This window comes from Clupea harengus, chromosome 22 (assembly GCF_900700415.2).
Source record: "Clupea harengus chromosome 22, Ch_v2.0.2, whole genome shotgun sequence".
In the NCBI taxonomy this organism is placed as follows: Eukaryota; Metazoa; Chordata; class Actinopteri; order Clupeiformes; family Clupeidae; genus Clupea; species Clupea harengus.
Window position 1 is genome coordinate 935,603 of NC_045173.1, and position 143,494 is coordinate 1,079,096.

At 41.0% G+C, this 143,494-nt stretch overlaps 8 protein-coding genes across 19 annotated transcripts in view; 3 read left to right on the top strand and 5 right to left on the bottom strand.

Annotated features, from left to right (window-relative positions):
• Positions 1-948: 948 nt before the first annotated feature.
• On the bottom strand, positions 949-16,921 carry LOC105893804 (LIM/homeobox protein Lhx8-like). Its single transcript, XM_031560393.1, has 8 exons — positions 16,724-16,921; positions 15,954-16,090; positions 15,645-15,766; positions 15,216-15,436; positions 14,838-14,941; positions 9,674-9,769; positions 5,079-5,262; positions 949-1,132 (listed from the first exon to the last, which is right to left on the bottom strand). Exons 2-8 carry the CDS (start codon positions 16,017-16,019, stop codon positions 1,053-1,055), a joined length of 873 nt encoding a protein of 290 aa, XP_031416253.1. The 5' UTR covers positions 16,020-16,090; positions 16,724-16,921; the 3' UTR covers positions 949-1,052.
• A 9,115-nt stretch (positions 16,922-26,036) lies between these two features.
• tyw3 (tRNA-yW synthesizing protein 3 homolog (S. cerevisiae)) lies at positions 26,037-29,135 on the bottom strand. The gene is made up of 6 exons (XM_012820266.3): positions 28,815-29,135; positions 28,655-28,735; positions 28,473-28,571; positions 27,863-27,934; positions 26,884-27,017; positions 26,037-26,784 (listed from the first exon to the last, which is right to left on the bottom strand). Exons 1-6 carry the CDS (start codon positions 28,986-28,988, stop codon positions 26,625-26,627), a joined length of 720 nt encoding a protein of 239 aa, XP_012675720.2. The 5' UTR covers positions 28,989-29,135; the 3' UTR covers positions 26,037-26,624.
• A 3,983-nt stretch (positions 29,136-33,118) lies between these two features.
• atg9b (autophagy related 9B) lies at positions 33,119-51,038 on the top strand. Of its 2 annotated transcripts, XM_012820254.3 has the most exons (15): positions 33,119-33,478; positions 34,325-34,459; positions 34,616-34,659; positions 34,926-34,990; positions 39,394-39,564; positions 41,583-41,724; positions 42,632-43,380; positions 43,493-43,646; positions 44,223-44,402; positions 44,497-44,742; positions 44,880-45,139; positions 45,411-45,504; positions 45,900-45,987; positions 48,689-48,840; positions 50,251-51,038. In XM_012820254.3, the coding sequence occupies exons 2-14, from the start codon at positions 34,354-34,356 to the stop codon at positions 48,829-48,831; spliced, it is 2,442 nt and encodes an 813-aa protein (XP_012675708.2). In that variant the 5' UTR covers positions 33,119-33,478; positions 34,325-34,353; the 3' UTR covers positions 48,832-48,840; positions 50,251-51,038. The 2 variants fall into 2 exon arrangements, with proteins under 2 accessions (XP_012675708.2, XP_031415523.1); XM_031559663.2 differs by lacking the exon at positions 33,119-33,478 and having other exon boundaries at positions 34,210-34,459.
• Positions 51,039-53,235: 2,197 nt separating this feature from the next.
• Positions 53,236-61,826, top strand: cdc7 (cell division cycle 7 homolog (S. cerevisiae)). Of its 2 annotated transcripts, none has more exons than XM_031559709.2 (11): positions 53,236-53,605; positions 55,369-55,455; positions 56,545-56,680; positions 56,852-56,945; positions 57,655-57,797; positions 58,197-58,467; positions 58,613-58,708; positions 58,803-58,981; positions 59,405-59,487; positions 59,696-59,845; positions 61,203-61,826. In XM_031559709.2, the coding sequence occupies exons 1-11, from the start codon at positions 53,527-53,529 to the stop codon at positions 61,550-61,552; spliced, it is 1,668 nt and encodes a 555-aa protein (XP_031415569.1). In that variant the 5' UTR covers positions 53,236-53,526; the 3' UTR covers positions 61,553-61,826. The 2 variants fall into 2 exon arrangements, with proteins under 2 accessions (XP_031415569.1, XP_031415570.1); XM_031559710.2 differs by having other exon boundaries at positions 53,239-53,605; positions 58,197-58,260; positions 61,203-61,823.
• Positions 61,827-61,843: 17 nt separating this feature from the next.
• On the bottom strand, positions 61,844-75,447 carry glmna (glomulin, FKBP associated protein a). Its single transcript, XM_031559708.2, has 19 exons — positions 75,218-75,447; positions 73,503-73,569; positions 73,291-73,416; positions 73,067-73,180; positions 72,653-72,761; positions 71,148-71,367; positions 70,471-70,570; positions 70,155-70,336; positions 67,551-67,604; positions 67,127-67,157; positions 66,846-66,935; positions 66,703-66,744; positions 66,496-66,569; positions 65,719-65,803; positions 65,244-65,353; positions 65,062-65,125; positions 64,825-64,960; positions 64,617-64,696; positions 61,844-62,229 (listed from the first exon to the last, which is right to left on the bottom strand). The coding sequence occupies exons 2-19, from the start codon at positions 73,539-73,541 to the stop codon at positions 62,146-62,148; spliced, it is 1,740 nt and encodes a 579-aa protein (XP_031415568.1). The 5' UTR covers positions 73,542-73,569; positions 75,218-75,447; the 3' UTR covers positions 61,844-62,145.
• A 7,791-nt stretch (positions 75,448-83,238) lies between these two features.
• On the bottom strand, positions 83,239-102,501 carry LOC105893784 (beta-1,4 N-acetylgalactosaminyltransferase 2-like). 2 transcript variants are annotated; one of them, XM_031560062.2, is made up of 11 exons: positions 102,411-102,501; positions 100,561-100,805; positions 94,116-94,244; positions 93,739-93,845; positions 93,463-93,500; positions 89,433-89,613; positions 88,155-88,241; positions 87,744-87,925; positions 86,481-86,624; positions 85,775-86,003; positions 83,239-83,933 (listed from the first exon to the last, which is right to left on the bottom strand). In XM_031560062.2, exons 2-11 carry the CDS (start codon positions 100,710-100,712, stop codon positions 83,752-83,754), a joined length of 1,431 nt encoding a protein of 476 aa, XP_031415922.1. In that variant the 5' UTR covers positions 100,713-100,805; positions 102,411-102,501; the 3' UTR covers positions 83,239-83,751. The 2 variants fall into 2 exon arrangements, with proteins under 2 accessions (XP_031415922.1, XP_031415923.1); XM_031560063.2 differs by having other exon boundaries at positions 100,561-100,759; positions 102,411-102,475.
• Positions 102,502-116,213: 13,712 nt separating this feature from the next.
• Positions 116,214-134,667, bottom strand: LOC105893815 (sodium/potassium/calcium exchanger 2-like). Of its 9 annotated transcripts, none has more exons than XM_031559950.2 (12): positions 133,873-134,667; positions 130,300-131,403; positions 128,580-128,636; positions 124,229-124,264; positions 123,934-124,042; positions 123,462-123,500; positions 121,774-121,836; positions 121,529-121,605; positions 120,641-120,775; positions 119,838-119,927; positions 118,798-118,964; positions 116,214-118,249 (listed from the first exon to the last, which is right to left on the bottom strand). In XM_031559950.2, exons 2-12 carry the CDS (start codon positions 131,233-131,235, stop codon positions 118,000-118,002), a joined length of 1,959 nt encoding a protein of 652 aa, XP_031415810.1. In that variant the 5' UTR covers positions 131,236-131,403; positions 133,873-134,667; the 3' UTR covers positions 116,214-117,999. The 9 variants fall into 9 exon arrangements, with proteins under 9 accessions (XP_031415810.1, XP_031415808.1, XP_031415807.1 ...); XM_031559948.2 differs by having other exon boundaries at positions 121,753-121,836; positions 134,003-134,666; XM_031559947.2 differs by having other exon boundaries at positions 121,753-121,836; positions 133,873-134,666.
• A 7,631-nt stretch (positions 134,668-142,298) lies between these two features.
• saraf (store-operated calcium entry-associated regulatory factor) overlaps positions 142,299-143,494 on the top strand; it is a 5,569-nt gene continuing 4,373 nt past the window's right edge. The window contains exons 1-3 of the mRNA XM_012820300.3: positions 142,299-142,514; positions 142,702-142,880; positions 143,252-143,494. The exon at positions 143,252-143,494 is cut by the window's right edge and continues 313 nt beyond it. Coding sequence (XP_012675754.2) covers positions 142,442-142,514; positions 142,702-142,880; positions 143,252-143,494 — 495 coding nt within the window. The 5' untranslated portion in view covers positions 142,299-142,441. The remainder of the gene's footprint in view (positions 142,515-142,701; positions 142,881-143,251) is intronic.

Genomic DNA, 143,494 nt, shown 5'->3' on the forward strand with positions numbered 1-143,494 from the left:
CCAAGCGTAATCGCACCTGTAGCACACAACAGGAGACTGCCCGTGTCAGATGTGTTCTCACCTACTGTAAATTCTCCATTTGGTTCACCATATGGTCACTTGGACCCAAGAGAGACACAAACCCGTGTTGCTGGTTGCTCAGGAGCGTTCCTGGCTTGTGCCTACCAGGGTACAGAACTAAACACGTAGGCTAGACCGAGGGCTAATATCAAGTTAGCTCTGGGGGAAGCTGGTTTGTAAGCTAGCTACTATGACTGACTAAATGGAGCTGGCAACCAGTACCAAGTTTGCAATTGTGCACATTTTCTTGCTAGCCTAATATGAACAACTAACTAGCTATTTACCTAGCAAATGGACAGGACTCATTTCTCTTGAATTGCGTTGTTGCATTTGAATTTGTGAGAAACTGTAGCTGTTCAATTTAGCTGGCTAGCTAGTTACCACTAGGTAGGTGAGTGGTTGTGCTATTTATTAAAGTTTTAGCAAACAAAAACTGCAATTGCAGGTACCGGTACGTAACATTTGTAGCGTAAAGGGTGAGGGGCGTTATCAACACGCCCACTTACTCGCTGACATCTCCCCATTCACACCGACAGTAGCTACTTCCTCATTGGCCGAGTTGTTAACGAGGTCTGAGTGGTCAAGTTGGTTCAATTTTTTTTTAATAATAATATTAATAAATATATACACAATAATAATAAAAAAAACAGCTGTTAATGCATTGCTTTAGTGTTTAATTTTTTACAAAGTGATGAGAACTATCGACAAAACAAGTCATCATTGACTGGGGAAAAACAAAACCAGACTAAAATATTAAACCAAAACATTCTAAAAGAGGGTGCTCTCATAAAAATACATTTAAGGGAATAATTATCAACATAGATATATTAAACACAAACTAAATATTTTATATTAAACAATAAAGATACTTAAATCCACCTTTTTCCATATCAGTCATGAGCTCTAGTGTAACAGACTCCAATTTCTATAATTTTTTCCTGTGGTTCTCAAATGACCTCTTCGAGGCAAGTCTTTCACACTGGATGGGAGGTTCAGGCGTGGTTGACTGGCAGGTGTGCCATCGAATGGGCGAGAAGAGGCTGGAAAAGTAGAGATGTACTAGGAGGATGCACTAGAGAAAGAAATAAGAAAGATAAACATCAAACACACACAAAAGGATACACTGAAAGAAAGAAGAAAGATAAACATCAAACACACACAAAAGGATACACTGAAAGAAAGATAAACATCAAACTCACACAAAAGGATACACTGAAAGAAACAAGAAAGATAAACATCAAACACACACAAAAGGATACACTGAAAGAAAGAAGAAAGATAAACATCAAACACACACAAAAGGATACACTGAAAGAAACAAGAAAGATAAACAAACACACACAAAAGGATACACTGACATTTTCATCTGCTACTGGGAGAAAAACAGGTGATTTTGACTAAATCAAGCATGCTGATTCCATGTGGCGTCTAAGAGAGAGTTTAAAAGTTTGAAAAAAGTGAAAAAAGAGGACATTTAATTTGAAGCACTGAAAAAGGAGTTCCACTAGGCAGACCAAGCCAGTCCTGCTTTGTGTCGTCCCACATCCTGCATTTTCCCGATAGTCCCACATTTTCATTGGCAATTCGTTTTTTTTAACTGTCAGAAATAAGAACACGTGAATGTGTTATTTTACCCGCCTGGCACATAAGCCGCTCATGCCGTTGTTGAAAAGTACCTAAAATAATTGAAACGTTTCGGTATGTGCATCTGTCAGTCACAGCACCAGCAGGACAGTGTAAACACCCACCACTTAATCAGTTGTTCTATTCACATTCAATGACTTAGTCATTACCTGTGGCTTTAAGGGAAGAGAAAGTCCACTGTAAACAAAACACCACCCAGGTTGAAGTAGAATCCTTTATTTTGAGGAAAGCCCTGCCATGTCAAAGAAGATGGTGGTAGATATAGAAGTTCATCGAAGGAGATAATACATGTCCACTCATGCGTATGTAAACAGAGATATGGAAATAACAGAACTTCTTTTTTTCAATTTCAAGGATATGTTGTGTAACATGGAGACACAACTTGATGACCTACTATCTAAGGAAGGAACTGGATGAGTAAGGTTAAATATCTCACACTAGGAGATCTGCGTGTTGTATAGACTAACATTTTTAGCACAGGCTAACTTTTTAGCACAACATACTCGCCAATGCTGTTAAAACGATACAAGTAATACACCACATATTCAAACAACAAACAAATGTTGTGTTTCTCTGTGCAATAAGCAGTGTTTTATGGCCAGTCATGAGTATTTTTTCTTTGTTTGTTGTGTATGCTAGTGTGATCTTTATGCTTACTCGTACAGTATAATGTGTTTGGACAGTTAAGCAGTGTTATGTGTCAAAATGTAACGTTTGCATGAGTAAGTATAGTGTATACTGGAGATTTTTGTAAAGTAGTTGTCTTATTCTCTTCTCCAAAAGACATTCCCTTGTGAAAAGACTTTGTGTTAGGATGGGGTGGGGTGTTAACAGCGAGAGGGGGTCTGCATATACATGGTTCAAGGTCATTGGCCCTCCCATCGACATCTTGAAACAAGTGACGGGGTCATACATGTTGGATGGCCATTTATCTGTTCATATGATGGAGCCATTGAGAGCTTTTATGCCTATAGCATACCCAAGACCTTAGAGATTCATTTCAAGTGACCAAAAGAGTTATTCACTGTGGTAATAATATGTTTTTGAGAGTTAGTCACTGTGGTAATAATATGTTTTTGAGAGTTATTCACTGTGGTAATAATATGTTTTTGAGAGTTATTCACTGTGGTAATAATACGTTTTTGAGAGTTATTCACTGTGGTAATAATATGTTTTTGAGAGTTATTCACTGTGGTAATAATATGTTTTTGAGAGTTATTCACTGTGGTAATAATATGTTTTTGAGAGTTATTCACTGTGGTAATAATATGTTTTTGAGAGTTATTCACTGTGGTAATAATATGTTTTTGAGAGTTAGTCACTGTGGTAATAATATGTTTTTGAGAGTTAGTCACTGTGGTAATACGTTTTTGAGAGTTAGTCACTGTGGTAATACGTTTTTGGCACACATTCCAGCATGAGTAAAACGTTACTTTTCACAGTATTATTTGGCAGGGATTTCAGAGAAAACCAAATCAAACCCATTCACTTACACTGGCTCAATCCTTGTTTCTGAAATGGTTTACCGTGATAAATGGCCTTGCCATAAAGTAATTGCGGGTATTTTTTACCACCAACAACTTGAAAAACCCAAGCCCAACTAAGTACCATGCCAGAATCACATTCCAAAAGGCTAAGTGTACCTCGACATGTTAACTAGTCCATAAAAAGTCTGTAACTGCTGGGATGGATTTTCAACATTTCTTATGCCTCATGTACATGACACTGAGTCGCACAGATTGTCACTCCCAATAGGATAGCATAGAATGACAAGTCAAATAGACTGTGCAGTATGTCTGCGTAGCAGTTAGGATAGCCAATGATGTTTTAATCTGGCAACTTCTAATCTCAGATTCTTGCGCTGGTCCTTAGATGGATTTTCCACATATAGAGCGAAACATGTCAGGATGATGAGCACAGCCGTTTTTCTGTGCAGGAAAGATTGTGCTCCCTTTAATGTTCCATGGACACAATGCCAACGCGTTTGTGCTTTTCATGTACAAAAGGCATTACGGTGTTACATGGTTTCGTAATAAATGAATGCATTTGGTAGAACAAGGTGCGTCACACACAAGTGAAAGCCTGTTCAGCTGAGCATTGGATCAACGGGAGAGTGGACATCAAGGTATTCATTTGTGTAATAGGAGGCTCCTGGTGATTGTACTGACGATATGGGATATCCCACTGACAGGGAAAGAACAGCATAAAAACAACAAGAAATGTCATTATTGTGTATTTCCATCATGGATGCCATTGGTTTACTGCTGATTGAGCATTACATTCAAGTCGGATATATCAGACTACCTCTTCCCAGATGCTTGAGTCTAACTTTTTAAAACAAACATTATATTCTTTCTTAAAAATATGCCAGGATATGTGTTAACCTTGCCCATTTGCAAATATATTCATTGTATTAACCCATAACACTTGTTCGCTCCTGCGTCTTTAGCAATACAGAATATGCAGGCGTGATATTTTTTGCCAGATAGATAAATCAGACTTGGGCAGTGATGGTTTGTGATTATGGAATTTTGACAGGGAATGTGCCAGTCGCCAAGCCGAAATCCAAAATCCATGCCTCGACAGAAAGTTTAATTTAAAGCTGGAGTTTAGACAACCCACCCGGGTGGAGTAGGTTGTGTCCGCCAGCTGTTTTTTGGTGTCAAAACAGGGCCCAAATGCAGATAACGTGCAATCGAATATGAAATTATGACAACTATACGTTGTAGGTATAACTCAAAATCCTGATTTTAAAAATTCGAACCAGGACACCTGATATAGTTAAGATCCTATGGTTTTCTCCCAATGGCAAAGTCATTGTTGACCAGTGAGATCATTAAAAAAAATGCTAATCAGTCTTAACAACAATAAGAAAACAAGACGAGCATAATAAGAACATCCTCCTGAGCAGCTACTGACAACAAAGAGTATTTCTTCACTACCACTGCACTAGTGAAGAGCCAATTCAATTGTGGACTACAAGCACACCAACAAGGACATGCTTACAGGCTTTTCCCTAGAAGACCCACCATCAACTTCTGTATCCCCCGGTGCGTTCAAAAATAAATAATTAATTAAATTCTCCTTCAACGGGTGTTTGGGATTGGTTTAATTTCAAATGCCATTACTGCTTTTCCCCACCCACACCTAGTCCACATTACACTATAGTTGCATCCAACTTCAAAACTATTAAATCAATCCAGTTTCATTCATCTTAGCTTAGTAGTTCTAGGATCTATGCTTCTCCTGCTCTGCAAATGGGACCCCTTGTAAGACCAGCAGAAGAGTGGTTTCTAAATGCAACCCCATTGTCTTGAGTAGCTACCAGCAGTGACACCAGACACCCAGAATAAAAGAAACAGCTGCCTCCTCACCATCCATGTATGAATGCAGAGCCGTGAGGATGGGCGAACCCACTGAAGAGTAGCTGCTCAAGGGCAACTCGTCCACCAGAGGAGGGCTGAGCCTGGCAGGCTGGAGGACCGACAGTGGACCAGACGATGTGTGACTGGGACTCGCATGCTTCTTGTGCCGGGCTCGGCAGTTCTGGAACCAAACCTGAATGGAAAACGTTTTTATAAGGGCCAGTTCGCAGCTTGCAAAAGTATGCAAAAAAAAAAAAAAAAAAAAAAGTATGCAACAAAACAAAACAAAAAAAACAAACAGTAAAAACCCTCCTTCCTCTTCTCAAACTTCCCACCATCACTCTGTTCGTGGGTCTAGGGGGTTATGTGTGAATTAGTGTGGCATTTTGATATAAATCTCATATCAACATCTCCACCCGCACCGCCTACTTCCATCTCCGTAACATAAATCGCCTCCGTCCCTCCCTCACCCCCCACACCACCTCTATTCTTGTACATAGCCTTGTCACCTCCCGTATCGACTACTGTAATTCTCTCCTCTTTGGTCTCCCCCAGAAATCCCTCCATAAGCTCCAATGGTCCAGAACTCCACTTGCCCGCCGTATAATCTCCCTCACCCCTCTTTCCACCACATTCACCCCATTCCCTACCAGCAACTCCACTGGCTTCCATTGCACTTCCGTATCAACTTTAAAAATTCTATCTTCATACTTTTAAAGCCATTCCCACAACCTTGCCCTCCTTAACCTGTCTGGGACCTCCTTCACACCATGCCAACCGCCCCCCTGACACCGCCACCCTCACCCGCTCCCTCAGATCCTCCTCTTCCATCCACCTAACTGTCCCCTCTGCCCGGCTTACCACCATTGGGGAGCAGAGCTTTCAGCCGCTCTGCTCCCAAACTCTGGAACTCACTCCCACCTGACATCCGAAACATTGACTCCCTCCCTCAGTTCAAATCCTCTCTCAAAACCCACCTTTTCAGGATTGCATTCTCACTGTAGTTGCCATGCTGTTTTTACTTGCACTTTTAATTTTAATTGTTTTGTTATTTGTTTGCTCCTGTTTTAAATTGTAAAGCGTCCTTGAGTGACATGAAAGGCGCTGTGAAATAAAATGTATTATTATTATTATATAGTATCTCAAGGAGAGAGAAGAAAAGAGGGAATGCAGCTGACATCCTTGCATATTAAGGAGGAAAACCTTTTGAAAAACTTCATAAATATTTTTCTATGGGATCCAACCATTGTAAGGTTTTTTTTTTTTCTCTCTGGCAATAACCATCTTTAGCATTTATGCTATGGTAGCACAATGTTTCAATTAGTGCTTGGATATTTTGCCTTATTTGGATGAGACACTTGTCAATAAGGTCACCCGGTATTATTTGTATACATTGTATAATCTGTACAGTTTCGAGCCTTCTTTGCCTCACGGTTGCCATAATTCATTTTGAAATGAAGATATTAATTTGCTGTTTGGCGGTAGCTGGTAGTGGAGGACCAGGGAAATCATTTAAACTTATTGTATCTTATTAACCTTTGACAGGAGATCTACTGAAAATCTCACTCCCCTATTTCGCTGTTATCAACTGAACTGAATCAAGAAAAGGATGGGGGAGGGGGGCAATGTGTAAACCTGTGCTAAGTAAGGAATTTCTTTCTGTCCGAAATTGGTTTTGCAGTGTCAGTTGTCGTGCTGTGTGTTAGCTGGCTAGATTACAAATACTCTATGATTTGAAGTCCACAGGGCTCTGCTATTCGCCAGGGATACCAGCTCAATCACAAAGAGAACAAACAAAATAGAAAACCGAGTTCAAAGTTACCATTTTTTTCAGTATTGACCCATTTAAAATTTGGGATTTTGAACTGATTTTCCAATTTTCTGATTTAGTCAGATCAGAAATAACTTATAAAAAAAAAAAAGGTGAAATATGTGTTTGGCCTCAAATGATTCCAATTTGTATCCTGGGTGTATACACGTCTGGGTCCTATATACCCAACTCAGGAACATTAATCTTTGATGGAAGTGTCAACCAGAAACATTATGGTAATTGTGTGAATTCAACTTGGCCAGGAATGTTCCCAGCTCCAACTTGACAATGGCGAATGCCAGCTAGACAGGGAGAAGCAAATTTGGAGCGGCACTTCTGTGTGGGAACATTATGGATTCAGAGTTCAATAAGATGACGAGGGTAAGAAGACTGTAAACAAAGTAGTGTGTAGGGCAGGCACTGCTTCGCCACTGCTGGCTACTCCAGTGGAAATCCCTCCAACATGACATCTCATTTACGTGGCCTTCACCCAGCCATATCCCAGGTGGAGCAGGGTCCACTCACAGAACACAACAATCTCTTGCTATTACCTTCAAACAACAATTTGTGACCAATTAAAAATAAATAAATAAAGAAAGAAAGAAAGAAAGAAAGAAACTAGAAGGTCACTCAGAGTGCGCAGACCTCCGCCAAAGCCAGATACAACGGTAGCGAAAGTGAAACTAAATTAGAGGAGTTGCCTACGAGTTGGATCTGCTCCCTAATATATGGCCCAGGTTATTCCTTGGCCCTCGCTTTCCATTAAGTTTCATGGAAATCGAGCCAGTAGCAAACTTAAAAACAAACTGCATGAAAAACTTCCTTGGCTGGAGTAATAATGAAAGTGTGGGAGTATTTATAGCCAATGATTTGCAATCCTATTCAGTGTTTACTGAATTGGGATTATGTCACCTGATGGGGGGGGGGGGGTTAAGTATTTTCTTTAGCTGGTTTAGGAAGGAGCCACCGGACGAGACGATCGTTGTACAAGACAAGTTTTTTACTGGCAAATGATAAGAGCAATACAGCTTTCAATGCAGTGATACATCAAAAGCTGGAGAAGGCGCGTTCCGTCAGCTTCAGGAAATGTTTGACCTTTTATTGGCCCAGCGGTGATGTCACTTAGTGTTATGTGGCCTTCAGCCGATGTCTTGGTCATCTGTCCACCCTGCACTGTGCTTTCTTGCCTTTCTTGGACTTTGTCCGTTTAACAGAACTTCTGTATTTTACTTTCTATTATATTTTCTTGCGACTTAGATGGTTTCCACATTTCAACTGTGTAACTGCCTTTTACCCAGTGCATTGACCTGCTGACTGTCATTTCTACATTTCTATCTGACAGTTGCTTTTCATCATTGTATCTAACACTGCTTGGTATTTTCCATTTGACAGTTTTTATTATATGTAGCCTTTTAAAATGTATCCTACAGGGGGGGGGGGGGGACATTCAACATCCAAACTCTAACACTCCTTAAAGTAAAACTGATTGGGCTGCACCCATATCTTTAAGAATGGTCACAGGAGGTGCTTGCACTGCCGCCTCACAGCAAGAAGGTCCTGGGTTCGATTCCCGCATGGGGCGCTGTTGGTCCTGGGGGGTAGGTTCTCCCCAGGCCTCCAGTGCTCAGGTGGGCTATCTCCCGGGCCTTTCTGTGTGGAGTTTGCATGTTCTCCCCGTGTTCCCAAGGGGTTTCCTCCACTAACAACCCCAACACAAAAACATGCAGAAGAACTGAACTGTCCGTCCCCCGACCAAGACGGATCACTTGACTTGGTCCCCGGGCGCCTAAAGGCTGCCCACTGCTCCTGGGGGGTCTTGGAGGAAGGACAGTCCAGGATGGGAGAAATGCAGAGATTACATTCACTGCGACCTCAGGCCTGCGTGTGCGTGTTTGTCCTGTGTCGCCACTATATGCACGTGAGTTACTGTGTGTCGTTTGTGAAAAAAAAAAAAAAAGGTCAGCCTTGTTTTAAAAAAAAAAAAAAAAGGTCAGCCTTGTTTTAAAAAAAAAAAAAAAAAAAAGGAACCTCAGAAGTCAAAGACAGAGAGCTAACAAATCTCAGGAGGGACTCACCTCCTTCACCACTCTACCGTTTCTCTCCCACTCAGATTTCCCCTCTGTACTAACAGGGGCAACAGTCTGTACTAACAGGGGCAACAGTCTACTAACAGGGGTAACAGTCTTGAAAGAATCATGTCTGATGGAACGTTTCTTCTCCAGGAATGGACAACTAGATTTAATGTGCCCTGCCCTATAGTAATGTAATGCTAGATAACTTCTCTTGAAGGGGAGGTCTAGAGGATCTCCAGCTTCCACGATGAGATCCAGTCCCTGTGGGCCTGCCTCCAACCTCACCCCCCTCTGACCTATTGTTCTTATCTATGATCTACTCACATTCTCTTACCCCCCCCCAGGCCTCTCTCTTCGTCACACTTCTCTGTGCGCAAGTTCATATGAATCAACATGGCAGCCTTCCTGATCTCAGCTACTTCCTGACTATTAAGATATATTTCGATGTGATGAGGGACACCATTTCTTAACTGTTCCAGGATAACAAACTCCTTAAAGTTGTCTAAATGTAAAACACTCAGAGCCCCCCAGGTCCAAATAAGTTTCTCCTGGCTTCCACCTAAGAGACTTGAATGTCTGCAGATGACCCTCTGGCACCACGTCATATGCTTATACCACATACGACTTATGACTTAATAATCGGCAGGAAGGAATTTTATCCTGACAGAAACATTACAATGCTAAAAAAAAGAAGTACAAATATCATCATGATGAAGTCTTACCTGAATAACTCTGCGACTGAGGCCAGTCCTTTCCGCCAGCTTCTGTAGGGTCTGACCATCTGGGTTATTTTCCTGGACAAACTGAGCTTGCATTACCTGAAAATCACCCAGACATACAGCGGCATACATGTGGCCAGTTAAACAATCAGTAAACATTCTATGACATTCACAGGTTTACAATATAAAATGTTAAGATTTGGAGACATAGGAAAAATCGCATTTAGCACAACTCCAAAGAAATATTTTCTACTGAAATAAATCATACCCCTCCAAAATGGCAGCAAAAAAGTATTTGTCCAAGTTCTGATTGTCAAACTTGACCACATGTCCTTTGTTATGTAATGAACTAAACATGTGGCTTCTCCATCAGGGAACTTAAGGGTAATACACTTCACACATCCAGTATATATTACCTTGGAACTGACTGCTTAAAAGCCACTGCAAAAAGGGCAAGGATTAGTGAAGTGAAATTAGAGAAAAGGTTGTGGCAGTAAAATCATTAAGCAGGTGTACGACCCAGAGCTGCCTTTCACTCATTCTGCAGTGCCTCTTGTTAAGCTCTGTGATAACAATTTTGCGTTGTGAAGAGTCTTATAATTGTTCTGCTGGTTATGTGGTAGCAACGCGTCATGTAAATACATTTTTATCATGCACTCTTAGTTCATTGGTACGGTCAAATTGCAGACAGTGGACATAGTATTAAGAACATAGGCTACCGGGGAGGAATTGTAGGTACAATTCGAACTCTACAGATGAATTTGTTCATTTTGTGATTTAGACTGAACCTTTACTCCAACGTAAGCCATTACTTAAAGTCACACCTGAGATAACTTACTGTAACCTAATAAATCACCTGGACTAAGCCCCTGACCTGGTCAAGAAAACCCCAGCAATTGTTCCCTCTTTAATTCCCTTTTGCAGTAGATCTTATTCTACACTGCTCTCAAGCTCCCACCTCCATGCAGTCATGACTCCCGCACCCAACTCTTGTCTTAAGGTAGCAACACAAGCTTTGCTGTCAAATACAATCTCAGAACAGGAAATGGGAACGTGTTGTGATATCAGGATAAAAAAAAAGCATGACCTTTGGACAAGAACATGTTTTTTTCTTAGAGCGCCCCCAAGTGGTAAAATGGGGCGTTTTTGTCTGGATCCCCTTTAAGGGTCTTGGTGTAGATACATGAAAGTGCTCCTGAGATATGGGTTCGCCTTCTGTTTGGCAGCTTTGCCACCGATGTTGATTGGCTGTTAGCTGGGTGAATGCTTTCAAAAAACTTAAAATCTTTTATGAGGCCGTGTCTGAAGATAATCTGTGAAAAATGTGTTTGTCTAAGGAGTAGCGAAGAAACACTTCGATAAAAATCCAAAATGGTGGAAAATCCAACACAGCAGATATTGATTTCAGGGTGCCCTGAACTCAATGTGACTCGAGGCTACATGCCGGCGTCCCAAGGTGTGAAATGCAAAGGTTCCCTTGCAAGCACCCCCAGGGGAGTGTTCACTATGGCCACTAGGCAGGCCCCCCAACCCTGGTACATATCCTAGAGCAGCGGTGCAGATGGGATTTTTGAACTGGGGGGACGCTAACATCGCCTAATCAGCTGTGCAGAGTTATTAACTGATGATTGTCGCCTTACGTAGGGAGAGTGGTGGGGACGGATCGGGGTCACTCTGAATCTGGGGGGGACATGTCCCCCCCGTCCCCAGTGCTATCTGCGCCCCTGTCCTAGAGTATTCCAGTCCACGAACAAGGCAGCAAACTCCACTATCTGTGGAGTATACAGGAGTATTCCAGTTGGTTTATTTGTGAAACACTAATAAAGTTGTAGCGTGTAACAAACCTATGGTCCTGTCATTTTCTCCCTCTTCATGTCCGAAACATTCTCTGGCTGTACTGCTGACATTGCTAGCTTTGAGGCTAACTAACTTAGCTAATCAGAGATGGGGACTCGAGTCTGCGACTTAATTCGCACGCCTAGTGACTTGCGACTCGCCCTCAAAATACTCGAGACCCGATTTGGACTTGGGATTTTTTTGGTGCATTATCAATGTCTGATGAGATGAATGCCATTCCCTTCCTTATGACATGTAACTTTATGCATCTGGTGCGCATGGCCACAAATGACTGTCAAATTCACCAACTACATCATGGCGAGTAGCTACGGTCCCATTTATCATAACCTTTAGCTATAATAACTTCACACAAAGCCCAAACAAAGGAATTGTTAAATGTAACATCTGCAGTATCAACATAAAGTTTGATTTGGTCGATCTAGTTTCTTTTACCAGGCAGCTGAAAAAGCCCCCAGATAGTCACTTGTAATGTAGACGTTAATGTTAGTGCCAATGGATGGTTAGCAAACATGTTAAGCTCAGCATCAGCTAGCGCGAACTTGTTATTAGCTTTGTAGCTAAAGGAGGTTAACGTAATTAGATTATTAGAAAATTAAAATATTTTTTGAAAAGATGAGCGAGTATGTTTGCTCGTCACACTTGTTCAGCAACAGACAAGCGATTCCTTTCTTCTGTACAGTTTCTCTCAGAAGCCTTGGTACACGTCTAAAATCGTGATCGAGATTGTGGCTCAGGAGGTAGTCCTGCATCAATCGGAAGGTTGCTAGTTTGATCCCAACTCCTCACCAAGTGTCGAAGTGTCCTTGAGCAAGACACTGAATCCCCAACCATTCCTGATGAGCAGATTGGCACCTTAGATAGTAGCCTCTGCCAACGGTGTATGAATGGGTAGATGTCTGAGGCATTAATGTGTAAAGCGCTTTGAGTGCTCTGTGAGTAGAAAAGCGCTATATAAATGCAGTCCATTTAGCATCCATAACATTTTCTAAACAGTAAGTGCATATTTCTAACGAATCTTACAAACAGCACGACACAACCTGCAAAAGCCCGTAACTCTCTCAAAATACTTAGTTTATGCCTCAAAAGTAAATCATCACGTCAATGAATATGCCAGTGCCACCATGCAAGTCCTTTTGTCAATCTCTCTCACAATGATTAAATCACCATACCAGATTATTGCATGTTTCCAACTAACTGAATATTATTTTCTAGCAAGTTGCAAGTATCATTTTCATGTCAGTGACAATTTCAATTCAACAAGGCACCAAGGGATTCTTGAAGAAAATTGTAGCAGGATGCAGAAAATCAGTTGAGACTGGAAAGTATAAATAACAATAAATACAACCTGTTGAAAAGCAATGGGAACCAAGTAATGTTATCCAGTCGTGAGGATCATAGGCATTTTTCCCCACTCTGGCTTGGTGGCATATGAGGTTAAGAAATCTTCATCAATCCAAATAACTAGTTAAACCCATTTGCATGTCTTGACTTACACAATGAATGGACACCTAGATGTTCTGGGGGATGACACTAAACAGCAGACGACTGTACTTAAGTATTTTGCAATGCAATATGAAAAAAAACGCACAAATGAAAGCTTTCCTTTAGTCAATAACTGTATTTTGCATTATAACATGAACATGCAGCTACAGTTTTGAGGTCCTACTTACAGTTTTTCTCAGTTTCTTCAGTACATTTCTCAGATAAGAATTCATATTCTCAAAACTCATTCTTTTTAACATTTTGGTAATGCTTTTTGGAGGGCATATATAGCAAACGCCACGATTTTGTACTTAATATGAGTTCTTCTTTGAACAAGGGCGTATTTCCAAGGTGGCTGATCTGCATGCAAGGGTCTGTTCTCCAACCAATGCCGCTCACGCTTTAATGTTAGGTCACACGGACACCACCATAGGTTCCCCATAAACTTGATAATGGAGGAAACATTTATGAGGCTTTTATGGACAGAGATTGCATTTCATGGGAGCGTCATACTGTTTGAATATCAGAAAACACTATGTCAGCCTTTAGATGGGCCAGGTTTAGATAGGCCTATAAAGAGTGCTGTCTGGAGATGGATTTTAAACTGGGATATATTAAAGTTTAATTCCCTTTCACCTTGCTCTTGCCCAAATGATGAGCCCCAGGATGATGTAACATGAAAGACAATGTGGTTAATACAAGGGTGCGGTCAAACTTATTTTTTTTTAAATAAAATTACATAAAGTACGGTCATGCAGTTTATATATGGTGCGGTTAATGATTGGGAAATTACGGTACATTGGAAATGATTAGCCCACAGGTAATGCATGTAAAATGAACAAGTTGGCCATGTAACAGTGAGAGCGCATTCAGACTCCTCCATAAACCTTCCCTCACACTGTTGAAACAAGCAAGACAATAAATGTTACTCAAAGTAGACTACTGAATCATTTAAAGATCTCATATTTTTAAAGGGTAAAAAAATTAATGTGTAGGTTGCATAGAATTCAAATGGATAAACAAACACAGTGAAAGCAGCCATTCAGACAACACAAACAACAAAACATATTTTATAATTAATTGTCTAAAAGAGCCTTTGTTTACCAGAAATGATTTAAACTACATGACATCTTATCTTGGCAATCTCAATCTCTATGCTAAATGTTGGGAAACTACAGAAGAGTCACACACCACAGAAGAGTTACACACTACAGAAGAGTCACACAGTACAGAAGAGTCAGAGTAATCTTGGATGCAAACAAAGAAATAAGCCAAAAATAATTCAACCAACAACTGTGGATTTTTCAGCAGGATAATGATTCAAAGCATAACTCTGTCCTAAATTAAAAGCACCTTAGGCATACCATGAACCAAAACATATCAGCTAACCGGTGTTCTACCTCCGTAGATGAACTGATAGCTAGAATATGGGACACACTTTCACCACAGATATGGTTTCATTGTTAATTACACGTACCGACTCAAGCAGGTCTGCACAAAGCCTATAACTTATTTTGTGGACGATTTGACATCTGTTGTGCAGCTATTTCCCAGCTGTAAAATGCCATTTGCTTCGACTATTGCAATAAAGTTCACAGGCCTTCATGATTAAGTGTGGCTTAAGTGTTCGTGCAATGCTGTATTTAAGGGAGTGGAGTATTTAATAAGTGAAATAGCCTAAGTAACACGTAGCCTTTGCACTTATGTGTTTAAACATTTCTTAATTTAATTAGCAGTCCGGGAAGATAAGTGGCCAAGCACTACAGCTATGCAAGCACGTGTGTTATTCCCTGAACCAGTATGATAAGGAACTTTTTGTTGTGCTTACCTGAAGCTGATCAGAGTTGAAACTTGTGCGGGCCCTCTTGGATGCCTTGGGTTGGCTTGTATCCTGCTCCGAGGGTACAGCTCCCTCATCGTTCTCTTCTTTGCCTGCATTTAGAACATCACATATGAGAAGTCCATCTACTCGGTAGGCCTAGTCTTTACTTTCAGGAATATTATTTGTGACCAGTTCCTCCCTTGTCCATCACAGAAACCCAACGGTCGTCATATCGAGTGTGCTGAAACAAGTGATCGAGTAATTTACCAATACAATATACCGGTAGGCATGATTTTCGTCACTCATCAAGCGTGAGTGAATGCTCGGCGTAACGGAATGTCATGCCAAAGGGCTATCTGTAGCCTACAGGTGTAGCCAACTAACCATTTTCTACAGCCCGTTTCAAATTATCAAGCACGTGGTCGTAATGCACCCGGCACAGGACCCTTTCATCAAACATGGCAAACTCCTCTCCTGTGGACAGCTGTCGCTTGCAGGAGTAGCACGCAAAACAAGCCATGTGGTAGGTGTTTCCTTTAGCTCGCCGGACCCAGTCATGCGAATGTATGTTCCTTCCACAACGGGCACAACGTGTTCCATATTTCCTGTAACATAAAGGCTACATGAATTTCAGTAATGTGAAAATCACTGTCTCACAATGAAGACTGAGCTAAAAACCAAACTCAAGTAAAAAGAAGGCTATAAATCTGTTTTTATTCAGTTGCCTGGGACTATGTAACCACTAATATAGCTGTCGCTTCAATGCAATTCAAAAGCTAAAATATCAATCGATTAGTTTGTCAAATTGCATACCTCAAGTAGTCGAGTTTGCAAAATATTTCTTTTTCTTTAATGTAGCAACTGACATGACGTCCGAGGGAAGTTTGACACACGCTGCACGACAGGCACCTCACGTGCCAGCATAGGTCGTTCACCTGAAATGTTTGGTTAAAACTTATGATTAGACTAAAGTAAAGGCTTTAATGACCAAATGCTCCGTTTAGTTAACAGAGAAGGCGTTATTAAAAGAGCCTAAATAAAACCAAAGACCCTGAACTTGTAGAATGTGTCTAATGCACAGGGACTTTCTCCGGGCTATTTTTCAAGAGTCGGGTCGCATACCTTGAGCAGGTATTTGTCAACTATCTCCAAACCACAACTTGAACACATTTTTTTCTCTGCAGACATTGATGACGGAGAAGGTCGATGGCCTCAAGGGGGGAGACAGACAACACGAGACGTCTTCGAAAAGGGGTGTTCTGGAGTATACAATAAGTACGTTTCAGTAAAGGCATACACGCACTCATAACCTATTGAATGAAGTAGGCTATTTTTCCTCCAACATTTAGCCGAGGCTAAATGGTTGGAATTAAGCTATTTAAAAGGTTGGATCGTTGAAATTCAGCAGAATACAAGAAATAAACACAGAAGAATTTGGCCTATACCAGCAAACCTCATATTACCATTGTGCCAAACATCAGGTGCCCCCAAACTGAACGAGACCACGGATTTGAAATACCTAATAATTAGCCTTTAAAACGTATTGTATGCGCTCATGACAAGGGCGTTGAAAACATCCTACTAATCCTAATATTCCAGTGAGATTATAAAACTACACAAATTCCTGCATTTTGGTAAAATAATGCCACTTAGTTAGCATTCCAAGATGTTGCTTTGCAAGCACTTATTTTGTGAATTGTTGCACATAGGCCTATTTTGTAATCTGTCATGGTGAACAATGTACGCCTTTAAAAGCACAGCACTATATAGACCATACAAATTATAATTAAGCATTTTCCGTCAGAACTAAATTTGTGATTTCGAGATTTCGAGGCCGTATCATTTCCAGCACGTGTCCTGTCTCAGCTTTAAGCAGTAGTAGCGTTGCATACCGTAATTTTGGAGACTGATTTGATTCTCTTTCCACAAACTTCCACCGCACAGCAGCCGATCGACCGACTCCTCGCCTTTCCGAAACATTGTTTAGTTGCCTACATTGTATCCCCAGAGTGTGCTTGAACTTATTGTCTGATGACTTTTGAGATCATGAACGGGGAGGAACTTTTCCCAGCATTTTCTTGGCCCACCTCCTTACCCACCTAGGTCTGATTTATTAACTTTGGTAGGCTATCTAATGCTTTTACGAAAGTTATGTGGAATATCAAAAGCCAGAATAACTAAATTCATAGGCATAAAAGTCTCGCTCAACGAATTTTAAACGAACTGCAAGCATTACAATCTAGGTTTTCTTCAATGTCTGCCCTACACTGATGTTTTAATTAGATTGACTTTTTAATGTGTATATTGAAAAAAAATTTTTTTGCATTAATAACGATAATTAATTGTATGTATAAATACGTCTCCTTAATTGTTTTATCTAAAAGAGTGGCAAAGTGTGGGCCTATGGGTGGTTGTTTTTATTTGTACATCTTTCGTAGAAATCGGAAATAAATAATGTGGTGTATATATTGATGCCCAGTAGCCTATTAACCAATGCAACACAGGGGTAGTGGAATTTGCAAATGGACACTGACTGATCAGTTTGGAAAGTCTCTGGTTCAGCCGAGGGAAACCTTCTTTGGCCAAGCTCTAGAAATCAGAAATGCAGTGTCAGGGTACAACCCCCATAGATACATACTGCTTGTACAAAATGGCACAGGACATGTCGGAAGAGAACAAACGGTATATAGTGGCTTGCAAAGGCATTGAAGCCCCCTAAAATAATCACAATTTTCACAGTTACAAAAGACACTTAAACATATTTTACCAATCAGTATTTTTTATGGCAAAAATGTAGTATATTTCCAAAAGCAATACAAGTTGTTTGTCTGCTAACATTGAAATAAATTAAAAACTGCAATACACAACTTGCATAGGCACTCAAACCCCTGTGCTTTGGAATTCCAAATTAAGGCAGATGAATTGTTCACAAATGATACAGAGGTGAAGTTAGGTACTACCTATGAGTGGGTACAGTAGATATATATTTATATTTATATATGTATCCCTGCACTTCTCGCACTCTCCACTTCTTCTTTGCACTACTGTTGTGCAACATTTCACAGCTACTGTATATAGCCATTCCGCCTTGTACATACTTTCTTAAACTCCTTAGTCCATTGCACTGTTGCACTGTTTGTTTGTTTGTATTGTATTGTATTGTGTTGTATATTTTGTGTAAGCACACTGAGAGTCACTTTACCAAGTCAAATTCCTTGTTTGTGCAAACTTACTTGGCCAATAAAACCTGATTCTGATTCTGATTCTGATTCCTTCTGGATATAAATGGGATTACCTACCAGAAGGGCAATTAACCCAAGGCACAAGGCTAAAGTGGCAACACTGGAGTGGTTCAAAAACAGTAAAGTGAATATTCTACAATGGCTCAGTCAAAGCCCCGATCAAAATCCTACTGAGAATCTGTGACACTACAGTCCAGGACCGCCATCCAATCAATCTAGATGTTGTAAAAGAATGAAGGAAACCACTTCAGAACAATGTGCAAAGCTGCTAGTGTTTCACTTCCTATTCCTATGGCAGCAAAGGGGGTTATCTTCCAAGTATCCATCTATAGGGGTTGAATACTTATGCAAGCATGATATTTTCACTTTCAATCTATTTGTCTTTAATTGTATAAGACAAATAACTCATTTAGCCCTTAGAAATAGACTAAAAAGCAGAAGTGTTCACCATGAAAATTTAATGGGGAAATATGTGTAAGTATCTTTTGTAAACCAGAAAATGGTGATGTCTTTTGGGGTTGTTGAATACTTTTGCAACCCCACTGTATTAAAAAAAATGGTACATAAGAACAGATAGGAAATGTTGTTTGCGAGATGACCCGCTTTTGGTTATGTTGTAATGTGATTTATCTACGAGGTAATATAAAGTCACATGATGACATTACTGTATACTATACTGCTATACTAAAATGAAAATGTTGCTGTGTTTTTAGAGAAAATAAAATGAATCCTCCAAAAAGGGTTTCATAATGGTTAAATCAACTTCGCTGTAGATTAAGTATGATTCTTGGATCACGTCATTTATAGAATGGTTTGAATTTTAAATATGCTCAGGATATTTGGTATCAAGCTAATTTACATGTGCAGACATTTCCTTAGTTTCAGTTTAAAATCACATTCTCAGGTTTAAGAGAGCCTAGTCAGAAATGTTTTATATTTACTACCATATGAAGATGTATTTGATGCTTAAATGCCTCATAGTAATGAACAATCACTGCAGACTGTAATCCTAACATCATGAAATGATGGTCCCTGTTGGCACAGCCAGAGGCACTCCATGAAGTGCTCTGAAGCCTAACTTTTACACGTTCACACGCATCAACCACAGGACTGCTCACTCCCATGAGGAAGCATTCTCCACTTGATATGGATCTAGGTATGAATAAGCAACATTTAAGCAATATAGTACGAGTGCGAGTGGGGTAGGTAAGGGATATTCCCACGGGTAGTGTTATATTGCTTTTATAAAACAATTTTATAGTCAACCAATTAACATTTAAACACGAAGTTATTGATTAAAAAAATGTTTATTTCGCCATTGTTTCTCCGCAATAAAAAAATAGTTCCATTGTCAACGTCTTTTGGAATTTTAAGAACTTTGAATTAACGGTTATCGCTTATTTGTTTCATCACGGAGTGATTTATTATTAGCTGTGAAAAGTCCGAGTTGGCATGTCCTGGGATATTCCAACTCATGGAACGTCTCTCGTCCAATCAGAAACAGCTAAATAATTCAATAGAACCCAATTGTTTTATAAATGGCATTAAAAACTCCAGATTCATGACGAGACTGACTGGCCTGACTTGTGGTACACACGGAGGTATATATTCTCCATGTTCTCTATATTCTGGAGGAAAACGGAGGTGATGAGAGCTGCTCCTATAGCAACAGGGCTTGGTGCCACCATTATCACACAGGCCACAGGAAACACAATTGGCAACAATGCTCTGATGCGGATATCACACCCCAAAAACATCCACTTCGTGGTCTGTTTTCAGCGTCTTCTAGACTCCATCCATCTTGTTTTGTTTTTATTGCCAGAGCACTGTCTACTAGACTGGTGACTTCACATCTCCAATGGTTAGGGTTGGAGTCGATTCAGGAACTCACTTGCTATTCAGACAGACAGAGTGGGAGGGCTTGCGTATGACAGAGCTCTCACACTTGCCTGTATGCAGGCAGAAAAAAACAATCATGCAAGGTGTTCTGTCATTACAGACATGGATGCCCATTAATATTAATTGGAGGACAGCTGTATTAAGACATTATATTTTATTTTGTTCTGATTATTAGTTTGTCTTTATCAAAGATACTCTATACTGTCTCTTTGATCAATTAGAATGACCCCTTCATATTTTGTTTTATTTCACACTAAGCAAATTAATAATACAAAGAATAAGACAGAAATGATCTAAACAATCTAATTCAATTCAATTCAATTTTATTATTATAGCGCCATAACAATACAATTGTCTCTAGGCGCTTTACGGAGCCCAGAGCCTGAATTCTTTAATTTCTCTCTTTAATATCTCACTGCCTATCACTCCATCACACTGTCCCGGTAGAACCTTGGTATGAAAGGGGTGTAATATTGTGGTTAGGGATCGGTGCTCTTTAGTGCTGTGTCTGCCATCGTGGCAGTTTGTCAGACACAAATCAATTGCATTCCTTTTTAATGTACATCTTTGGGTGTAGTAAAAAGTATACAGATAAGTACAAAGTAAAAAGAAAACTATTTGGTTCATATTTTAATCCATGTTTCTAAAGCTTCATATAAAAACTACTATCAAACTCTCTCTCTCCCCTCTTTCCCTCTATCAGTCTTTACACACCTCACTCTATCCCCTCTTTCACTCTATCAGTCTTTACACACCTCTCTCTCTCTCCTCTCTATCACTCTATCAGTCTTTACACACCTCTCTCTCTCTCCCCTCTTTCACTCTATCAGTCTTTACACACCTCTCTCTCTCTCTCCTCTTTCACTCTATCAGTCTTTACACACCTCTCTCTCTCCTCTTTCACTCTATCAGTCTTTACACACCTCTCTCTCTCTCTCTCTCCTCTTTCACTCTATCAGTCTTTACACACCTCTCTCTCTCTCTCTCTCTCTCTCTCTCTCTCCTCTTTCACTCTATCAGTCTTTACACACCTCACTCTCCCTTTTTCTGCATGCATTGAATTGTTTAAATGTATGTATTTTTAACTTTTTTTAACACTATTCGTGTGGCTCAAAGAACCAGGTATCCTACTGTAGATAGCTAATTTGCAAGGATTCCATTTTATAGCCGTTTTGCGGTTGCTGGTTTTAGCGTTCCATCTCGATACTGGACCAATTTCGATCGTCCCTAGTAAAGGTTGAAAAATCCAGAAGTTTCCCTTTAACTCTCAAATATGTTTAGAGCTCTCGTCCTGATTTAAGCTGGTAAGGATGAAGATCTCGTTCTGTTGTGACATTTCAATGCAGAAAAGATAATGCTCTCTCCTCTACATGTATCTACCCATTATGAGATTGTCTGTACGGAACATCCCATGGTTCCTCCTCCTGAGGCTCCACTTCTCATAACTTCAGTGGTCTCTTAAGCAATGAGTTCACTTTGGTCTCTCCTCACCCTTCTCATAACTTCAGTGGTCTCTCTTAAGCAATGAGTTCTCTTTGGTCTCTCCTCGCCCTTCTCATAACTTCAGTGGTCTCTCTTAAGCAATGAGTTCTCTTTGGTCTCTCCTCGCCCTTCTCATAACTTCAGTGGTCTCTCTTAAGCAATGAGTTCTCTTTGGTCTCTCCTCGCCCTTCTCATAACTTCAGTGGTCTCTCTTAAGCAATGAGTTCTCTTTGGTCTCTCCTCGCCCTTCTCATAACTTCAGTGGTCTCTCTTAAGCAATGAGTTCTCTTTGGTCTCTCCTCTCCCTTCTCATAACTTCAGTGGTCTCTCTTAAGCAATGAGTTCTCTTTGGTCTCTCCTCGCCCTTCTCATAACTTCAGTGGTCTCTCTTAAGCAATGAGTTCTCTTTGGTCTCTCCTCTCCCTTCTCATAACTTCAGTGGTCTCTCTTAAGCAATGAGTTCTCGTTGGTCTCTCCTCGCCCTTCTCATAACTTCAGTGGTCTCTCTTAAGCAATGAGTTCTCGTTGGTCTCTCCTCGCCCTTCTCATAACTTCAGTGGTCTCTCTTAAGCAATGAGTTCTCTTTGGTCTCTCCTCACCCTTCTCATAACTTCAGTGGTCTCTTAAGCAATGAGTTCTCTTTGGTCTCTCCTCACCCTTCTCATAACTTCAGTGGTCTCTTAAGCAATGAGTTCTCCATGGTCTCTCCTCGCCCTTCTCATAACTTCAGTGGTCTCTCTTAAGCAAAGTGTTCTCTTTGGTCTCTCCTCACCCTTCTCATAACTTCAGTGGTCTCTTAAGCAAAGTGTTCTCTTTGGTCTCTCCTCACCCTTCTCATAACTTCAGTGGTCTCTTAAGCAAAGTGTTCTCTTTGGTCTCTCCTCGCCCTTCTCATAACTTCAGTGGTCTCTCTTAAGCAAAGTGTTCTCTTTGGTCTCTCCTCGCCCTACTCATAACTTCAGTGGTCTCTCTTAAGCAATGAGTTCTCTTTGGTCTCTCCTCGCCCTACTCATAACTTCAGTGGTCTCTCTTAAGCAAAGTGTTCTCTTTGGTCTCTCCTCGCCCTTCTCATAACTTCAGTGGTCTCTCTTAAGCAAAGTGTTCTCTTTGGTCTCTCCTCGCCCTTCTCATAACTTCAGTGGTCTCTCTTAAGCAATGAGTTCTCTTTGGTCTCTCCTCGCCCTACTCATGCCTCATTGTTGTCACTTGAGGTTAATGATGCTACGGGCACTCTTTTTTTCCACACTGAGCTCTTGTCTGGATACTGTATGCCCACTATCCACAAGACCTGCTCGATCCCCGTCACCCTTGGTTTACTGAAAATATTCATGAAGTATGTCTGATAGAAAATGGCGTAAATCCAGAGATGCCAATGATCTTGATCTAACCATCAGTCTCTGTCATCTGCCTGTTCTTCTACAGTCACAGCTGCCAAAAAAGGCTGATGACTTTGCAACATTTTGTACTGTAAAAGTTTACAGCCATTAGTGCTCAACTCTGCAGTCCTCCTACACGTGTGAGAGGGTGTTTTGCCTCTGGACATTGAAGCATTGTTGCATTCATTCTCCTCTCTCAACATCGTCAACGGCATTATCCCTCCAGTCTATCTTACCTACAATTTGACCCCTCATGCATGAAGTAAGTGCTTCACTCAGCTCAGGAAACGTCTCCTTCAGCATTCAAACAGCCCCATGTTACTCCTTAGACGATCTGATTTGTCTCACTACCCCTCTCTCCACTGATGTACCTCAAAGGTTGTCACTTGGACCCCCTCCAATGTTCTATGAACACCCCTTCCTTACGTTAAACCATGTGCTCCCGTGGGTTATTCTGCCACTGCTATACGGATGACACTCAGCTGCACTGGTCCCCCCCCCCTGATGACTCCACAATACTGGTTAGAGTTTGTTCAGTTGGGATGAGGGATCATCACCTTTAGCTCAAACTTTCACAAACGGAGCTCCTCCTGGTATTCCCAAACAGTTCTCAGAGCATGTAGCTTCTGTCTCGAGATCTTGTCGGTTCACCCTCTTTAATGTTAGGAAGATCACACTCTATTTCACACAATGTGTTACACAACTCCTTGTGCAGGATCTGGTTATTTCTAGACTATTGTAATGCAGTTTTAGTGGGCCTGCCTGCACGTTTTGTGAGACTATTGTAATGCAGGCCTGCCTGCATGTTTAGTGAGACCATTGGTGATTGTGGCCGTGTATCTGGTCTTTGATCAGCTCAAGAGAACACATGTAACCGCTCTGCCACTGAGCTGCTAGATCTCTCACTCTCTCCTTTAGGACAACCACAATCACCAGCCTATGTCAACCCTATCATTCAGCTATATTCCCCCTATTCATAAGGATGTAGAAAACAATATTGTTACATTATGTTAAATTTCCGATACTTCATCTACCAAATCCTTTTGCCTGAGCTCCTGGCATAATTACTTCAATTTTGGACAAGAATACATAATTTCCTTATGAAAATTATTAAAAACAGCGAAATGTGAGGTTACAAACATTTTGATGTCTTGTCATGCATCTGTCATGCATCATCTCATTTCACTCACATCCTCTTCCTGTTACTGCGCATGTAGTCTGGGGCTGTTGTTCCAACAAAGTGACATTTGTGACTAACCTGGAAGTAAACTCCATTATTTTTGTTTGTTTGACTGTTGGCCAGGCTTAAAATAGCCCATCACTTAACGTGTTTTTAGAACATTTCCGCCAATTGCGTGCCTGCGACCCCGACTTGAAAAGCTCCAGAATCTGATTCTGTGAACAGGATAGAAAAAAAGAAAACAAGACTTTATAATCATTTGCTTAAAACAATTGATGGCAGTAGGACACATCACCAGAGGATGTAGATCACACATGACTGGAATACTTAAGATCTGCTTAACGACTTCAAACAACATCGTATTACTCTCAAACCTTGTCATTTTATAACAGACAGAAAGCTGGCATTTACTTTCAAAGGCTTTCTTCCTTGACCTACGTAAAGTGTTTTGGGAGGTATATAGTCATAGATATAAATATCAGCTATTATGTTGCACCTGGAGCACAGTATTTACATGGAAACGAATGCCTTTCACACAATTTAATTTAGTATTTATTCTCCTATTATTTATGATAGTTACTTAGTCAAAGATTAATATTACAATATTGCAGCTTCAAATATTACAATGTAACCGTACTTCACTGTAATTTAGAGATCAGAGAGAAATAGTAGCACATATCGAGGTATATTAACTGAAATGTAGAGACCACATGTAAACAAAAGACATGCATATATTTACATGCTCTTAAGATTTAAACCATACACACCAACAGTTATACAACCAGAAATGAAACACATCGTTTAACTACTGAGAGACTGTTTAAAGTCCTGCATAAATATGATGGATTTTCATAAGTTCCTGTCTCTTTCCTTACAGATATGAAAAGGCTTTGAAGGGCAAGTGAAAATGAATTATTCTTTTTATCTGGCCCCATCTTTAAACATGGCACTCTACCATAGCCCCCTTTGATGCATAATTCCAGTGTAAGGAGATCCAGAGGTGTACATGAGTGCAATACATGAGTGTCTGACAGCAGCCTTACAATTGCACTCATTGAAGGACACATCATTTTCATTTCTATCTAGTAATACTGGCACCTTTTCTAAATATGAGCAAACAACGCTATGAAAATTGTTCATACAAAATATGCAGAGAAATCTAACCTTTTAACAAGTTAATTATTCAAAGACAAAAATGCTTTTCATATTTCCAGCAAAAGGGAGGATATTTACATAAGACTGATTCCAAGAAAGACTGACTACTCATTAACCTTCAAGGTTCAACACCTAAAATTCAATTTTCTCCAGAATTGGAAATGTCACTGTTAGAAAAGTGAAAACAACAGTCTGGGTAACTGACGGGCAAGGATAGTAACACATTTGATACAGCTTTATGGAAATTCTGGATTGTATTGAAGTGAAAGAATATTAAACAAATTGAATTGAAAATAAAGATTTGATTTAAATGAAAACCACAGTTGTCACATCTTCCTGGGTATATTTGAGACCACACATCTAGACAGGTTGCAGTATAGACAACAATGATGAAGAATTGTACAATTGAGATGAATTCACCTTGTCTGCAGGGTGAGAGCCTTTGACTGGGCCAAGTTAGGTGACTCAATTATGGAGAACACAAATGTTTTCATATTTTCTTGCAGGAGCAGAGATTACTTTGGTTCCATGAGACGAGGATTCAGCCTGGAGAGAACTTATTTATTTCATTGAGGCAAGACTAGAACCAATCTGAAGACTTAACAAACAAGCTTTTCCTCTAAAACCCATAGGATTCCTAACTCCCTGAACTCTCAAAGCCACACACTCAACAGTGTTTCCTGGTATGTCTAAGAAACAGCGTTTTGGCAGTACATTCTGTAGGTACTTCATGGCCAGACCGTTTCCTCTGTGACATTTGAACAGGGAAGGTACATTTTCAAAAATGGCAAACCTAAAATCTAACAAAAACAGACAAAAAATGATTAATGTGAGGTGATGCTGACAAGTACATGTGTTTGCCACAGTACAATGGGTTAGCCAATGAAACCACGTGTGGCTTTATTCTCTCTGATGACACAATGCTACATCATACTTCACCATCTGCAATTACAGGCTTCTGAATAGGTATTGATATATGAGAGATGTTTATCTTACTTGGTCAAACGGTTTGAACATATTAGGGGGTAATACCTCTGGGTAACTCCACCTACCCTGCTTATATATATGTAGAATTGTAATATTTTTTTATTTAGCGTTCATCTATAGAAATGTACAGACTTAACACCTTTTTGTTAAAACTCTTGGGAATGTAATTATTCAAATGACCTAAATTCATGTGACCTGAAATCTGACGGGTATACAGTGTATATGTGCCATACCAGAAGATTTCATTAAGTGCCTGAGGGATCTGAAAATCATCAATTCTCGTTTCCCTCAGAAGTAGAAGAGATTTTGTACCATTTAGGAATTTCCAGCCCATTAGTTGCAGTTCTGGGAGAACAAAATGGGCAATGTTCCAAGAGCTGACGGGACCAGCGTTTCAGTAGTGTACTGTAAAGTATATAGTGTAAGAATTTATGAAAATATCATCAAACCAGTCTCTAGGTAATCTTCTGAATCATTTAACTTGTTTGGGGGAATTTGGCTTTCTTCCATAACTGAGTCTTTTGTCTTTCTCTGCTGCCGATTCCAAACAACGTTTCTTATTTTGGTGTTTGTCTTTTGCCACGCATGGAGATTCGTCTGCTTGAAGAGCAGCCTGTAGGCCATCGTAGAACCTATGGATGAGAGACAAATGTGTATCCCTTTCAATGATCTGACAGCACGTTTGAGAGAAAAACACCACATTATAGATAAGATGACAGAAAGAAAAGCACCTTTTTATTCGGTTGAGGTTTTCTGCCATTTTCTGATTTGCAATCTGCACTAAAAAGTGGATGTAGTTCTCATTCACTAGGATCTCCCCCTTGTGGCCGAGTGGAACTTCAAGACAGTGGGTACTGCGAACAGCCTTTGAACATGAAAGATCAACACATTTCAGAAAGGTTTACTGTGGGAACACCTAACAAATGGGTAAACATAAGGCCCTTATTTCATAGACAGACAACACTGACTATGACAGAAACAAAGCAGGGCTTGAACCTCATTAATAGGGAAAATTAATTTGGTCATTTCATACCATGCACAAAGCCTTAGGTGCTTTAAAGGGTGGACTGATGCCTAGTTCAGGTGTCTGATGAGAAATGTGGGAGTTTCATGATTGTTTGGAGCAAGGCACACTGGATTTTGCTACTTTGAAATGTTCCCCATATTTGTTTGAATCCTCTGGCAGTCTCATATAATCTAATCTCTGCATAGTGTAAGAGTGACCACTCATCTTTTTGATTTGACAGCATAGTACTTCCTCAGGGGCAGATGGACCTACGTTAGAGAGTACAGTAGAAACAGCTACTTGTGCCTGAGCCTTTTTCATTTCACAGCATGTCACCGCCCTCTAACTGCAACTCACCGCAACAGAACGGTTTCATTCATTCAATCACAGACACAATTAACGGAATCATGGATTCAACGACTGACAGGAAACAGATATACATGCTAATAAGATGTCATCAAACAGAGAGATAATAAAGAGCAGTAATTCTACACCACAAAAAATACACAGACCAGGCACCCAGAGGGTTTCTACCTATTGGAGCTTTGTTGTGTCTTTTTATGGAGACAATTTTATTGTTTTGGCGCAATTTAAATGAAATCAAATTAAATTGAATGACTGGAATTCCAAATTATCCAACACAAATCAAAATATTACCAATAGCTGAAAGTAACAGGCTTACACACATCAATATAATTTCGTACCATTATGATTTTGCCTCTCTTGCCGATCGACACACCTGAGTTTCTGAAGCCAGAGCTTACTGCCACAGAGTGCTGCAAAACAATACACAAGTGTGCACAAAACAATACACAAGTGTACACAAAACAATACACAAGTGTGCACAAAACAATACACAAGTGCCACACCAATAACAATACACAAGGTGCCACAAAGACAATTCACCAAGTGCACACAAAACAATACACAAGTGTGCACAAAACAATACACAAGTGTGCACAAAACAATACAGAAGTGCGCACAAAACAATACACAAGTGTACACAAAACAATCCACAAGTGCACACAAAACAATACACAAGTGTACACAAAACAATACACAAGTGTACACAAAACAATCAGAAGTTCCAACCCAGGCAGATGGTATTACATTTTCACATTCAAAAAGTACATAGAAATGGACTAAATACTTCTGTCAATAATACTGTAACCTATTAGCCTGGTGTTTCCAACTACTGTGCCTTCCATGCAGGATTTCAGCGTTTCTCATGCATTGTTTGGTCTGCATACAATATTGGAAAAGGTAAAGCACCTGACACAGGTAGTTATGTTGAGGTGCACAAGGCAAACCTACCAGGAGTCTAGCACTTCCTATATCCTTGCACTGCACATGAAGCACGAATGGCTCAAACTTCAATACAGCACTTCCACTTGCTTTCTGTAACGCCAAAACCTGTGACGCACAAGACTCTTCTTGAGTGAACCAGCAATATTATCAATATGATCAATTTAAACTTCTTTTTTCTTTTCACTCACCACGTCCTCCTCTTTACATTTCTGGTGCGATACAAACAACCAAGAGATATTCTGCTTCTGTACTTTGGAGCTCTCTGAAAGCTTTGCAAAGAAAATGACTATCAGTTAGCAGTAAACTGCGATAATTTTGTTTCGCTGCAAAATATGAAATATTCCTTACCCCTTCAACTAGAATAATTCTCCCTGAACAAGAGCTTGTGGTGAAGTAGTTAGAGGAGACGTTTATAAGGGAAACAATATGATAAATGTCGTCGTCAATGCTCCCTTTCTTGCTAATGTCAACTTTGCTGAAACAACGCTTCTTCCATTGATTAAATGCATTTTCGTGGTCCATTATTATTAACAAAAATATATAGTTAAAAAATATCTTCGGACAACCTCGGTTAAAACTGAGAGATGGGAGTCGTCACCGCCACGGCTTTCAACAGCAGCTTTCTGTGAGTTAGCAAGTAAGTAAGCTCAATTTCCGGCAACATTTAGACAAAAACATACCAAAACAAAAGTCGTCTATCAGTTTTAGTGCTGAAGAAATATCAGATATATTAATTGCATAACCATGATAACAAAACACAAATGGACTAACATAGCTCTATCTCATCTCACAAACGTATAATTGTGTTGTTTTAAAACAGGGAACATTCATAATGTTCATTATGTTCAATAGGAAAACACTGTAACACACACCTCACTATACTAACAAAGGACTGTGTCTTAATAATAGATATGTTCAGAACATCCTAAATATGAATGAAAATGTGTTTATTAGTGAGGAATCTCATCATTCACTGTGCCACTATACTTTAAACATAGCCTATCAAACCGGTGAAAATACATTATGTTCAATGGGAAGACATTGCGACACGTGTCAAACTTTACTGATTAAACAAAGGTTTGTTTCTTAATAAAACTGGGGTGGAGTATGTTCAAGACAACCTAAATATTAAGAAATATGATTATTAGTCATTAGTCTCGTCATTGACTGTGCCAATATACTTTAAAGATAGCCTATCAAACAGACGGAAATGTATCATGTTCAATGGGAAGTGATTGTGACACACACCACACTCTACTGATTAAACAGAGGATTGGGTCTTGATAAAAGTGGGGTGGAATATGTTCAGAAAATCCTAAATATTAATACAAACACATTAATAGAATCAAAAAAACATTTAATAGAATAAAAAAAAACATTTAATAGAATTAAAACCAGTTAAACACTGATGTAACTGGTTACGTTAGATTATTATCTGGTTTGCACATCACTATATGTCAGTACTATTACCTAATTTCCTATTAACCACGATTTATACATTGATTTTGTTACATTTCTGCAGCCCTGCGGCTAATACTCGGGTGCGGTCTACACACAGGAATGCATGTTTTCCGCCTGGAAGTTAGTAACGCACACAGTAACTCTGCCAGGTAGAATGGGTCTCTCTCCCTCTTTCACATACGAATCCCATTAATAACAACAGGGGATTGAAATAAATGTCATTCACACTCAGTCTTCCATAACGATAAAGACATGGGTGTGTGTATTCCCACCTTACCTATTTAACAGGATGCTATGGAGCTTTTTAAACTGTTTAAAGTTAGTTAAAAGCTTCCTTTAGCTAGCTAGCTAGCTAGCATAGCAACAAGGCAACCAAGTGACACAGTTTGCTGCATAACCTGAAGCAAAGTACATTTCTCAAAATCAGCTCACCAAACAGTCTTGGGTTCAGAGTGAAGCCATTTAACAATCCTGAGAGAAATAATGGGACATAGTGGAGGAAGGGCTTACTCTGATACCAATGCAGTGAATCAACGGGGCTTACTCTGATACCAATGTAGTGAATCAAGGGGGCTTACTCTGATACCAATGCAGTGAATCAAGGGGTGAAGTCCCCTCTCCCCCTTGCCGTTCTCAAACACGTCAATTCAGTGGTTGCCAAGGGATCTATTAACGATTCGACTGAAACATTTAGCATCCTTTCCCAACACCATAACACTAAATAAATGCAAAATAAATGCATGGTTTTCACTGTGATTGGGAATGAGATTGCCTGTGTGTGTGTGTGTAAATGCGAGTAGAGTGTGTGTGTGTGTGTGTGTGTATGTGTAAATGCGAGTAGAGGGTGTAGCATCTTTGCTTGAAATGCCCATTCCATACAACTTTGAAATGGCTAGTAGTGCTTCCACCACAACTACATGGCATTTAGTTTCATGTGACAGGATGATGTTCCATTTAATAAACTGCCGTTAATACACGGGGGCAGTCAATACACAGGTTTGTAATGCGGTTTATATATGGTGGGGTTTATAGCCTGAAAAATACGGTAGTTTGAAGGTCTTTCCAAAGATGCTGCTTTTTTTATTTTCTTCATGGAAAACTTCATTCAAGATTCAATCTGCACACATTCCATAGTGCCATGTCAGAGCTTCTGCAAGTGCAACACCACTGAGGAGCACAACTTTAAAGCACAAGGGCGACAGTGGTACAGGAGGTAGAGCAGTCGTTTAGTAATCAGAGGTTGCTAGTTCGATTCCCTGTCAAAGTGTCCTTGAGCAAGACACTGAACCCCTAATTGCTCCTGATGTGCAGTGTGCCATCAGTGTAAATGTAAAATGTGTATACATTGTAAGTCGCACATATGTAAGTCGCTTTGGATAAAAGCGTCTGCTAAATGACTAAATGTAAATGTAAATGCACAAGACATCTGGGATACCTGTGGCAGTCTGCAGACTTGCTGCATTATCGACTACAATCCAAGTTCATTTCCAGTTACAAATAGCTATCTTGTCAACTTCATCAGAAATATTTTAGGATATATCCAAAACCTCTTGTAAGGTGTGTGCTTGCATCTAAACAAACAACATCATGCAATTTTTAACATTTGTGTTGGTGCTCTTTAAAGTTAATTAATTCATACAAGCTAGGTGAGTTAGGTTTTTAAGGGTGCAAACTTCCAAGGCTTATTTGGCGCGAGATTGACAAAGACTGATCAAGCGTTTTGGCGTGAGATTAATTTATTTGGATGCTAGCCTGAGACGGGACTGAGGTTGATGACTTTGAGCATCTGGAAATACTACAAATCTCCATGAGGACTTTCCTAACACAGCCAAACATCAAGCAATTGCAACACTAGACAGCTAATACGTTATTGCTGACCAGTCCAACAGAGAGAGGGCCAGCTCGGCATCTGACCTGCATCCTTTTGTCTCTTTTAGCTCTCGCCAACAAATAAAAGCCCGTCAGAGACTGACTCTTGTCCGGCCTCTTGATCGGAATCAGAATCAGAATCAGAATCAGAATCGTGTTTATTGGCCAAGTAAGTTTACACATACAAGGAATTTGACTCCGGGTTTAGTGGCTCCTCAATGTACAACAGTTTAGAATAAAATAAAACTATAATATAATATAATAATTTGTAGTCAACTGTTCATTAGTGACGGAAAGGGGGAAGAAACTGTTCCTGTGTCTGGTGGTTTTGGTGTACAGAGATCTGTAGCGCGTACAAGAGGGGAGAGTTGGAACAGGTTATGTCCAGGGTGTGAGGGGTCTGCAGTGATGGTCCCTGCCCGTTGCCTGGCTCTGGAGGTGGACAGGTCCTGGATGGTGGGCAGGTCGGCACCTTTAATAATTTCTGCAGTAGTAGTCTGTTCCTGTCCAGTTTGGTGGCCGATCCAAACCAGACAGTGATGGATGTGCAGAGAACAGACTCAATGACTGCAGTGTAAAACTGGATCAGCAGCTCCTGAGGCAGGTTGTACTTCCTGATCTGGCGCAGGAAGTACATCCTCTGCTGGGCCTTTTTGATGACTCTGTTGATGTTGGGTTCCCACTTCAGGTTCTGGGAGATTGTGGTTCCCAGAAACCTGAAGGATTCCACAGCCGACAGTGCTGTTGAGATGTTGCTTAAAAACCCAGCACCTGTCACAACATACATCATACTTCTTGTCAGTCATGTTGTTCTGTTTAGCAGCAGTGGGCTACAGACAGTGCATGTTGTACTGTGTAGGAGGATCCTGGGTACAGCATGCGTTGTGTGTTGCAGCTGTCACCAGCCAGTTGTGCACTGTTGTTGTATTCTGCCACTCTTGTGTAAGAAACCTAGGAATAACAAATCATAAACTTTTCAACCTACCCCTGAGACATCATCAGCAGACTGTGGAGAAGGGAGGGGCTTACTTCGAAGTCTGCAGGGGCACAAGGGGTGGAGTCTCATGCTTGAAAAGAAAAATAATGGCAAGTGGAATGACACATTAATCTGGTGAACGTGTAGCCCTGCGTATTGTTATTATTGTTGTTGCGATAAATAATTGCCTTAGTGTTGTTATTAGTGTTATACGTTGAATTGATGTGCATCTGCTAAAGAAATTTAGAAAAAGTAAAAAAAAAAAATATTGAACTTTTATTTCGAAGACTGAGTCCATGGATAACGGAAGCTGCGCAATTTAACAGGTGACGCCAATGGTATTTGTTGACATATGTGTTTATGTGGTTTTGTCAGTTTGAAGCCATCGAGTTGAAGTCAATAACCATCTAACGCAATTGCCGCTATAATCAAAATGGATTATATACATGTAGGACGTCATGTGTAATTAAGTACAACTACATTAATGAGCCAAGGACGAGGCTATACAAATTGGCATACATTGGAAAGGGGACGAGTTGCCGATCTGAACCACATATTATAACAAACCTAGAGCTAACTAACGAAGAACTTGACATAGTTTGGACAACGTCACTTAACGTCAGACATCGCCGACTGCAAGACATAACTTTAGCGGATAGTTAAATTGATCATAACGTTTTCTTACCTGGACCCTGTAGTGTCTAAGGTAAGTGACAAGTGATAGCATGACCTTTTGTGCCAACTAACGTTAAAGGGTTCAAACCTAAAGCTACTCAACGTTAACATTTGTGGAACAAACCGGTCTTTACCATTTCTGTAAACTATTTAGCTAGATTACTATCTACTTTTTGATATAGCTCACCATCGAATTAATCTATACTAGCTAGCTAGTTAATGTGCTAGCCAAACGAACATGATGTGAACGTTACGTTAGCTACCAACACAGCAACATTAACGTTGTCCAGCACGCCAGCTATGGTATGTCATTTGAGCTGCCGTTGCTTTGACCGTTGTTGTCTCACAGTATGCTGGACAGATATACTTGCCATGTTCTGGAAGGTGGCTCAATTCTACCCATTTGGTGTGGTTATGTCACAAACCTACTGAGAAAACTGGCAGTATTATTTTCTGTCTTAAATGATTAGATATGTAGCTAGTATTTGTAATGTCAGTTGGCTTAGCACGTCGATTTAACGTCACAAGGGTAATTCTATAACTAAAGAGCTATCGTTAGTAGCTTTAATTTGTCTGGGTGGTTTGACTTTACTTCAAGTAAATCCTACTGAAATTGAAGGACTCGTCTAGTGTGTTTATTTCACTTGATTTTTTTTGTTTCGCATTAACACCCAGCTTTGCTCTATGAGTGTCTGTCTTGATTAGGCTAGTGTGTTGATAATTTTGACTACCTGATCTGATATACAGATTCTGATCAAAGTCGATCTGTTTATAAATCAACTGCTGCTCTAGGGTGTATTTAGCTGTGAATGTCTATTAGCAATGGGTGGTTTTGACTTTTTTTGTTTGTTTTTATGTTTGTGGAACGACTCTAAAGTGCTTGCATCAGAGAGTATGTAAGGAAGAATGGCTAACTTTGAGGCCTATCAGGAGTATCAAAGAATTGAGGATTTTGAAGAGTCCCCACCAGGAGAGGAGGATTTACTTGTGCATGTTCCTGAAGGCCTAAGAGGTACACTGCTCATTACATCACATCATCACCCCATAACAGTTGATTTAATTGTGCATGTTCCTGAAGGCCTAAGAGGTACACTGCTCATTACATCATCACCTCATAACAGTTGTGTGTCAACATTTGTTGTGACTATGTAATACTTCTTTTTTACAGACTCATGGCATCACATCGAGAATCTGGACATTTTTTTCACAAGAATATCCTTTCCAAGTGCGGCCCTTTACTTGTAGTGAACAAAAGATTCACCAGAAGCTGATATTAGTACTCGCAATTATTGATACCATAACACTATGCTATGTGCTACATATCCTACAGTATGTTTATGGGAAATAAGGGTGTTATATGTTGTTTTACTTGCTTACTTATCTTTACAAGACAGTGAGGAAACTAGCCTAAGATTTAAGGGGTAGTGCATGTGATTTGTTTTGTTTTGTATTTGTGCTTTTCCTTAACATGATCTCACATATATCATTTCCACCAGAAAAATGGATTTGCCTGCATGATGGTCTCTGAGTTCTTTGAACTAGTGTGAGTGTGATGCTTTTTTTTTAGAGCTCTTTTGTCTTAAAGGTGGTATATGCAAGAATTGTAGTTTAAAAGATTAAATAATTAGCTAAAAATATCCTTAGAATGTCAAGAAATTACAGTTTTGACATAATGTTGAAAACGCCTATGTACTGTGTCGCCTAGATATTGACTAAAGTGGACATTTTGGGCTCTCCTGTAGTTAGTAGCAAGCCCTTCCGTTAACATGCATAGTTAGCCCTTCAGCTAGCTCATCATGAAGATCTAGAGAGGTGTGTTTGCCTTGACTAAGTTGATGTGACATATCAGTTGAGACCCTATGGTTGCCTAGATATCTTCCAATTATATAAATGTTTTCATGCTAAATGTAGCCTTTAGCTTCTGCTATCTTGGCCAAACATTTTGGTTATTTCTGCGATTGAGAAGAGGTAGGGGTGGACAAAGTGTTGAATATGGAAACTGCCCTCAATGTGCTTGGAGTGTGGAATATGGTATAATTTAGCTTAATAAGTAACAGCTAGCAGGACTGGCCAAATCACCTGGAACCTCACAGGTAATGTCATGGATTTTCATTCATAAAAATCAGTTTAATTTCTCTATTTTCTTAACGTAGCTGTGCAAAATCCTAAAACTTTTTGTGTTTAAAATGTTTGAAGTTGGTGTGGCAGGCCAGAAAATGACTTATTTCTGCTGGTCTGAATCTATATGCTTAACTTCACAGATGGCTCAAATCATATTGGATTTAGTTGAAATGTATGCTGAATAACATCCTCCAGATAATGTCCACTGAATTTCAACTTGATCTGTGTTCCTGAATTCATATAGCTATTAAATAATGCAGAACAGTACCAGTAACCAATTTGCACATACTTCAAAACCAAGTGCTATTTTGACCTTATAGTGAAATAATTGTATGAAAATAAAATTCACTGGCAATTCACAAATGGAACTTTTGAAAAGAAAAAAAGAACCAATTAAGAATCAGAATTGTATACCTAGCCAAGGTATAAGAACAGATGATTAATTGTGAATATAGATTTATTTTTATTTTGTATCCAAAACTGAACTCAACACCTTAAGTGAACATAAAAGTAACCAATCTTTTCTGAAAAAAAAATTCCAAATCATGTAAGTTAAAATAATGATGGCAAAATCGAAATCGTATGGGCTGGCAGCATTATTTAAAGTCATAATTCTGGCAAAACATACATTTCCTCTTATGAGGTAGCCTACATGCGGGATGAGCCATTTGCTACATCTCACACCCCAAGTCTCCTTCGGCTGGCTGTTCGACAATAGTTCCACACAGTCAAGGCACAAACACTTTCAACTTCACAATGAAAAAAACTCACCTCCTCGCCAAACATAGAGATCAGCTTCTGTTTGTATGGCCCCATCAACGCCATCTTGGGCACCTTAAGCTTGGAACCTTAGTTCTTGAAATACAATAAATGTTTGACCTTTATTTGACCTTTATTGTGAACAGTGGCGGCTCCTAGGGGAAGCCAGAGGCAGCCAGGTTTCATCATAATTTATTGACAAAAAAATTGTAAATCTCTATAATAAGAACACGCGTGAAATAAACTTTAATGAAACATTTCACATCTTTATATTCCTATTTGAGATATGTAGGCTACTTTTTATTTTCACCTAGATTTAAAGCTTTTCAAAGTCATATCGTGGTAACTAAGTCTCTCTCTCTACAGTAGCCTAGACTTGCACAGTCATTGCATGCCATTGGCTTTACGGTCATGTGGGTCAAAATGCTGTTAAATTAACCTCAAAAGAACGGGCAAAGTTGCAAATTATTTTCAATATTTTTTCTAGTATAATATATATTTATTGTATACCGTAATTTCCGGACTATTGAGCGCACCTCAATATAAGCCGCACCCACTGAATTAAAAAAAAAATATTATTTTGAACATAAATAAGCCGCACATGTCTATAAGCCGCAGGTGCCTACCGGTACATTGAAACAAATTAACTTTACACAGGCTAAAATGAATATAAAAAGTAATACAATAGTGATGCATATTATTAGTTTTGCCAGTTACGATCAGTGCACTGTTGCTTTAAGAGAGCACAGTTGCAAGAGTCAATCAGAAATAAGGTAGTTCTTCCTGTTCAGGTAGAACGTTAGATTGAAGACAGCGAGATAGAAGAAAGACGCTAGTTTGAAACCAGTGAGCTAAAGAACTTGAAAAGACTGGATTTGTATTGTTGTAAACTTTTTAAAACTTTGTTTTGAGTTGTGTTCTGTCTACGCCGGTAGACTGGTTATTTATACATTAGTTAAGTTATTGAGAGATACTGAGAAACCGCGTGGAGCTAAGCATCCATGCGGCTGCATCCATGCTAACATCCTAGCTCCACAAAGCCATCGTAAACACAAAGCCACCGTATACAGTCACAGGTATCATAATCCATAAATTAGCCGCGTCATTGTTTAAGCCGCGAGGTTCAAAGTGTGGGAAAAAAGTAGCGGCTTATAGTCCGGAAATTACGGTAATTAAAGTGTATAGGTGTCATGTCTCCTGATGTTGAAGTTGATGAGTTGAATCAAAATGGTAGAATCAAACAGTGGAATCACCCTCAAGTGTCCACTGTACAAAAAGGTGATTACGGTCTTATTTTAAAGTAACAAAAAAAAAAAAAAAAGGGACAAAACATAAATGTAAATGACCTCCAGTTCACTGGGACTCTTGCAACCTGTATGCATCAGTACATCATCGTCTCTGCTTTAGAGGGGCGCCTCAGTCATCACAATAACAGAATCACACGGCCAGATATATCCCTGCAGAACTACCAACTGACCTGTCAGTATGCCAGGAAGAAGGCATACATTCAGTACTGTTGCCGAGTCGAGATTTGTCGAGTTATTACATAATGTGGTGTCATTACATAATGCATTGTTGCAAGCCTTTTATTCCAATTCTGTGTCTAAACCAAGCCAGAATGGAGACCTGCCAAAAAGAACAATTATTCTTTGCCATCTGTTGAGCTTGTTCTGTGTAGGAGGTCTCAATCCCCCCTCTCATCCACAGCCATCCAATCTCAATAACGGTGTTTCCTTTAACCACATCTTTTCTTCATTGAAACAGTTGTTACCTATTTCTGTTCTTCTATAATGGCCATGAAGGGTTATGCATAACACTCTCAGCACGATACAAATCAGAACACAACTTGCGGTTTGCTTTGGTTTCTGGTGTCTTCATGGACACGACGTCAAAAAAAATTGCCGTAAAGAAATCGCCGTTTTGCCATTCTCAAACGTCTTTGTCCTGAGCCCCAGTCATGGCAGACTTTGGGGTTAGAAGGCCCACCTGCACCTTGTTCCATATTTCTTTTTTTGAACTTCTTTTTATTTTCTTTTATCAAATGCAGTCATACAGTACATCACATCATTACATGAAATTAAGTGCTACGGGTACAAGTCTTAGGCTAGTGGGGTTAACAGTCCATGGATGTCTTGGGCCCAATCCATCAGGATCAAGGCTTATCAGGATTGAGTTACACATTAACATTGTCCACAAACTTGTTCCATATTTCAATTTGACATTAGCGGCTGAAAGGCTCTGTGCACCGCAGCCCAGCCCACCCGTTTGAGAAACGCTCATAGAAATGTTTTAATGCTACATGTAGCCTTCAGCCTCTGCCACTTTGGCAAAGGTGTGTTTCCCTCTGCGAAGGGAGAAGGAGGTAGGGGTGTGCAGATACACTGTCTTGGCCTTGGGTGGGGAGAAACACTCTTGGGTGGGGAGAAACACTCTTGGGTGGGGAGGAGGTAGGGGTGTGCAGATACACTCTTGGGTGGGGAGAAGGTGGTAGGGGTGTGCAGATACACTCTTGGGTGGGGAGAAGGAGGTAGGGGTGTGCAGATACACTCTTGGCCTTGGGTGGGGAGAAGGAGGTAGGGGTGTGCAGATACACTCTTGGCCTTGGGTGGGGAGAAACACTCTTGGGTGGGGAGAAGGAGGTAGGGGTGTGCAGATACACTCTTGGGTGGGGAGAAGGAGGTAGGGGTGTGCAGATACACTCTTGGGTGGGGAGAAGGAGGTAGGGGTGTGCAGAAACACTCTTGGGTGGGGAGAAGGAGGTAGGGGTGTGCAGTCTTGGCCTTGGGTGGGGAGACCTAAATCACTTAGCTCGCTAGACGGCAGCTAGTCAGGCATACTTATATCCCCTTTAATACTTTGTATGAATTTTTTTTTTTACAGACTTTAATGTTTCATGGTGAATTTAATTAGATATCTAATTGTAAACTATGGGATGTTTCACCAAGGTAATAGTGTTTTCAGAATCATTTATATGATTACTAAGTAACCAGATAATCATCAACCTTTCTAGCAATTGTTGGCTGCTACCTACTGGATGCTGAATACTACTGTTTTCCTCCTATGCAGACAGTTCCTGTTTGTGGTCACATTCACAACCTTTCTCTTCAACTGCGTCGAATATGATATCCTTTTTGCCAATCGGGCAGTTAACCACACCAACCCCAGTGTCAACCCTCTGGACAGGAATAAGGTTACCCTGCCGGACGCCATCTTACCTAGTCATCAGTGCATGGAGAGGTCAGTGCAATTTAGTCCAGTGTTCACAACATGCATTAGGGGCTCCTCATTACATTACAGATTCATATGGCATGAGGTGTTGGTATTCACAATATCATTAAGACCATTGGTCTGTGTATAACGGCAGAGCAGATGGAGGCAGTGTGTGAGAGGTCATTGTCTAAGCATACGAATGATATGTAGCTAAGCTAAGCAAACTAATGATATGTAGCTAAGCTAAGCATACTAATGATATGTAGCTAAGCTAAGCATACTAATGGTATGTAGCTAAGCTAAGCATACTAATGATATGTAGCTAAGCTAAGCATACTAATGATATGTAGCTAAGCTAAGCAAACTAATGATATGTAGCTAAGCATACTAATGATGTGTAGCTAATCTAAGCAAACTAATGATATGTAGCTAAGCTAAGCAAACTAATGATATGTAGCTAAGCTGTGCATACTAATGATATGTAGCTAAGCTGTGCATACTAATGATATGTAGCTAAGCTGTGCATACTAATGATATGTAGCTAAGCTAAGCATACTAATGATATGTAGCTAAGCATACTAATGATATGTAGCTAAGCTAAGCATACTAATGATATGTAGATAAACTAAGCTATGCATACTAATGATATGTAGCTAAGCTATGCATACTAATGATAACTAGGATGTTGTTACAGGGTTGGTGAATAGTAGTTATATCACGCATAGACCTATTCATTCATTCACAATAGCAATATAAAGTGCAACGATAGCAATATAACGTTAGAATCCATCAGTTGCCTCACACTAGCCTTTTACCTTACCCGAGTGGGTGCATAGTTTTATGGATGGACCAGTTCTTTCTTCAATTCAATGTTATTCATTCATGTTGCACCATTTAACATTTGACGTTGTGAGGAGCCAGTATTCAAAGTATTAGTTGTACAACAACATATTAAGTGATTAAGGGAACCCTATCTGATGGTAAATACTCACAACATATTACAGTAAGTGATTAAGGGAACCCTATCTGATGGTAAATACTCACAACATATTAAGTGATTAAGGGAACCCTATCTGATGGTAAATACTCTCAACATATTAAGTGATTAAGGGAACCCTATCTGATGGTAAATGCTCACAACATATTACAGTAAGTGATTAAGGGAACCCTATCTAATGGTTAATACTCACAACAATTCAGTTAAACAGAGGGTATTTATTGAGCTTTATTGAGAACTTGCAACACGCTTGTAATTCCCTTTGACCAAGGCACATCTTGGAATCTAGATTACAAATTCAACTCAAGGTTACTCACATCTTTTATGTCCAAGGATATGTCTTAACTGGTCTAAAATCAAACACACAGGGGTCTAATGAGAGCAGCGAGTCTTGACATTTAAATCGGAAATCTACTGAACAACAGAAAGGGGAGGGAGTTTGTCCTGCATATCAGCTCAGCTTTCTTTACCGTCTCTACTATATCAGGTCATCAGCACATTTAAACAGCTATCCATTACAAGGAAGGATCAGTCACAGTATTAGAATACACAAACAAATAGCTCTCTAAAATTGCCGTGTTGCAACTTGTCTATTTACAGCTCAGACATGTTGAACTAACACTGACCTGAATCAACAACCTGATTTAACCTCCTGGAGGGGGGAAGTGGGTGGGGTATTCAGTCGCTGGTGATTCTGTAATGGTCCAATACAATCATTCAAAAGGTGTATTTCTATTCAGCCAGGTCAGCTACTAATATGTAAATAGTAAAGTCTAGTAGACTATGGACTTGACTATTCAGTGCCAATATGCAGGATAAATGATCTTAACTTGAAACCTGTCATGGATATGGATATGAGTTTGGAAAACATTAAAAACACCTTTTGTAACAGTGTGTTCAGAGCGCTTGGGAGGGACCATTTCCAAATGCCCCCATAAATATCAGCACAAGTTACTGCATTGTCAAATATGACTGTCTCTATAGTGATCGATAGATGGACTAAACCAAACTTTAATCATTGATTTCCTTGTTTTTTTTCCTCTCCCAGAATTCAAGACAGTAGTTGGATTATTTTTCTTCTGATAATGGCAGCCATCTTCTGGATCTACCGCCTTATAAAGGTCATCTTCAATATCCTCAGCTACTGGGAGATCCGACAGTTTTACATCAAGGCTCTGAAAATAAGGATGGTAAGAGAACCCACAGTTCACAACTAATAATTAATAATAATAATTAATGTAATCAATCACAAAACTGTTTACAAAACATGTCTTAAGGGAAACCTGAAGAGAGTATGTGCTCCAGAATTGTAACTTCACTGTCCTAACAATGAACTTGCAGTTCAGAACAAACAGAGTTCAGAGTTAAGATACAAATGTCTGTCTCTTTTTATTAAAGTAGTTTTGATAGTAAATGAATAATAAAGGAGAGGTGAAGTCAGTATAAATGTAGGATAATGAATACTCTTTAACCCTCCTAACCTAAAGAAGGCCTACGCTTGGTAGAGAATTTTCAAGCAAATTGCCCTGTTTGCAAATCATCTAATCTATTCACTACTTTCAATCAGACCTAGGGCCCTGACTTCATAGGGTGATGAGCACTCTGAACAGGTTTTGTACGTCAGCGACTGCGCTGAATAGGCAGGGATACCTGTGTTTGCTCATCTCATTGAGATACCTGTGTTTGCTCATGTCATTGAGATACCTGTGTTTGCTCATGTCATTGAGATACCTGTGTTTGATCATGTCATTGAGATACCTGTGTTTGATCATGTCATTGAGATACCTGTGTTTGATCATGTCATTGAGATACCTGTGTTTGCTCATGTCATTGAGATACCTGTGTTTGCTCATCTCATTGAGATACCTGTGTTTGATCATGTCATTGACACAAATCAAGCAGAAATGGGTTGAATAATTAGTAGATGTGGCAATGAAGTCTTTCTTTTTCAGCCAATCACAATGATTCAACCATACCTTATTAACATTCTAGGGTTAGTCATGTCATTCACATGGAGCTCAGTAATTGTTCTTCTTGTTCTTCATTGTCTATGCTATGTGTGTCTTTATTACTGCCTGTGTGTTCTGTGTCCTTCAGGAAGAGCTCTGTAACTTCACTTGGCAGGAGGTTCAAGACCGCCTGGTCAGCTTGCAGCGTGAACAGCAGATGTGCATCCACAAGAAGGAGCTCACCGAGCTGGACATCTACCACCGAATCCTCCGTTTCAAGAACTACACCGTGGCCATGGTCAACAAATCCGTGCTGCCAGTGCGGCTCAACCTGCCCATGTTGGGTGAAGTTATTTTCCTCACGCAAGGACTCAAATACAATTTTGAACTGATTCTCTTCTGGGGCCCTGGTTCACTCTTTCAGAACAAGTGGAACCTTCACCCCAAGTACAAGCGTGCGGGCAACCGGCTAGAGTTGGCACGGCATCTAAGTCGGGTCATCCTATTAGCAGGTGTGGCTAACCTGTTGCTCTGCCCGCTGGTGCTAGTCTGGCAGGTATTGTATGCATTTTTTAGCTATGCTGAGGTGATCAAGCGTGAACCAGGCAGCCTGGGCGCACGCCGCTGGTCTCTATATGGCCGCCTCTACCTGCGCCATTTCAACGAACTAGACCATGAGCTGCAAGGAAGGCTTGGCCGCGGCTATAAACCAGCTGCCAAATACATGAACTCTTTTGCCTCCCCGCTGCTGGCGGTGCTGGCCCGTAACGTGGCCTTCTTCTCTGGCTCCGTCCTGGCGGTGCTGATCGCACTCACGGTCTATGATGAGGACGTGCTGACGGTGCAGCACATTCTAACAGCCATTACAGTGCTGGGTGTGGTCGTTACGGTGACGAGGTGGGTATTTAACGCTAATGCGGGTTTGAAGCGGGTCAGAAGGGCCTCCATCCCAGCTCAACACCTACAGTAGGTAGCCCGAAATGTCAACACTACATTCTGTGGTCCACAGATCCTTCATCCCAGATGAACACATGGTGTGGTGTCCAGAGCAGCTGCTGCAGTGTGTCCTAGCACATATCCACTATATGCCCGACCACTGGAAGGCCAGTGCCAACAAGTGTGAAACGCGGGATGAACTGGCCCAGCTTTTCCAGTATAAGGCGGTGAGACTGAAAACTGAAATGACTCCCTGATTAACACTAGAACAGCCAGGCTAATTCCAACCACCTGGAGTGACCAATGACCTAGCATTGAGGTAGAGAAGTTTAGAAGTCATGAACATAAGCATACAAAGAAATCCAAACTGCAGTGTAGCCACCAAACACAGGGTAGTGGCACATTTAATAGATATACAGAGTCACACAAGCAGCAGCAGCAACAACAACGACAAAAACTTTTGTGTGTGAAAAAAGCATTCCCGTGTATAAGAAGCACCCGAGTATTAACAGCTGGGCTGCAGAAATGTAATGAAATCAATGTGTAAAGTGGGTTAATAGTCTGTATTATTACATCACGGACGGTTAATAGTCTGTATTATTACATCACGGACGGTTAATAGTCTGTATTATTACATCACGGACGGTTAATAGTCTGTATTATTACATTATGTACCATCATGTCCAAACAACAACTGGAAGACTTGGGTTGTCTGGCATTATAAATATAAGGCATAGACAAACATTTCAGTGTCTGTCTGTCCTTGTAATAGTAAAATTGTATCCTTCCTATTGTTTTTGTAGGTGTTCATCCTGGAGGAGCTGATTAGTCCCGTCATCACCCCCTTCATCCTAATATTCCTGCTGCGCCAGAAGTCCCTTGAGATCATAGACTTCTTCCGCAACTTCACGGTGGAAGTGGTAGGTGTCGGGGATATATGCTCGTTTGCCCAAATGGACATTCGCCGCCATGGAAACCCACAGGTAAACGATGCCATCTGAAATTAAAATTCCTGCTTTTGTGTTGTTGTCTCTTTAAATTGGATGTGGAATGATTCTCCCTACGCTTCCATTTCAGTGGCTGTCGGAGGGCCAGACAGAGGCTTCAGTCTATCAGCAAGCAGAAAATGGCAAGACAGAACTGTCACTCATGCACTTCACCATCAAGAACCCACGTTGGCAGCCACCACAGGATAGTTCTGTCTTCATTAGCCACTTGAAAGAGAAGGTCCAGCAGGACGCCCAGACCGGGCCCTCCACCCAGCTGCTGCTGTCTGAGACCTCACTCTGTGCTTCACTGCTCTCAGACCAGCCCAACGCTAGCGTGAGCAACTTCATTAATGACCTTTATCTTAAAGAGCAGATACTCTTTATTGAAATGAACACAGCATGAGTGACCAGGTGCCTCAGACTATGGGAGGGAATCATATGTTCTCCCTTACTCTTCTCTGCCCCCCCCAGACAGACAATCCTCTGGCCAGCATGTTCGCCCATCCGTTGTTGACCGCGCCTGGTCTGCCCAGCCGGGACTGGCGTTTCCTGCCTCAAAGCACCACCGCCTCGGCTGCTGCTTCCGTCCTCGCGTCGCTGTCTGCTTCCCAGCCCTCCCCAGCCAGCCGCTCGCGCTCCGCCTCCACACTACTGCCCTCAGGCCGCCGCCACTCTCCACCACAGCACCACGGCAGCACGATGTACCACAGTGACCGCACTGTGGTGGACAGGTGAACTCACATGGCACACTGGTAGATAGGGGGGTTCATTTGGAACACAAATATTTACGGAGTGACCTTTGCCCTTAGATCGTGATCTCTATCTGAGGTTGTTGACACATAATTGGGAGATATTATGTGACTTCAAAATATCACATGTTGAGGACAAGGCATACTAAATGTACACTGTTTCAACACAAAGTAACACTAACAAAAGTGGATCTTTGTTTTTGCCTATCTGCTTGGTTGACCTCCATATATTTTGTGTGTGTGTGCCTGCCAGTATGTCTGCTAGTGCTTCAAGACTGCACAACTCTGCCCTGCTGATGGAGTTTGCCTCCGCAGAGATGAGCCTTCATGCTATCTACATGCATGAGGTAAGCCCCTCATACCAACAACCACACACGTTGGAATGCCTAGACTTCTGCCATGATGTGACCAGGACATCTCAGTCCTAAGTTATTTCAAACATTTGCCACATGTTTCTCTATGTACTTCCATCTATCTATTCTTCTGTAATGCTGTCACAAATAAACAGCGTTAAATTTAAACTTAAGAAATGAACTTGTGTTCAACTTGTGAATGAAGTGTAATATGGTCAAACTACTACTGGAACTATGTGCGAATATCAACCAAACCGTGGTATAAGTTGAGGTTATATAACCTTTTCACTTTCAAAACTACATAAACTATAACTCTGTAAACTATATCATATAAATGCATCTTTGACAAAGGGGAGCAGACCTAAATAATGGAGTTGCGTATCATACAGGTACACCAGCTGAACTCACTGTCTCGACGTGGAGGGGTAGGACTGTTGCAGGCACCCGTACCACTGAAGGATTTCAACAGCAGCTCTGGTAAAATATCATCTTAATATAATATGTTTGATAAGGGCCACAATCTTTCCAGTTGTTGTAAGTAAATGGTTTTGGGCAACCATATACAAAATATTAGTCAATTGAACTATTGAGTGCCAATAGTAGAGGTGATGGCCAGTTTGATTCCAGTAAGAACGGTATCAGAGTTTAACCTGTGGGTAGAATCTCAGTCTATATTTTAAGCTAAAATGTATGATTGATAATATTTTGAAGATAATTTCCACAGACTTTCAACTTGATCTGTGTCCCTCAATTCACATACAGCGGCTTACAAAAGTATTCAAGCCCCCAGAAAATCATCACCATTTTCTGAAAAGATACTCACACATATCTTCCAAATCCTATTTCTCATTGTGAACACGTATGCTGTAGTATATTTCTAAAGGCTAAATTAGTTTCAAAAATAAAGAAATTAAAAACTAAAATATTCTGCCAGAGTATTCTTAACTGTGGCATCCACAGCCTCACTCTGACAGAAGAATACCATACAAATCACTTTTATTAATCACTGTTATTATTACAGTCTTTAAAACTGGACACATTTTTACTTACTTATTATTTGTGGACTGGTAGTTGGGTAGGTTGGGGAGATTAGCCACTCTTTTTGGATGTTAAGATCCTTTGGAAGAACATAGAAACTTCTCCTTCCTCAATGCGGCCTGGAACAGCCCAATTCCTCTTTCTCCTGACATTTGTTTTTTTTCCCACATAATGATCACTTCCTGAATTTGTAGGTAGCCAGCCTCATCTTCTGTGTCCATGTTTCTATGGGCGGTACTATAAAAAATGAATTTGGGTATCATCAATATATCAATAACACTTCTGTAGTTGGCCCGTTCTCTTCACCTAGGAGAAGGTAACAGTCCACTTTGAAATGCCCAGTATGTCTGTAGGTATGCTGAAGAACAGTTTTCCACGATATGACACCAAACTTGCCTTTGAATCACCTCGTCTTCATTCACTTTGTTATATCACAATCTGGATGATGACCAGCACAGGAGTCTGAATACTTTTGCAAGTAGTATATTTCTGTTTTTAGTTCATTTATTTTTTAATGCAAGCAGACAAATTACTTCTATTGGCTATGGAGCTGAAATGTTTGCAATAAAAATACTGAGTGGGAAAATTCAATTAAATTCAATTTTATTTATATAGCGCAATAACAATACAATTGTCTCTAGGCGCTTTACAGAGCCCAGAGCCTGAACCCCCTTAGTGCAAGCACAATGGCAACACGGGCAAGAAAAAACTCCCTGTAAGTCTGGAAGGAACCTTAAGCAGAACCACGGCACATAAGGGGGAACCCATCTGCTTGAGGTCGGCCGGGTGGAGATAGGAAGGGGGGATAGGGGGAGGGTTGTGTGGCAGAAGGGGAAGGGGAAACAACAAGTGTTGTACATAGCCTGCATTTGGTAGATGTACATAATATATATACAGACATCCGGTGGTAAATGCATAATACAGACAAGACCAGTTTAGTGGGTATACACTGTACTGATAGGGTTACTATTACAGGGGTAAGGGGAGTAGGAACAGAGAAACATGTCGATGGTGGCAATAATATATATTGTATATAAATGCTAGCATAGGGTATGAGGTAGAGTAAGTGTACGGCAGTGCGGTGGCGGTGGGTGCAATTGGCCGAGGGTTTCTACAGGTAGACCGGGTGGAGAGACTACAGCAGCGTCCCATAGCGAAGATAGTCTAGATTAGGAGAGAAAGAAAAAGAACAGAGTGAGTGTGTAGAGTTTGGCTGTCCATATGCGTAGATGAGGAGTAGTGGGGGTGAGGAGCAATGTTTCCACTTCCATCAGCAATTGGAACATGCTATAAGGGAGAGAGAACATTTTTGTTAGTAGACATCAATTTCAGAAACAGATAAGGAGATACCTTTGGGTAGTAGATTTAACAGAAGGCAATATGGCCATTTTATCAGTGTTATTATAGGCATTAGCAATGTGATGAGAGAGAGAGAGAGAGAGAGAGAGAGAGAGAGAGAGAGAGAGAGAGAGAGAGAGAGAGAGAGAGAGAGAGAGAGAGAGAGAGAGAGAGAGAGAGAGATATATGCTGCCTGGCTAGGTGTATGGGAATTGTATTTAGTTAGGTTTGGTACATGCAGAAAAATATGTTTAATGGTGATGACTTACTGGGGGCTTGAATAATTTAGTGAGGCACTTATTATGAAACAAAGTAGAGCAAGTAATGTGTAGCCTATGCTATGAGCATGCATGGAATAATTGCATATCCTTGATTAAAAAAATATACATATATATACACACACACACACACTAAATGGTTTGTGGTATTACTTGTGGAAAAGTTTGAAGCTAACAGCGTTAATCGCATTTCTAGAAAATGTTTTGTTTTTCTAGTACTGTCAAATTATCGTGTTTAACTTATAAAAATGTTTTTGTATTGAAGTATACTTCCTTTGTGTTGATTCTACATGAATGACTTAATTTTAAATTTAAATATCCATTATTCCAAGCAGTCTTCAGTCTTCACAGTGATTCATTTGTTTTTGTATTATTTGGTGGACAGCAGCACTGAGGACATTTTAATACAGGGTCTACTTCAGAGGATTTGGACATAGAACAGAGACTGGCCACTGAGGAGCCCCATCTGTGATGTTTATTATTTGGTATGATGGAAAATCTCTTCCTTTTCGCTGCATCTGCAGGTCAGCTGGCATCTACCTCTCCAGACAGCCACTCAGCTCCCACCGACAGACGACTGGGAGGCTGGATGGAGGAAGAGGAAGGGGACGAGGAAAAGCTAAACGGGTCAGCATCAAACTCAGGAGCAGTTTCTGAGGAGCCTTAAAATGATGTGGTAAGGGAGTGTTTGTAACATGGGTAAATTACAGCCACGCTCACACAGGATTGTTGCCGTTCTGGTGGAATGCACTTTTGACCTTGTTTGTCTTAAAGGTCATTCTGGCAAAAGGGTGTTGATATTTGATCAAATTGTTGATAAGCTGGAATAGTGTATGGCTAAATCTGAGAAACTTTGTTTGAGCCTGTTTGATGTATTTTTCCCGCCCGGTATTTAGTAACGTGCACTGTAACTCTGCCAGATAAAGGGTGAATGGGTCTCTCTCTCTCTCTCTCTCTCTCTCTCTCTCTCCCACTTTTACATACGGAAAACAATATCGGATAGACAACACATTTTCACACATCTTCATTCCCACTCAGTCACTCAGGCAAGAGGTTTGTGAGGTCTCACGCCAGGTAATCTAGCTATGAACTATCCTAGCCATCTCTAGCTTAGGGAACCATCTTAACAGTTTAGAGTTTGCAAGCGTGTGTAAGATGAACTCATTTTAATATGAAATGCAGACATCTAATGAACCATAGTGATGTTTGGTGATTCTGTAAGGTCTTGTGTGTGTGACCTCGTAGCATAAAAGCTTTGAATGACTTTATTCATATGGATAAATACATGAGCATCTGACATTTATGACCCTGCTGTTGTGGTGTCAAAAGGTAAGAATTAGAGGGCTAATGGCTTTGAACCCTGAATATGCAGAGGACACTAACACGCCTCCCCATCGTAGCACAAGTCATTTTCACAAGGAAATGTCTGTTTGAAGACGAGAAGTTGTGTGTAAATTGCAAATTGACCACTGTAGATCTTCATTTAAGCACTTTTGAGCTAGCTGACAGGCTAACCATTTTTAGACACCACAATTCCACTTAGTTGTAACGTACATGTAATGTTAGCATGAAAACATTGATATGATGAAATGATATCGACCTCCATGAACCTAAATGGTTGTTTATATGTAATATTATATTATATTATGTTTATATGGAATATTATATTATATTATATGTTTATATGGAATACTTATGACCATGTAACACTACCTATTGCAGACAGAAAGGCAAGTTTTGGTCCTTCTTTGGATGGTTATATTGAGTGACGCTGTACATGATTCTAAACACATGATATGAAAACAATAAATAGCTGGAAACATTTAGAGTTGGCAACATCGTGCTGAGACCCGGAGCACAGAACTATGGAGTGCATAGAGTGGGCAGCTACTGAACGCCAAGTGTGTTCATCTTTCCTTGAAGTTGATACCGCATCTAGTTGTCCATGAAAACATATCTCAAAACTGGAACATTCTTGCATACTGTTGCTGTAAGTTTAGAAGGTTTTTAAGAATATTTCTTTGATCAAATGTGTTTTCCATCATTCTATTCTTGTCTTATTCTATTCTGTTCCGTCTGTCGACAGCTACACCATTCATGGCCTGGATGGAGCCACTGGCCTTATATGATCTTTTTCCGATCACCATTCAATACGTTGGGCTCCGTAGAGGAGATGATGATGATGTCCCAGAGGTCAGAGGTTGGGGACTGTCTCACCATGCCCCCTCTAGTCAAACGGGAGGGGAGAACCGCCGATGTCTTCCTCATCACCTCCACAAACCAACACAAACAGACAGGACTGTAGTGTTGTGTGTCTGTGTGTAAGTGTGTGTGTGTGTGTGTGTGTGTATTTTGTGTGTTGTTTCAAGCCTGAAAGTATTTTAAATAAACTCTGGGCAAAGGTGGCCTTTATGCCGACTCACTGGTTCTAGCTGCACCCTGTTTTACCTTTCTTCTTGTTGTTGTTGTTGTTTTATTGTTTTATTGTTGCTTTCAGATGCCAATGATTGAAGTATACTTTTCAATATATTATCTTTTCTTCTAGCCTCTTCATTTGCATTCATGTAGTATTATTTTTTTTTTTTAATGATCGAGGCAACACTTCTACTAAGAGCAGCAAATGAGTGTTACTTAAAGTGCATTCGGAGCGACATGGCATCGTTGGTGCTCAAGATATTCAGAGGTCTGATCTAATCTGTTGACATCTCCAGTGTGGACTCATATCAGTCAAGGACTGCCATATCAATATTTGTCATATAAAATGTTACACTGTGTCAATGTCTCTGCAAGAATTTTTAACCACAGTCCTTCCATCTGAATGCCACTGGGTGTCCTTCAGATCCTGATGACCATAAATTGAGTGTGTGTACCATGCTTCAGGCATTGTCTTTTCTTTTACGACCACTGAATGACACTCATGCTGATCTGCTACTAAAACATCAGTATCATGTCAAGGAATTGAACATGATGGATTTGATTTTATATTCAGTCCCTATTTAATATCACAAATGAAATAATTTTATCGTCAAAGTTAAAGAAGCCCATCTTTGGCATATTTTTCTGTGAAACATAGATTAAACATAGAGTTAAACAGAAATGCATTTGACTTTACAACATAAGCTAGCTCTTTTTCCATTGCAAGGTCTAGTTCTGCCTCACTGGTTGAGGGGAAAAATAGCCCCAAGACTGTGATTTACTTGTCTTGTACTGAAAGGTTTTTTTGCAGATTTGAAGTTCGACAGGTTTAAAGGTCCTCCATAATGGATCAAATCTTTTCTGGCAGTATCTTGTTAAGTCAGTTTAGCTTGCAGGACTAAATGTGAGACGAGGCTACACATCAAGCCCAAGACTTGTACATAGAATTAGAATCAAGACCATCTTTCACCATGAAAGTCTTCCGTTTGAACTACATACTGTTGCTACAGTCAGCTCTGCTTTTGTTAGGCATCGGACTGGTACAGTACACCAGTGGTTGTCAAACTTTTTGTCCGGGGACCCCATAAAATCCATTTGCCAAGTCTCGCGACCCCCCACACATTTTGACAGGATATTATAGGTCTAAATTCAGTTTCATCTTGAATGATGAGACTGCTTGCTGAGACAATATTAGTTTTCATTATCCACCCTGATGTAGAAAACACCATTTCTGATAGACTATACAGCATGTCAAAGCCTAATATGTTGATGCACAGGGCAGCAAGATCATTTCGCGACCCCCAAAAAACGTTTGGCGACCCCACTTGGGGTCCCGACCCCTAGTTTGAGAACCACTGCAGTACACAACAGAAGTGAGTACACCCCTGTGCAATATCACTTCAATGTCAAAGGATTCAAATCACCTTGCACTAATTGCATTGCTTCGAAGTTGAACCGTCTAGACTAAAGTACAGGCCTCACAGTAGGAACTCAATGCAACATAAGTCAGTACACCTTTCAGTACTTCATAAAACCACCTTTACTTTTGATGACAGACTCAATCCTCCTTGGCATGGAGGATGCCAGTGTCGCACACATTTCTGGTGAGATATTTTACAATTCTTAAGAGACAAACTATTTCAGCTGCTCTTTGTTGGTGGTGGGGGGTTGCTCTACCTTTCTCTTTAAAATACACTGCAGGAGTTCTATCGGACTTATTAGTCAGATGACATACTTGGCAGGGCAGGTCATAGTGTTCAGTTGGTATTTTCTTTAGAAACTCTTGTGTGATTTGGGCAGGGTGCTATCATGCTAGAGTTCCTCTGCTGCCGGGCTTCTGGGAACTGGAATTCGTCTGGTCAGCCACGCAAAACTGCTAGATTAAACTTGGCTAAGGCACATGAAAAGAAGTCTGATAAATGTTGGATCACATTCTTTGGTCAGATGAGACCAAGATAAATGTGTTCTACGCAGATGGGGTCCTGCATGTTCGGTGTACCTGGCCCAGACAATCACAGTGACTGCTTGGCTTCGTGTTAGGTATGCATTGTGTGTGTTGGCCACCACACATACAGGTAAATCCATCAAAACTGTTATAATCTTACTTTTGACATGGTGCTGAAAATGGAAATGAATTCATTCCAAAAAATAATTTCAATAGCTTGTGGAGCCATGGACCTACAAAAAAGAAAATATGCCTTTATAGCCCTTATGTTAAATTATTTAAAGCTCCTTTTAACGTAAACAGAAAGGGGGATGTTACACTGGTACCTTGTTTTAGGCCCTATTTAAATGATTTAGCAGACACTTTTGTCCATATGTTACATTTTTATATTTTATTTCAGTACATGTAATACTAATATAATACTGTGAGGACACCATGAGGTCCTTTGAGTCAGAAAAAAAATATTCACATGAATATAGGCAACTTTTTAATGCTGTATCAGATTGACTGTTCACGGGGTGCCCAAAATATTTTTTATACAACAGCATCCTAGTAGATGTTGGTCTCAGTCGCCTAAACTGAACACTACTCGCTGGATTTCTGATTTGTGATTAACACTCCTCTCCAGGAGGTGACGGCACCATGTTGTGAAGACTTTAGATAGGCGGAGTTTGCTAACAGGCTGTCATCTAACCCCGGAAGTTATTCAACTAAGTTTTAGCGCGAAAACCTGCAAACATCCAACGTTTGTCGGACGTTAACTTGAGTTGCGAAGTGAGCACGTAGTAAGTAACGTTATTCAGTTAGTTATTCAGCAGTTAATTGAGCAGGTGCCCGATGTTGTCATATATACATGATAACGTCACTCCACTACTTTTGGTAGTTTTTAAGAGGTAAATAGCTGTTCAACGTTTACCAGGAAGACTGAAACCATCGCGTATCTCCACTCTAATCAACAAGGCTAACCTTAAGGAACGTTATTCAAGGTTAAAACTTTCCCTCATGGAAGAACAGCATAACACTGACAGCGACCGTTCGGAGCCTAAACATGGACAGTCTCGTGGGAAAAGAAAACTTTCAAGTGAGTGGATTTCAGTATAACAGTAGTTCGGTGTCGCTAACGTTAGGCTGGCTGCCACCTCTGATAGCTGCCAGCTGATACCAGAACGGCTCAATAGTGAATAACACAAGATAATGTTTGTTGTTCCTCCTACATTGCTAGATAGCAGCCTATTTCTTAACAAGTTTCAGGATAATGTGTCAAAGTATAAAAGATTCATATTATCTTTGTTATTTAACAAATCAAGGAAATAGGTAGATTAACGTTGTTCCAGGTTATGTAATCTGGTGTTTGTTTTTTCTCTCCAGACTGAGCTGTAGTCAAATTAGCTCGTTCAACGTCAGGCCACATTTAGACTATATACATATACATACACACACACACACAAACACATAAATAAATAAATGTGTGCGTGTGTGTATAGTATATAAACTATGGTCTTCCATTCTTTTAAGTCATAATCCTGGCCGAACATAAATGGCCTCTCCTGAGATGGCGTGTATGCTACATGGGCCCTTCACTGCATCTCACGTATTGAACCCAAGTTTCCTGGCTGGCTGTCATTTTGTATGTAATATTTAATGTAATGTTTTGTTGCCCTCGTCTCAGTTTAGGGTGACCTTGATTAAATGGGGGGAAATTATATTCATATTCATCAATTTACTAATTCCCCCCGGTCCTCTGCTGCTGATGTCTTGCAATAAATCCAAGCATTGTCCTTGTTCGAACTTCTCTTCAGGTGAAAGTGTGAGGACTGCGAGGAAGAATGTTGCCATTTTGAACTTCAATTAGATCCAACTGAGGATTCTGTTTGATTAGTAATTTGTTTGATTTGTTGTGGTTGTGCTGACTAGCTTTGATAGTGGCCAGTGTTGTGTGATTTTGTTTCTTCTAAAGGTTGTGCTGACTAGCTTTGATAGTGGCCAGTGTTGTGTGATTTTGTTTCTTCTAAAGGTTGTGGTGACTAGCTTTGATAGTGGCCAGTGTTGTTTCTTCTAAAGGTTGTGGGGATTAGCTTTGATAGTGGCCAGTGTTGTGCTGGTGGTTAGTCAGTAGATAGACCTGGTGGATAGCAGGGCGGAGCTGTGGCGTAAGCGGCAGCATCTCAACCAGGCCTGGAACTTTGTCATTTTAGAGGCAAGGCCGCTTGGCCTTTGGTGACTGCATTTAACAACCTTGTCAACTCTTAGAATGTCCCCAATGCAAATTGTTTGATGGAGGATAAGCCTATATGTAAAGTTAAGGAAATTGATCGGCTTGATCGATAGGCTTGCCCTTCAACAACACTTTGGAGTAGTGGTCGATTAATCGGGCCGATATCTGGCATTTTGAGTTAATCGTAATCGGCCGATGCCTGCGCTCACATCAGCGATTATCCCAAAAAATGTATATATTTTTTTATTTAAAAAAATATATATGCCCTGACTATCAGTATACGAATCTAAAGATGACAATAGGGATGTATGTTCTTGTGTAGTCTGTTGACTCAAAGGACTGTGAATTGTTAGTGTTCTCATTTCTGATTTGCTGTGGAGCAAGTGGCTTAGTCACAGGAGTACATGGAGAACATGGCAGTTGCTGCCCGGTGCCTTGTCTGATGCTATTGAACTCATCCCACAGGAGCTTGCCCCTCCTGTTGTAGGTCGAAGGGTTTGCTGTGTAGCTTGTGTACAGTATGAAACGGTGCTTCCTCTGGATGCATTCAACAGCAGCACACCGTTTGTGATTCATGACCCATATTAGCAAGCTAAACAGCTTAATGGTTCATTTCCTTTTTTTAACAGAGGATGTGGAGATGGACATTGCCCAGTTACATCAGGATGTGCCGCAGCTGTCACGAGTTTTCACTGTTATAGACAAAATTGGTGAAGGTGAGTCTGCACTTTGTGTTATCCAATCCCTTTATCTCTACACCTTTGTGCATTCTAAAAATGATTACTTCTTTAAATGAGGCCAATTGCTGTTTTATGCCATTTTATTTTTGCAACATTACCATAATAGAATGACCGAATCGAAAAAAAATCCAGCAATGTTTTGCCACCTGAAATTGACACTTTGTAAAGTTGGATTGTACAAAGTTACATTCCAAGCAGCTCAGCCTGCAATTTAGGATATACTTAGACCATCATAACTCCCACACAACCTGAGGATATACTTAGACCATCATAACCCCCACACAACCTGAGGATATACTTAGACCATCATAACCCCCACACAACCTGAGGATATACTTAGACCATCATAACCCCCACACAACCTGAGGATATACTTAGACCATCATAACTCCCACACAACCTGAGGATATACTTAGCCCTAATTTGTAAGACTATTAGAGATGTTATGGTCAGCACCAACCTGGGTGTTAGATAAAAGGTGTACTTGCATGATTACACCTTACTGGTTTTTAAATTAAAGCTCCACTTATGTAACAGCTCTTAAAGTCTTACTTTGTAATGTTTTGTTTACATTTGTGAAGTCTCAGATTCATGCTATGAATGAGGGCTACTGAACATATCCCCATCATTTCCTGTCAGATCAAATCTTTACCATTGCATGCACCATTACACATATAATGCGCTCTCCTTTACCTTAGCTTTCCAGTGATTGTTTTGTCGTCTCTTCTCTCCTCCAGTGATTGTTTTGTTTTGTCGTCTCTTCTCTTCTCCAGTGTTTGTTTTGTCATCTCTTCTCCAGTGACCTGTTTTGTCTTCTCTTCTCCAGTGACCTGTTTTGTTTTGTCGTCTCTTCTCTTCTCCAGTGATTGTTTTGTCATCTCTTCTCTTCTCCAGTGATTGTTTTGTCATCTCTTCTCTTCTCCAGTGATTGTTTTGTCATCTCTTCTCCAGTGATTGTTTTGTCATCTCTTCTCTTCTCCACTGATTGTTTTGTCATCTCTTCTCTTCTCCAGTGATTGTTTTGTCTTCTCTTCTCCAGTGATTGTTTTGTCATCTCTTCTCCAGGCACTTTCAGTTCTGTGTATCTGGCTGAGGCCCAGACGTCCGTAATGCAAAGACAGAGGTTTGCTTTGAAACATCTCATCCCCACCAGCCACCCAGTGAGGGTAGCTGCTGAGCTGCAGTGCCTGACTGTTGCCGGGTGAGTTATTGGGTTGTTTGTTTGTTTGTTTGTTTATTTTTGACTTCTATTTGTTTTTTAGACGAATTAAACTTGGTCAGACTTCATCGTCCTGTACTGGTTGTTTTCATTTTTCATCAGCTCACTTGATAGTTTTTGAATTCTAATCTGTTGTGATCTTGAATGTTTCAGTGGCCAAGAAAATGTCATTGATGTGACTTACTGCTTCAGGAAGGACCATCATGTGATCATTGTGATGCCCTATGTGGAACATGAACCCTTTGTGGTAAATAGGACCATTTCACCTCATATAATGGATATCATTTAGAATACGCTCATTGAATACTGCTATGAATGTTTTGTCATTTGTTCTTATAAATCCTTTTCATTCAGTATGATTTGGCTGGATTATGTAAACCATTTATACATGATTGTCATAAATATCATGATTGAAAAATGAACTGTCAATAAGGAATATTGTGGAGTTAGTGGAGAGCACACCACATTCTGGCTTATTGTGTTGTTGGTACTACAAGCACATGAAGGAGAGGATGAATGCTCCTACAAAGTCAAATTCAGATGTCTGTAGCCATCATAACATAAGAGCTTTAAAAAAAAAAAAAAAAAAAAAAAAAGATATTGTGGATAGATGAGGTAGTTAGTGTGGCAGTACTTTTGCAGGGCTATTTGAAGTCCAACGACCAGCAGCCATTCCGTTGCCATATTTACCGTTAAAAATAACACATCACTTTGCACATTTAGTTTGTCCGCTCTGGGCTACTGTAGAAACATGGTAGCGCAACATGGTAGACTTCATGGAAGAGGACGTGCTCCCTATATAGATACGAATGGCTCAATCTAAGCTAGCAAAAACACAACAATTCATAGTTACAGGTGATATACACTAATGTGAATATCTCCAACATAATAGGCCCTGGTGAGCCTAATTCTTAGCGAGTTGGTGGAAATAACCTAATTCCTTCCTCCTTTTTTAGGACACTGTTGGTACCATGACCTTTGAAGAGGTGTGCCACTACATGTTTAATCTCCTGATAGCGCTCAAGCACATCCATACATTTGGGATCATTCATCGGGACATCAAGCCAACCAACTTCCTGTACAATCGCTCCCAGAGAAAGTAAGTCAACTCCTGTGATATTAACATCACACTCTCAAGCTTTCCTCCGAGTATTGTTAAATGATTGGACAGTGAGGACATGTTCTGTAATTATCTACTGTAACTGGTATTTATACTTATTATTAAGCAAAACACCATTGGCATTCCAAGGTGTCTTCTATTCATTATTCAATATTACTTTCTGCAATTCATGAACCACTTCATTGAAGTTGCTATGTTATTTTGACATTTCTACACTTTTTAAGATATTAAAAGATAAACAAGTAAAACAGCTAACTGCTTATTAGACTTCTGGTATGATGTGAGTGGAACCAAGCACACTGCTGTTGTCAGGGGAAACCAAAAGTACCAACTTTAACTTCCTCAAGCTTAATGAACCTTTTTGTGTGTTTTGTCTAGGTACGCATTAGTTGATTTTGGCCTGGCTCAAGGCACGCCAGACACACAGATTGAGCTCCTGAAGGTGCTGACCGCCAGAGCACAGAGGGGTGTTAGAACCACTGGGCCACCTGAGCACTCGCGGGGGAAACCATGTTCCGTCGGGGTTCCTGCCACGGCACCAGTCACCTTAGACACGGCACCAAAGCCTCTTATTCTGTCAGCCACTAAACCACCAGCTGAAAAACACAGCTGCACAATCTACACATCTGCAGAAGCCAAATCTAGCAAGGTGTCCACACTGGGGTCTTGTTTCTGTCATGATTATTAAGAAGAGTTTCTTTTTACCCTTTACAAAAGTTTTGGCTGTATCTTTGCTGTATTTATGACATCTATTTCAAGATGGCTCATGTATAAATATAACTTTTTTTTCTCAGGAGATAATGTCCCTTTGTAAAATGCCACGGTCTGTGTTTGGAGAACGAAACATGAACAGCTGTAATCCTGCCACTGCGTTAGCCACGGGAGTGGAGGTAAGTTTCCATCGTCACAATCAGGTGACTTTACAATAAGTCCTAATTCCTCAAAGCAGGAAGAAAACAAGCTTTTGGTGTTCGCTCTGTTAAGTTTGTTAGGCCTCTGAGTACAAAAGCCGTGGCTGCCAGGAGGATGGTGCCATCCAAGTGTCCATCCGCTGCAGTGAAGGAGCAAGTCAGTGGCCAGAAGCGCAAAGACCCGCCTCTTGAGCCGAGCCCCACCTGCAGCTGTTTCCTGACGGACCGCATCTGCAACATCTGTCTCGGCAGGTCAGAACCTCAACACACCACTCACAACACTCAAGTCCTCCAACAAAACGAATCCGTTTTTAAATGTATCTAGAGACTAACTGTGATGTTAAAGACAGGTCGGTTTATTTGAGCTGTTGATGTTCCTGCTAGCTACTGCATTCTTAAGCTCTACTCTTGAGTTGGTTTGGCTTATTTATATGCACTTTGGGAGACAGTATATTCTCTTGTCATCTTGCTAAAGAATGAAGTTGGGTGAATACTTCTTGTTAGCAGGGTTGTTCCACATGCAATTGGTAAGCGGTGCAGTAAGTAAAGGAACGTTAACAGTGTGGCATTCAGTCAGAATAGAAAAGTGTTTGCAGTGTTTTTCTTTTGTAAACACCTGTTGGCCAAAGACCCAATGTGTTTCTCCTTTTCTCCCCCTCTCCCCCCCCCCCACAGGAAACCCCAGGTGGCTCCGAGAGCTGGAACACCTGGCTTTAGAGCTCCGGAGGTCTTGATTAAGTTCCAAAAACAAGGAACAGGTAGAAACTTACAATATGGTCATTGCATTGCAGATAGTTTGAATTATGTCTGTATTATCCTGTCAATCAATCTCCGTTGTTTGGTCGGTTACTACATTTAAATGAAATGTAAGCAATTTCACAGCCACCACTGTGGATCAAATCTTCTGGTCTGAGTATGTGATCATGTGTGTATGTGACATGTGATGTATGTGTTCTGTGTCTCCAGCCATTGACATGTGGGCGGCAGGGGTGATCCTCCTCTCTCTCTTGAGTGGGAGGTACCCATTCTTTAAAGCAAGCGATGACCTCGTAGCCTTAGCGCAGATCATGACAATCCGTGGATCCAGGGAAACCATCCAGGCTGCAAAAGTGTTAGGTATGTTTTACCTTTGGCTTGAACTCTTGGGGTAACTAAGATGAACCTGTTTCCATTGCAGCCTCCTCTACGTCTTTCTATATATTCTATATACTGAGGCTCCAGGCATGCCTTATAGTGTGTCTTCGCTTATGCAGGACCCTGCTCCAGTGAAATAGTTCAAAGATTGAATTGAAAAGGAGTCCTTAACACAAAATGTACTGCTTGTCCAACTTAAGGTGCATGGTGTTCAAATAGGACATTAGACATTCACAGTTATGGGGCAAATCAGACCCCAAAAAATTGCCATTGACAAAGGATACAATAAAAAAAATCGCATATGCAATCGCAATATTAGAGGGGGGGGGAATCGCAATTACATTATTTTCCCAAATCGTTCAGCCCTAGAGCTAACTGTTGTTTCCAATCCACCCGTCGGTGGGTACTGATGGGCAAGTGGAGCGATGATGCCACCAGGCAGGGTTGGGTTCTTATCATAAACTGAAACTAAGATGAAAACAAATGGGTTTGATACATTTTCGTGAACTGAAATAAAATGATTTACCTGAATGAAATGTAAAGCTAAAACTAAACAAAAAACTATTGTTTTTAAAAACAAATACAAACAAAATACAAAAAAAAAAACGTAATTTCAAGATGACGAACGGCGAATCCATTCAAGGGTGTCGCACAAAATTCTGTGTAGTCATAGCTGACAATGTTAAGATGCTAATGTTAAGATGCTAGTCAGGATGCTAACCAATAGAAGTAGGCCTTATCAAGTCCAACAGCCAACTACAATTGTTAGAAAGGTTGCTAGGTAATCCAGTTTTTGTTGACTACACTCCCCAGTTTATCAGCTGAGTGGAAATTACACAAAAGTGATATGTTATTGAATGCTATGTTCAGTTATCTTGACCAATTTGACAAACACAGAGTTAAGAGTTGTTTCTAACTAACATTTTAGTTTGGGTGTTTTGAAAATTAATATAAATTATTAGTTGTACTTAAGTTCCGAGAAGGAAATGCATCATTTCCCAGTTTGCCGTGGTAACTGAATCACTAGCTTCCTGGCTATTCTACACCCATCTGAAGAAGGGTCAGCAGGTGGCATCAACAACTCCTCTAAAGAATCAATGGTGTCTTGTCTTGTCTTGTCTTCAGCTGTTTCTTGGTGAAATCACTCGTCACCGGATGTATGTATACACAATTACACATCCATATATTCATGTAAGGTTAGGGAAAGAAACACGATTTAGAATTTATTCTTAAAACCAAGGTCGACATCAAACTCACTACAGCATCATCTCATTGTGATTTATTTAGCGGAATGTGTTTCATAGAAGTTGTCATTAAAAGTGATTTCTTGTGAACACAGGGAAGGCAGTAGTGTGCAGTGATGAGCTCCCACGCCTCGACTTGAAGAGACTCTGTGAGACGCTGAGAAGAACACAGCCGTGTCACGATGAGACGGTTCTGACAGAATTACAAACCACGTGTCAAGCCTTCAGTCCTGAACACAATGGGCCGGACGAGACCGCTATACACACAGAACAAAACTGGGAGGGAGTTCCAGATGCAGCATATGATCTCCTGGATAGGCTGCTTGACCTGAATCCAGACACGAGAATAAAGGCAGAGATTGCCCTTCTGCACCCCCTGTTTAAAGACATTAATGTAACCACTGGCGTCTGCAAGATCACACCTGACACACTGCAGGAGCTCTGAGCAGCAGAGAACACCAAATCTGCTCAAAGTGCTGCTCTTCATAGAGAGCAGAATGAGCTGGTGTCCTTTTTGGGATTGCTTACTGGTACCAATATGAACATTTACATAATGTCATATCCACCCAATTGCAGGTAGCAGTGAATTACTTTTTATAAAAGTCACAAGAATATGATGCATAGCTGCTAAAACAATTGTCATATTTCTGGAAGAAGTACGTTGGTGTCCATAATTCAGTGACATAATTGCACAAGTTGTTTATAACCCATGTTTTATAGCTAATAAAATGAATGATTTTTGGTCTTGGTAACAGTGTAGTATTTATTGACATGAATTCACAAGGAATTGACCACAGGTACTTTATTCATATTTTAACATGATTACTTAAAATGAGGTTGTCATGGCAAACTTTGTAAATATTTGGAATTTAAACTTTCACTGAAATAAGATGCATAGAAAACCTTTTCAAATGTAAGTGATACTTTGACAGGTACAAAGTCTACAATAAAACATTTTAACAATTTCAACATTTTTTGACCATGTTGCTATCCCCTTCCAGACGTCATTCTTGAGCTTCAGTGGAATGTTTCCACAGTTTAAGGTTTGGCCTCTATAATCTCCTCAATCCTCACCAGGACACTCTCGATCAACTCAAATGTGAACAAGGCAGAGTGGAGAGCCTAGAAGGACAGATCATTATATCAGGCAGAGCAACATCTCATTGTTCTCATTTAGCTGTGCACTTCACTAAAAGACGTTGAAAGAAGAGTAACTGCATTACCAATCATATAGCTACAAGGAGCAAGCTTTTAGGTCCAATGCTCAATGAACTGCAGAATTCAGAAGAATTCAACAGGTGTGAGAATTGGAACCTTGGCTAGCAAATGTGACCAAGTAAAAGGATGCCAAGTTTGAACTTGGTAGGTTGGGCAGCTAGAAATGAGTAAAGAGAAATGACCCATAAACAAGGAAATCATTTTTCCTCATTTCTTAAATGTATAATGATCCCTGAAATCGTCCAGAATCTTGAATGTATCAAACATGTTAAATTGAACTAGACTGCATATGATGATGTTTTTAGCAAAGGTCTAGTGCTAAATGTCCTCATTCAGTGTCGTCTGCCATCTCCACAGATATGAACATGAAGCAGGCCTAACTCCATTCATCACTGATGTTTGTTTAAAATATAAAATAATAAATTATGCTTTTTAATGTTTTTCAATGGTTACGTAATGAATTATTAACATATTCTGGCATGTCATCTTATCGGCTTGCAATGGTTTAAGATTATTTTTTACTTTGCATTTAAAAATTTGCAATACTGTTTAAAGTTAAACAAAAAATACATTACTCCTTATTTGTCTAATCAGGTCAAGAAATGTCATTCGGAATGGTCAGTTCAGGACAAAACCAGAGGCCAATATATTCACTGGCTCTTAAAATGATCTCTTTTACCTAGGTTGTATAAAGGTTTATATGGAGTAAAAAGGTTGGTTAAGGATGAACCTGGGGATATACTGATATACTTTGTTTGGAGTGTAGAATATAAAATGATTAAATGAAAGCCGGCAGCTAGCCAGCCCTTCATATAGCACCTTAAAGACCATGGCCCTCATTCTCGAACATTTTCTGAAGTTTCTTCTGAAATGTTTCTTACGGGCTTCGGAAAAACAACGTAAGCAAAAGACATCCGCCAAATTCATGCACGCTTGAAAATGTGGTCCTACGCAGCAGAAGTTTTCTGGGCTGTGTTCACCCGGAAGAGTTTTCTTAAATTGAAAGCGCGTTCTCGTGCTCCTGAATTTGCATACATACGCGCCCTGCCAGCTCCTTATAAGGGCACGCAACCGTGGTGACGTGTGCAGTCGGAATCGACTTAAGTGCTTATTTATTTATTCACTTACATTTGCAGTGTTCGTGTACATTACATTTAGTCATTTAGCAGACACTTTTGTCCAAAGCGACGTACAAGGGATAGAACAGTCAAGCTACGAGCAATAGAGACCTAGTGTAACAATAAATACTACTTTACATAAGAAATAGAAAAACGAAATAGGAAATAAAAACGAAGTGCAGGAATGTAACTGCTATAAGTGCAAGTTAAGCACTAGTCGAAGTGCCAGTTAGGAAGGGAGGTGCTCTCTGAAGAGTTGGGTCTTCAAAAGCTTCTTAAAGGTAGAGAGGGACGCGCCTGCTCTGGTAGTGCTAGGCAGTTCGTTCCACCAACGTGGAACTACTTGAAAATTCTGGATTGCCGTACTTGCACAGACGGCAGTGCCAAGCGACGCTCACTAGACGAGCGCAGCATTCCGGTGTAGTCCTTTTATTTATTTTATGACATCACGGTGCCTCGTAGAATCATGACTATAGGCCTACATGTGAAACGTAATTGTTAATGATACTTTAATCCGAGGATCTGTAGAGTTGATGTGAACGCAATCACCAACGATTTCTCACAAATTCATTAACACGGAGAGTTTTCTTAAATGCGATTCCTTCCCCTTTTTTAAGGAATCGCATTTGAGAAAACTCTGGCCGAGTTACGACTGCTATTTCGAGTTCGGAAAGTCTTCTGAAGTTCAGAGCAAATCCCAGATGAGAAAACTTTCATGAATGCCAAATGTTGTCCTAAATCCAATTCCTCCTAAATTCCTCTTAAATTCTTCTTAACTGTGTTCGAGAATGAGGCCCCATGTCTTTATGGTCCCTAATATCTTTTCATGTTTGACAGAGAGGTGGCTAAACTATATCAAAAACTTGTTGGCAACATGGCCTTAGAATCCGTATGACTGAATCGCCATTTGACCTGGCACTCTATTTGATCAGCAGGTGAGGCAGCATCACAGCCTGTTAACATCACAGAATGTTTTCAAAGTTGACTTGGTGTGAATCGCCTCAACTGCCTAAAAAAAGTGTACATGACATCCTACTGATGTGCTTGGCCCAATATTGCTGCTTGCAGCTACAACATTCTATGTCCCTTTAAATCAGGTTAATGTTAAAAGCATATCTTCAATATTTGATTCCTGATGAACAATTGCTTGAATCCATATTTCCCACCACTCACCTGAATCTGTACTTCTGGTGTAAGGTTTGGTAGATTCTCATTCCCCACACTTACTGTGCAGACAGATTCTGAGTCACATCCTGACCAAAGAGCGATTAAGAGGCAGATTGGTTAACAAATACTCAGCTGCGGGTAATGAACTGAAATACAGTCATGTGAAAAATACTTTCAATGAATGAAGAAAGCTGATGGTCTTGCAGTGTCTCACCTCTGTTTGCGTTCTTCTTCTTCACGCCAGCATTGCTGAGCTCTGCCTGATAATGAGCCTTAGACATATTCAGATCCAGGCGTAATGGCGTCATGAAGCTGTCATTGAAGGCTTGCAGTTCTAACCACACCCCTGTCTTGAGACAATCAATATTGAAGTTCAATATTGAGGAGCTGATCACCACACCATAGAATCAACAATCCATAGCTTTTATTCCATTATATCTACTGTGCTTACCTCATTGTCACTCTCTTTATCTCTTATTAGCAGATATCGCAGAAGGTTAAGGGATTCCATGATCCTTTTGAATGATATGCATTGAATTAATAGTATTGTCAGTGCATTAACCTAAAAGCATAAAGGACAGACCCAACATGTTTATTTATTTATGGCATGTGTGTCCTGCAATGTCATCTCACCTATCCAGGTTTTGCAATAGATCGGTTTCAGGACCCTGTGGAAGGCTCAGAACCAGACGCAGTAAAGGCAGAAAATGGATTCCTTGGAACCAGACATTCTTGTTTCCTGGCTGGAAATAAAGAAGTTCCTTTAATTATATGACCTCAACCGGGTGTATTTAGCAAGTTGTACAACTGCCAAGTGTTACAAACCAAAGGTCATTATGCTCTAGCATCGTGAAACCAAAACCCTTCATTTGGAAGAGAATTTGGAAGAGAATATCAAGTAGATTTGAACACATATTCATGTGTAATTAAGGGTCTAGCTACCATACCAAAACGATCCAGGAGAAACAAAAGGAGTCAAGTGCAGGTGTCACGAGGGCCACTTACAACACACCCAAGGATGTTTAAGTGTTTAAGTGGTTTTAGTGTTAAATGGATTTGAAGGCATTTTGAAATCCTTGAAATGTTTCTCCTAGTGTTAAGGTCCTACCCTCAAGGAAAGGTCCACCTGATTCTTTATGTTCTTGATGATTACACCCTCTACTCCGGAGTGGTGGCTTGTCTTCAACATGCACCTGCAAACACAGCGAGCCAGCATGAAGAGAAGCAGGAATACAGCATATAATGCATTTCACAGCAAACACAGCGAGCCCGTATGAAGAGAAGCAGGAATACAGCATATAATGCATTACACAGCTCAAAGGGGAGAATCCGGGCTCTAAATACAGAATATTCGCAAACCTTAACCCTAGGTATTTTTTTTTATATCTGCAACATATACATGTTGAGTCAATATAAATATAATATTTAAAAACAGGGAAGGGACTCTTATTTTGTAGCAATAAGACTAACTTGAAAAATAGTGAGGTGACATATTTTGCCAAATTGATTCAGTGAGAGAGAAGTGGACAAGTAGTAGTAATTCTGGACATTTCATGGGTTTCTTGGTTGGTTGAAGGAATGTATGTCTGTAAAAACTGAAGACTGCACTGTACGATAACAAAAACTGTTGAAATGCTAATTGTACACAGCCTAAACTTGTTCTACATGATAAGCATTGTTAGCTAGATTTCTGAATATAAATAACACTGTAATAACAACGCTCAATCGTGAATTTGCTTTATGCGGACTGAAAAGGCCCTGGGCATGCCAGTTAGCCAGTTAGCCAATCAATAGGATGAACAAGGTTGGCATCATGCCTTGTGGACATGTCATTGATTTTGATACTGGTGAAACAGTGCTTTGTGTTGAGATGTAGTGCTCTTACCTTAGGAACTTGTATTTGCCCTCAGTGTTAAACTTGTTGATGCTCAACTGGAACACAGCCAGTCCTTTACTTCTCTGTGACATAAACACGTGAGAATCTCAATATCAGACGAAAATAACTAATAATCCATACTGTAAAATCGGACTTTCACATACAATTGTTATTTTCATAACCCATAAGGACAGAAAGGCCACACATCTTACTTACCAAACGGTGGACAGGACACAGAGTCATAACTTTCACCAAATTCTTAAAGAAAGCACCAAATTAAATGTAAGACACCATAGCACTAAAAAGACAACTGAAGATACAGCATTGTAAAGTTCAAGTTTAAATTGAGTTTTTTTTACCTGTGGAACACTGATAAAGGTTTTTATTTCCAGGAGCTCCACTGACAGACTATTGTCCTCTACTCTGACCAGACTTTTTTCATACAAGTCCTGAAGGGAAAAAAATGTCAGAAGTTACAGATTGTATAATTGATTTAATTTGTTTTAATAAACCCTACAGTAACACAGCAGGAGATGTACATAATCTATTCATCTGCTAACTGTGGTATGATTTTCAGAGACCAAATGCTGTTTATGTTTATCTGGCATCTTGAATGCAGAGAGGAAGAGAGTAAGCTTACCAGCCCCCTCTGAAGATGAGATTCCTCTGTTCTGTTATAAGTTATCATCATGCAGACACATTTTACATTAGCAATGATACTGGCACACAAAATCAGCTAAATATTCATCACAATCATTTAAATTAACAGATGATCTGTTACACACTGAGAGTGCTCCTATAAGTTCATTTATATTTACAGAAGACCTATTACACACTGAGAGTGCTCCTATAACTTAATTTAGATTTACAGACGACCTATTACACGCTGAGAGTGCTCCTTGCTCTATAAGTTCAGCTGCAGGGGCACAAGGAAGTCTGCTATTCTTGGATACACGGCCATACTGTGCCTATGTGTGGAGTGGATGAAGATGGTCCCCCTTTCTAACTGCAAAAGGTCAAAAGACCAAGAGATGAAAAAACAAAATGAAATATGTAAGACATACCTACTAAGCAGTAGCTCAATGTGTTCCATGTTGCACTGCAGAATGAAGACTGGGCTAAAAACCAAAAAGAGAGAACATTCTGTATTCCAGCTGTGTTCATGAATGATGGGACTCAGTCCGACTGAATTCAGTCCGATTACCCACTTAAACTCCACACATTGAATGGGACTGATAACTGCCTGTTGAATACCCACTTAAACTCCACACATTGAATGGGACTGATAACTGAGTGCCTGTTGATTACCCACTTAAACTCCACACATTGAATGGGACTGATAACTGAGTGCCTGTTGATTACCCACTTAAACTCCACACATTGAATGGGACTGATAACTGACTGTTGAATACCCACTTAAACTCCACACATTGAATGGGACTGATAACTGATTAATGATTACCCACTTAAACTCCACACATTGAATGGGACTGATAACTGATTAATGATTACCCACTTAAACTCCACACATTGAATGGGACTGATAACTGATTAATGATTACCCACTTAAACTCCACACATTGAATGGGACTGATAACTGATTAATGATTACCCACTTAAACTCCACACATTGAATGGGACTGATAACTGCCTGTTGATTACCCACTTAAACTCCACACATTGAATGGGACTGATAACTGTCTGTTGAATACCCACTTAAACTCCACACATTGAATGGGACTGATAACTGAGTGTTGGTCAAATACACTGTGCCCAGAGAGTTCCTTAACACATCCCATTAGTAACTTACATAACAATGCTGCAACATTTGCAGGAGGACTTTTTTCAACAAACAAAAATGTATTAGGATGTGATGCTGTAAACAACAACTTAACCAGGACCAGGCTCACGTTCATTCACACCGTCACACTGGAACCACTATGGCAGGACCAGGCTCACGTTCATTCACACCGTCACACTGGAACCACTATGGCAGGACCAGGCTCACGTTCATTCACACCGTCACACTGGAACCACTATGGCAGGACCAGGCTCACGTTCATTCACACGTCACACTGGAACCACTATGGCAGGCAAGAACAGGGCCGTAGGGGCTAATCTCTCACTATTTGTGTCCTATCTGGTGCACTGGTGCTAGTCAATTCATAACAACTTGCATAAATACTCTGATTTTAAAAAGGTTAGAACAAATGAATGCTGTATTTGAATGGTCAATAAATTAATAGAATAAATGTTAACAGATATAGGAAAATGCACACCATGTTGTAACCTTGCTAGTGAACCTCACCAGTAACTGCAAGAAACATTTCAAACATCCATCTGCAGAAACTGTGCACTGTTAAATATGTGTACTGACAAATTGAATATGCTTTTAATAAGCATTGTGGCTCTACTTGAGGTGTGTTAGACCGATGGCATGAACATTTCATCTGCCGGTGTAAAGAAAAAATCACCATCACTATCTGGGGTCAACCTCACAGAGGGGGACGTGACATGACGTGGCGTATACAAATCGTTCCAGGATTAGGCTGTAAACCTAACATCCAACAACTAATACAGCCCAAAACATTCAGGGTTCAAATCCATCAATTCAAGCCCTTCTCCTCCATGTTTTGTGTGAAATGGGGAGGGAATGATGAAATACTATTGAACCATAGAAAAGACATTGTCTTAGGACAGAAATAACAGACAACAATTAATTAGAATATTGATGATGAGAAAATGATAGTGCTGTTGGTCAGTTACTAAATACAACTGCCTTAGTGTTTAACAAATAAACCAGCAATCAAGTTAGCCTCCATCATTTAACTAATGCTAACGTTATTTTGCTGTTGAATGTAAGCTATGGTGACTGATGGCACGAGCTCTGTTACTGCAGTAAAACCAGGCATGGCTGACAAAAACTTTCTCAGGTTATTTAGGCTTAAAGGAGAAATGATGGGAGATATTTATTATAATTTAAGTTCTGCATTTCACCTGAAAATGATCCCCCTACCATGGAGACACAAATCAGATTCTGTTGTACTGTGCAGTGGTCGTTTGTAGCCTGGGAAACAAGTGTGTTGCCAAAGTTGCAGTGTGCTCTTGGTTGGACCAGCAACACAATGACAACACTGGTCATTTAGTTGAAGGATCAATCTTTGGCTATACCTTTTTTTCCCCATTATTTTACATTTTCGGCCATTATAAAACGCAGATACTGATATATCTGCAATTAGCTTATATGAGCTGATAACATCGGCACACCAATGTATCGGTTGGGCTCTAACACAAACTCTCAACTGCTGCTAATCGTAAAAAAAAAGAATATGGTTAACTGAAATGTAGTTTATTGTAGTCTAATTGTGTAATACTAACAGAAACACCAGAATTACAAAGGCAGGCTGGTTTAAGCACAAAACAGTTTTGAATTTTTAACACTGTTCATGTTACTTAGCTCATATGTTCAATTGGCACACTGTGTGTTGCAGTGAGTCGTTTGTGCAATAAAAAACTGACAGCAGTCAGCCTTGTTTGTTTCCCTGTCATGGTGCCTACATTTTGTATCTAGTCACAGGTCACATGCATACAAAAACATACTTCACAAGAATATACAAAAATACACAAAAGATTACCCTCATATCTACATAAAAGACTAACTGGCTTACCTTAGAACAACTGGGAACGTCTCCATGGCAATGTGGTGCACAAAGAGTAGGTATGCAAGGTTGGCCAATGACTCCTTAGGGTATCTGACCTCTTCTTCAAGGAAGCCAGGGACCTCGTGCTTCTTAAGCAGTTCATGGCACAACAGTTCTGGAAGAGATTCCCCAATCCCAGAAAGAATGGCCTGAAGTCCAAAACAAGATCACACATAACAAACAAACCAGATTAGTGAAATAAAGCTACCCCTCCTATATGCAGTAATTATATAATCAAAGTTCAAAGTATGTCCAGTCACAGCTTTCTATGACTCTTACTTACCAAGATCTCTGTAGCAAACTCACACAGGAAAGATTTGTCCTGTTGGTCAGGATCAGTGAACTGCAGCCCCAGAAGAGGGTCTCTCAAACTCATCATGCAGCTACAGATGAAACAGTACACTAAGTCATTTCAACTACGCACACTTTCGGTAGTTTTATTTCATCATTCTATCTCCCAATGAAAAAAAAATGAATCCATGTCACTCAAGTTTGCATTGATAGCCCATGATTTGGGAACAGAAAAAGGGGAATCCAGTAACTTGTTATAACACAGAAGACTAAACCAGGCCATAGTGGGAGCATCTGAGTAATCTTAGAATAATAACCATATGACAGACATGTATCAAAACAAGAGTCTTGGTTCTATCCAAACCAACTGAAACTGATCGTAAATGACTGGATTTGCAGTCTTGGGCTTGTACTGTCAATGCTGCTCTACACTCAGATTACATCACAGGCTTATCACCAAGACGGAGGTAAATGGGTGTTAAAGCAGAGAAGTGAATTTAGCTGATCGAACTTACAATATTATTTTTTACAGTTAAACCGGAAAATCTACAATTCCCACCTAAAAGCTGGGACAAAAGGTAACCAGTAACTAGTAAAGGCGACAGTATAAAACAACGGACATCAGCCATAGGAGACACATTCACTTTTATAACAGTGATATTCACTCACAACTTCAGCATTTCTGTTCTAAGCTCCTCATCATGGGCCACTCCACTGTTGCGTGTGTCTTTGGCTTCCTCTACAAAGGGTTTAACAAAGCACAGGAGCCCAGAGCAGCATTGGCCCAGGCCCGCCGTGTCCTCCTGCGGGAGCCGAGCTATCTGATTCAACAATGTGGAAAGTGTCATGCCTAGGAAGGTGGCCTTCTTCCTGCCAAAATTCAACAGCACTGCAAGTAGAGGCATGTAAGGTTAGTAAGGCTATAGAATATTTAGACAATGATGGAACATTTTCCAATTCCATAAGAACTGTCCCAAATTCCCAAGGTCCTAAAATATTCCCCAGTTATCTATACATTTATGACACTTCTGAAAATTGGTAATTTTCTAAACTTCTAGACTGTTTACCATTTCAGTTTTAAAATTGCCATTGTTGTTTCTGACATTGCTTCCAAATTCATTAAAACTGTTACAAGCCTTCTTATCCTGAGCTAAAATGACAAACTTCAAATTACAGTTTACTTTGTTCGATTCTTGGCTTTCTCTTTGAGAAAAGTATGAAGTATGAACAGTATGAATATCAGGTATGGCAGCATGGCAGTTTGGATCAGCTTAGATTGGACTGAGCTTGAATACACTGTTTGCTCATATCTGAGGGGAAAGTTAAAAGAATAATCAATCGTGATGGCTAGTTGTTAGCGAGGTAGCTTAACAACTATACTTAACTTCTTATTTCAGACCGTCGTGAGACAGGTTAGTTTTACCCTACTGATGATGTGTTGTTGCATTTTGCATTGTGATCGTTCCATGGCCTATTTATAAATAATGTTCTTCCACATAAATATATCCTAATGGCAATATCTTACCAAGTTGTGCTATGTCGAATCACCTGCGTAGTATTCATTTGGTAATGCTGGGTAGCCAGTCAGCAGTTGCTGTAACCCTTCCATGACATGTCACTAAAGCCATTTTTCCATAAAAATGCAATTCCTTTGGCTCAACCTGTCAGCCCTGTTCTACTTCACTATGAAGTTATGTAGTTTAGATACGGTGTGGTTAATAGTCGGGAAAATACAGTATGAACTCGCCAGAAGATTACTATTTCAGACTGTTGTTGGATAAGATGAGACTGTCCTGTACATGTCTGAGCCCTGTTCTGTGTTCCGTGTCACATCGCCACAAGATGACCACACAGTAAAACCAGACACCAATGTTCTGTCACTACAACTGTATGAAGATTCATCAGATCCACGAGGAGTAAAGAGCCATCAAAACGATTCATTTGGACATGCCAATGTGTGCATCCATAGCTATTAGATGGCTCAGATATACACGGCAACCAAAATATCACGTAAGGCACAAAGGGCCATATGTGCTGCTTTTGTCTTTGTCTCCAAAGTGTTTAGGTGAATGAGGATTGGGTTCAGGTGAATGAGGATTGTGTTCAGGTGAATGAGGATTGGGTTCAGGTGAATGAGGATTGGGTTCAGGTGAATGAGGATTGGGTTTAGTCACCTTTCTGTAAGGGCTGTAGCAAAAACATCACAGTGTCTCTGATGACATCTGGCTCAGCGGCCTCCACCTGCTCCAGCAAACTAACCAGAAGCTCTTTGGGACTGCAAATCTGAATCAACAAATAAAATGAATCATGGTTTGTTAATGGTCAAACCTGCCAATGCATAACCATAGCTCAGAGAGGTTTTTCAATGGGTCTACAGTCTCTAAACTCACTGGAAAGAACAGATCGCAGATTTCTATCATTTTAGAGGTCTAATCCTCTTTCAAGCGACACTCATTCAGCATAGCTGCATCCCCATGGGGAGGATGTTTAAGACACAGGTATAGTACAAAACGTATGACCTCACACGCTTAGGTGTCCTCAAAGTATACTATTTGTTACGTCTCACAATGTCTCAAAGTTATACAAACCTCCAGCAGATGACTGAAGATAGCACGACTGGGAGATACACTATTTTCTTCATTCTTCAGCAAAACCAGCACAAGCGGGCCCACGAGATTCCAGCCCATGCATCTTACTATGTGCTGTAAAGACAGAGAATAAATACATTTTAAAAAAAAGCAAGCTGACTAAAATCAAAACAGCCAAAAGTGTGAAATGGTTACAATTTAAATTGCGGCGATTATCAGTGTACCTTGTTTTTCTCGTCTACTATAATGCTTAGAACGTGCACGCTATCCCCTTCTTCTATGCACTTCCGTGCAGCACACTGGAAAAGATCATAATCTTCTGGGGTGTACAAATCGTCTTGGATTGTTTGCTGAAGAGACAGAAATGGCATTTAATATTCCAGCCAATGAGCCATACTGCTTTGACCCGCTCCCCTTGTGTACAACTGGGCCTTACACATCTTTGAACAATGTCACTCAGTTGGTCTACAGCCATCCTTCTTGGTTTGTCTCCTCAAAAGTGCCTAAATGGTAAAAAAAAAAACATAGTATTGACAAATGTCCTGTATTTACCAAATATTGCTCAACTAGTTGGACAATACCGGGCCCGTTGATTTCAGCAATACAGAAAAACGCAGAAAGAATTGCAGAATTCAGAAAAATAACCAGCATTGAAAAAAATCATAGTTAAATGCTGAATTCAAAACGTATTCAAAGTTGGCCCTCCTCCTTGGCTTAACAAGCAAGAGAGAGCAGGGGTGGTCAAACAAGGAACAGAAACAATAGATCCTGTTTCCTTCATAGAGCCATTATTCCTACCACTATCATAACACAAGTAGCTTACTATCCCAGTAAAAGTATTGTACCCGGAAACAGATCTTTTTTTTTCAGTCTATGAAATTAAATTGAAAATGATATTAAAGGATGTATTTGAAGTCTTCTGGGCTATACCAGCATTGGTGCCCTACATTCCCTTACCGCATTGCAACAAAGATCCATCACCTAGGCAGACCGAGCATATGAGTAAAAAGCACAGTAGCTTATGTCCTGAGTACATTTTTTGATTGTACATTTGATTTGAGGATATTCAAATAGATAAATAGAAAAATAACACAGAAAGCACGGAATCTGGCAAAAATTAAAACGGATTTCATAGGGCCCTAATAGTCTAATATATAGTTGCTAATAAACGAGTAAAAAAAAAATACATAAACCAAATCAGTTAAAAGTCACATAAGTTATGAAGCCTGTCGGAAGAAAGTAACGTTATTCTATTAAAGCAGCAATACGGAGTTCTGTTCCAAAACTAGCAAGCTAACTACCTAAAAGGTATGCAAACACCACCAACAGCCCAGCTGACACTGATACAACCTTGCCAGCACACTGGTGTCTTTTGGCAGTATAGCTGGTAATGTCATGCTGTGAAAGCTTTTCTTCCATTTTTGCAGGGTATTCCAGCCCGGTACACAAAACTACATAGGGCATATCCTGGATGGCTAGTGGGAAAGACACAGGTGTTTATCTGTCCTTCACATGACCATATGCTATCAAAATGAATTTGAGGATGGTACCAAAACTAGTTGCCCATAAAACGATACCTCAAAAAGTGTCAAATTGTTGCAGTGTTACTTTGACTCCCATGCTGGAAAAGAACCTCAGAGCATAGAGGCCAGAGCTAGCACCCAAGGCTCAGCTCGAAGAAAATAAATGTGTGCTCTCCTCTTAGACATTAGGCTAATGTTTGCGAGGTAGTCAGTTTTATAAGTTACAACAGTTCGAGGCACACGGTCAAGCTACTCAAAGTTGCCGCTCTATCAAAACATTTCCTATTTGCAGCTCAAAGATTCTATCACATTGAACTGTGTAGTCTAATGAAGTTTGACTTCATCAAACACACGGACTCTTATTCTAGGCAGCATTAGTTTAACATTACATATCTCATGTGGTAAAAAAAAAGTCTAACAAAAGTAAAAAAGCTAGCGTATCCATAGAACCTAGTCCAGTAACGTTAGTTTGTTTAATGTTAGCTGGCTGGGACATATTGTGATCATTGTGATCCCACAGTATCCGTGTACCTATATTAATTCAAAACCAGATGGTTTCTTTTCAGAAGCAGTCGATGATTAAACAACAAAACAAAATACAGCTTTACTTAGGAAAAAAGACACGTACTTGCGGTCAGCATCCCAAAACATTGCTAAGTTTAGGAGAGTCACGTTACTACCCACAGCGGCGTGTAGCCAGCGACAATGACGTAAATTTAAATATGGCCGCCATTCGGTGTTTTTTTCTAAATAAAAGTCGAAAATTATGTATTAGTTTTAAATTATACAAAGACGAAAACTGAAGAAAAATGCTCATTTAACAAACTGTATGTGCTATCAAATGCAAGATAAACGTAGGAAAATACAAGCCGAAACGGAAAAAAACTTGAAAGGCCTCTTTTAAATACAAAGAGCCTAGTGTTGTTCAGCTGAAAAAAAGTAATTTGTTTTTCCAAAGAAATTATGGGATATGACAAATCCAAAAATGTATCTAAAAGAGAAAAGGTGGCATCTACATGACTCATTCCACTTGCCTGAAACTGAGAGTTGAAAGGTAGGCAATACAATGCATAGAATTGGCCTCCACTGAACTTCAAATTGTGTGGCTGAGAAAACAACAAATTGTGCATCCTTGATATGGGGGTGAAATGAAATCAGGACCAAAACCTCACACCATAAGAGTAGTCTCTTTCCAACAGCAGTCAGTCTGATCAACAATGCCCACAACCTCCTGTTTCATCCCACGGATAGCTAATAAAAAATACAGTCATATTGTCGCAACCTTGCACTGTTGCACATTTCCAAGATTCTCCTTCTAAGTTCATATTTATAGACATATTTAGCTTTGTCAATGAAAATTTGTATTCAGATTGTTAGTTTGTATTTGTCTATATTTATGTTTCTTTTGTGGAATTTTTCCCCCGTCATGTCCCCTTTGTACATTTAACCTATTTGTGCCACATAACCAAGACAAATTCCTTGTATGTGGAAACCTACTTGGTAATAATCCTATTTATGATTCTGAATCACTTTTGCTGTGTCACACACAGGAGGCTTACAGGCCTACAGATGTCCCTCCTCTGTCTTCCTAACTGATATGGAATCGAAGGTTGCAAAGTCAAAAAGTGTTTGCTTCTCTTTAGTACCACTTGCGGAACTGTATCCCGATTTTTTTTTTTTTCCTTTGTTCGTTTGTGTATTTATCTAAACTAGTTCGCGGCACACCACGCAAATGCCGCGTAAAACGTTGAAACATTCGTCAAACAGCATTTAGAAGTGGACTTTTATATTGCCGGGTTTTGTCGCATATTGTCGCTAACTATCGGTAGCTCTACGGAACTCAATGGTTCTCAAGCAATTTCTTCAAAGGAATAAGCTCACGCTTGCCATCTATAGCAGTGGAGTTGTAACAGGAGCAAAACCAATCTATAGCTGGAGCCCCCCCAAAAGTTTCCTTAGCCCCCCCAAAAATATATATATGTTTTTATTTTGAGATCGTCAAATTCACACCTAACAACCAATTTAGTGAACTTATTTTATTGAATTTTTAGAGTTAGAAATAAAATAGTCTCGAGTAGCACAGGAATTTCGCCTGTTTGAGACTGTGGTGGCAAGCGCACGGCTGTGTTTGGTCGTGAGTGAGCCTCGCGAGCGTGCAGACAGACGGTGATAACGTCTAGTAAACAAACTCGGAGCGACTGTCCGACCCAAGCTGGTGAAAGCTGCCATAATCAGCTGCTGGATATAAAGGTATAGCACATGAAGTTTAAAATAGTAAAAGAAACGAAATGGTTCAATCACCACGAGTTAATTACATATGTCGTGGCTCTCTTTTATCATGCCAGTTCAATGATCCTGTGGGTATGCTACCCTACTCAGTAGCTCCGCCAGATATAACTAGCTAGTGAACTCTAGCCTACAAAGTTAACCTACTCACTTGCGCTGCAAATCCCTACCATGCTACAGTATAATTAGCACCTATCTCAGCAGATGTCTACAATATGTTTGTTGTTGTGCCATATTTTAAATCTAAATTTGTTAATTTATCTTCCTAAAACCCACTAGAGGACACTATTTAAAAGGATATTTTCCAAACTGTCTTATGGGGGAGCATGCCCCCAGACCCCCCTAGTTTTGCTGGGTCACAGGAAAAATAATAGGTTTTATCAAGGGGCTTAGCCCCCCCCAAAAGTGGAAACCTAGATTCGCCCCTGGTGTCATCGTAACAATAAACATCTCCACTGGTGGCATCATAGATAGTAGTGTAGGTAGTGCTACATATGTGTTAGCACAAAACACATCAAAGCAAACTGCAGGAATTGCAGTGACAGATAAAATCAAAGATCAATGTGCACTTCTTATGGTGTTGCCAATGGGGATGGGTACAGTAACGCAGTGGCGGCGCCAGAGACTTTTTTCTGCAGGTGCTATGGGGGTGCTCGGCGTTTTACCGAGGGTGCTATGAAATTAGGGTGATAGCATGTATGTCACATGGTTCTCTACTACAACACCTCCCCACCATATCGTCATATCTGTTTACATGTTTGCTCTCTGAAGCGTCTTTGTGGTCTATGAAAAGCGCCATACAAATCGATCGTATTATTATTATCATTAGGCTGCTTCCGACGGACGCGCACATAGCCGTGTTCCTCTGCGACGCTCACTGACAAAATGCATGCAGCATGTTATAGATTCCGCAATCCCAAATACTTCACTTACTTCAATGGGGGTTAAAGTTGGCGCCAGATGACCACCAGGTCACCACTACCATGTCGGACAAATTAAACTAAACATAAATAGTTCAATACATTCTAAACTAAAGAGGGCTATAATGAACTAAAACAGTCAAAGAGTCAGAAATGCTTTCAAAAAGTATATATTATTTCAGGTCACAATCAATAAAAACATAGAAGCTTATGGCTAGCACAGATAGACTGCTCGTCCTAGGCTAGAATCTCGGATTTTTTAAGGTGAATCCAGAAAAATCCCAAAAAGAGACCGCATTCATTAATGTCACACATCTAACAAAACCGTTCCACCTTAAATCTTAAACGGTGTAAAGATGCAGGCCCCTTTTAAAAGTGAATGAAACAGAACAGTAGGCACTCAAATCCACAATAATCAGAGCTAGATCGTTGTATCATTGTATCATTGTACAATACAACTCTTAAAGAACAGGCAAAAATGCAAAATAAACTATGCTGGAAAAGCAAAATCCGGGCAAGCCAGCAGACTCGGTGTAGCATTGCTAGCACCCTCAGTAGAGGTGTAGGGTTGATCTCTTTGACCACGACGTTCCTCTTCTTCTAAATCAGATTCAGATACACCTTGCATTTCTTCTTCTTCTTCAACGTCACATGATTCTTCTACTCGTGGAATTTTGGGTATCAAAAACCGATCCATTTTTGTGAATTTGTTGATACTACCGCTTGACTTTGACTTTGACAGTGCACTAGCTCTCTTTCTCCTTCAATCGCCAGGACACGTCAACGTTCACGCATGCGACGTGTCTGTGTCGTGCTACGTGAACAATCTGTTCATTTCAATCTGTTATTATTTTCTTTTGTGATTGAAATATTATTATCACACAATAAATTAAATTAAGAATGCAGAATTAAATTAAATACTAATAACAAATAAACCATTATTTTCTTGGGGGTGCTATGGGGGTGCTATGGCTAATCCAGGGGGAGCTATAGCACCCCCTAGCCCCCCCCTGGCGCCGCCCCTGCAGTAACGGTACAGTCCATGGATGTGAAATGGGAATATTCTGGAGAATATTCTTAAAACGTGAATTTTTGGGTTGGAAAAGGTCCTACCTTTTTACTCATTTGTAAAATAGTGCAGATGAACACAGTGGGTGTGCTTGTGTGACTGTCCATTCATGTGTTTAAGCGTGTTTAAGGCTGCGTTCACACTTGACTTCTTTTTTTCGACTGCCAGCGCCTTTTTTACATGCAACTCTATGGGAAAAGGCAAAAGGCGGACGCCTTTTCAAAAAGCGGCCGCCTTTTAAAAACTTCTAAAAAAGCGCAACCCCTGACGCCTTTTTGAGTTCAATTTTCTCAACTTTTCAGAAAAGCGCTGGGTGACGTCAAGCGCCTTTTTGACAGCTGACCAATCAGGACGAGGAGAGTAGGTACCAGCGTACCTTCCCTAGTAACCTACTGCCTTAGTTTAAAAAAAAATGGCGGACCAAACTCCGTAGTTCATCGTATTTGTACCTAGAAGTTTTTAGTTTTACTTTTTTTTGCTTAGATTTTTAGAAAGTTACCGAGAAATAGACGCCGTACAATATAAAAACCCCATTATTGTAACTGAAAACTACGTGTAAGAGGATTTGCGAGGTGTCTGAGCTACCTAGCTCATGTTAGCATGCTACTAGCCGTTAGTGATTAGCAATTCCTCTGTGTTTTTGCAAAGCATCTGCCCCAACTTTCTTTTCCCGACATTTACATTTATCTTGTACATAATCCATCCTCATAAACCAGAGATTTAAAGAGTACAGAAACTCTCCTGAGCAGGCAAGAGTGCCAATATGGGCTAACGAGTTGTAGCTAAAGCCCTGGCTAAAGGGCTAAACAGCTCGCTAGCTATTAGCACTCTAGCTTGCTCAGTAGAGTGCTAAGACACTAGCCTGACGATGTCATACTCATAATTCTAGTCAGAATATGAGTCTGATATCGCTCCATTGGGCTGTGATTATGGGGCGTGTTTCAACCGAACCAGGAGAAAAAATGCCTCTTCGCTCAATTGGCTACCTACAACCAATCAGAACAACCTAGTATGTGACCAGGGGCAGCTGATACATTACACTTTTACCGGATCCCGTAGGAAGGAAGGCAAAAACATCTTTTCGATTGACAAATGCCTTAATCGCGTTTCTCTGTTCCTCTTTCAAAATAAATGCACTGTCAATGTCTAAATGGACTCGAATCTATATATTTCAGCTCTCCAGCGGCAGCCATGTTTGTTGAAAACTAATTCAACTCGTGTGTTGGTGACGTGGTTGGTTACGTTACTGTTGATCATCTGTCCATCATCGTATAAAGCCCGCCTTAACAATTTTATTGGTACGGCCGATATCGAGCCGCAGATAATTTCTCCTCAATGGAGTAATGCCAGACCGAACTTCCCAACCAAAAAATGTGTGGGCGGGGCTAAGTTCGGTCTGGTATCCAGGCTACTAAGACACAGTAATTATTCACGATTGTATCAACGTGCTGCATTTCACTTAACAGGTCAGTCATTTCCTAAATCTTTAGGAATAGAATACAATTGTATATCTGGTTGGCGCATTCAACAGCACAACATATCCCCAAGAGCTTTGAACTTTCTGTGGGTTGTGACCATAGGTTGTGACCGTAATGTGTCTGTGTCGGACACAAATATGGCGACGCTTAAATACAGTGACGTCACATGGTATCCATGAATTCTGAAGCGCCCAAAAGGCGCTCAAAAGGCGCTGAAAAGGCGCTGAAGGCAGCGCTTTTTTCTAAAAAAGAAGTCAAATGTGAACGCGGCCTAAGAGACTTGGCGCTATATAAATAAAATTGAATTGAATTAAATAGAATGTGTGTATCTGACGCTACAGTTAAAACGAAAACAGTTGAACGTAATCATACAACGGGTAAAATAAGTATTGAACACGTCACCATTTTTCTCAGTAAATATATTTCCAAAGGTGCTATTGATATGATATTTTCACCAGATTCTGGTAACAACCCAGGTAATCCATACATACAAAGAAACCAAAACAAATAAATTCAGAAATTAAGTTATGTGTAATAATGTGAAATGACACAGGGAAAAGGTATTGAACACGCTTACTGATATTTATTTAATACTTTGTACAAAAGCCTGTTGGTAATGACTTCAAGACGCCTCCTGTATGGAGAAACTAGTCGTATGCATTGCTCAGGTGTGATTTGGGCCCATTCTTCCAAACAAACAGTCTTCAAATGGGCCTCTTCTATGAACTCTGATCTTCAGTTCTTTCCATAGATTTTCAATTGGATTCAAGTCAGGTGATTGGCTTGGCCATCCAAGTTTCCTTGGCTGTTCATTGTCTTGCTGAAATGTCCACCCTCGTTTCATCTTCATCATCCTGGTAGATGGCAGCAGATTTTTTATCAAGAATGTCTCGGTACATTTTTCCATTCATCTTCCTTCAATTATGTGAAGTTTTCCAGTACCGTATGCTGAAAAGCAGCCCAACACCATGATGTTCCCACCTCCAAACTTCACTGTTGGGATAATGTGCAGTGCCATTTGTCCTCCAAACATGGTGTCCATTATGGCATCCAAAGAGTTACATTTTGCTCTCATTTTACCAGACTATATTCTCCCAGTATTTCACAGGCTTGTCCAAATGTTTCAACATGCTTTTTCTTCAGCAATGGAGTATTATGTGGTGAGCGTGCATACAGGCCATGGCGGGTTGAGTGCATTACTTATTGTTTTCTTTGAAACAACTGTACCTGCAAATTCCAGGTCTTTCTGAAGCTCTCCACAAGTGGCCCTTGGCTCTTGGACAACTCTTCTGATAATAATTTTCACTCCTCTGTCAGAAATCTTGCGAGGAGCACCTGGTCGTGGCCAGTTTCTAGTGAAATTATGTTCTTTCCACTTCCGGATTATAGCCCCAACAGTGCTCACTGGAACATTCAGAAGTTTAGAAATGCGTCTGAACCAATGCCATCAGTTTGTTTTGCAACAATAAGGTTGTGAAGGTCTTGAGAGAGCTCTTTGCTTTTACCCATCATGAGATGTTTCTTGTGTGACACCTTGGTAATAAGACACCTTTTTATAGGCCATCAGTTGGGATATTAAATTGCACTGACAAGGGGGCCAGATTGTTTTCTAATTACTGATAGATTTCAGCTGTTGTCTTGGCTTTCCATGCCTTTTTGCACCTCCCTTTCTTCATGTGTTCAATACTTTTTCCCTGTGTTATTTCACATTGTTACACATAACTTAATTTCAGAACTTATTTGTTTTGGTTTCTTTATATGTATGGATTACTTGGGTCGTTACCAACATCTGGTGAACATTTCGTGTCAATAGCACCTCTGGAAATATATTTACTGAGAAAAATGGTAACGTGTTCAATACTTATTTTACCCACTGTTATAACACAAAAATACTACGTTTTTATTCAGAACCAAATAATGGATGTGTTGAGAAGATAATTCCAACCCCACAGAGGAGGCCTAGGATGCTGTTTTCCATTCAGTATTTCATGACATGACTGACATGTTTAATAAAAGCCAAAATGTTTGAATTCCGTTCCTCCTGACCTAGGTTTCAGTTATGCAGGTGTTCTCCTGTGTATGCAGATGCAGCCTATTTATAACAAAACAGGAAAAAATGTCTAACTGAAGTCATGCAGAGACGTTAATACCAGATTGTTGTCACAAGAGAGATACAGTATCGAGTGAGGATCAAGTATCAGTGGAGGGAGGGACTCCTATTCAGCACAGCATTAACCTTACCTGGTAGCTACCACCAGGGGGAGATGTGCACACAGAGTCATTCTCTTTGCCACAAATTGCATTAGATTACACGTCAGTGTAACGATCACCTTGATCAAGAGCGTCTTACACATTTAAACTTTTTTTTTTTATCACAGACGATTGTTACAAATGGGAGATTTATTAACAGCTGACCCTATCTCTCCAAATTTAAACTCTGGACCACATCCATCCGGGGCAACATTTAGAAAAGGTCTACCCAAAGAAGAGCAGGGTAGGGCTGCATTACGTTGAAACATCGAAACTCATCAATTAATACTAATTACTTTACCATGGGTGTTTTTTGGCCCTCATCCCACAAGACTTTCACAACACCACAATGCACCTTTTGTAGCCTAGCTTTGGAAACTGTTTGCACATATTTATTTGATATAGCTGCAGCTCAAGAGATCTCCTGACTCAGGCAAGCTATCCATACTGATAGCTGATGCTGATTGGACTGCTGATTAGATCTTGATGGTAAGATCCAATCTCTGATGTCTCTTACTAAGTGAACCCATTCTATTCTTGTAATGCAAATGTACCATTCAAATTATTCTAAGCATGTGCTATGGCAGTCTACTGTGTGGGTGTGCTTATTGTTGAGAACTGGTAACCGTGAAAGCAACTTAAGGACTCTCAGAAGATCTACTGATTTATTTCAAAACCAACCAGCTTCCTGAGCTTGACACGGCCATTGTTCTTCTGATGTTTGGACTCACATGCTTAAACACAAAGTGTTTTCTTTTGAAAATGGTTAATTTTTGTCATCATCCTTTAAAATGGGGGGGGGGATTAAAACAGTATTCAATGAAGTTAAATATAAATAAAATGAAAATACATTTGTTAAGCTCTCTATTTTGCCCTGTCTGGGTCCTGGCGACCTTAACATTTACTAGTAAGGGCAAGGCTAGTATGGTTGGACTGGTTGAGAATTGTGAAGAAATTGAACACTACAGATGAACCGTCTGAACACAAAATCTCAGTATGCTGTTATGAACAAAACAAACACAATTATGTACACTCCACAATTAAACATGATTGAATTCCCATAACCCCATAATAATGTCAGTCTACACATCCCTGGCACAGATCCACTTCAGATTCCACAGCCATCGTGGCTATCGAGTAGTCTTGTTTCAAATTCAGGTTAAAAAAGGTTAGTGCAGCCGAAGTGGCTTTTAAAGAAGTACAGGAAACGGTGCATATCGTCTTCCTTGTGATTCCTGAAGGAGCGGTATTTTCCGCTCCCTGGCCTCTGGCGCTGATGGTCAATGGTGATGTGGTTGCATGACGCTATCAGTAGTTTCCCAACAGCATCCACAAAGAACTCTGTCAGTGAAGGAGACAGGGAAGGGACTGTTGAGTGCACTGCATGCATTCTCTTATCATATCTGACAATATGGTGATTCTGTTTTGTGAAGATGTCCAGCAGTTGAATTCATTTCTTTAAAAACCGTTTGAACTGCCCACCAATACATGTCCTTCTTATGTGGATGGGAATGACTAGTTCTGTAAGGTGCTGGTAGACAATGTTGACTATAGTAGTGGTGCTAGTGGTCTTATATAGATTCATTATTACAGTGCATGATATGCCCTGTATTGTTATTCCTAGGCTTCTTATTACAGTGCATGATATGCCCTGTATTGTTATTCCTAGGCTTCTTATTACAGTGCATGAAATGCCCTGTTTTGTTATTCCTACGTTTCTTTTACTTCTTCTTGTAAAGGACACTTATGCTATGTATTTTTTATTTTTCTGAATGTTATACTTTTTAAGATATTAAAGAAAAACTAATACAAATTTTCCCATTTCCCATCCCATTTGGGCCATTATGACATCATAATAGGGTCATTAAACTGGCTTGCACCTGTGCTTCACTGACACCTGCGCCAAGGTTCCAAGGCTCCTCTTCTCTCTGTCCCTCTCCATTCAACTGTATAACTAGGAATATTAAGAGACACCTTCCATACTCTACTTGTTTTTCTCTCCATCTTTCTCTCTATCCCTCTCACTTTCTCTCTACTTTCTATTCTCTACTACTCTACTTTCTCTTACATCTCTCTGCTTCACTCCATTTTCTCTCCTTTTTTCAATATTTTCCCTCTTCACTCTCTCTTTATCTCATTATCCGTTGCCACTCCTGTTCACTCTTCTTTCCTTTCTTCTTTCAATTACTCTGTCCATCAATTCCTACTCTGTTTTCAACTTTTTTGTCAGCTTTCTTTGACTTTGCCATCCTCTATGTTCCCTTCCATTTAGTTTATTTCTCCTTTCAAATTTTCCCTCTTCACTCCCTCTTTATTTCATTATCCATAGCCACTCCTCTTCACTCTTCTTTCCTTTCTTCTTTCAATTACTCTTTCAATCAATTCCTACTCTTTTTTCAACTTTTTTGTCAGCTTTCTTTCACTCTACAGTCCTCTATCCTCCCTCACACTCCATTTTCTCTTCTTCTTTCAATATTTTCCCTCTTCACTCTCTCTTTAACTCATTATTCAGCGCAAATCCTGTTCACTCTTCTTTCCTTTCTTCTTTCAATTACTCTATCCATCAATTCCTACTCTTTTTTTCAAAAAATGTGCCAGGCTTCTTTGACTTTACAGTCCTCTATCCTCCCTTCCATTTCCTTTACTTCCTCCATGCCATGTTTATATCTTCCACTTCATCCATCGATCATTCTAACATCTTCTTCCTCCAGTCCATTCTCTCTCATATTTTCACTCATTCCCTCTCTCTGTAGAACTTCCATCCACTTGTTTTGTTCTATCCCTCTCCAACTCCTCTTTCTCACAATCCATCTCTCTGCTTCACTCCATTTTCTCTCATTCTTTCACTATTTTCCCTCTTCACTCTCTCTTTACTGTCTTTATCCATAGCCACTTCTCTCTTTTTTTCTTCTTTCACTCTTCTTTCCTTTCTTCTTCCTTTCTTAACTTTTGCATTTCATGCACTGGTATTTCCTTCGGGAAATGCATATTCTAGTTATTATTATTATTATTATTATTATTATTATTATTATTAATAATAATAACAACAATAACTAATAATAATAATTAAAATTGAACCACACTGAATAACTGAAAGGAAGAATTTGAACTGCAACTAATGAAAAACTGACTCGGTCTTGAAGATGCTAAAAACAAAGAGGTGGTCCTGCATTATCACTTACGTGTGTGGCCTTGCCTCTTGAGTCGGGGATCAAATAGCACCTTCTGCACCGAGTCCGTCCGTGCAAGGAAGAAGTTGACCACCACGTTGCTGAGGGAACACTGAGGGAAACCAGGCACCGTCTCCTTGTAGGGTCCTCGGAACTTGAGAAGGCAGCCCCCCTCATCTTCATGCCCTTCCTCGTATTTCATCCGGAAACTGAAACTGTTTCGGCCTACTACAGCACCCACCTGGGTACAGACACACTCTTGATTATTATTTCATCAAGTGTCGGACAATCAGAGGTACCCCCTAGCCGCTGACTGGGGTAGAGATATGACTCCATGCAGATCCGATTTATTATGCATCATTGATGGCGTGGATGGTTATTATTATTATTATTATTAGATTAATTTCCCGTTGCTTACGTTTGCTATTTGCTCAGCTCTTGCCAGAGTTGTTGCAACCCCATTTTACTGCTGTTGTAAAATCATGCATGTGACAAATACATCTATTGAATCTTGTCAATGTAACTATATATTATATGACTACAAGAGTATTTTGACATTACTATATGTGTATGTTCCCCTATGGCATTACAAAAACTTAATACCACCACCACCAGCAACAACAACAACAATTTAACCTCAGCCTCAAATATGAGTATATAACATCATAGCCATAAGAACATGTTGTCATCTGTATCACTGATGACAGTAGGAGAGTACCATGTCCAGCTCAGGCATGCTCTCCATGACCTCCACCAGCTTCTCTATCTGGGTTTGCTTTGTGAAGTAGAAGTCATCGTCCACCCAGAGGAAGTACTTAGTGGTGACCTGAGACACAGCCAGTGTCCTTCCTGCAAACCATCCCTGATAAGATAGCATGCATAGAAAAGATGATTATAAAGGAAAAACAGATGCTGTCCAGATTCCACACACTGCAACTTCAGACAAGGGGTCTGTCATGGACAGAAAGTTCCGGCCTGCCAGAAGTTCCGGATGACGCAACGGATGACGTTACGATCAGCTGTTTTGCTTTTTCACGTGAATGATATAGAATCTTCATAGCTAGCTGCTACTGCTAACACGAGGTGGGGAATTGCTACGTGCCTTCTCAACTTGTAAAACAGCAATTAAATATCACCGCGGCGGTTGTTTTGAGATACTTTGTGATGTTTCTTATTAGCTGAGCAGTACAAATGCATATGAAAAGTAATTGAAGTAGTGCTAAACAATGTTCAAAGACAGCTAGCTTTAACCATCTGTGCTCTGGATCTTCCAGAAGTAATAACAATTTAGCTTTCTGTTCACAACAACCTTTAAGAACCACGTCGGTATTTCATGAAAAATGTATCTATCCAATTGAAAAAAAATGGTATCGTGAACATTGTTTAGCACTACTTCAATTACTTTTCATATGCATTTGTACTGCCCGGCTAATAAGAAACATCACGAAGTATCTCAAAACAACCGCGGTGATATTGAATTGCTGTATTACAAGTTGAGAAGGCAAAACGAAGTATCTCAAAACAACCGCGATGATATTTAATTGCTGTTTTACAAGTTGAGAAGGCACGTAGCAAGTCCCCACCTCTAGTTAGCATTAGCACCTAGGTATGAAGATTCTATATCATTCACGTGAAAAAGCAAAACAGCTGATCGTAACGTCATCCGTTGCGTCATCCGGAACTTCTGGCAGGCCGGAACTTTCTGTCCATGACAGGTCCTCTAACATAAATTGTCCTCAATGGGAAATGCTTATGGAGAAATAGCATTGATGGTGCGTTGCTTCTTAATAATACAAGTAACCTGAAATAAATAGCTTAGAATTTGGACAGTAACTAAGTACAATAACTATGTATTTGTAAGGGATGTTACAGTTCAGGGGTTTCCTGTAGCTATAGGACCAAGCATGTGAAACAGAGCGATCTGACCTTAGTGTGACCATAGTACACATGCGCAAAATGAATTATTGAAATGAACTTCTACCTGTCCGGGAGGCATGAAGTACTGTTCAACGTCAGAGCCGTTCACTTTGATGGGGTCAAAGCTGTCATCAGCGATGATTATCTTCATGGTCTTATAGTACTGGCGGATGCTGTTGATCAAGGTGTTCAGCTCGAAGTACCTAAGGAAGGTCTTGGTGGTGATGGTCACCTGCGAGTTTATATCTAGGGTGAAGAAAGTTATGTTTACTGTTGCTGGTACTTCTATTGTGGAATTTGTAATTATGTTAACACAGAATTTAAAGCAAAAATATAAAAGGCAACCATTTTTGTCATACTAACAATATATTGAGGTAAACAGTAAAGACACAATATCTATAATGTGCTGCATTTAATTACACATCATTCGGCTGTGTTGGCTACTATGTTGTGTTGTGCGGAAGGTATGCCATACCTTCCCCTAGGTCAAATATGATGGGCACGGAGGGTTGCTGGGTGACAACGGGAAAGGTGACATTGTGTTTCTCAAACAGGAAATGCACTGGAGAGAATAAGAAGCGCACACGGTTAACAGGAGAACCACCAAGGGGCAAATTAAGGATTCCTTATATTCTCTGAACTTCTGTTTAACACCTCCTTTTAATGTCTTCTCATATAAGGCAGTGCCTCGTTTCTATACCCCCAATACATAACCCCTTGTTACCAGAAACCAAGGAAATATCACTTAACTCTTAACCCTTAAAAAATATGTATTCTTGTCTTGCCACCATTGGCTGTGTGCTTTCCCTTGGTGGTTTCAGCTTTGTCACCTTGAGACAATGGGCCTCATTCTCGAACGCAGTTGAGAAGAATTTAAGAAGGAATTTCTTCTGAACTCCATTTCCGGTGGATTTAGGAACACATTTGGCATTCATGAAAGTTTTCTCATCTGGGATTTGTTCTGAACTTTAGAAGAATTTCAGAACGCGAAATAGCAGTCGTAAATCGAGTTTTCTTAAATGCAATTCCTCAAAAAACCACAATATGTCCCACGGGGCTGCTCCGTGTTAGAAGTGTTAAGGGCTGAATTTGTGAGAAATCGTTGGTGATTGCGTTCACATCAACTCTACAGACATCCTCGGATTAAAATAATTATAATAATAAGAAATACGAGAATATTTGTTTCATTAACAATTACGTTTCACATTTATAGTCATGATTCTACGAGGCATCGTGATAAATAAAACACGAACACTGCAAATGTAAGTGAATAAATAAATAAGCACTAAACTTAATCGCGTTGATATAGCCATAGTGGAATAGAATGGACACATCTACATCCTGCAACAGTACCTCTACCTCTGCACTGGTGAAGTTAGATCTGCGTTTACTCGACCGGTGCTCGCTTTCCACTTTGACATGACTCACTTTCGACTTCCTTTCGCGTGGATTCGGTCGATTCTGACTGCACACGTTACTACGGTTGCGTGCCCTTATAAGGAGCTGGCGGGGCGTGTATGTATGCAAATCCAGGTGCAGGAGAATGCGCTTTGAATTTTTTAATTCTCATTCTGGGGAGCACAGCTGAGAACACTTTGGTTGCGTAGGAACACATTTTCAGGCGTTCATGAAGTCAGTAAGAAACATTTCAGAAGAAACTCCAGAAAATGTTCGAGAATGAGGCCCAATGTTTATGGTTAACGGTGCTATGTACATGAAATAAACTTGAGATTTAACTAAAAATGGCCCTTACCCAGGTCGCCCATTCTGAGGCGGTACACCATGCTGGTGTAGTGCACTCTACCCAGAAGGGCATTGAGCCCAGAGGCGCTGAGGGCGGTGATGTTGAGCTGGTTGCCTCCGTCTCCCTCCACCAGCCCATCCGTGCCCGGCTCCTCCACAGACAGCAGGCCCCGGGAGGCCTCTAGTGACACCTGTCAGAGATTGAGCATGATCATGACACAGCTTAGCCTGGGTCAGCACTCTCTGACCTCCAGGCAGTCCTTTATGTGGTTCTTGTTAGCTAGAACACCGTCCAGGCTACACAACGTCTTCAGGGGTGGACTGTGAAGTGCTGGTTGCAGGCGAATGGGATAAAATCGTAGTGTGAAGGCAGCAGTGTTCTTTGTCTCTGCTAATCCATGGTTTTGTTTTGTACTGTTTTTTTTTAGACTGTTTGTCTGTACCGTAATTTTATGTTTTTAGACGGTTTGTGTGGTTATCAGTTTTGTGAGATGGTCATTCATTCATTGACTGATGATTTTCTTAATGCAACGACCATGACGTGGTGGAATTTATAAAGGATGTACTTCTTGTTTGTGACACATAGGGTTAGGGCAGTGTGACGATGTGATCTGTGCCTGTTCGACCCTGTTCGATCCGTGCATTTCAGAAAGCACAGTTGGGATGACACAAAAGGACTTTTAGATTTACTGATTTACAACTCATCAACTCAACTCATTTACTCATTTACAAGTCCTGAGATAACTTGAGTGAATTTTCATCTAACAATGAGCTTATAGGGTCAATTTTCAGTTGTCCTTTTGTGATGGTTAGGTTAGAATAGACGCTCCATTCAGACAAACATCCTTATTATTGTGCCATATGTAACCCTCATGAAATTAGGGCTACTAATATCAGTAGTGTAGTATAAATTATTGCCTAAAGAGGGCGCACTTTGCGTTCTGTTCAAGGGAACTCCCCGCGAACAAGAAATTATTTTATCCTTCCAAGATTCTCCCATGAGACGTGTGAGAAAGAGGCTCCCGGAATTCGACATCCAACTTGAGAGGGTCAATTGAAGCAAATCCCTAGAATAATACCACACTGAAAACTCCGATTGGTTTTTATGTACAGCAGAAGAATCTGAGAATCTGAATCCTGTGAACTTGATGATAAGATGCCGAGCTATACCCAGATTTTGGATGCGGTGTGGCCAACCGCGTGATCCAGATCGAACCTGATAAGCAAACCACGAAAACATCAGACCCCAGTCCTGCCGTCAGGCAGGCAGGTAGTACACACACAGACCGGACCAGAACGGAACTCCCGGAACTCTCAAGCGCACACACACTGAAATGGACTGAAGGACCCTATCCTGGAACTTTCAAGCACACACACTGAAAAGATCTATTCTTGCTTTTTTTATTTTTCACGATTTTCATGATTTTAGTAATCCAAGAAGCCTGTCGGAACATCAGGTTCTGATACGATGTTGATCATTATTATACTCCATGTATTGCTCTTGCTGCTTGCTTTTATTGATTTTATGTAAAGCACTTTGAACTGCAACTCTTGTACGAAATGTGCTATATAAATAAAGTCTTACTTACTTACTTACTAAAAATGCCATGAAAAAAGATTGTTAGTTTTCACCAGAAAGTTGAGAAAGTGCAAGTGGTATTATGTGAAACCCAAAGATATTGTGCAATGGACGGTTAACTGTCTGTGTGTCTGTGTGTGTGTGTGTGTGTGTCTGTGTGTGTGTGTGTGTGTGTGTGTGTGTGTTCTGTACAAATAATATTTCCATTTCCTCCTTACCTTGAGAATGGACTCTGACCTGTCATTAGGTAACCCTTATCGCCCATTGTGTCGTGCTGGACAGAAAGCAAGAGCGTAAACACCAGAAACACCATATCCCAACAAATCCCAGATAGCGGCTGATGGTCATGGCATGAATCCACTCCAGAATCAGCCGCCATCTTAGAATGACACCTAAGAATGTGTGTGTGTGCATAGGCGGAGATCACGGGGGGGACCTCCGCCTATGCACACACACACATTCTTAGGTGTCATTCTAAGATGGCGGCTGATTGTGTCAGGTCGTGTCAGGTCCCTGCCCCCAACAATCATTGTTAACACAAATAAATAATTTTATACAATATACTAATATTAAATAAAAGCCCCACAACACAAGCGGTGCTAATTATAAACGTAAAACAATGTGTTTTTTAAGTGTTGAAAAATCATGATCCCCCTATTCCTCAAAGTGGTTTGGTTCACATGCTGTTTCTAACAAGCGGGGCAGCTCCGTGTTTCAGTCAATCAGCCCTGTACGCGGTCAAATTGCGAGGAAAGCAGCCTCCACATCCTCTACAAGTAAAAGCCTTTTCATTGTAACATGAAAAGTGACATTTCTCCTGCTTTGTCCAAAAGCTCAAACTTGAGCTTGTTAACAATCATTAGCTAGTGGCTTAACCAGCGTGCTGATTAAAAAGAGGCTGATTTTGGACAAGGCAGGCACACACACACTTTTTCCTCCTCTCTCCCCTGTCACTGCCGCTATGCTACACGATATGAAAAGAGGTTGACAGACATTGATCTCATTCTCAAACGCAGTTAAGAACATGTTACAAAGTTCCCGGGACAATTCTGGCATTCATGAAAGTTTTTCATCTGGTATTCGTTCTTAACTTTGAACAGAATTTAAGAACGCTAAATAGCAGTCGTAAATCGGCCAGATTGGAGTGCACCCATGTTCTTAAGGGCTGAATTTGTGAGAAATCGTTGGTGATTGCGTTCACATCAATTCTACGACATCCTCGGATTTAAATAATTATGATAATAATAAATACGAAAATATTAAACAATTAAAACAAATAAGCAATTACGCTTCACATTTAGTCATGATTCTACAAGGCATCGTGATGTCCTAACAGAAATAAAAGCACTACACGAACACTGCAAATGGCATTGAATAAATAAATAAGCACTAAACTCAAGCTCCTGGATATAGCCTTGATGGAATAGAATGGAGAAGACGTTAATTTACATGCAGCTGAATCCTTCCTTGAAGAGAGATCATTTGCGTTTTGACATTATTTGTCTGTGAGTAGATATTTTGTGTAAGTACATTTAATGCCGTTTAGAGAATTAAAAAATGACGTTGAATTTCTGTTTGTAAATGTTATAAGAGATTCTGTATTTAGCAGTTAAGTTATGCTAGCTCTCGTGGTATCGTGCCACCTTTATGCCACATTACGTATTTGACGTGAAATGTATGTGTCTCTTTATTTCTGTCTGTTCCAGACAGTTTTACTAAATCAAACGTCCTGTATGAATAATTGCATGCTGATAACTTCAGTAAACTCAAGCAAAACAAGACTTGTGGATTCACTTGAAATTCATCCACTTTATTCAGCAAAGAAAAGTGTTATCTAGCTGTCAAGTCCTGCAAGGTAGCAAACGCAGTACGACCCTACGAGGACAGCATAGAGAGAGAGAGAGAGGGCGATAGGGCCAGACAGCAATTTTTGTGTGTCCCCCCAGGAATTACTCTCTGAAATTTTACCATGTATTGTCCCCCCCCTACAACGAAATGGGATCTCCGCCCCTGTGTGTGTGTGTGTGTGTGTGTGTGTGTGTGTGTGTGTGTCTGTGTGTGTGTGTGTGTGTGTGTGTGTGTGTTCTGTACAAATAATATTTCCATTTCCTCCTTACCTTGAGAATGGACTCTGACCTGTCATTAGGTAACCCTTATCGCCCATTGTGTCGTGCTGGACAGAAAGCAAGAGCGTAAACACCAGAAACACCATATCCCAACAAATCCCAGATAGCGGCTGATGGTCATGGCATGAATCTACTCCAGAATCAGCCGTCATCTTAGAATGACACCCTCTCTGTTCCTGCCCCTCAGCCCATAGATAATAACTGGCTGAGGAGTCTGGCATCTGGTCTGGATCTGGAGAATATGTGCCAAATCTGTGCCAGATCAGCTCTAGTCAGCTACCATCTAGGTTGTCACCCCCCAATTGCAGTGCGGTACACTCATCTTGGTAACAAACCTTATATTTGTCCCTGTCTGGGGCATAGACACCTAGACCTGAAACAATGCCACATAGTCAGTTATCACATAGATTCACACCATTAAGGTTTTAATCCTTCATCACTACAGTCCAGATAATAATTACGGTCTAAAAGACAGGCACTCCTTCACAAAACCTAACATAAACTTTGTTTTCCCTACTCTGAAGTTAGTTTGCAAATATGCACACACACACACACATGTAGACATACACGTTTAAACACACACACACACACACACACACACACACACCTACCAGGTATCAGAGTCCTCTGGAGAGGCACAACAGTGAATCCCTGTATGGGGTATTGAAGTGGCGAATTGGCAGGAGCCACAAGAAGCAGGTCGAGACTGGATGATGTTCTGCATGTCAGATATAAAGGAGATGGATATCAAAACGGGCATCTTAATATGAAGGTGGGAAAACCCCTAAGGGTTAAAAGGGGAAAACAGAGAAATTAATATCTTATCTAAATAAATAAAATAAAATAAGTAAATAATATAAGTAAGGTGGGAAAACTAAAAGGGGAAAACAGAGAAATGAATATCTTATCTAAATAAATAAAATAAAATAAGTAAATAATAATACATAAAATCAATATCTGCTGTTTGTGCATTAATCCTACATCCTACCTGGTCTTATGCTTTCTGTACTCTTCCTGTCGTCTCCTGACGGTACCGTTGTCGTTCTTGAAGAAATCCTTCAGTAAGCCCCCATTGCACGAGCAGTGTGTGGGTGGATGTCTGGAGATTTTTGTGGCACTAGGACATTGACATGGTGGGAAAAAATATATAGTCCGGTAAGTAAAAAATAACACTGGATTCTCAAATATTGACTGGCCTAAAATGCATCATTTTTGAATCTTCATTTTCTAACCTTATTTATTTTGAACATGCTAACAATTTCCCCCTTCGCTGGGGAATATGTAGCTACTTGGAAACATCACTATCAATGTGCCATCTTGCATATCCAACCAAACAAACCTGTGATATTATTTGTAAAGTTCTTTTTAAGTAAAGAAATCTCAGTGACAAATGCTCTTTCGTATCCATTTCATTTTCATCTCTGTAAATACCTACATATGATTGCCATGACAGTAGAACACTTTGAACCAGTGTATAAAAAAAAACAATAATTTCCTTACACAGTATACTTGTCTTTTTTGTGCTGTTTATAATCATTCATTGTCTTTAAGTGATTTTGATTTTGTACCTCTGTCGTTGCTGATGTTGTTAAGTACTTGCTTACACTCCTATACAACTCCTGCAAATACCAAACTCCAAATTGTAACGCATGACAAACATTCGTCTGCAACCCTGAGAACCCCATTCTTACAGTGAAAAAAATTTGCTAAATGTTTTTTCACCTTTCAGATGTTTCAAATTCAAGTTCAAATTTGTTCATGAATCATAATCACACAACAGTTATATACTTATGAATAGTAATTTATTCATAACAAAAATATTAATAAGAAGAAGAGATCAAATTGTCTTTACAATACTGAATTTCATCTTAGCCCTAGTGTTCAGCCATATTAATTTACAATGTCCCGAAGACAGTTGTTTTCCTCTGAAAAAGGAATGATGAACATTACACTTGCTGCATTGCCTGGGTGTATTCATTTACAATGGCAGTCCTAAGAGCTTGTCACAGTCCCCCGCGTATCCTTGTGGAGATGGGAGGACCTTTCAGAAGATCAACCATCCAGGCAGCACTCCACCAATCAGGCCTTTATGGTAGAGTGGCCGGACGGAAGCCCCTCCCCAGTAAAAGGCACATCACAGCCCGCTTGGAGTTTGTCAAAAGGCACCTAGAGGACTCTCAAACCATGAGAATCAAGATTTTCTGGTCTGATGAAATCAAAATGTAACTTTTTGGCCTGAATACCAAGCGTCACGTGGGAAACCGAGGAAACCAGGCACCGCTCGTCACCTGGCTAATACCATCCCTACAGTGAAGCATGGCGGTGGCAGCATCATTATGGGGCGACTAGTCCTGAGAGAGGGAATGCAGCTAAGTACACCGAGATCCCTGAAGAAAACCTGCTCCAGAGCGCTCTGGACCTCAGAATGGGATTGAAGGGACCGGCATTTGAGATTTTATAGTTAATAAGGATATGCCATAGTCAATAATTCAATGTATCTTATACCTAGTTATAATTGTTACTTTTATTTGGATTAGATAGCATGTAAGCATTCCTGGGTGAATATACTTTGGGTTGACCTAAGGAGTGAGGTGAGACAAGGCTCTCACCTTCCCCCCCAGGTCAAGACAAAGCCTTGTCTCCATGGCCTATTTGAATAGACGGTTGATAGAGAAATTTAATGAGGACATTGTTATTGTATTTTAATCTGCTTCAGTGGCGATTTTAGGCTGAAATTTCTGGTGGGGCAATTTTGTATGACGTCATGTCACCGTCACAAAAATAGAGGTAGCTGATTATTATAAGCAGTAGGCCTATATAGACCAGTAAGATATGCTATGGGCTGCATTTTGAGTGCCAGCAGGGAGCAGAAATCCTATTTCAAATACATTTCACATGCTTCAGCGCGACACAAAGATGTTGCCTATAATACAGCATTAAAGTAAAATGATTGCAACATAGCTCAAATAACTTGCATAATTTATTAAGCTTGTGGCACACGTGTGGTACACAATATGAAGCAAAAGGCACAACTGAAACAAGTAACAGCAACAAAACATGCTGCTAAATGAACAAAACTTTGTTCTTGCATATTGCATTGATACATCAATCAGCTCCAAAAAAAAAAGTTTGACTCACAGAATAGTAGTGTCTTTGCAGCCTGGTGTCGCCCTCGCACATCGTCTCAAAGTTCGCACTTCCCACAGAGCTTTATGCACGATATCAGCCTCCCCAGTACATAACGATTCTCCTCCGTCTGTTTTTTGTGCTCTAAAATGTTCCGCTGATATGCACTATCTAGCTGTGCCATGATGTTGACCTGCACCAATTGTAGGGCGCAATTGATTATGGGGTTTACAGCTTTCGTGTTTCACTGTTCTTTCTGCCAGATGCTTCAGGTCTTTGATCCATCCGTTGTCCGAACTGAGTCTGCATTAGTACCAATTCCGAAAAGAAGGCATGGGAAACAGAACAGTGCTCGTTTTGATGTGCTAGCTGTTAGCCATGTCTTTCTGTCATACCATTCCGTCTTGAAAGTTCGAGTCGCTTTCTGACCAGGCTGCAGCAGGATCAAGTTGTCTGGTCTGTGTGGTCCCAAACATTTGATTTCGAATTTTTCTTCCAGCGGCAATGTACTAAATTGCACCCTCAACATAATAATCTACGTTGCTCATTGTATGAATTTAAAAACACTTCCAAAATAGTCGAAATCTAGCACTGGCACTGATCTGACTGTATGTTTTTTTTTTCTTAGTCACGGAGTACAGGTCTCGCGGTTTTCGCATTATTCCAGTCTAGTTGCCAGGCAGATTTCGTGGGGCACATCTGAAAGTGCCCCACCGCTCAATGTTAACTTTGGCCTGTGTGGTTCACGCTCATTGGTGTTTCCATGGTAACGGTGGGGCAGCGTGGGTCGTTGCCCCACCGGAAAGGGAGGGACAGCAGAGAGCAGCATTTCACAGAGCAAGCACACAGACAGAAAAACACACGAATCAAATTACTCCAAAACAAGACTATAATGCTTGCGAGTCAAGTTTATTCACACACATATTCACGCTACTTTGCATCAAAAAAAAAATATATATATTTTGCCGCGAAGTACGAATGTATTGAGCTTTCTGCACAACAGCGTCATCTGGATCTGGTGGGGCAGTCCCCCACCTGCCCCTAATGTAGAAACGCCACTGATCTGCTTGCTTATCTTGTGTGCTGAGGCCTACAGGAGGCCTACCTTCATGCTGAGGCAAACCACCTGTTTTTGTACTGATAGTCATGCATACCGCTCTTCTCTCAAGGACATACTCTGAGATCACTGCTGTAACTTCTGAATAGAATAGAATAGAATAGAAAAGCCTTTATTGTCATTGTATTTATACAACGAAATTTTGAGTGCTTCTCCTGTTGGTGTGACGAGGGACAACATATAACACAACAACAACATATAACACAACAGTACTACAACTATCCAAAAACAGTAGGAACAGTGCAAAAATATATATATACAGTGCCCTCCACAATTATTGGCACCCTTAGTGAATGTGACTAAAACAGGCTATGAACAAATATGTCTTTGCTGTTTATCCTCTCTGTCTTTTACTCAAAATATTCACAAAAATCTTACCTTTTCATTAAGGTAAAATTACTGAAAGAATCATTTTTTTTTTTAAATAAATAAAATATTTTTCTCCAAAACATGGGTGCCACAATTATTGGCACCCCTAGAAAAACTTATAATTAAAATCTAACTGAAGTATATTACCAGTCATGTTTTACATTTTTAAGTTCACCTGTTTGATTAGGAACTCTTTAGTGGTCAACCATGACTTCCTGTTTCACTCGGGTATAAATATGAGGTGACACAAGCCAAATACCCTTAGTCATTCATCAAGATGGGAAAGACAAAAGAACACAGTGTCGAAGTGCGACAAAAAGTTGTTGAGCTGCAGAAATCCGGAAAAGGATATAAGAAAATATCTTAACAGTTGAAAATACCCATTTCCACAATTAGGGCAATAGTTAAGAAGTTCAAAGCGACAGGAGATGTAAGGAATCAGCCTGGAAGAGGACCTATCTGTAAATTGACCCCACGCACCGTAGGGAGGATGGTTCGACTGGCAAAAGAATCTCCAAGGATCACAGCTGGAGAATTGCAGAGGTAAATTGAGTCTTGGGGTCAGAAAGTCTCCAGAACTACCATCAGACGCCACCTCCATCACCACAAGTTGTTTTGGAGGGTTGCCAGAAAAAGCCTCTGCTGTCAATCAACAACAAACTAAAGCGCCTACAGTTTGCCAAATGTAAGTCAGACTTTCAATGGGACCGAGTTATATGGCCAGATGAGACCAAAATAAAGCTTTTTGGCAACAAACATCAAAGGTGCGTTTGGCGTAGACAGAAAGATAGCCATACAGAAAAGACCCCCATACCCAATGTGAATTATGGTGGCGGATCTTTGATGTTGTGGGGCTGTTTTTCTTCCAAAGGCCCTCGACATCTTGTTAGGATACATGGTATCATGGTCTCCATCAAATACCAGCAGATATTAAATAAAAACCTAACAGCCCCCTCTAGGAAGCTTAAAATGGGGCGTGGTTGGACCTTCCAGCAGGACAATGATCCGAAGCACACCTCAAAATCAACACAAAAATAGTTCACCGACCGCGGAATAAAGGTTTTGCCATGGCCATCACAGTCCCCCGACCTAAACCCCATAGAAAATCTGTCGGAAGAGCTGAAGCCGAGTATACAAGCGTTGACCTAAGAATCTGAAGGATCTGGAGAGATACTGTATGTAGGAATGGTCTCAGATCCCGTGCCATGTGTTCACCAACCTCATCACGCATTATAGGAGAAGACTCAGAGCTCTTATCTTGGCAAAGGGAGGCTGCTCAAAACATTACATTAAGGGGTGCCAATAATTGTGGCACACCTGTTTTGGAGAATAATATTTATTTAATGTCAACGTTTTTTTTTTCTTTCAATAATTTTACTTCAATGAAAAGGTAGGATTTTTGTGAATATTTTGAGTGAAAGACCAAGAGGATAAACAGCAAAGACATTTTTTCATAGCCTGTTTTGGTCACATTCACTAAGGGTGCCAATAATTGTGGAGGGCACTGTATATATACATTAAGAGTAGAACAAAGTGCGGTGGCATAGACTAAAGTACTTCAATAAATACATCAACAGTACTTCCCTGAGGTGCTTTACAATAAACACAGACAGCTTTGTTTATGCACATGTGTAAGGTGACTGAGATGGTATGTGACTTGTAGTCAATAAAGTGCTTCTTGTCTGCTGCAGTGCAACCGGAGTACCACGCCGAGATGCAGTAGGTTAGTACACTTTCGATAGTGGTGCGGTAGAGGGCCACCATCAGTTTACACTCCAGGTTGTTTTTCCTGAGTACTCTCAGGAAGTGTAGTCGCTGCTGTGCCTTTTTTACTGTCTCTGAGGTGTTGGCAGACCATGAGAGGTCATCTGATAAGTTAGCTCCTAGGAATTTGAAGGTGTGGACCTTCTCCACACAGTCCCCGTTGATGTAGAGTGGGGCCGGAACTGCACTTCGCCTTCTGTAGTCCAGAACTTTCGTTTTTGTGGTGTTCAGTGACAGATTGTTGTCTGAGCACCACACTGTCAGTTTCTGTACTTCATCTCTGTACGCTGATTCGTCATCTGAGCCCGATCACGGTGGTGTCGTCAGCAAATTTAATGATGGTGTTGGTGGGATGGGTTGGAGTACAGTCATGGGTGTACAAGGAGTACAGTAGTGGGCTCAGCACACAGCCTTGTGGAGAGCCAGTGCTTAGCGTGATGGTGGAGGAGAGGTGGGGGCCGAGTTTTACAGTTTGTGGGCGGTTTGAGAGGAAGTCTTTTATCCAGGTGAAGATGGAGGGGGAGAGGCCTAGTGCAGTTAATTTGCTGACTAGTATGTCAGGGATAATTGAGCTGTAGTCAGATGGGAAGCGATGGGACGGGAGAATACCGCCCTTTGTCTGTCATAAAACCTGTTTTATGCGCCCAGCTTATCTTTGGAGTCTGTTTATGACACACTCAACTACATTTTCACCTGACCCTATACAATGCAACAACCATCCCCAAAAACATTACGGAACATTCAGAAGCAGCTATTTGGAGAAACAAACAAGGCCAAGAAAAAAGCCCAGGATCAGATAAATGCATTTTTCTAACTGCAGGTGTATATACTGAAACCAGAAATAATTGATGAATTTACTCAATCAAAGTCGGACCATTATTTATGGCTTGCCCGAGTCACTGTTGCCCATTTACAGGGCCAGGGCTGTGTAAGAACACCAGGCTGTTTGAGTGCACACACAGAACAGACAGCTAGATGAACTTGAGGAACAATTGGCTGAATTAGACAAAAAATGTATTTGATTAGAATCATGGATGGCACTTTTAACCAATCTCACCTAGACAGCGCAGAAGGAAGAGTCCGACAGTCCTTAATCCCAACGAGGCGTTTATGAAGGGTGGGTGCAAACAGCACAAGGCAGAGGGACACCACGCCAGAGAGGAGTAGAAACACCAGCCATGACTTTCTGAAATGACTCGTATTCGACATGAGGAATAACCGTCAGTTTGCTTTCCCCCTGTCTCTTCCAAAGGCACCTGGTTAATAAGTCCGAGAAGAGATTTTGTTGACAAAAGTAGAGACCTACACAGACACACACACACAAACAACACATTTTAATTTGTCTTTGTATGATTTGTATGTAAAGCTTTTAAGCATTCATACAGAAAAGACACAAAAAACAATTAACATCTAATATTCATCATAGAAGAAATTGCCTTTTCCTTGCTTTCAACAAAATGTTTTTAGAATGATTGGACTGAGAATTTTTTTTTTTTTAATGTAACGAGTTGGGGCTTGTACCATTTTGGTTAGATATTTAGCCCCACCCAAAACTGTACACATGCATAATGTAGGCTACTAGTCATCTCTGACAAAACGATGTATTGAATGTAACTTTCATTAAAGTTATCCTGTAAGCTATTTTAGCACCACCAAAGACATAAACTGTGAAGAACAAGACCGTGTTAACAGTCAAGACATTTAAGTTACCGTAAATCCTCAAATTGTGCCCGGGGTCTTTTATTTACAATTTACAATTACAATCTACAATTACAATCAAGCAAGTCTAAAATATCACTCGGCCAAATTAAAAGTGTATCGCGTAGCGCTTTATGTGCAGTGTCAACGTAACAATAAACATCGAAGTTATGGTCTCCACTGTCAGTCACGGAGGAAAAGATTTAAAAAGCTTTGTTTTTTAATCATTTTTCTAGACACTATTATGCTTATCGCGGACGGAAAAAACCCATTCGACGAGGTTGGTTTCCATATCCAGGCTAACTTTCTTTCTACCTCCACCTGCTAGTTGGGATATGGTCTTTTTGGCTGCATTCAGTTCATTCTTTTGCTTCTTCCAGTATCGAATTCGTCTCGGGTCAATGTCAAACTGCTTTGCTGCTTTTTCTCCCGAATGTTCTTCAGCATACACCTTCTCTTTGAATTGAATATCAAAGTTTCGCCTTAGTGCCATAGTCTACTGCTTTATGATCCCTTCTGGAAAAAAGTAACCTAGCCAACTAAAACGTTACAGTTAAACAACAGTAGGCTACGATACGTGTATTTAGGCTTAACAATAACAAATTGCCAGACGCGCCTTCATGAACAATAACAAATTGCCAGACGCGCCTTCATTAACAATAACAAATTCGCCTAGTAGTCCTACGTGAGAACATTTATTTTTTTATTGTAAACAGCCCTTGAAATTAGCCAACAACATTAAACATGAGGAGAACATGTATTTATGAAATGCATTCAATTAAATTGTGATGTCTATTTTGTGCCGATGGACTGATGCTGGTAGGCTACAGTAAAATAGGCTAGTATTCGGGGCCCGGCCTTTATTTGTCCATATCGACCGCGCCCCAGGCTACTATCTGAAACCCGGCGTCTAATTGAATCCCGGTCTTTATTTGAGGATTTACGGTAAGAACTATATTCTGTTGATTAGTGCTACTTTAAAACAATGCGCGTAAACATCTGCTATTTTTTAGTTCATTTTAGAGATGCCATTGAAGAATTCGATTTATACCTTCAACCCTACGGTGGTCTAATCAGTTCTTCAAACAGCCTATTTTGTCAACTAGCCCAAAAAAGCCCAAGTAATAATTTGCGGGGGTCTATGATAGGTCTATAGCCCAGACTGGTGCTGAGATGCAGATGAGAATTATGTGGGAAATTGACACTTACCTGCAAGGTGTCAAGAAGGCGCAGGTAAACCAGGATATACAATTCTGATCCAGGGACCGACGTGACAAGTGCAATGACGAATTCACGCCCAATTAATTGTGGTTAGCTTGTTCATCATCTGTCATCATGTTGGGACACTGCCAAAAGGAAGGACAGTGCCGCCGCTCCCATAACGCGAACTAGGCGCTGTGCGTAGGGCACCAAGTCCTGAGGGAGCACCAAAAAATAGGCAACTGAAAAATCATCATAGTTATAATAATTATAATGCCGATATTATTTCAGTATAGAAATATTAGGCACCTTGTTCTGCTGTCACAAAACAGGCAGAACAAGAGATATATTTAATTGCTCAAAAAAAGTTACGATTGTGATTTAAGCAATAAGCCCCAAGAGGCCGCTTCGCGTCGTGCCTAACAACTCCCCTAACCTGTTCTAAAATCAGCGCAAAACACGGACTCGCGGGGCTTATTGCTTTTCTAAAACTGTCACTACAAATATCTGATATGGTTTCATTAAATAACGACAATTAAATTTAAGAAACAAAATAGTTTAATAACAAACCGTCATTCTTCCGCCACTACAAAGTATAGTTCCTAAAAAATCGTTGCCACGCAACAGCCAGATGGAACACTTGCGCTACCGACAAAAAAGGGGTGCTTATTTATTCACATTAAATTGTATATCGCCATTAATAGTGCAATTGTTGAAATAGTTTTCAAACGGGCTCCTCTTTGCTGGTGCAGCGACAGGGGTATCTTGATGTTGACGCTTCAGTGTCCCAGATGATGTTGCAAGGATGTTGCTCCACTCCTTCCTCTCGCTGTAATTTGGACGCCAGTACGATTTCAGTGACAACTCGCACCTATCTATGTCCCGTCACTGCCATAATCTCTCTCCCCTCTAGGCCAGCGACAGCTTTGTAACGTCTTTCTTTCTTTGAAATATTCAATGCGCAGTAATATGGAATGTTATCATAGAATGTTATGAGGACAACTTGACAGGTAATGCTGGATTTTACAACGGCATGGAACGCGATTTAGCCAATCACAATTAAGGATTGGAACAATCAGTTTTAGAATCTGTCTGAAACTTGTCGGCTGTAGTTTGTGTTGGTGTTAGACACTTGGATTCATGCTCTTTTTATAGTTTATTTATATAACAGGCAGCTTCTGTTTAGTTTCAGTCTATGGTTGTGTTTTATGCAGAACTTCAGCCATTTATGAAAAAGACATTATAGCCTTAATGCTTGGGTTGTGTTCATTTGAACCATGTAAGACATTGAATATGAATACGATGAATCCCAGTAGTCCGGTCATTTAACAGACTCATTGTAATTTGAAGTCAGCAAGTAATGGGTTGCTACGCAACACCTGAAACTTAAAAGTTCTATTTGCTTGAAGAACTATTTATTTCTAAACGGGAATCACGAAACGGCAATTAAATCATTAAAAATAGGTATGTTGGAGGAATGTCTTCTATCGTTTTGGCAAGTAACCGTATAATAAGCGGGATAATGTATTGTCCGTCGGGATAATGTATTGTGCGTCGGGGTGCTGTTCGCCCCGTCGGGATTTATTTTTGTTTAATGACCTCCGGACAATACATTATTCCTTACTTAGGCCGCGTTCACATTTGACTTCTTTTTTAGAAAAAAGCGCTGCCTTCAGCGCCTTTTGAGCGCCTTTTGGGCGCTTCAGAATTCATGGATACCATGTGACGTCACTGTATTTAAGCGTCGCCATATTTGTGTCCAACACAGACACATTACGGTCACAACCCACAGAAAATTCAAAGCGCCAGGGGATATGTTGTGCTGTTGAATGCGCCAACCAGATATACAATTGTATTCTATTCCTAAAGATTTAGGAAATGACTGACCTGTTAAGTGAAATGCAGCACGTTGATACAAACGTGAATAATTGCTGTGTCTTAGCACTCTACTGAGCAAGCTAGAGTGCTAATAGCTAGCGAGCTGTTTAGCCCTTTAGCCAGGGCTTTAGCTACAACTCGTTAGCCCATATTGGCACTCTTGCCTGCTCAGGAGAGTTTCTGTACTCTTGAAAATCTCTGGTTTATGGGGATGGATTATGTAACAAGATAAATGTAAATGTCGGGAAAAGAAAGTTGGGGCAGATGCTTTGCAAAAACACAGAGGAATTGCTAATCACTAACGGCTAGTAGCATGCTAACATGAGCTAGGTAACTCAGACACCTCGCAAATCCTCTTACACGTAGTTTTCAGTTACAATAATGTGGTTTTATATTGTACGGTGTCTATTTCTCGGTAACTTTCTAAAAATCTAAGCAAAAAAAAGTAAAAACTTAAAAACTTCTAGGTACAAATACGATGAACTACGGAGTTTGGTCCGCCATTTTTTTTTAAACTAAGGCAGTAGGTTACTATGGAAGGTAGGCTGGTACCTACTCTCCTCGTCCTGATTGGTCAGCTGTCAAAAAGGCGCTTGACGTCACCAGCGCTTTTCTGAAAAGTTGAGAAAATTGAAACTCAAAAGGCGTCAGGGGTTGCGCTTTTTTAGAAGTTTTTAAAAGGCGGCCGCTTTTTGAAAAAGGCGGTCCGCCTTTTGCCTTTTCCCATAGAGTTGCATGTAAAAAAGGCGCTGGCAGTCGAAAAAAAGAAGTCAAGTGTGAACGCAGCCTTAATGGTGACTGCTGGAATTGGTTATTGGTTGGAATGGTTACTGGAATTAATATATGTGTGTTACTGTGAGAAGTTTTAAAAGTAAAGATAGGTCATTAGGCCTCATAATTGTTTGTGTAGTCATGAGTTCAGTTTTTAAGGGAGGCCAGTTGTAAGGTCCATTTGTTTACAGTTCCTTATCGCAGTTCACTGCGATATAACACAATGGTACATGACGTCAAGTCATGGCTACAAATCGAAGCATTTATCTATTCACGCCTGAAAGGCCGCGAGACCTGTCAGCGCGCGCTCCTGGCCCCGCCTTCCAGGAGCTCTATAATACCATTACGCGCCCTCAGATCTTCCTCTTTTGAAACTTCGCAAGACGGAGTGAACATCTCTGAGTATATCTCAAACGCTTTACCACAGTCAAAAGAGTTTTGTGTGCTTTCGCTCTCTACGGGTTGGTGAGTTATCGGGTTCCTTAACCCTCACTAGCTCAGGGCGCTACGAAATTCATTGGCTTAATTTCATTTTGAAAGTAGTTGCTGCTATCCTTGCTGCCTGGCTGGCTAAGTCTCTGACTAGCCTGCTAGCTTGCTAACAACGTGTTCGTTGCAGATAGTGTGCTTGTGTTTTAACATTCTTCTCTACTTTCAGATTGATAAAAGATGGCCAGACACTACCCCGACTGCGGTCACGTCCGTCCCAAGGGCGACCGCCACCGTCGGTGCGTGACCTGCCTAGGCAGGGACCACGCGGAGGGCGCCTTCTCAGGCGAAGCCCCTGTCTGTCCCATCTGTGCTAGCCTCCCGCTAGCTAAGGCTACCAGGCGCCTTGCGTTCTGGAAGCGCAAGGACGCCGAGGAGACTGCACTAGTTCCATCCGGGGCTGACGCCCCCGTAGGAATGAGTGCGTCTTCAGCCTTGGACTTGGTGAGCGTGAGCAGTCGCCTTGCGGCGGCAGCTCCGCTCCCGGGTCTCTCCCCATCTCCACCGCCTGTCAGCCCTGGGGCTGCGGACAGCGAGGCGGAGGAGCTTCAACCAAGCGGTGTCCAGGCAATCCCCCACGATGCGCTCGAGCTGGACATCAGCCTGGATGATGATAGTCTGCTAGACTTCTCCGATGGGCACAGCTCAATCGCGGAAGCAATGCAGACGAGCCATGACGTCAGGTTGCGGGTGGAGACACCTCCTACCTCGTCTCGGCTCCTGGGCCAGCAGCTCCACGAGGTTGCGCTAAGAGCAGCCAGCTGCCTCGGGCTCCCTCTCCCTCCCCCTCCCAGTGTGCGGTCCTCGCTGCTGGACGGGGAGTTCTATGCTGGCCCCGCCACGTCAGTTCCCTCCAGCATTCCCCTTCTTTGAGGAGGTGCACGAGGAACTGCAGGCGACATGGGCGATACCCTACTCGGGCCGAGCCCCGGTGCCGGGGTTCGCGCCCTACATGCAGCTCCACATGGCTAAGGAGAGGGGCTACCTCTCCTTTCCTCAGGTGGAGGATGCAGTAGCGGGCTACCTCTCGCCCGCATCCCCCACGATGCGTCTCGGCCAGAAGCCTCTCCTGCCCACGCGGGTGAGCAGACACCAGGCTCAGCTGGCAGAGAAGTCCTACTTGGCTGCAGGGCAGGCTGCCTGCACGACCAATACGGCTGCATTGCTACAGCGCTACCAGGCAAAGCTCCTGACTGAGCTTGCCTTGTCGCTGGGGGAAGATCACCCGTCTGTGGCAGAACTCCGTCGCGCGACGGATCTGTCGCTCAGGCTAACTCGGTGCACGGCACAGGCACTGTGGAGGGTGATGGGTGCCGCGGTGGCTACCCAGAGGTCTCTGTGGCTATCACTGGCTAAGCTGTCAGACAGAGAAAAGGCACCACTCCTCGACGCCCCGGTCTCTGTCCAGGGCGCCTTCGGGGAGGCAGTGGTCACAATGGCTGCCAAGTTCGAAGAACAGCAGAAGAGCAGAGAGGTATTCCAGGCTTGGATGCCTCGCTCTAGTGGCACGGGTGAGACGTCCTCCTCAGGACACACCACACCCGCACCGGGCCGGAAGAGAAGCGGGTTCCGCTCGCCAGCGCCTCCAGCAAAGGTATCCACCGGGCGAGGCTGGCAGAGACATCCCTTCCGCCCTCCAGCGCAGCCTGCAGCACAACAACCAGCTGCGCGCCCTGCCCAGGGCGCAGCCCAGGCTCCGCGGCAGCACTCCGCTCGCCGCGGGCGAGGCAGAGGGAGACCTCAGGCTTCCTGACCGTGACAGTCAGCCACTCGTCACACAGGGGGGAGCGGTGGAGCCCACACCGCCTCCAAAGAAATCAGCCCGTCGCTCACATGTGGAAATCATGTCCAGCACGGTAAGCAGGTTTTCACAAGCACCACAATCATATGTCCTAACTCCTGTCCCAGATGGCGCAGTGCCCAGGCATGCTTGTGCAACTCCCCCCGCGATGCACACAGTGCAATCGCACCCCCAATTTTTTTTCGAAAACATGAGGGGGCAGCCCCAGATCTCGTCCCCCTCCCTAGGCGGAGTGGGTGTAGATCTAGGCGTAGACTCATTGACCATGAGCGGGTTAGTCCCCGACAAATTCAACTCAGAGCACAACCTCCCTGGTTGTGCAGAAAGTTGGCGCGCATGCGCAGTGTCACCATGGGTGCTAAAGACGGTCTCAAAGGGTTACGTACTGCAATTCGCCCGTTCCCCTCCGCCTTTCAGCAGAGTAATACAGTCTGTGATACAGCGAGAACAGTCTCACTTCCTACGGGAAGAAATTATCTCCCTGCTCAGAAAAAAGGCCATAAGCAGAGTTCCTCTCAAGGAAAGGAATGCAGGCTTCTACAGCCGTTACTTCCTCGTACCCAAAAGAGACGGGAATTATCGGCCTATATTAGATCTACGTGTGTTAAACAAAGCACTCATGCCGCTACGGTTCAGAATGTTGACCCCACGCAGGCTTGTGCAGTTTATAAGGCCAAACGATTGGTTTATCACGATAGACTTAAAAGACGCTTATTTCCACATTCCGATCCACCACAGACATCGGAAATATCTGAGGTTTGCGTTCGGAGGAATAGCGTACCAATTCAACGCACTCCCATTCGGCCTGTCCCTAGCGCCGAGGGTATTCACAAAGTGCGTAGAGGCAGCTATCGCCCCATTACGTCTACGCGGCTTACGCGTGTACAATTATTTGGACGACTGGTTAATTGCTTCCCATTCAAAAGCTGCAGCAGTGCAGGATGGCCATCTAGTGGTGGCACACCTGTATCGACTGGGTTTTGTTGTAAACAGAGAAAAAAGCGTTCTCTGCCCCAGGCAAGTTACGCATTTTCTGGGTATGATCTTAGACTCCACCTCCATGGAGGTCAGGCTGTCTCAAGAACGGATAAGTGCCATCAAAGCATGCGTGCGCCAGTTCCGACGGGGACAGTCAGTCTCGTCGCTGCGCTGCCAACGCCTGTTAGGAATGATGGCGTCGGCCGCTATAGCGCTCCCGTTAGGGATGTTGCGTATGCGGCCATTCCAAATATGGTACCTGTCTATGAAGCTCAACGCAGTCACAGACAGGCATCGCAGAGTAGTGGTGTCCTCCAGATGCAGGAAAGCCCTGGCGATCTGGAGAACCCCCTGGTTTCTCGCCGCGTCAGGCACTATGGGCATAGTGTCGCGTCGCGTGGTGGTGACCACAGACGCTTCCACCAAAGGCTGGGGAGCGGTCTGCGAAGGGAGAGGCGTGAACGGTCTCTGGTCTGTGACAGAAGCCGCGTCTCACATAAATGTGTTAGAGCTGCGAACAGTAGTCCTAGCTCTACAACACTTTCTGCCCAGGCTGAGTGGTCAGCATGTACTAGTGAGGACGGACAACACTGCGACCTTGGCGTATATAAATCGCCAGGGCGGAGTGCGCTCCCCGTCATTACACCATTGGGCGACTCGCCTGCTCCTGTGGGCAGCGAGGCACGTCCTGTCCCTCAGGGCAGTTCATATACCAGGCCACCTCAACTACGGTGCGGACCTGTTATCGAGGGGCGATCCTCGAGCAGCAGACTGGTGCCTTCACCCACAAGTGATAGGTCAGATCTGGGTGCGTTTTTTCAAGGCGCAGGTGGACCTGTTCGCGAACAGGCAGAACACCTGCTGCCCGCTCTGGTTCTCGCTAGGGGGCGACGATCCCCCACTAGGCATAGACGCGCTGGGCCACCAGTGGCCAGCCCTACCCCTATATGCTTTTCCCCCGATCCCGCTCCTCCAGCAGGTGCTGTGCAGGATTGCGGGCGAGGGCAGGGAATTGATATTGATAGCCCCCCACTGGCCCAACCAGCCGTGGGTGGCAGATCTGGTCAATATGTCAGTGCAGCAGCCTTGGGAGCTGCCTCTACGGAGAGACCTCCTAACGCAGGCGCACAGGACAGTGTGGCACCCCCATCCGGAGTGGTGGCGTCTCAGAGCCTGGCACCTGAAAGGTGCAGGCTCATAGCGTCAGGCTTGTCGGACGCGGTGGTGGCTACAATACAGAGTGCCCGAGCTGTATCAACACGGGCTCTGTATACGCTGAAGTGGCGCAGTTTTGAGCAGTGGTGTGCTGCGCGTCAGCACGACCCCGTTAACTGCGCGCTGGGCGTTATTCTCGAATTCCTACAGCAGTTGTTTGATGAGGGGAAGGCGGCTTCTACTCTCAAAGTGTACATGGCTGCCATTTCAGCCTGCCACGCAGGCATTAATGGCAGTTCTCCTGGCAGTCACCCGCTAGCGTCACGCTTTATGGCGGGGGTGAGACGGCTCAGGGTGCCAGAGAGACACCTCATACCCTCTTGGGATCTGCTAGTGGTGTTACGTGCTCTCACAGGGCCTCCGTTCGAGCCCCTGGAGACAGTGGACATAAAGTTTGTCTCTTTAAAGACCGCGCTGCTGCTGGCGTTAACGTCAGCAAAACGCGTTGGTGACATGCAAGCCCTGTCAGTCAGTCCATCGTGCCTTCAGTTCTCGATCGCTGGTGACAGAGTGGTTATGCGACCTAATGCTGCTTACACACCTAAAGTGGTGGTAACCCCATTCCGCAATCAGGTGATTGAATTAGCAGTTTTCTCGCCTCCTCCTTTTGCGTCAGCAGAGGAGGAACGTTTGAATAAACTCTGTCCAGTGCGCGCTCTCCGCTGTTACGCAGAGCGCACTAGAGCTTTCAGACAGTCAGATCAGCTATTCGTGTGCTTCGGTGCACGCGCAAAAGGCAGACCTCTATCAAAACCGAGCCTCTCCCGTTGGATAGTAGAGGCTATCGTGTTGTCTTATAAGAGCTTGTCTTTAGATCCCCCGGAGAAGTTGCATGCGCACTCTACGCGGGGGGTCTCGTCTTCCTGGGCCTTACTAAAGGGCGTCTCAGTGGAAGATATTTGCAAAGCTGCAAGCTGGAGTTCTCGCCACACTTTCATTAGATTCTATATGTTAGATGTGGCTGAACCTAGTTTTCTTCATAGCGTTCTGCGGGCAAGCGATCTCTGAATCCCTTGGCCTGAGAACGATAGATATGATAAGTGTGTTCATTAGTGTACATGTTATGTTGCACGTGAAACATCCCAGGGTTTTCTTACGGGCGCAGGATCACGGATCCCTGTCGCCTATGATAAAGGTGGCCCTGTTAAATTCTTGGTGTTCTGCAGGCGAGCGATCTCTGAATCCCCTGACCTGAGAACGATGTATATGATAAGTGTGTTCATCGGTGTCTACATGTTTGTTGCACATGAAACACTCCAGGGTGGTTTCCTACAGGCGCAGGATCGCGATCCTTGCCGCCTATGACAAAGGTTGCCCTGTTAATATGTTCACCGCCAGCGGCCGTATGAACCTCTATGAGGGCAAAGGCTTCAGTAGAGCTGGTGTGTGTAATTGGCTGCCACTGTATTATCACGCGGGAATGTATAGGGTCCCATTGTGTTATATCGCAGTGAACTGCGATAAGGAACGTCTCGGTTACTTACGTAACCTCGGTTCCTTAAGCAGGAACCAGATATAACAAGGTTGGCGTGTACAGTGTTACCTTGGATTGATTGTCTTGCTCAGTTTCTTTCCGAGGAAGATCTGAGGGCGCGTAATGGTATTATAGAGCTCCTGGAAGGCGGGGCCAGGAGCGCGCGCTGACAGATCTCGCGGCCTTTCAGGCGTGAATAGATAAATGCTTCGATTTGTAGCCATGACTTGACGTCATGTACCATTGTGTTATATCTGGTTCCTGCTTAAGGAACCGAGGTTACGTAAGTAACCGAGACGTTTTTCTCGATTGCTAACACAAATTTTTTGAAAGCATGCCTCGTTTCCTCAAAACTCTAAACACAAATCCCAAAACCACTCACACAAAATGCAAAACCCTTTATATATCCTGCAAAAGGCAACTTTGCTTTCAAAACAGTGTTATGTCACCTCAAAAGGGTACTTTGTTTTCTAATGATAAACACAGCCCATTATATGAGTAGACATTCTAAGCATCGATTGAACACTGATGTGCTCAATGGAAAACACTACTATGAAATGGGAAAACACCAGTATGAAGGCCTTATCAGGAACATTATGTTACTATACGCTTACTCCTGTAGTAAAATATAACTGTATAATGTTTTTACGCAAATATAAAACAACACACAAATATACAGTAACAACTAAAATATTTCTTTATTTTTTCCAAAAGTGCTGTAGCCTATACATCACAGCAAACACAAATGAATGTGTAAATGATTTGCACAGAACAAACAATAGGATATAGGCTAGTACAGTCAACAAAAAAAAGAAAGAAAAATGTCAAATAAAAAAGGACAAAAAACTACTGCATCCTGTTCTAGCTCAAGACAATATTGACAATGTGCTATCAGAAATAGACCTACACAGTGTTATGAATGTTGTTGCATTTTGTGTGAGTGGTTTAGGGATTTGTGTTTAGAGTTTTGAGAAAACGAGGCATGCTTCATGTGTGTAAGCAATCGAGAAAAACTGTAACATTGGATTGGATTACAATACAGTACAGTAATGTGTCAGTGCTGATAGGACGCAATCAGTTGTGAAAATGTATGACTTACTTGCACATAGTCATAGCATAACTGTTTGACTGTCGGAGTTTCTGACAAAAGGCACCCTGTACACCTGCTTTATTCTCCGCCTTAGAACACAGTCCACTGTGGCTAGGCTCACTGTATTGATGTTTAGGAATATGTCTTGGTCATCAATGGTTGCACTTTGTATTTGTTTATGTAATTTTACAGATACAGTACAATGGAAAATACAAGAATACTATGCTCCTGATAGGGCATTCAAACTAGTGTTTTCCTGTCATAGTAGTGTTTCTTACCTATTCCCTCTTATGAATGTCCAGAGAATGGATGCAACTGAGAAGCGGCTTATATTTGGTTGAACCCTCTGGCCAGCCTCCTGCATGGTCAAACCATGGTTGACCATATGGTTGACCACAGTGGCCCGAATCTCATCAGAGATAATGGCTCTCCTTCTTGCTCTTTCTCTTCATCCTCTTCATCCTCCTCCTCCTCCTCCTCTTACTCTCACTCCTCTGCCCTTCTGATCACCTCTCACTTCAATGTTGCCATCAATTGTTCTCCAACCCAGGAGCTGACCTGTGGCCATCATATTGCTAAAGCTTTGATTTCAAATTGCACAACAGCCTTTGAAATGGAAGTTTTGCCAATTGAATAGCAGTGTGTTCTGTCTGAACACAAGGAGGTTTTGGCATTGATGAAGTGTGCAAAGTAGAGAGGATGGTGTTTAGTGTTTTGAAGAAAGTGTGGTTAACAATTGAAATTTGTGTCTAAAGCAGATAATTGTGTGTTGTGTTTTGAAGAAAGTGCGGTTAACAATTGAAATTTGTGTCTAAAGCAGATAATTGTGCTTATAGTTTAGCAGAATTGGTTTAGGGAGTTGGCACATGAGTTACAGGTTGTGGTCATTGTGCCATAAGTTCCAGTTTTTGAATGTAATCAATCGAGAAAAACTGTAAATAAAATAATAAGGATATATCATCAAAAGTTGAATTGTGATACAATAAACATGATCTTGACTTTGAAATTACATGCAACAGTGTAGCCAGTGGTTTACTTTTACTCAATACACACTAATTGCCTGCTTCATGGCTGGTGATAATTTCACATTTTTGCATTTTTAAAATGTTCTCTGGTTTTAAGTTAAGGCTTCCCTAGCTGTCTGCTTTATTTCACTGTTGCAGTCAACAGATAATTGATTGTACCCAGGGCACAGAAAATTGTTAATCCGGCCCTGGGTATGTCAATAGTCAGAGAGAGTGAGCCATTGAAACAATCTTTCGTCCTGAACCCAATCTTTTAACAGTGCAACAGTTCATATAATTATTATTCGTATTATTGCTATTATTACTTATGTTTGAGTCTTCCCTCCCTGTTAGACCAATTACCTTGGAACAATTGGGGGATACAACACCCAGGTTGCTACCAGGCGAATTCTAGGCAGTTATTGGGCATTCTTTGGCCATTTTAATGAACTGGAATGGAACCCACAAAAAGAGGCCATTTCAGAACTTGGTATTAAGGAGCGTTGTAACAGGTAAGCTACCTTTATATTACAAACATTAAATGTAAAACATTAAATATAAAAAGACACCGTTCTACCCAACACGGTTCACATTGTTGTTGCATATAAGCCTATTTGCTCTTTGAGGGGCCAGCACTTTGCCAATGAGCAAAATCTCAGGGACCCTGCATGGGAAGCCCTCAAAGGGCCCTTGTGCCAGCCCTAAGGGGGCCCGTACAGGGCCTTTGGAGGCTTGCTTGCTGGTTAGCTTGTTCATCATCTGTATTCTAATCTATGTTGGGACACTGCCAAAAGGAAGGTCATGCAAGCAAGCCGCCAATCAGCAGCATCGACAGTTGACAACAGCCAAGTGCAAACGAATGCCAAGTGCAAGCGAATGCTGAACTTAATATTTAGATCTGTAATAGGGCTAGGCCTGTTTCATGTAACAGCTCAAGGGCCATAACAGACCTACAGTTTGGCCAGTAGATGTCAGCACGGTGTTCGCAGCTGATGCGTGAAAACTGTGTTATGTAGGGTACATGTTATAGCCTACTATTTTAAGGCTGGGCTGAACTTGTGTAATTGTTACATAGCACTCTTATGTAAACACTTACCCGCTTGTCTTTGACCGCTGCAGTTCATAATCACATTTAAAATACAAACATTACCCATACCTACTGTCATAGGCCAAAGTGACTAATCGATATCTTACTGCTCGATATAAAATATTGTGGAAGTGAAGTAGGCTAGCCTATCTGTTTGTGTATATGAAAAAACATGTTATCTAAATAATAATAATACTATATTTCTCTCACACAACTATAAACCATACTGGGACTAGTGTAGCAATGGAAAGTTGAGAGATCATAGTTCTATGACAACGGATTTGCTGTTCTACTGATTGCTGTGCGTTAAGTGAATGTCTTTCCCACACTGAAGTCTTACTGCAGATTTATGGAGTATGGAGTAAGAACTGCAAACCTAATCAATGTGAAACCACATTGCCACTTGTCTTTTACAGTTTTTCACAATTGTTAACACACGTTTTTCAAAACAATAACGGCTTTCTCAAAACTGCACACAGAAAACTGAAAACCTCACACACAAAATGCTAAACCTGACACTCCCTTTGCAAGATGACTCTGCCATCAAATCTCTTGACTGTTCACAAAATGGAACTCGTGTTTTCATTTGGTACACACAGACATATTTTCAAAAGACACACACATACATTCATTGAGTACACACAACTAAGCATTTGCTGCACACTACCAAGCATTTAGAGCACACTGCAGTGCAAAATTGAAAACACAATCATCGAAATGGAAGACCATGAATGACAATGACTCTGGAGAATGAGCCATTTCTCCTTTAGTAAAATGTCTCAGTGTAGGCCTACTTTTTTCATAGTCAAACATAAAACAGCACACAAATATGCAGCAAAAAAAGTTTTATTTCGGTACACACAGAGAACAGTACAGTACTGTAAACCGTGTGATACCGTTGTTCTCTCAAACCATATTTACAATTTCAGTCTCCTGTTCGCCGGTGAAAGTGTGTGTTCTTCCTCCACGGTGTGGTTCACTTTCAGTCCTGCAAAATACAAATACTGTAAGCACAATGTATTCTATTGATATGCAGTATTACAGTACACAAGGCAAATAGATTTCGTACCTGTTCTCCATCCTGAAGTTTCTAATGATGGCAGCAACTGTGAAGCGGCTGAGATTTGGTTGGACACTCTGGCCAGCCTCCCTCATGCTCAAACCATGGTTGAGCACATGGTCTACCACAGCGGCCCAAATCTCATTAGAGATGACCATTCTCCTTCTTCTTTCTCCTCCTCCTTCTTCTCCTTGTCCTTCTCATCCTCTTCCTCCTCCTCCCCCTTGTCCCCGTCCTTCTTGTCCTCCTCTTCCTCCTCCTCTCACTCTTACCCCTCTCCTTCTCTGGTTGTTGATCTCTTCAAAGTTCTCCATTGTTTACCAAACAAAACAGAGGCTCAAGGCACTTTTATGCTGCAGTCCTCATTGCAAATTGCTCAACCGACCCGAATGTTTAGAGATTTGACTATTTGTGTGTTGTAGGTTGATGCTTTGAGATTTTACTTGAGAAGTGTGTGCAACAACTGAACATTGTGTGTAGTGTTTTGACAACAAGGTGATGTGTAATTAACATCAGAGTGTAAACAAGGAAAATCAGAGTCTAATGCAGATAAGGGAGTGTGAAGTAGTGCCAAATTGGGTCGAGCGATTGGTACATGAAGTGAAGGTTGTGCAAATTGTGCCGAATTTTCGTATTTTGAGTATTAACAACTGTGAAAAACTGTAAGAGATGAAGTATTATAAACAACTATTAACAATTCACATGCAATTCAAATGGCAACTACCTTACCTTCTGGTGGCTCCGGTGTCCTTAGTTCAACAGGTCTCCTACCCTCTTCCAGGTGGGTACTACACTTACATAGTGAGGAGATGAGGCCCCTATGTAAGTGCTTTGGGCATCTGCATCCATTCTTTCAACGAATTCACTATTGTGAATAGGGTTTCCCTGCTGTAATTCACACAGACATGGTCTGACTGTCTGACTGTTTTTATCATGACCACTGGCCATGTTAACACCACACAGTGTCTCTTTAGAATTCAGTTTATTTTCAGTATTGGTCAAGTCAAATGTACAACTGAAATGGATAAAATATACATGTTCCCTTATCTATAAAACACTCAGAATTGGACTGCAAAGGTGATGGTAGCTGAAATGCTTACATCAAGATCTGCAAAAAAACATGGAATGTGCTCATGGGTACCCAGTTCAACTGCATAGCAGTATTGCAGTTTGTATTGTGAGTTTGTATTGCATAGCAGTTGAACACAAACACATTGAACGATTGAAAAAGAGCATATTTCATGCAAGGTGCAGTGCACTGCACAGGCCAATTTATACATCATACACGCTATATCACATATATATGAGCTTTGTTCATCATTGTGCCTAGGGATACAAGCTGCGATGACAGTTTGGAGAATACTGCTTGAGACCGATAACTACTCTATGTATAAGTGTGCATACTGAAAGAGCTCCCTACATTTTAATAACAAATTATGTAGTTTCAATGTGATATAAGAAACATATGCATTTGATATGTGAACCTAAAAACCCATAATTACATAATTGACATGATTAAGTGCTATATGAGCGGCCATTGGGAACACTGGTTTTGATAATGATCATTCATTTGAGTCTACGGATACAAAACTTAATCTGGAATGTGAACAGGATGGACTGCCATATATTATTACATTAAAACACTTTTTTATGAAATGATTCCACCAGTTTCCACCTGTATGCTTGCTTACATTTTGTGCATGTTTGTGTGAATGTGTCTGAGTGTGTTCCTGTCACAGTCTGAAACAACAGGTGGCTTCATTAGATACATAACTACAAATCCAAGTACTATTCTTAATATGGCTTGTGGCCATTGGTTAATGGATATTAAAATTTGATGCAAACAAATAAAACACTCAAGCAAACAAACAAACAAACAAACAAACATCCAAGTGACTGATCAACACCAAACCATGACACGAAGCAAATGTAGTCGCCAAGCGAGCGCTGAAAACCAAGTGTGAGATTTTACATTCATTGTTGCGACAAAAGGCTTCTGGTTGGATTTGCTTCTGTTTCCAATTGGATTGTTATAAATATACATATAATTGACAGTAAATACACATTAATAGATAGATATATTGCTTTGACTGGCATTGTCAGCACTAATATACAGTTTCTGAGGACATGCCTTACGCCTCCTAAGACAAAGATGCTCTCTTTCTCCTCTTTTAGACTGGGTTGTCCTTCTGGGCTCAACACTGCCATCACTTGCTCCTGCATCACTGTAGCATCGTGTCCTCATGTCTTTGTGTCTTCAGAATTCTGGTCTCACCATAGTTCAGTTATTCTATGTGCTCCTGCTCCAGATCACAGCAGCAGCAGCAGCAGCAGCAGCAGCATTTTGGACTGACTGGGCCAGTCTGCAATGGCTGCTTTTATGTCCTGAGCTGGGAAAAAGCAGTCAGCAGTCTCTCTTTTTCATCTCCAAAGACAATTCCACCAGTATCACTTGATGAAAAACTATATATGGGCATTTCTATGTAGACCACTCAGAGCTGTATCGTTTTAACTCTGATGTTTTATTTAGGTTTTGTGTCTGCTCTTGATTTCCTGTGGACCTAACCCCATGTTAGGGGACGGCGAACGGGAGAGCGGTGTCTTCGTGTTTTGGTACGAAAGAATAGAAGACGGCTGCAGTGGCATCCACAGTAAGATGTTGATGTCAGCACATGCATGTACGTGCACATAGCGTGTATATTGTTAAGTCTCATGGTTGGTTGGGGGTAGGGGAGGCCAGGAGTCTCACGCTCAGATGGACACTGGACAGGCGATGATTTTGTCTTCCAGCATGACGGACACGATGAGGAAGACGAAGTACAGCAGGAACATGAGGCAACCCAGCAGCTTGCTCATCCTCCACTTGCAGGAAGCGATGGAGATGATGACGAACAGCAGCATGAGGAAGAGCAGCACAATAGCGCAGAAGAGCCCAGCACTGCTCACTGACACCGCCGCCCAGTCGTTTAAAATGGACCACAGCAACCAGGGGAATGGCAGCCTATGGAGAGGACATGGAATAGTGAGTCACTCATTCTTGGTTTTGGAAAAGGTTCCAAAAATTGTACTGCAAACAGGAATGGACATTTTAGGAATGACAAAGGTATGCACTACTGTGTCTGGTTTGATAAAACTGCTTGATTTCACAGTCATATACAGCTTTTAGTTTTGCCATCTCCTAAACTTGATAGGTCTTTAAAGTTAAATGCAATTTGCCATCTTGGAATTATTTTGACACTGAAATGTTCATGGTGTGTTATCCATAAGCCACCGAATGTATGCGACACATTTAGAGCTTTAGAGCTATATATTCCAAAGCAGTGTCATTTAAATTAGAACTTTATAATTCCAAAATCTCCGTTTAATTCTCTTTCTCTGTCTCGTTCTGCTGGTCTGTGTCTTCATGAGTCACTGAAAACCAGGTGGGATGTCATCAATTCAATGTCATTTATATAGCGCCAAAACAATACAATTGTCTCAAGACGCTTTCCAGAGCCCAGAGCCTGGACCCCCTTAGAGCAAGCACAGCATTCTGTTTATCTCCCTTACCCAACTGTGATGTCAAATATGTTGGACCCTACAGAACTTGACACGGCCATGTCTCCAAGACCTTTGCGAGCCACTATCACACTGGTGATTAGGTCAGGGATTGAGGTCCCAGCTGCTAATATAGTCAATCCCATAATCTCTTCTGTAATCCCCATGGTCTCTCCAACCTGCAAAAGAAAATGACAATGACAGTAAAACATTTTCCCTTAAAAAAGCTAATAAAAGTTAAGCATGGAAGTATTGTCAAGCACAATATCTTAAGTACGTGTACAAATGCCTCATATTTATTACAAACCACATCAACAATATATTATACTTCAACCACCAAACCCCTTGTGCAGTAGTTGCATTATATATTGTTGTATTTAACAGTATTGTTGGGAGTAGTGATGAAAGCATTGCACCCGGAACTGTATATCTCTTGCATTGTTGACTCTTTGTGTGGATTAAGCAGCGAGAGGACTTTAGAGGGTTTCGTCTGCTTGCCAAGAACAGCTAATTGGCTTTAGGATAAGAGGATTTTTATAGCAGGCCCCTTTTTTCATCAAACTGTCTAATATTACCGGGAACATGACCTGGTGCAATCAATCAAATGTTAGACCTCAGGTCATACGTTCTAAAACATTTTGATGTGGTGTGAATTCTAAAAGAAAATATATGGTTCAGTAAAATACACCACTTGTTATGTAAAAAACACTTTTTTCAGATTACTACAGTTTATGGGGAAAATTCACTGTATCTTCTGTACATTGATGCATATAATCAATTGGGTTTGGTGGTATCAGGCTATTAGTGAGGCTAATGAAGTCTTTTCAGTTAGAAACTATTGAGACACATTTGAGTCTAACAGTATGTTCTGAAATATAACAGATGGTGACTGTCATGACTTTTATGCAGTTGAGTGTACTTGAAGTAAGATTCATAATTGTAACCTTGTAACCTACAGAGAACTAAATATCCTCTTTCACCATAGGGCGTGTGCACAGGACAATTATGAATGAGACAGAATGGATGATGGAGTAGGCCTGTCAAATGCTCACCTGGTGAGCCCACCACACCATCAGGTAGGAGAAGGCAGCGATCCAGCTTATAGACCCAATGAAGGCGATGGGGAAGAACTTCTGGGCGGACTGAAGGGAAATGGATGATGACTGCATTAGAACATTATTATCCATCTAGTTAACATTCATAGTGTTAATTCTGACAAAAGGCTGCAAAAAGATGCAATGCCCTTCAGTAATACACTTTATTCAGTTTATTGTTGCTTGATCATATTTAACTTCTACAACATTCCAAAGCTGGATGACAACGGCAAGACTTCATAATAAATTAAAATCAGAAAAAGTGTCAGTACTCCTTGTGTATTTATAGAAAAATAAATTACAGCCATACACACTATTTCGTTTTAATTATACAGCAAGTAGTTCCAGACCAGCAAACTAATTAGGTAAGAAAAATTCCACGAGATGTTGGTGTTATAATAAAAGACTTAAACTTGTTATACTATACTGCATCATTTCACTTTTTACAGATTTAACTTGCAGTTTGTTTATGCATTGCTTAGCAATGTGGAGCAAGTACTCTGGAATCTTATGAAACTTTTTGGTGGCAGTCCATTCACCCTCTATTGTATGATGTTATATAAATGTATTCTAAACCAACTAAAATGAGTTTCCTTTATCCCTGAGTATTAGCTGGAAAATGGCCACAAGTTAAACTGCCACAAATGTTATGTTGCTGCTTCCGTGCTTCATGAAGCTTGCTTGACATTCATGACGTTGATGTTTCCAGTAGTCTCTGTCTCACAACAGTACTAAAGGCCTGAAGGAGCGAAAGATCTCACCTCTCTCCTGACGTCGGGTAGCGTGAGCCACAGAGGGAAGATGATGGGGAAGATGAGGAGGTATGTCAATCTCTTGCGGGTGGTTTCCGGCCATGCCAAACTCAGGGGCTGGTCCTCATCCTCCTCCTCCTCCTCCTGGATGATACACAAATACAAACATGGCTCCGGCTTCCAACTAGAACCACATCATAACATGTCTCTGATTTAAGGACAATAATCGAAGCTTCAAAAAAACTTTGATTATTGTCCTGAAATTCTATGTTCTATGGTCATTGCCTTTATAAAATCACATGAATAACCAAATAAACCAAAAACATATGACCACATATTTATCAATCAAAATTCTATTGCATGTCATATAATAAAAGTGCTTAATATTCTTGTAAGAGTCGGTCCAAGAAGACCCAAATGCACACCATCAAATGCTGATGCAGAGTGTAGACTTGTGATGGTCTGAATGAGACTGAACACATCTTGCTCTTCACCGGGGAGCACTCTGCACCTTTTTCTTTTCTTTTTTGATGTGTTAAAAGGCTGCTCTCTGCTTCAGTATTTGATGATGAATTCCTCTTGGGCTGACTGATACACATACGCTGGGCTGACTGATACACATACGCTGGGCTGACTGATACACATACGCTGGGCTGACTGATACACATACGCTGGGCTGACTGATACACATACGCTGGGCTGACTGATACACATACGCTGGGCTGACTGATACACATACGCTGGGCTGACTGATACACATACGCTGGGCTGACTGATACACATACGCTGGAACCAATGCACCCGCCATGCCGTGAGTTTCAGGCACTCATTTAGTCCTACACCATGCTTGTAGGAGACACACTGTGTGTGAGGAGCACACTGCACTCATGTCCTTACCCCTTCTCCACCTATACTGCCATTCATGGGTGGGGTGACCTCCACTGCTACATTGGAGCTGTTGGGGAGATTTTTATCTGAGGAGGTGAGACAGAAATATACAGTTGAGGATACCGGACAGATGCAGTCTGCAAATCATCATTTTTAGAAGATTTATATTCATGTGAAAAATCAAGGTTTGCTGTTGTGACGCTGCTATTCCTACAACATGAGATAGCACCAACCCACACCGTTGCTATCTTCACCTTCGCCTTCGCCTTTCTTCTTGGCTATTTTGTGCATTATAGAGGCTTTCTCCTTGAATCTCCCTGAAACACACAGAAACCATTCACTCAGTTAGCTGCTTTTCCTATAGAAAGTCTGCACACCCCTTTCACCTTCTCCATGTTTTTTACGTTTATTACAGACTTATACTACAATAGATTGAGTTCATTACGTTACAGACTTATACTACAATAGATTGAGTTCATGTCACATCCCCGCACCATGCCACCTCCATGCTTTAATGTAGGGATGGTATTAGCCAGGTGATGATGATGCCATCGCCATGCTGTAGGGGTGGTATTAGCCAGGTGATGAGCGGTGCCTGGTTTCCCCCAGACGTGACGCTTGGTATTCAGGCCAAAAAGTTAAAATTTTGGCCTAAATCTTGATTCTCATGGTTTGAGAGTCCTCTAGGTGCCTTTTGGCAAACTCCAGGGCTGTGATGTGCCTTTTACTAAAGAGGGGCTTCCGTCCGGCCACTCTACCATAAAGGCCTGATTGGTGGAGTGTTGCCTGGATGGTTGATCTTCTGAAAGGTTCTCCCATCTCCACAATGATACGCTTGAGCTCTGTCAGAGTGACCCTCGGTTTCCTGCTCACCTCTCTGGCCAAGGCCCGTCTTCCCCGATTGCTCAGTTTGGCCGGGCGTCCAAGTCTTGGAAGATTCTTAGTGGTTCCAAACTTCATCGATTTACGAATGATGGTCGCCACTGTGCTCTTTGGGAACTGTAAGGCTGTAGAGACCTTATATAGGCAGGTGTTGGCAATCCCCAATTAAATTAAATTAAATTAAATTAAATTAAATTAAATTCAATTCAATTCAATTCAATTCAATTTTATTTATATAGCGCCAAAACAATATAATTGTCTCAAGGCGCTTCACAGAGCCCAGGGCCTGAACCCCCTTAGTGCATGCACAATGGCAACAGGGGCAAGGAAAAACTCCCTGTTAATCAGGAAGAAACCTTAAGCAGAACCACGGCACATAAGGGGGGGCCCATCTGCTTGACAATCATGTCCAATCAATTGAATGTATCACAGGTTGACTCCAATTAAGTTGTAGAAACATCTCAAGCAGTATCAGTGGAAACAAAATGCACCTCAGCTCACGTTTGGGTGTCATTTCAAAGGGGGTGCACACTTGTGTAGATATGATATTTTACATTTTGATTTTTACCTGTTTGAAAACCTGTTTTCACTTTGTCATTATGGGCTATTTTGTGTAGAATTGTGAGACAAATAATGAACTCAATCTATTGTAGAATATTTCTGGAACGTAATCAAACGTGGAGAAGGTGAAAGGGGTGTGCAGACTTTCCGGCTTGACTGTATGTGCATATGAACATGCAAATATATATTTTAAAGATCAGAAGTTTTCTCATGATATATAAATTAAATCAACATGTGAAACATTTAATACATGGTACACTCTATTTGAAGGATATTTGTTATGTAATTTGAATGGACAATCTTGCGTCTTATAGGCCTGCACAAGGTTTACTTGAAGGCACTGATTGGCTTAAGAATGTTCCCAGCTAGATCTTGGAACCAAATGTGCTAGATCAAATGTGTAAGAGCCACAACAGTCCACTGAATTGATTTCATCAATTACATGTGTACAACACAGAGGTCTAAACCATTTTAGTTCAACTAGGTCAAAATTCAGAACCTTGTATTTCAGTTTCATCCAATTGACCCTGAGGTGCATCTTGTGGGTACAGTGGGATGAACCAAGCATTAACATAACATTAAAACATAACATTAAAACATAACATTAAACACGTTAGGCAGCAACTCTCAAAAGCAGTTTGTCTTTCGCCAATTCATTAACAATAACTATTATCTAACAGCTTTACAGAAGATCTGAATGTATATTTGAGGACATTAAGAGAGGATCTAATGTCTGAATGTATATTTGAGGACATTAAGAGAAGATCTAATGTCTGAATGTATATTTGAGAACATTAAGAGAAGGTCTAATGTCTGAATGTATATTTGAGAACATTAAGAGAAAGTCAGGACATTGCTCCTGACCTTGCAGTATGCCTTGCCGCAAGCCAGACGTCAGGACAGCGGTTTAATCATGCATGCTTCATGGGCCTAACTGTGAGGTGTGGTATAAAGGTTGAAATGTGCCGTACCGTCACTGAGCGGGTCCAGAGTGTGGATCATGAGCTGGAAGACGCTGTTCCTCATCATGGTGTTGTGTAAGGACGCAGAACTTCCCCCTCTCTGCAGCCGGGGCTTGGCCTGTGGGCAGTCACCAGTCCACGTCAGCAAACCGTGGCACTTTAGCTTTCCCATTCATGCTTTATGCTCATATAATTAGACGTGTAAATCCCACTTTCAGGTAAGGTTGGGTGGCAAAGATTCATGTCAACAAATACTCAACGGTAAAATACTTGAAAAACACAAAAACAAACCAAATGAACATACCGAAAGCTTGTTTTCATCACTCGAAGGTTCTGGGTCCTTTAGAGGAGAGAACAGAAAAATGTAAGCATGATCCTACATTCATTTTGTGCTACTGACTGGTTAGCTATATGAATGAATGGCTGCTTAGGAGACAATTGCAGAAATAAACTAGGCAGGTCCAAAGTGAAAGTAGCTTGGTATAGTGTGCTTGGTATAGTGTGAGCAAAGCAGAAAATAACCTTTATACTCCATTCATTTGTACAGTGAAACATGTTAAACTAAAGACTGTGTCTGCAGACTGGATCTCACACAGACACCCAAACTGCCAAATTTCAAACTATCAAATTGTTAATGAGCTCTTTCACTGTGCTGAAAGAGATGCTGTATGCTAAAGTTAACTGTTTCAGTGCCTGGTTGAAATGAAAAGTGACCTGCAGCTCGCTATAACCGAACAGGGGCCTGCAGAGCTTGCTATTGGTGGTCTCTGATAAACCATGCCCTGTTCATAAGTAGAATCCTTTTTATAGTTCAATTGTTTCAATTCTAGATCATTTAAAATTGTACCAATGCACTGAAACCCTCCACAAAAATGATTTAAAAGGTATCTGTTATGATTTCTGAGTATACCCAAAATGATTGACTCAGAAAATCAGACAATGCTAACACCTGGTTCAATAACTAAGTCTGCAGACACTGGTGTTTACACTGAACAAGGCTTAGTGGGTCAGGACCAACCAGCATCTTTTTTTACAGGACATATACAGTACTTATCATTTCATAAATCTGCATGAACAGACAATTGCTGTGTTCTTCTTATCTTAAATGTGGATACAGTATGATACCATAGCAAGCAGTATTTTTGTTTGTGATTTGCATCTTGTGGGAAATAAAGCTTTTCCATGTTCACAGAAAATGTTTACTGTTCTGCTTTGAAGCTAGGCAAATCCTCTCAGACAGACATTTCTCCTGTGGGCTTATTTCATGGACGGACCAGCACAAATGTTTAAATAGTGCAATCAAGGAGATGAGTTAATTACCTTATATGTAGACAACACCACCAATTAATGATGAAATTGGTGATTGTACCTTCATGTTTAATATTAACTTCATGAAGCACTAAAAGTATGCCTATACGGCTAAAATATGTCAATATCATTCTCATGAGTGGTTATTAACAAAACTATATTAGCAATATTAGCGTAATGTGCCCTGTGAACAAGGCTACATACAAATTCTAATAGAGAAGCGATATATGTTGGGCAATGAACAGCACTCAAAGAAACCTAAAAAAACAGAAACCAACTTGTCCCTTAATCAGAGGTATTCAAGTTTCCCTCAGGAATGGAACAAAAAGTGGAGGATGTATTTTGGAAAGACTTTTGAACACATACAAAACACATAGCAGGTCCTGCACACATAGCAAGTCCTGTACTAGTAAAAGGCTATCGCTACACAGGATTAGCCCTAACACACTGCAAATATTACGGGAACCCCATCATGAATATGCATGTGTGTTCACACGTCTGAATATCTGTCACTATGACTCCATGACTCCTCTTTGGAACTTGAGCACCGGCAGGGTATTTGAGTCTAATCGCTCCGATGTCCTGATGCAGCTTAAGGAAGCGGCACGTTTCTCCATGGCCATAAGTCCTCCTCTCCTCTCCTCCCTCACTGCTGTGAGTTACAGCACTCACGTTTCTGGAGCTCTCTCACCTACCTCTCTCCCCACCTCCCGTAAGCTGATTGGTAAGTCTTAAGCTAACAGGCCAAATAGAGGCAAAGCCTGTTCTAGAGCTGTTCTCTAGCGTGATAAGTGACTAGACCAACCAAAAATATATTTCTCCTCTAACCTCCACAGAATGAGCTATTGAGAATACTTGTCTTGTGGTCAATTATTTTCATATCCCCGTTTAGAGTTTACAATTAAAGTGTCACTTGAGGAAAGGATAACACAATTCAGTTCTTGGACATGATCTAAATGCACTCTGAGCCAACTAGTAAGGGGTTGAGATCTTGCTTTCTATAATAAGATTTATACCCAAGGGAGAATCACATAAACACATCCTGAGCTGGTATCATGAGCTGATTGGTCTTCAGAAAATCTTCAACAGACATCAGAAACTGAAACGATTCCATATGGGAAGCCTGAACGGCAGTGAACCTGTCGTCACAGAAAGAAAAACATACACTGGATGCACTGCATGTATGCATGTGCAAGAACCAGCAGAATCTCAATGATGGTAAAGAGAGAAATATCATGGAACTCATTTCCACTATCATGGCAATACTGAACAATTCTAGATTCAAGTTTGCATTAACTGCATTGCAAATAGGCAATTAAAACCTGCAGCTTCATGTCAAGGTTAGGTTAGTTTTAGCAAGGTTGAACAGATTGAGATGAAGTGCTCTGACTTGTCACCATGTTACCTCTGTTAAACTAGGCTTCCCAGTCAACTCCATGTGCACTAAATACTTCACTTTTCCCCTGCAGAAAGCCCTACCATTAGAGGCTCCTAACTATATCGTCTCACACAAAAATGGACGTATCTGAATGATCTTTTGTGCTGCATTAAACGTTTCTTTGCTCTGATACAACTTTTATTAAACATTTGCAGTGTAACCATCACTTTAATTCCATATGTTTTCTTCTGTTTCCGAACTCTAGACTTTAACTCACATTTGACTAATTTCTATTTCATCCCTTACAGGAGAGACATACCATGCCAACATTCTCAGTTTGCCCCAAAAGTAAGATTGTAATGAATTGTATTGTGTCACTGATTGATGACCTGCTGTCTTATATGTGGGGAAAGATAGACAGAAAGACACGGTGGCAACTCGGGCTAAGATGTAGAGCCTCTGTTTGGGAGTGGCTATGCTTGGGTGAAGAAAGTCCCAGGAGAACTAAAGAGGATTAATGGTAAGAGATAACCGCATTTAGACAAGTGACTTTCAACCTTTCGTGTGAACTCCCACAGCAACCTTAGCGAGCCACAACGTGACACCTTACTTTCACCTGCCAAGTTTTGTAGCCTTTTTTTATCTGCTCCCTGTTGCAATGGTGACATTGTTGCAGTTGCATTCCAGAACTCCACTACCATTAGAATGCTTACTAATGAAGAGCATACTAAAACATGCATACTTAAACTTAAGTGAATAACTTGATACACAGACTATCCAGACATATAGACTGCCTATACTGGGTATAATGACACACAGGGGCACACAAATGTCCTCATATTGCCTTTATGTCATGATCCACTTATCTGACCATTTGTGTTCTTAACATCTGTTTCCTTTGATTATTTGCAATGATTTCATGCTTATAAAACTTCTTCTTGTTGTTCTTCATAGACCTCACGGTACATGATTTCATTTCTCCACTCACCTCCACTTTATACTACTTCTAAAAGTGAGACTAAGACAAGTCCCAAACAGGGTAGTGAATAGTTATGCAATTATTGAAACTGAAACACTCAGACGATACTCAAAACAAACCAAAAAATGATTACAGGGTGTAAAGTATCTGAGCACTTCTAAATTAGTCACGACAAGCTTAAGAATCTTCTTCATGTTTTGTTGTCGTCACTCTTGGTAAGCAGTTAATAAGGGATTAAAAGTATTTCAGACTTGACACACAACTCTTTCAAACTATTTTGTGCACTTAAGCGCCACTTCAGTCTCAGTTCAATTTTATGTATACCACCGACCTTAAACTAAACAGACGAAACCTCAACATGTTCAAATGTTTGAGAGAGCTACAGTATATACTTCGTGCAAACTGGTGCTTGTGATTTCCCAGAGGACAGTGAGAAGCACCTGTCTATATTTAGTTAAGATAATTGGATCACAAGCTTGAATTGGGATTACCTCCGAACTAGCTCAGGGACAACAGCCAAACATTATAGTTCACGGCCTGTTGGACCACATCAAACCAGCTTCTGTCTATAGCAAGGAAGTTGGTACAAAAAGTTAAACAATACAAAAGAATGGCTATGGCTGATAAAGGATGTGTCCCAAAATTACCTATTTCTACTCATACAAGTGATAACTGGGGTAGATACAGCAATGCATTTTAATTCAATAGATTATTAATGATTTTCATATGATAGATTATTTGTAGTTATACTGATGTCCAACGTTTGTACATTGTACATTAAAAAGTACTGCTTGCTGGAATCATGTACTGTATGTCTGTTGCATATGGATGCTTTGGAAAATATGGAATGACATCCTTACATGTGCAATAAAAGTATTTGGGCTGTTTCTTGTGCAAGACTGAAGAGGTCGTGAGTACAGTATATGTCCCTGATGCTTGCTTGAGGGGATCTCTACTCTGATGAAACAAACTGAAACTACTGCTCTTCACCTGTGCTCCGTATGACGGATTGCATATAACTTCAGAAAGTAATGAATCGGACTCCAACTGCACAAAAGAAACACAACAGGTTGGACATGTCTTTCAGAGAAATAGATGCATCACCATATCTGTTAGTCATTGCTTTGGTAGCCAATTTTAATTGGCTGAATTAGATTGATTAGTATTATTGATTATGCAGGTTTTGCTGAACCCGTGGTGATCACTTGTGTTGTCTGTGCAGTTAGCAGTGTCCCATAATGAAGCCAGTATAGATCAGTAAGCCAGTCATTACACAAGCTTACAGCATGCAGTACAGTACACCCAGATGTGAATGGGAAAAGTGTTTCATCTGTAATCTGTAAGGCCTGAATGTTCACATTAGCCTCTAGTTCCATCATGCAGGGGAATGGATTTTGACAACACTGACATGTTAAAAACATTGATAAAAGACCCTAACAACTGGTTTAATCCTTATCTAGTTGCTTAGATAGAACTCTCACATGTAAATCTTGGTATGCTATTTATGGGGGATTGGGTTACTGCCATGTGGCTGGTCCGTGTTATGTTGTCTGAGAATATTTGCCATGCAGCTAAGGGTTCTTCTTCCAAATGGGGTTGATGTCACATCAAGCTTCACCTTACTTCCCACAAGCACTACCAACCTTTTTCAGTCCATGTCATACTGTGTGTTTATGGGAAATGGAACAAAAACAAACTAATTTTGGATGAGTCCTGCTGGACAACTCAGCAGTCTGCAAGCTCAATATTGTTATGCCGAAACAGGAACATGACTGTGTCAGAATGTGGTTCCGTCACAAATAGGAACTAGGGTTGTATTCCCATCACAAATAGAGAAACGGTTCCTTATGGGTCCTCTTTATCATTGGTGAGACACATTGTTTTTGTTTGTTTGTTGTCATAAAACATATACATTCAAAAATAAATGATTCAAGTAAAGTCAGAGTGAGAAACACATTATGCTACACAGTTCTTAATTCTTAATTCATAAAGTGTTAACATTTGATGTCACATGATAATATAGATCATTAGCCACAAAGGAGATAGCTTATATAAAATACTAAAATATGGCTTTTCACCCAGCTATACATTTCATCCTTTTCAGAATTGTCAAACTGACAGACATTTCAATTCTAAATCGTTATACACCCAAAACATTTGAGACACTTGGCTTCCAAAAGAAATCTTGTGACCTGTTGTGAGTGCTTGGGGGGATTGGGAGGAGGAGTTAGTGTTCGTCAGGTAAGCTAGTGTGTGGTTGCTCTTGTTACACACAGTAAGTATGGCCAACTGATCTGGCTGGGACCCAAGTCCTTGGGTAGCCTAAAGATCATCTCTGTTCCCGGGCAAAACCAGAGCTTAGTCAGCACATGTGCCGTACAGGAACCAGCAGAGCCAACCCTGCACAGGTGCCATCTTAAGACAAATCTTTATCTATCAACAGAAGAAGGCGGAAGGTTCTGGATGGCTCACCCCAGTAACCTCAGAACATCACACTGCAAACCATTGTGTAACCTCTACCTCAAAGGACAGAGTAAACAACAAAGTCAAACAAGACCAGAATATTCCACAGTTCAGTAATTAGTAGTAACTGTTAACCTGTGAAGCCATGGCTATCATCAGATGGTTGACTAAGTGAGTTGTGTGTAGACCTCTTGCTTTCTGAACCCAGGCTCTTCTCCCCCTGCTAACTATAATTGACCCCACTTACCTTGGGTGCAGAATCCAGCTCATCCACTTGGTTCTGGCCCAACAAGCCCTTGACCTTTTCCTCGACCGAAGCATTGAACTTCATAAAGGTCACATAGGATATGTAGCACGAGAGCAGGCCAATGCTTTCAAAATAGGAGATGTAGTTATCCAAGAAGAAGATGATGAGCATGATCAGGCCTATGATGTAAAAGGACACGTCCCGAAAGAGGGGCCACCAGGTGAGGTTGAGGATCTCCCTGGAGAAGATGGCACACATCCCGATGACAAACAGGATGTTGAAGACGGCCGAGCCCACGATGGTGCCGATGCCCACGTTGCTGTGGGAGACGAAGACCCCGATGACAGAGGTGAAGAGCTCGGGGGCGGAGCCTCCGGCTGCCATGAAGGTGGCCCCGGCCACATCGTCTGAGATCTCCAGCTTCTCGGTGATGACGGTCAGCGCCGGCACGAAGAACTCGTCGCACACGATAGCTAAGGAGATGAACATGTACAACATCCCAAACATATGCAGCACCACCCAGCCTTCTCTCCTCTGCTCCAGGGAGAACAGGTCAGTGGGATAGTCCCCTCCCTCATCCGATGAGCGCATGGCAATGGGATGGTCATCAGGCGAGGCAGTGGTGTTGGCGTGGTGTTTGCTGGAGAGCAGGGTTCTGTGTGGCGCTGTCTCCAACAATAGGCTGGCATCAGACAAGGAGGAGGAAGACGAGGAAGAGGAAGATGAACCGGAAAGCCAGTTCTGGTGTGAGGGCACTAGTGTCCCCCTCAAGGCACTCCATAAGATGACCACTCCCAACGCTACCATACTCAGGACGAATCCCAGGATGCGGGATGGCCTGAATTTTCTGCGCATGTGGTGCCGGTGACATCTCATATGCCGGGGGTTCCGGAGGGCCTCGTACTGGCCCATGTCTGTGCTGCCGCAGAGAACCATGATGAGGGGGGGGGGGGGGGCAGGGGAGAGCTGGTGTAACTCCAACAGGTGTGGCTTCAGGCCTAGGGCCCTGTGCACATGGTGCAGCCGCTTACTTTGAAATACAACTGCAGGGTCCTCGGCTCCTGACAGGATCTGGAGTCCCCAAAGGTTTCCTCATAATAGTTCCTGTCAGGGAGAGACAAGGAAAGAAATGAGAGAGGACTTTTATTTGATGTGGTAATGTCTGTAATACTCTAATGACTAAGGCCACCATCAAGCCAAACTTGCAAGCTGAAAAAAAGATTTCAGGATTATTTAAATGTAATATATAGACATCTTATCACTGTGAGTTGCTTAGTTGACCTCGCTAAGATCCACTTGTGCACACCAATTGTTTTCCTTTTGTCATGATGTCATGATCTAATATTGTCATCTTCCCATCCTTCCCATTGCCACCATCGTTATGAGCTGTTATAGAGCATTTATAAAAGCTTATAGCACATTATCTGAGATTACTGTACTCAACAGTCATGATCAGATTGGCCTGCGGTACTGGAAAGGCTTAGTCCTTGGTGACTGCATGCCCTAGGACGGACACCACTAGCCAGATGGCATGTCACATGGCAATGACACACAACATCAACATACTTCCCACACAGTGTTCAGTGTACAGACTTCACACAGTGTTCAGTGTACAGACTTCACACAGTGTTCAGTGTACAGACTTTACACATTGTTCAGTGTACAGACTTTACACAGTGTTCAGTTGACAGACTTTACACACAGTGTTCAGTTGACAGACTTTACACAGTGTTCAGTTGACTGCTGATCTGATTGGGCCCTATTGGAAACCACTGATTTCTAGAACAGTGAAGAATATTTCACAGCACATCTTAATTGCAGTGCCGAGATAAGGCATGCTGGGAGTCAGTGAAGGTATTAAGTTGTCAGATGGAATCAAATCTGATCGGACATCATTCTGTTTCACGGGCTTAGTCATCATTTTCTCATAGAACTCATCCCACTGCACATTGTCTACTCTGTGTTATGCTGACAATCTACTCTATTATATAACATGTGTCATGAATGGTATTGCGGAGAATAGGTTTGCTGTTCATTATTAATAACTGACATTTTAAACAGAATACTCAGCACTGCCCATGCATGTGGACTCAGTCTCGCCTAACAGAGCTCGACACTCTACAGCAAATCTTAATTCATAATTGCTGGAGTTTTATGGTCAGGTATGTCTTGGATAAACAACTGCAAAACAATGCAACAATGAGTTTTAATCCTTAAATAAACGGAGCATTTAGCAATATCTAATATATATATATATATATATATATATAATATATATATCTGTAGTCGGTGGCTGTACCTCAATGTAAAAGGTTCAGAAAACCTTTTCGGAAAGTAGCACATGCCAAAAACCTCAACCTGGGCAGTGCCGAGTGTAAATAGAAACACATCTATACTACTCAAAGTTAACCTTCTACCTTAGATAACTGCCATTTTGTCCATTTAATTATGTCTCCAAATCAGTTATAGGTTAGGCTACTTTTACTTGTGTGCAACGTTTTTGCATTTTAGCATTATTTGACATTATTAGCTTAAATCAATTAGGTATATAAAGGTATAAAACTATAAATATAAATATAAAACTTAAATAAACGCATCTTCTTATAGTATTCACTATTTTACCTAAACCAATCCTTCAGTGGAAGGCTAATTAGGCTATAGGTTTAGGATTAGCAGGTTTAAGGCGCATCCTAACACGAGAGCTCGTTTCACATTTAGCAATACGATTTACCTCCCGCCACCTTGGTGCCTCAGTTAGTAACTTTGTGCGTTTTTAGATATGGTCTTAAATTTACGATTTATTAATTTCAGCGAATTAATAGGCCATCATTTTTTTCCCTGAGACCCCACAGATTACCTTGACGAATCAGTGCTATGACCTATTTTATTTTCAGCCATGTGACGAAGGGTAGGCCCAAACTACCTAACCCTCCAGATTAAACCAACATGTATGATTTAAAACACGACGCTAATGCGGCACATACATGAAACAACAGATCTACAAACAAACAACAATATACAAATAATGTTAATCGAAAACCAAACCTGTAAAGCAAGGAAGAGGCGATTCCTGATTTACGTTAATTACATTAACTCACATAATTTCAGTGGTAAAGTCTGAACCAGAAGTTGTCACTGATAACCTTACGATTCTAGGCTATATTGTGCACTCTCCCTAAAATGTCAAATTCTCCAATGTACACCCACGTTCTTTGCAAAAACAGCAGCAGAAGATCCACTCTATTTTTCACTACTTATACTAATACATATTCTACAAACTACTATGGAGCTCCCAAAGGTTCATGGTGGTGATTTTTTTTCTGAGCTATGTTGCGTTCCCTCGCAATACTTTTGCATTACCTCGCAATATCTTTAGGTTACCTCGCATTTGTATACTTTTGCATTCCCCTGCAATAATGAGTCTAATGCAAAAGTATTACCATGTAACGCAAAACTATTGGGAGGTAATGCAAAAGCATCGCGAGGGAACACATAGGTAGCTCGGAAAAATACCATCATAACACTAAGGGAGCTCCGTAAAGCACTCTTATTGAAAATGTAAAATTGTTTAACCTCGCTTGAAGATGCAAGTCGGAGGACTTTCCAATCTCTCGTGGCGTTCAGTCAAGCCAGTGAATAAAAAGGAGCATTTAGAGATCCCAAAAGTAAAAGAAAGTTAACGAAAATCAAATAGATCGTTTACCGCTGTGTTTGTCTTGTCGGTGAGAGAAAGTCCGAGGCCAGGGAATTATCGGCGAAAGCAAATCTCACAGTCTGCCTTTGCGTGCTTAGAGATCAAATGTGAGCCTGCCACACGGTGCTTAGCGAGGTACAGGGAGGAGCTGGATATGACCGCATAACACCTCTTCCACCACCCATCTGTCCTGTCCCAGAAAGGACGCGCCTGTTCTTACCTAGGCTGCAATAAAGACGTGTAGGCTACAGGTTACAGTTAAATAATAACTGCTTGACTCACACGAATGTTCGTGCTGTAAGGAGCCTAATGAAAAATCATTTGTTTCAGTTTTCCCCCCAATGGAAGTGTACGTAGAGGTCTCTGCATTGTGTCACTGATCAGTAATAACCACGATTGTAAAGTCAAATACAAAATGATGTTTGCAACAGCATCATGCTTATGGTGATACAAGCACCAGCATTGTGCAAAATGTATCTACTGATTATAAAATGGACTACCTATAACGAAAATAATGATAAAATAAAAATAGAAAAAAAAATTCTGGCTGAGAGTTAAGTATAATTTCATGAGGTCTGTAGTCATTTTACAGGTGGAAAATAAAACATTTTATAACGTTGAATAATGCATGTTCTGCCTGTTGTCCTCTTTCAAAGTATAGATATCATAAAACATGTATACGATAGTATGTATTGAGGAGATCCTCTTTTTATAACACTTCAGTGCATTAACTGCACAGTTTGACAGTGTGCACAGTTGTCTGAGGTTGCAGAGAGGATGTCTAACACAGGCAGATTCCGATCATTACCATGAATAAGCTGTTGTTAGGTTCAAATGTTAATCTATGTAGCCCTTGCACTCTGCGGTGACAGAGGCTGACTTCAGGGGGCTGTGGGACTCTGTGTTCCCCTTGCAGTGATGCGACTCCTGGGCCACTGTGCTAGAGTAGTATGACCTTCATGCTGGCATTGCTTTAGGGTCACGCCTAAATTTAGACAGAAGAGATCCTGAACTAAGTCAGACATTATGTAATCTGTCAGTCTGGCTTCACCTTGCACCTTTCCCTGGGGCCTTAATTAGCAATAATTTCACACCTGTCTCTCTAAAAATGAAAACACATATTTGCATCCGACACTTGCTTTTGTGCAGCTGGTCACACAGAGAAATTGCACAGTGCTGGTTAATCCACTGGTATAGATTGATAGATTAATGCAACATTGTCAAAGAGAAGATTAGGAGCAGTAAGTGCTAAAGCTGCTGCCTGCCTGTCTGTTAATAGCTGCCAGTGCAGGGAGAGGGGGTGCAGGTACTGGACCTGACTCTGCGTTGAGGACATTCAAGCGTATCTTGGTCACTATTGTTGTTTTTTTGCATTACCTTTGGTAGTAAGATCTGTTCTGGGAAACAGGGCAGGTAACATTAGGTGGTGCAGAATAATAGCTGAGAAGAGTTGGACACTGATGAAAGAGGCTACTAAAAGGACTCAAACTAAAACCTCAGTCAACTTCAAAAGTAGCCATGCTTTATTGCACTGTACTGTCTTGGCAGGAAATCATTTATTTTTGTTCCAGTTAGAGGAAACAATATTCGCTGTTATATATATAAATATATAGGGGTATATAAATGAAACATAACTGCATATTGAGTTGCGGGGGGCAGGTGGTCAAGGATTTATGTTTATGCTTATAAAACAGAGAAAGGTAATACTATTTACAAAGTAATGTGAATATGTTTACAAGACATATCACTTGATGGAGCTAGTCCGGATGGCACAAATGTACAACAGTTTCCATGAAACCATATTTATTTATTTATTGTGTGTCCAGTGTACATGCCCCACCTCTTCCTGTGGGGAATTGATGTAATGTCCTGCCGAACTGGGGGCCTTAACCTGACCTTGCAAATTAAGGGATTAGATACCACGTGATGGTCATTATTAATACCACAGATATATAGAGACTCAGTCAAGAGGATGGTTTTCAATCAGGAACAAGGTTTATTCTTTACAATGGTGCGCACCAGGGGAGAGAGCATGCTTTCACATTAGGATTACCCACATTCCTGATTAGACAATAAAACAGCCTCAGTTTAAGTATCCAAAACAGAACAAAGGGGGTCAAACAATAGCCCCGACCCTATATGAATATGTATCAGGCAGCTACTTTGATACGAGAACTGCCACAAATGTTCCGATGCCTGATTATCTGGTACAGATGTTTCTCACGGGGGTGGGGGTGTAAAGAATACAACAAGAGGCTCTGAAAGCACACATTTCATCACACCTCCTGCTATCCCTAGGACACAGTATTCCAGATGGTAGGACACCTAACCAAAGACCCTTACATTCCAATCTTAGTCTAATTAAGAGATATATTGATGCAAAATACAAATGAATATGACATTTATTTGATTAATGATTATTGTCAATCATTATTGATTCTTGTCTTTAATCCTGATTTAGCACTCCTTCACGCGTTTCTCAAGAGCACATCTGAACATTTGAAACACTGAAACACTGAAACCACGCCACATGAGACAGCCATCGCAGGAAAGGAATCACACATATGATCACAAACTTGTTGTTGAATCCATTATAGATATACCAACTATCAGAAAACTGAACAACTCCTAAACATGGATTAAATGTCATAAAAGGAACTGCAAATCCACACGACATACTATTCATGCAAATTATACAAATGAGCAGACCTTCAGTTTAAATCACCTCTTTCTCCACATGATCTACAGATCTACTCCTGTGTGTGGACACCTTCAGTTTAAATCACCTCTTCCTCCACATGATCTACAGATCTACTCCTGTGTGGACACCTTCAGTTTAAATCACCTCTTCCTCCACATGATCTACAGATCCATTCTTGTGTGGACACCTTCAGTTTAAATCACCTCTTCCTCCACATGATCTACAGATCCACTCCTGTGTGGACACCTTCAGTTTAAATCACCTCTTCCTCCACATGATCTACAGATCCATTCTTGTGTGGACACCTTCAGTTTAAATCACCTCTTCCTCCACATGATCTACAGATCTACTCCTGTGTGGACACCTTCAGTTTAAATCACCTCTTCCTCCACATGATCTACAGATCCATTCTTGTGTGGACACCTTCAGTTTAAATCACCTCTTCCTCCACATGATCTACAGATCTACTCCTGTGTGGACACCTTCAGTTTAAATCACCTCTTCCTCCACATGATCTACAGATCTACTCCTGTGTGGACACCTTCAGTTTAAATCACCTCTTCCTCCACATGATGTACAGATCCACTCCTGTGTGGACACCTTCAGTTTAAATCACCTCTTCCTCCACATGATGTACAGATCCACTCCTGTGTGGACACCTTCTGTGCTGTTGCACCCAGGCCTTGGAAAGTACCGAGTCTCTCAGGACCATCTGTCATAATACCCCTTCAGATCAATGACAGAGATAGAGAGAGAGAACACAGTCTTTAATCCTCAACACGATTGTCCAGAGCAACATATGGAGCAGGCATAGTAACTGTATGAAGAATTCATACTAGTGCCTGTTCATTCCAAATACTACTGTGTGTGGTCCTTTCTTTATATATATATATATATATATATATATAAAGAAATAAATATATATATATATAAAGAAATAAAGAACAGGTTTCACTGCATAATAAAAAACAACAACATATATATAAAAAGCATATTATTATTATTATTATTATTTATTACAAAATTCTAACATACTTTAACATATATATATAATCACCTATGTTTATATATATAGGTGATTTAAACTGAAGGTGTCCACACAGGAGTGGATCTGTAGATCATGTGGAGGAAGAGGTGATTTAAACTGAAGGTGTCCACACAAGAATGGATCTGTAGATCATGTGGAGGAAGAGGTGATTTAAACTGAAGGTGTCCACACAGGAGTGGATCTGTAGATCATGTGGAGGAAGAGGTGATTTAAACTGAAGGTGTCCACACAAGAATGGATCTGTAGATCATGTGGAGGAAGAGGTGATTTAAACTGAAGGTGTCCACACAGGAGTGGATCTGTAGATCATGTGGAGGAAGAGGTGATTTAAACTGAAGGTGTCCACACAGGAGTGGATCTGTAGATCATGTGGAGGAAGAGGTGATTTAAACTGAAGGTGTCCACACAAGAATGGATCTGTAGATCATGTGGAGGAAGAGGTGATTTAAACTGAAGGTGTCCACACAGGAGTAGATCTGTAGATCATGTGGAGGCAGATATATATACAGTGCCCTCCACAATTATTGGCACCCCTAGTGAATATGAGCAAAACAGGCTATAAAAAATATGTCTTTGCTGTTTATCCTCTTGGTCTTTCACTCAAAATATTCACAAAAATCTTACCTTTTCATTGAAGCAAAATTATTGAAAGAAAAAAAAACTGTTGACATTAAATAAATATTTTTCCCCAAAACATGTGTGCCACAATTATTGGCACCCCTAGAAAAATCTTATAATTAAAATCTAACTGAAGTATATTTCCCAGTCATGTTTTACATTTTTAAGTTCACCTGTTTTATAAGGAACTCTTAAGAGGTCAACCATGACTTCCTGTTCCACTGGCGAACAAATATGAGGTGACACAGGCCAAATTCCATTAGTCATTCATCACTATGGGAAAGACCCAAGAACACAGTGACAATGTGCGACGGAAAGTTGTGGAGCTGCACAAATCAAGAAATGGACACAAGTAAATCTCTAAAGAGTTGAAAATACCCATTTCCACTATCATGGAAATAATGAAGTAGTTTAAAGCGACAGGAGATGTTAAGAATCAGCCTGGAAGAGGACCTATCTGTAAATTGACCCCACGCACCGTGAGGAGGATGGTTCGACTGGCAAAAGAATCTCCAAGGATCACAGCTGGAGAATTGCAGAGGTAAATTGAGTCTTGGGTTCAGAAACTCTCCAGAACTACCATCAGACGCCACCTCCATCACCACAAATTGTTTTGGAGGGTTGCCAGAAAAAAGCCTCTGCTGTCAATCAACAACAAACTAAAGAGCCTACAGTTTGCCAAATGTAAGTCAGACTTTCAATGGGACCGAGTTATATGGTCAGATGAGACCAAAATAAAGCTTTTTGGCAACAAACATCAAAGGTGGGTTTGGCGTAGACAGAAAGATAGCCATACAGAAGAGACCCCCATACCCAATGTGAAGTATGGTGGCGGATCTTTGATGTTGTGGGGCTGTTTTGCTTCCAAAGGCCCTCGACATCTTGTTAGGAGACATGGTATCATGAACTCCATCAAATACCAGCAGATATTAAATGAAAACCTAACAGCCCCCTCTAGGAAGCTTAAAATGGGCCGTGGTTGGACCTTCCAGCAGGACAATGATCCGAAGCACACCTCAAAATCAACACAAAAATTGTTCACCGACCACGGAATAAAGGTTTTGCCATGGCCATCACAGTCCCCCGACCTAAACCCCATAGAAAATCTGTCGGAAGAGCTGAAGCCGAGTATACAAGCGTTGACCTGAGAATCTGAAGGATCTGGAGAGATACTGTATGTAGGAATGGTCTCAGATCCCGTGCCATGTGTTCACCAACCTCATCACACATTATAGGAGAAGACTCAGAGCTATTATCTTGGCAAAGGGAGGCTGCACAAAACATTAAATTAAGGGGTGCCAATAATTGTGGCACACATGTTTTGGGGAAAAATATTTATTTAATGTCAACAGTTTTTTTTTTCTTTCAATAGTTTTACTTCAATGAAAAGGCAAGATTTTTGTGAATATTTTGAGTGAAAGACCAAGAGGATAAACAGCAAAGACATATTTTTTTATAGCCTGTTTTGCTCATATTCACTAGGGGTGCCAATAATTGTGGAGGGCACTGTATATAGCACATTCTTCATTCTGGGAAAATGAAACAGAGATGTAGTGAAAGAGAGAGGTGGAGAAACTGACAGAGAGAAAGAGAGACAGAGAAAGGGGAAGCAGATAACAGAGGAACCAGTTGGGCTTGGATTTCTCTACAGGAGGCCCTGGATTTGTCACTGACCACTGTGCCTTGCTAAGCAGGAACTTTGATCTCAAGGAGAAAGTGATGGAGATATCAGGTCCAGAAGATGAGGCCTAATCCTATTTTAATCGGGGCAGGATTTAGGAGAGGCGGGCAAAGGCTCTAAATCTCACCAGATTAGCGCAGCCGAGGAGGTGGAGGTTGCGTAAGCAAGTGCACACGAGGTGAAACAAGCAGGCAGACCTGCAGCATGGGATGCCGAGGTGAAGAGTTGACCGTCCAAATGTGCCACCAATCCCAAACGCTCCATTGGAGGACGGAACAGTTTTTTGCCTGGAATGTAGCATACATTGGAAAGCCTAGCAAACGGAGACAAAAGCATGAGACACCAGTCTTATGGCCCAGTGCCAGGACTTCAAATTCTATTGAACAGAGTCTAAGGATGTTGACATTGCTGGCCACATCTGCTCCAGAGGTAACTGGCATCTGTACAACGCTTCCTTCACTTACTAATTGTGCATCATCTCCAAAACCACCCTGATGTTCATATGTGTGTCATATCATGGGTGTCAAGACATGTAGGAAACTATGAGGTCTACACAGTCTAAGCAGAGCTTTTAAAGGGAGATATACTAAGGGGCCTCCTCTTCCTCCAGCATGAGACCCCCCCTCGCACACTGGTGAGGGATGCTCAAGCTCACAAAAACTCTCTGGATGCAAAATATCCCTATGCTCCCATGAAGTGGATTAGGATTACAGTCACAATAACCTGTGATGAAGAACTAAACAAATTGCATGAGATATTCCTGGTCATTTAATCTGTTGGGCCCTCAAGGACAGTGGTGTATAGATGTTGAACTAAATGCACAGAAGCAAAAAGCATTTGGCACATTTCAAAACTAACTGATACACTCAGAAAGAAATAAAGAACAGGTTTCACTGCATAATAAAAAAATAAACAACATATATATATATATAAAGCATATTATTATTATTATTATTTATTACAAAATTCTAACATAATTTAACATAGGGCTACATATTACATGAAACATTTCTTAGGCTACAATAAAATTAGTTATGTGCAGACCCGCAGTATAGAAATGCATAATGCTACATGCCATCTATAGTGTATCAGCCTTTACGATAAAAGACAGCTGTAGCAGCCAAAATTAAATTGTTAGCTACAGTTTTAATGCAGAGCTAATATTGATATACATTTACATCTATGTAGCTTACAGGTAGTTGTAGATAGAAAACCCTCACACATTTTGATTGGCTGGCTAAAGGAGACAACGCCATCTACTGGGGGGTTGACTCAGTGGGTTTGACAACCTTTATCTTTACAAAGCAAGCCAATCATTTGCAGGAGCAGGAGCTTCCACTGCTGTGCTGTACTTGGAATTGCATTGTACTTGGAAGTCTTGTTTGCAGCGTTCTAACTTCAGTGTTTATAGCCTAGGGAGCATATAACTCAGGTAGGCCCTTAATCCTGCTGCACCATCTCAGTAATCAGAATCAGAATCAGAATCAGAATAGTATTTATTATAACAGTATAACAGGCTGGTAGGCAAAGGCAGACTGCGTGCTTACATGCAACAATCTCTTTTTAGACTGCATAACAGAAAGAAAAAACAGTTTAGTAATGACTGAAACAACATCATCTGTAGCCCAACCCGCACAGCGCAGACATTTTCAATCAAGATTTCCTCTTGCTCCAACTCTGTAGGTGGCGCAACTGCGCCATAATCAGTTTAGTTCACTATCATAGATTCAAGAAGAACTCAAAGGATGGCGAGTTCCGTGGAGCAATATGGCAATATGGTGGCGAAATGCGTCAAAATAAAAGTAATTGCATGTTGCGTGTGCGAATTTTGTCATTTTATTTTTTGTCGTCTTGCAAATCATAAGGATTTCATTTCACTCTCATATCAGGGATGCACAATGTGTTGTTTTCTCAGCCAGACAATTTGACGTTCATCAGTAGGCAGTTGTTGTAGGCTAAATCTATCGCCTACTCTTTCTCTTGTAAATACATTTTTGTATTTGTCATTGCCCAGAATGTTTTTGGTAAAACAAAATACTTTTTCTCATCTGAACAACACCAGCAGTCTCTTTGTATATCAAAAAGGCATTTCAAACGTTATTCCATTTTGGTTTGTATTTTCTCAACTTTACGTTTATCGTACTTTGGTAGCACATACAGTTGGTTACATTAGCACTTCATTTTTCGTCCTTGTATAATTTAAAACTAATAAATAGGTTTCGACTTTTATTTTGAAAGAAAAAAAAACCGAATGGCAGCCATATTGAAATTTGTGTTGCTGCTGACGAGGAAGTGAGTAAATATTTATAAGTTTTGCATCAGCTGCCGCGAGTGGAAGTTTATAATACACGGAGCTAGGTTACGTTACCACTAGGAAAGTCTTCTCTTTCCACACCGGTAATGGCGACCATAAACGTAGTTGTTTTGTCGTTATTCATGTTGTTTCTTCCTCACATCCGATGCTGGAATGAAGGTGAGATTCTCAAAATTACTTGTCATTGTTGCGGAAGTAAACAAACTTTAACAAAGCGAAAAGAATATGTCGATGTGAATGTTGATTCGACTCGATTTCAGCATATATAGAGAGAAGTGTTGATATTCATCTTTGATCCATACATTATTCTTGCTGGTTTAGTCGAAACTATTCTTGCACACCACAGGATCTGTATTGCTGCGTGATGTCCAGGTTCTCACCTTGTATAAGGGAAGACATACCACAGCTAGGCGCACAAGTCCAGTCCCTCAGCTGCAGTGTGTTGGGGGATCAGCTGGTTGCGCATCCTTCGTCCCTGAAGTGGCCCAGTGTCAAAACAAAGGCTGGGATGGAATGGACGCTCAGGTAGGCTCTATGTTTACTACAACAATTGTTACAAACAGACTTTTTAGCCATTCTTAGAAGTCAATGTGTAATGTTTTGACTTCCCATACATTTGACTTTGAAAATAAGGAAGATTTTCAATATTGGGCTTTGAAAATAAGGAAGGTTTTGTGTAGCAAGAACACAGGTGTGTAGCAAGAACACATCACTACAGAGACTGACTAGTCTAGTTATGTAGGCCTAATGTATACACTAATTCACATTATTAAGCACAGCCTGCTGTATGCCTGTGTCATTGTAAAAGTCTCTGTCCCAGCCCCAGTAACCCAGTCTCTCAGTGGTATTGTATGGTGTTTTATATGTTCTAATCACCCTTTCTGTGTCCCAATCAGTGGGAGTGCAAAGCAGACATGGACAACGCCTATCGGTTTGGACGCATCGAGGTGAGCTGTGAAGGCTTCAGCCATCCTGCCGACCCTTACATCCTGCAGGGGTCCTGCGGGCTGGAGTACACCCTGGAGCTGACCGAGGAAGGCCGCAGCCGACACTCCCACCAGGGCAGGGGGGGTGGCGGAGGAGGGGGGGGTGGAGGAGGATGGGGCTCCGGTGGCTTCTCCCAGTTTGCATCCAGTTTC

Coding starts and splice junctions, on each gene's coding strand:
- tyw3 (XM_012820266.3), bottom strand. CDS start 28,988: ATGGACCACGAAAATGCATTTAATCAATGGAAGAAGCGTTGTTTCAGC. Junction 28,572..28,654: donor AATGTAAAGAGGAGGACGTG/GTGAGTGAAAAG, acceptor TGTGCGTCACAG/GTTTTGGCGTTACAGAAAGC. Junction 27,018..27,862: donor AGAGAGGCAAAATCATAATG/GTACGAAATTAT, acceptor TCATGTTCAAAG/GCTGTTCGCAGTACCCACTG.
- glmna (XM_031559708.2), bottom strand. CDS start 73,541: ATGGCTGTAGACCAACTGAGTGACATTGTTCAAAGATGT. Junction 70,571..71,147: donor AGAACAGAAATGCTGAAGTT/GTGAGTGAATAT, acceptor TTTCATCTGTAG/CTGCATGATGAGTTTGAGAG. Junction 65,354..65,718: donor AGGTGGACCTTTCCTTGAGG/GTAGGACCTTAA, acceptor CTTTATTTCCAG/CCAGGAAACAAGAATGTCTG.
- LOC105893784 (XM_031560062.2), bottom strand. CDS start 100,712: ATGTCGAATACGAGTCATTTCAGAAAGTCATGGCTGGTGTTTCTACTC. Junction 94,245..100,560: donor CTTCCTTCTGCGCTGTCTAG/GTGAGATTGGTT, acceptor TCAATGTCCTAG/TGCCACAAAAATCTCCAGAC. Junction 86,004..86,480: donor GCATGCCTGAGCTGGACATG/GTACTCTCCTAC, acceptor GTCTGTACCCAG/GTGGGTGCTGTAGTAGGCCG.
- LOC105893804 (XM_031560393.1), bottom strand. CDS start 16,019: ATGTCTGCAGAGAAAAAAATGTGTTCAAGTTGTGGTTTGGAGATAGTT. Junction 15,767..15,953: donor TTGACAAATACCTGCTCAAG/GTATGCGACCCG, acceptor CAAACATTTCAG/GTGAACGACCTATGCTGGCA. Junction 9,770..14,837: donor TCAACTCTGATCAGCTTCAG/GTAAGCACAACA, acceptor GGTGATTTTCAG/GTAATGCAAGCTCAGTTTGT.
- LOC105893815 (XM_031559948.2), bottom strand. CDS start 131,235: ATGGTTCTCTGCGGCAGCACAGACATGGGCCAGTACGAGGCCCTCCGG. Junction 119,928..120,640: donor TACCCGACGTCAGGAGAGAG/GTGAGATCTTTC, acceptor ATTTCCCTTCAG/TCCGCCCAGAAGTTCTTCCC. Junction 118,250..118,797: donor ATATTTGACATCACAGTTGG/GTAAGGGAGATA, acceptor TCCTCTCCATAG/GCTGCCATTCCCCTGGTTGC.
- atg9b (XM_012820254.3), top strand. CDS start 34,354: ATGGCTAACTTTGAGGCCTATCAGGAGTATCAAAGAATTGAGGATTTT. Junction 34,460..34,615: donor TGTTCCTGAAGGCCTAAGAG/GTACACTGCTCA, acceptor TCTTTTTTACAG/ACTCATGGCATCACATCGAG. Junction 43,647..44,222: donor AGCTTTTCCAGTATAAGGCG/GTGAGACTGAAA, acceptor TTGTTTTTGTAG/GTGTTCATCCTGGAGGAGCT.
- cdc7 (XM_031559709.2), top strand. CDS start 53,527: ATGGAAGAACAGCATAACACTGACAGCGACCGTTCGGAGCCTAAACAT. Junction 53,606..55,368: donor TGGGAAAAGAAAACTTTCAA/GTGAGTGGATTT, acceptor TTTTTTTAACAG/AGGATGTGGAGATGGACATT. Junction 56,946..57,654: donor TGGAACATGAACCCTTTGTG/GTAAATAGGACC, acceptor CTCCTTTTTTAG/GACACTGTTGGTACCATGAC.